Below are 139,018 nucleotides of genomic sequence, written 5' to 3'. Positions count from 1 at the left end.
ACAGTCACCCTGTTCGGCTCCCAGAACAGACACCCCCGCTGGATGGCCGGGGAGAGCCACCACACCAGGGATGCACGGACTCCCGTCGAGATGCGGAGAGTCCGAAGGGAATTGCTCATTCGTCCCCTCTGATAGGGGATAAGCTCCCATTGAAGGGGCCGAAGATGGAGTCTGGCCCACGGGACAATCCCTATGCAAGAGACCATCTTGCCCAATAACTGCGACAGAGAGAGGATGGAAACGGAGCGCTTTGTGCGAACGCTCTCTGCCAGCCGACGGAGGCTGACCTGCCTCTCCTGAGACAGACGCACCTCCCCCAACTTGGAATCTATGACTGTCCCCAGATGCAGAATGCGAGTGGAGGGAGTGAGATGGCTCTTTTCGAAGTTTACCGAGAACCCCAGGGCCTGGAGGCTTCGAATGGTAATCTGAAGATCTGAAACGGCCTGAGACAGGGAGCCCGCCTGAAGCAAGACATCGTCTAAATAACATTGGAGGCGGACCGGGACCGATCTCAGATGGGCCGCCAGAGCCGCCAGGACCTTTGTGAAGGTCCTCGGGGCCGAGGCCAGGCCGAAGGGAAGAGCCCTGTACTGGTAATGGTGGGGCCCGTGGGAGAACCTCAAGAACCGGCGATGAACGGGCAGGATGGGAATATGAAGATAGGCCTCCGTGAGATCCACGGAGGCCAGGAAATCGCCTTTCCTGATGCCCTGAAGGATGGACTTGAGCGATGACATTTTGAACCGCCTGTAGACCAGAAACCTGTTCAGGCGCTTGAGGTCTAGAATTGCTCTCCAACCCCCCGTGCTCTTCGGGACCACGAAGAGATTTGAGTAGTGGCCCCGGCCCCGTTCCCCTGCGGGAACCGCCTCCACCGCATGGATTTCGAGGAGGTGGGCGATCGCCTGACTCATCAGGCGGCGGCGCTCTCGACTCCGAGATGGAGGGAACGACCGAAAGAGATTTGGAGGAGTGGAGAGAAATTCTAACCTGAGCCCGTAACGAACCGTGGCTCGAACCCAGGCGTCCGACGTGATGTCGTCCCACCGGTCCGCATAAAGAGCGAGGCGGCCGCCGATGAGATGACTCGGGTTCGAGTCACTTCCCCCTGCGGAAGGGACGGCCGCCTCCCCCCCGAAAGGGCCGCCGAGCCTGGCCCTGGAAACGGCTCCTGTCCTGGAAGGGCTGCCCCAAGAAATGCCTGTCAGAAGAGAAAGAAGAGAAGCGCTGGTTATAGCCGAAGTTAGGGGCCCTATATCGTTGCCTACGGAAGGGACGAGACTTGTTCTCGGCCTTCTTAGCCGTGGAGGGTAGGACCTTCTTCTTGTCCTTATCCTCCACGAGGATGCGAGTAAGAGCCTCCCCGAAGAGATCGGACCCCTTGAAGGGGGCAGCCGCCAAATCCCATTTCGCTTTGTTGTCCATTTGCCAATGGCGCAACCACAGGAGCCTACGGGAGGTGACCGAGGTGGCCAGGGCGCTAGAAGCAAACTTGACCGTGTCCAAGGTCGCGTCAGCTGAAAACTGACACGCCGCCAGAATCTTGACCAGATCCTGATGGATCCGGTCCTCCTGTATGGGAATGCGTGCCTGCAGCTTCTTGAGCCACATGACCGTGGCACGATTAAAGTAGGAAGCCGAGGCCGCCGCCTTAATGGCCCACGCTGTGGCGTTGAAGTTCTTCCGCAACGTAAGCTCTGCGCGCTTATCCTCCGGCTTCATCTTATCTGCCGCATCGCCCGACACCACCGGGGAGGAGGACACCAATGCGGCCACAGGGGTGTCAACCGTCGGGAGCTGAATGGCCTGAGCAAAGGTTTGCTCCATGTTATAATGCCGACGGTCGGTACTACCTGGAGAAGAGAAAGTGGAAGGTTTAGCCCACTGGTCGGTCAGAACCTCTAGGAACAAGGGAGGGGCAGGGATCTCTTCCTTGTTGGTGGCCGTGGCAGAGAACATGACCATGTCGGGATCCCTTGGGGGGGGCACAGAGGGATCCCCAGTTCCAACCTTGGTGGTGTGCCTCGCCTTATCCAAGAGAACTTTAAACAAGGCGGGCATAAATAGGACCTTAGAAGAAGGCTCCTCCGAAACAGTGGTATTCTCATCATCTGAGAATCCCATCTCCTGGGGTAACTCCCCCCCACCCAGGAAGGAAGCCTCACTGATCATGGAAGGGGAGGAAGCCCGACACTGAGCCCTGTTCAGCCCCCCATGCCTAGAGTAAAGGGAGCCTTTGTCCCGCTGGGCAATGCCCCGAGTGATGGCTGCCGAAATAAGCCTCTTAATCCCTTCAGGGAGATTATCCAGATCCTCCACATCCCCAAAAGTAGAAGCAGGACCCTGGGGGGCCAACCTTTGGGGGGAACAGGGGCCTCTGGACGTGCCCTCCAGAGGATCATCTATGGGGGATGGAGAACGCCCCCTCCTGGAGAAGGCCTGCGACCTACCAGGGGAGCTGCATGAAGAAGCCGGGCTAAAACCTCTAAGTAGAGACCTTTCTGAAATGGGCCTAACAGGGGACCTGGATCTGTCCCTAGATAAAGGCTTGGAGGACTGGGCCTGCCTTTCTGCCCTGGCAAAGGTCCTTTCCAGCGCCCTATGGCGAGCTGCCTCATCCCTAGAGACAGAACTGGAGGGGCGCCTTGAAGAAAGGGATCTCTGAGGGGGAGCCCCCCTCCCCACCTCCTGATCCAAGGCCTCCTCACTCCCAGTAGGGCCTGCCCCTTGCCCCTGGGGAATCTCCGCTCCCTCGTCCATGCCCCACTCACGTGTCTGACGAAAGGAGCAGGAATCGGCCTCCAAAGTCCCACCTGAGACCAGGGCCTGAAGCCTGTGGGGAGACCTAGGCTCAAGGCCTCTCACTAGGCCGCACTAGGCCCGTCAATAAGGCAAGGCCTCAAGCACGTGGCAGCCTCCAAAATGGCCACCGGAACTCCGTGCGCGGGAGAAAAGGGCTGGAAATAATCACCAGCAGCCCAGCCAGGCCTTTTCTAGCCGGCTTCACTTTAAATTGAGCAGGGAGAGCCGCTCTCCCCCCCCTGCTCTGTCTCCCCGGCAACACAAACAAAGGAAGCCTGCAGCGAGGGGCCCCCTCCGGAGCGATCTGCACGCTGGAGCCTCCAGGCTTAAGTTTCTCTTTCACTTTCCTGCTGCAAAAACACAGCCTCTTCAAGTAGTTTGAACGAAGCAGTTTGAATGCTGCAAAAAAACAGCCTCTTCAAGTAGTTTGAACGAAGCAGTTTGAATGCTGCAAAAAAACAGCCCCTTCAAGTAGTTTGAACGAAGCAGTTTGAACGGAACCGCACCCCCGCACCCGGGGACGGGCAAAGGTTCCTGGCCTGCGGGGGGGAGACTAGTGCCCCACTGGGCTCTCCCCCAGCCGCCCGAGGCAGAGATCTGTCCCTTGGGGCCGCAGCAGATCAATTTAGAATTTAAATTTAAAGTGCCCAATTAGCCAAATAGGAATCAGATTGAATAGAACTCACCCAAAAGGAGAAAACAAACAGAACCTATCCAACTACTCTACAGCTTGGACCAGGCTGAGAGAGAATCTGGGCTAGCAATGGACAGGCACCGGTATTTATAGATTTCCTCTCAGCCTTGGACCAATCAGGCTGTGATAAAACCCACGTGTGACCATTCCCTCCTCCCATTCTGGAAAACTACCTAGCAGGGGAAGAGGCAGAGAACGCAGGTCCTGTCCCTGTCCCTGACCCCCACCAGGTTGCTACCAATCTATCCCACAAAACATACCAGTAGGGGGACTCTCTGGAAGTTCACATTCTTCTACTGGGCTGCCTGCATAGGGCCGTGGTGGCGCAGTGGTTAGAATGCAGCATTGCAGGCAGAATCCCAGTGTTGGGATTCAAAACTTTTTAATACTGGTTCTGTGGGTGTGGCTTGGTGGGCATGGCATGACTTGGTGGGTGTGGCTTGGTGGGTGTGGCTTGGTGGGCAGGGCAGGGGAAGGATACTGCAAAATCCCCATTTCCTCCCGATCAGTTGGGATTTGGGAGGCAGAGAATAGATGGGGGCAGGGGCAGCCAGAGGTGGCATTTGCCGGTTCTCCAAAATACTCAAAATTTCTGCTATGGTTCTCCAGAACTGCTCAGAATCTGCTGGATACCATCTCTAAGGCAGACTCTTCCCACAGCCAAGAGTTTGATCCTGACCAGCTCAAGGTTGACTCAGGCTTCCACCCTTCCAAGGTCGATAAAATGAGGAATGGGATTGTTGGGGACAATGTGCTGATATTTGTAAACCACCCAGAGTGCTATAAAGCTCTATGGAACTTGCCAGGCTGAGCATGTTCCCAGGTTTAGCAAAGACCAGCTCACGGAGGGGGGGGGGCAGAGCCTGGGGGTGGAGTCAAAAGGGGATGCAGTCTAGAGTCTCTAGGTAGCCACAAATGGAGCATCCCCTCCTGAATTCTCTTGCGCCAAGATAGTGCTAACCATTAGCTGAGTAGATTCTTGTACAAAGGCATGTTGAGTAATAAATCAGTTTAACTGAAGCTTTATGTGTGGTCCTGATCTTTTGAGCCTGTCAGCTCACCTGGGCCAATGGACAAAACAAGAGGAAATTCGCAAACATACCGAACCAATGGAGAGGTGGGGCAAGGCAGGGATGGCTTCGGAACCAGCTTGATGCCAATGCCAACTAAGCCCTTCCCTTCCCCTCAACAGGCACCCCCTGGGAACGGCATTCAGGGCAGAAATGTCCCCCCCCCCCTCATTGTCTGTTTCATTACTATTATAACTTATTTATAATGCGTTTGCACTCAGAGAGAATGGCATAGTCATTAATTATGAATCTGTGGCGTGAATCCTTTCTAGCGCTATGAAGCATTTACAGCATTTCAGTCAGATGGGTGAATTTAAAAGACAAAAGCTGGGAAAGTTTCCTCTCTGCTCCTGCCTGGCCAGGAAAAGGTCCCTGCTCCACTGGGATGGCCAACATTTCCGGCCAGCTTCAAGATGGAAAATAAGGGGGCAGATCCAAGAGGAAGAAAATGATGAAATGCAGGACCAGCCACAGGAAAGGGAGCGAAAGGGAGGCGAGAGAAACTGAAACAAGAGGAAAATTTATATCCCTAAATTATTACATCTATTAACTGAAGTATGGGTAGTCCTCAACTTAAGGCAGTAATGCAACCTGCCCATTATGGTCATAAAACAGGACAGTCACATGATTTTATGATACTTTGGGAGCAGTCACCAATGATTCATTATGAACATGGTTTCGCCGAAAACCGCAAGGGCCTGTTTTTACAAAACCATTGTAAAATGTTGACTGCCAGATGCTGCAAACCGACAAAAATGTGGTTGTGTTGCCAAGCACCTGAGGCCCAGTCTGCCAACTGTCGGGATTTCAAATCCAGGTCATAAATTCCATTTATCCAGGTCGGTGGTAACTTCGAACAATCACTAAGTGACCAGTCGTAAGTTAAGGACTACCTGTAAAATCTTGTGAGGCTGCTTCCCTTGCTCTTATTTCCCCAATGCAAACTGATGCTGGGGTCCCTGAAGGGCCAGGGCCTTTAAGCCTGCCTGCCTGCCCCCAGGCCCAAAATCCCCCACTGCCATCCTCCCCTTTTCCATGCCTGCCAGTCCATCAGCTGTTGGGGGCTCAGCTGAGTTAGGGGTGCTGGCATGTACCTCATCCAAGCACCGTAATCAGCCGGCAAGAGAAGATGGATGTCAGGGCACTGAACTCCAGGCTCAGCTCAACCGTGGGAAGAGGGGGGGGGCAGCTGCCTCCTCCCACGGACCACCACGGAGGGTCCCTTGACTGCTCACCCCTCTTTATCTGCTGTTGACCCATATTTCAGCTGTGAAAGTCACAGAGTAGAAACACACAAAACTCCCCAGGAAGCAAAGCTCGAATTGCAATTTAGGATGAAGTTTTCATCAGACAAAACAGCAAAGAAAGCCAAGACGGGGCGGGGCAGGGAGGGAGGAGCCTGCAAACAGGTGGCTGATGAGGAAGGTGGAAGATCTGCTTGGAGCCCAGGAAGAGCCGCACAACACACAAACTGCGCCTCCCATGACAGGCAGGCAAAGGGAATAAGCCAGGGGCATCTGGGGAGGCCCCCTGCTTTGCACCCTGCAGAGCAAGCAGAGAAGGGGGCTGGCATCCAACAGGAGGCCTTGGGGAGATGAGCTCCCCTGGGGGAACAGTCCCCATAGGCACCACTCTGAGGTGCACACAGCCCCCACTTCCCAAAGGAGGGGCCACAGACAGGACTCTTTTAGATTAAGCTCTCCTGGACGTTGCCTCTAAATCTGCAGGAAGGGCTGATCTGGAGCCTTTGAAAAACAGAATATAGGCTACCAGAGTTGGAAGGGGCTTTGGAGGTCTTCTAGTCCAACCCCTCCCTGCTCAGGCAGGAGACCCTGTACCATTTTCAAACAAATGGCTGTCCAGTCTCTTCTTAAAAGCCTCCAGTGATGGAGTCTGGTTAATTGATCTCCCTGGCAGGAACTTGTTCCTTGGTTCTAGGCTGGATCTAGAAGGACCTGGAGTCAGATTCTCAGCTCTGTCTCCGCGTTTAGACAGAGGCACACAAGTCGCGTGAAAACAATAGGAGCTGAGACCATTTGTGAGGCTGTTCTGGGTGAAAACAAAAGCCATCTGAAGGAGGGGAATCTTAGCCAGCTGGCAGGCAGGGCAAGAGAGGCCCGGCACAGCCTCCCAGCCAGGAGGAGCAGGGACCCCCTGACAGCCAAGGAGCAATGGAAGAAGGTGGCTCGTCTGCTCTGCGCTTGGGTGAACATGCTCAGTGCCGCCAAGTGAAGCCGTGCGCACGTGCGCCCCGTGTGTGAGCTCAGCCCAGGAGCACATCCATGCAATGTGGAAGCTAGCGTGATCAGCACAAACGTGACAGGCAAACTGGCTGCTGGATCAAACTGTAGTGAAAGAGGAACCCCACAGCAGGTTTTTCACGCAAACCAAGAGGCAGATTTGCGAGGGGCTGAATGTCCCCTTTGACTGCCCAGAAATCAACGGAAGAGTGAAAGAGGGCAAGGGGCTTTTCTTTGCCCACTTTGATGGGGAACCACCTGCTCATCTAACGGGAACTCTGCCCACCATCAAATGTCAGCCGGTGGCCATCTAAGGGACCACTCCCAGAGGTAATTGGGGAAGGGGACACGGGGGCTGCCCACCTTCATCTCCCCAACTTTTCACTACTGCCCTTCCCCCCAGGGAAATAGCATTTCCCCCTCTTGCTTCAACGGCTGCAGCAGGATGAGAAGACGGCACTGAGAGGCAGGAAAATGCAAGTGAGGAGAAGCCAAAAGGGGCATCTTGTACTTTCTGAGAACAGATGTCTGGTGCTTTAAACAAAGGTTCCCAAGTTCAAGCAAGATCTGCCAGTGTGACACCAGGCAACCCAGTGCAGGGCCCGGCCACCCCCTCCTTAAGCAGCCCCAGCAGGTGACACCAGCAGCAGGGAGACTCCTCTGGAGCCACCAAAGCTGCCACCAAAGGTCTTGAGGCCAACTTGGTATGGAAACATCTGGCGGGAGCCACCGCCTGGCATCAGCCATTTCCTCTGCCAGAGAGTCTCTCGTGCACAGCAACCTCCTTGCCAAAACACTCCGCACCTTGCCCATCGCCTCAGCCAGCGCAGCGCCCTCTGCTCAAGGCCCCCAGGAACTTCTGGAGGAACGGCTGGGCTGCTCACCCGGACCCCAAAAGCGGCTCTTTCCTGCTGCCAAGCCTCCCATGGAACCAGAGGGCCGCTGATGAGAAGTGAAGCAAAGTGGAGACGTGAAGCACTGCCCACCCCAAGCATCAGCAAGATGCCCCATCCCATCGTCCACTCCCCCATTCAGAAAAGCATTACTAGAGACTCTGGAGTGACCTCTCTCCCTTCTGGCCAATCTGCCTGAGGAAACGGTGGCAGAAGAGCGAGACACACGCAGCACCCAACACCAAGCTCACCATTGCCAACGAGGCCACCCAGCACCCCGGGCTCTTCTCATCACACACACACCCCTCCGTCACCATCCACACGTGGTAGGAAAGCTGGGAGAACAAAGCCACGACTGCGTGCAACCAGAAAGTCCACCGAAACTCTGAATCCTCCTCCAAGAGCTGCAAACGGATCCAGAGCTCCACTGCTTGCTTGGCTTTCAGTCTTTGGAAGAACAACAGGGCAACCTTCCTTCTGTTGCATCTGTCCCTGCTGGTCCAGTGGGACTGTCTCTCTGTCTCTGTCTGTCTCTCTGTCTCTCTGTGTGTGTCTCTCTCTCTGTGTGAGTGTGTGTCAAGCAGGGGGTTGATCAGAAGATTCAAAGTGGCCAGGAAAAGCTCCACCAGATGTGGCTGCAGTGGCATCAGAAACAGGCTCCTGAGGTGGGGCTCAGAAGGAGGCCCCCAAGCCACAGGAGACCGAAACTCAAGCTCTGGAGGTGTCCCGCAGCCTCACCCAACAGTTGCAGTCGGCTACCACAATGCTGATCTCCAACCTCCAAGGTCTACCGGCCAGACTTCAAAAGAAACTGGGTCTCGTCCGCCAGCAATAGCAATAGCAGTAGACTTATATACCGCTTCATAGGCCTTTCAGGCCCCTCTAAGCGGTTTTACAGAGAGTCAGCATATTGCCCCCAACAATCTGGGTCCTCATTTTACCCACCTCGGAAGGATGGAAGGCTGAGTCAACCCTGAGCCGGTGAGATTTGAACCGCTGACCTGCTGATCTAGCAGTAGCCTGCAGTGCTGCATTTAACCACTGCGCCACCTTGGCCAGAACGTCGACCAGCTCTGTAACGCCTTCATGACCGTTGGATCTTTCCAGGATCTGCTGGGATCCATCCTAGCTCAGAGTTGGGAAAAAGTCGCCAAGGCCCATCAGTTGACGGATGAGCTGATGGATAACGTGGTCCGAAATGCCCCTCTTACTTGGCTTGTAGGCCCCTTCACTGCCTTGGGCAAACCAGAGGGGGAAGAAATAGAAATGAAATAGCCTTTCAAGGATGTGGGGAGACCGTCCGTAGTACAGCTTCCCTGCCACAGACAGAGGAACTGGAGGGGAAAAGGTAAACCATTGGGAGTCACAGCTTCTGCAAGGCTTTGGGGGGTCCCCTAAGGCCCAGCACAGAAAGCCTAAGAAAGCTCCCCTGACCCAACCAAGTTGGGCTCCATCAGGGTGGCTATAATAGGGCAAGGATGAACACATGCTGCCAACATGGCAGCATGCTTCCTTTCTGAAAGAGAGGGCAGGAAGACACGTCTTTAAGTCAACTAGACCAGGGCTCTCCAACCTTGCCAACTTTAAGACTTGTGGACTTCAACACCCAGAGCTCCTGAGCCAGCGAAGCCGGTGGAGTTGAAGTCCACAAGTCTTAAAGTTGCCAAGGCTGGAGAGCCCTGACTAGACTGAGACTGTCCGGGCCTTCTCTCCCTGCGGTGGCTGGAGAAGAGGCAGTGCCCACCCTGCAGGATGCAAAAAGGTTTTCTAGGGACACAAAGACTGAAAAAGCCCCCACCCTCGAGGAAGATGAGCGAGAGAAGGTCAGTCTGCGTCTGCTCCAGGCTGCTGAAGCCCTCCGCCCTGCCCTCCCACAGCAGCCTCCCTTCCGCCCTGAGCTGTCGCATCGGGATAAATAGAAGCCGCCTCCTTGTGAACCAGGCAGCACTTGATTTCCAAAGGAAAAAGCTGTTGACATGCCAGCCTAAACAGGGCAAGAAACTGTTAAAATACCCAGAAGAAGCTCCTCTTAGGTTATGCAAACAAACGCTCTTCTCAAATGCTGAAGAGCTCTTCTTTAGCAAGTCTTGATGAGGGCCATAATGTCTGCCTTTGGCCCAGGGAGGCCTTTCAGCTGGAGAGGAGGGGGGACGCAGATGAAGGATTAAGAAGGCAGTGTTTCTCAACCTTGGTTACCTGAAGATGCCTGGACTTCAACTCCCAGAATTCTGGGAGTTGAAGTCCAGGCATCTTCAGGTGACCAAGGTTGAGAAACACTGGATTAAGAGGATGGCAGGCCTGGTCTCCCCCAACCTTATCCACGCTCCCCTCTTTCTCCCATGTGGATTTCCCATTTCCAACTGAACCTTCTTCCAAGAGCTCCCAGGGGACCGTCATGGACTCACTGTGGGAAGAATGGCTAGAAGACCCCAGACCCAAAGCCACAGAAGGGGCATTCTACAAGGCTTTAAAACCAACAGGCACAGAATGGGAGGCTAAGAAGAGAGGGGGGCATTCTGCCACTACCCAAAGCCACAGATTTAATAAGCAAAAAGCAATATGCTGCTACTACCTTGAAGAGCAACATCACAGTGCCCCCCCCCTGCATTTCAACAGCTATATAAGTAACCTCAGATGTGGGTGTTCGCACTTGGCACACAAACAGTATTGTCAGAACTTAAATGTTCTCAGGCACCCAAGGGATGTCCCACCAGAGCCAGATTGTCCTGACTAGTTCAGAGCATCACAGAATCTAAAAGTTGGGAGGGATTGTGGGAATCATCCATTTCAGCCCAATGCAAGAATCCCCAATCACACATTTTATACGATGGACACATGGGCAGCCAAGTGAACCCACCACTTCCTTGGGCAGCCCTGGTGGCGCAGTGGTTTGAATGCAGGATTGCAGGGTGACTCTGCTCACTGCAAGCTGTTCGATCCTGACTGGCTTAAAGCCTTCCATCCTTCCCAGGTCAGTAAATTGAGGGCCCAGATTGTTGGGGGGGGGGGATATGCCGACTCTGTAAACCAATCTGAGAGGGCTATAAAGCACTGCAGAATGATACATACATCTTATTGCTATTGCCACCCTGCAACAGGACATATATTTGGATTCTGGTTTTATGTCCAACCAAATCCACCTCCTTGCAATTTAGCCCCACCATTTCATGCCCCACCTACTAAAGCGCCTCTGAACAACTCTACATCTGTTCGGAAACAGCTATTGTGTCACCCTAAAATATTCTCTTCTTCTGACTAAATAGACCCAATCATTCCCCAACTGTTCCTGAGGTGCTTCTCCTTCCAGACCTCTTCCCAGTTTGCTCCAGTTTGTCAGAGTCCTTCTCAGGTTGCACAGCCCAAAGCTGAATTATTTGTGTGAATTCTGATTAATGAAGGACGGAGACGAACAAAGGCTTCTCTGGATTTTGGCATTAGATGTTTCTGTTGTTGTGGCCTGGGGTTTGGGGTAGGGGGGTTGTTTTCTTTTGGTTTTGGTTGATTTTTGCTTGTTTGTTTTGCAGCTGCATCACTACCTTGGTTCATGCTCGGTCTGAATTCCTTTCTGAATCTACTGCCACCCACGTTGGGCTCCCCCCTCCCCCAGACTCTTCTTTGATCTCCCCTACCCAAAGGCAAAAGATACCCGTCTCTCTTGGAATTCATGTTGTTGCTGCTTTCTGCCCATTGTTCCAGCTTGTCAAGATCCCCCTGAAACGTGACCTCTGAGAGGTTCCTCTTAGCCTCCCCAATCTTTGTATTATTTGCAGATCGAAAAGCTGTATTTTCTAACCCTTCAGCCAAGTCAGTTCCAATATATGCAGAACGGAGCCTGCAATACTTCACATTTCTCTTCAACCTGATGAGGAGCCACCAACCCACCTTTGCTAAGTGCAGCCCAGGCGTGGTCATTGTCTCCACCAGAATATCAGGGGAAACAAGTCCCTTGCTGATGCTACTTTCCTTGGTCAACTAAACTGATCCCCCTGTCATAAATGTAGATCAGGTCAGTTTGGCATGGCTTAATTCTGCCAAGCCATGCCTTTAGCATTTAGCACAGCTACATTTATTTATTTATTCATTTACCACATTTCTATACTGCCCATCACACTTCCATACCTCTGGGCACTTTACAGGCAGAACAGTAGAATGACATAAAAGCTATAGTTAAAAACAAAGCTAAAAACCAGATTACAACATTGATGAAAGGAACAACTGCAAAGTAAAAAAGGCCCAGGGACAGAGAAAAGCTGATGACTTAATTATCTGTTCCAGGCTTCTGACTCACACAGGCATCTGGGATGCTAGTCTGCAATTACCCAGGACAGATGCTCTTCTATGGAGCACTGGAACAACCTTCTTTCCTTCCTTCCTTCCTTCCTTCCTTCCTTCCTTCCTTTCCTTCCTTTCCTTCCTTTCCTTCCTTCCTTCCTTTCCTCCATCTATCCATCCATCCACCAGTATAGCCAAAAAGGCCTGTTACTTTTGCTTTTCTTTCAAGCCAAGTTTATTTTCTATCTTAGCTTTCCTGACTTCCTTCTTCCACTCTTATGCTGATAGGCTTCCTTGCAGATTTTACCCGGTTCATTCCCTATGCGTTTCCAACTCTCAGCTCAGGGAAACGCTTGCTTCTTATGTATTGTAGACCATACCAAAGTTGCCTCCAGGCCAAGCCCTCCATCCCTCCTTACATACTAAGATGCAACACCACAGCCATGGATTTGCAAGGTGGGATGGGGGACGGGGGAGAGCCAGAGACTTACAGTTACTGCTAAATCTTGTGCTGCCAAACACCTTCAGAAAAGAAAATGTCTTGAAATGCCTAACACCACCTCCTCCTCCACTCTCTTTTTTACAGTTTCTGAGTGTTGGTTTACATCTTGTGACAGGAGCCCAGACTCCCTGCCCTGCTGTTGAAGAGTGGCAAACTAACAGAAAGTCCTTCCCGCTCAAGGACGGGAAGAAAGTGGGTCAACGTAGCTGGCAGATAAGGCCCTGGAGGCCTCCAAGGTCTAGGTTGTGTTACATTTCAATGAATTTTCAGTTTACAACTGAGAATATGGACAAAGTGTGCAACAATTGTACATTTCTCCACTTTGTTTCACCCGTGGTAACTTCAAGATGGATTAAATTTCTGAAGTAGAGGCGATTTAGCTAGTGTAATTGGCTTGACTGGACAGAACAACTGTGTTCTTCTCTCAAACACTTCCTTGAGAAGCTCCTTCTGCTTAAGTCCTCTTCCAAAGCCAACAAAGGATCACACAAAGCCCCTTCCTAGAGCATCTGCTCAAACAAGGACATGGTTAGAAGATCAGTATCAGGCACTCTATGAGGGACACTTAACTTCTTCTTCCTAGTGTATTCCCGCAGATGCAGGGTCCGCTTTTCGGATCGTTGAACACCACTTTGCACAGTCAGCTGTGTCTCCAGGACACAGGCCCAAGACTTCCATGTCTTTGTTGATGGTATCTTGCCATCTCTATTTTGGATGCCCATGAGGTCGGCGGGCATTGATTTCTATTTGGTAGGCTATCTTGGCGATGGTGGAAAGGGCGTTGGTACTTACCTGATACGCCTCTTCTCATAGTGGGGGGAGGAGTATCCAGAATGGGTTGACCTTATCCTCTCGTGATTGGATTGAGTCAGATAAGCTCTTTGGGCAACGCCCCCTGGCACCAGGAATCCCCAGTTTTAATGACGAAGAGCTCTATCCGACTCGTTGCATCATTCACTCCAGACTCTTGATTCAGTTTTTAGCTTTTATTGTCTTCAACATCAATATTTATATAACTACATAAACAATGAACGTAACACTTAGTCGTACAAACATAGTCAGGGAGGGACTGGATACTCTTCCCCCCACTATGAGAAGAGGCATATCAGGTAAGTACCAACGCCCTTTCTCCATAGTGAGGGGGGAGGAGTATCCAGAATGGGACGTACCAAAGCGTGCATGTCCCTAGGGAGGGAGACCCCTGAGGCCCCGTGTCCCCCGCTCAGGCCTGTTGAGGCGTGGGCCCCACCCTGTGAACCGCCTGCAACACCCTGCGGCCGAACAAGGCTTCTGCAGAGGCAAAGGAGTCCAACTTATAGTTCCTAACAAAGGGAGAGGGGGAAGCCCACGTGGCTGCCCTGCAGATTTCGGCCAGTGATGCTTGTGTGGCCCAGGCCCTGGATGTGGCTGCACTCCGCATGGAGTGGGCTGTGATATGATTTGGTGTCTGTAAACCCTGCAATTGGTACGCAGTGGCAATGCAGGTTCGCAACCACCTGCCAATAGTGGTGGAAGTTACCTTGTTACCCAGGAATCCTGGTTGGAAGGAGACAAACAGGGCTTCGTATTTCCTATTTGGCCTGGTTCTCCTGAGGTAAATCCTCAGAGCCCTCCTTACGTCCAGAGTGTGCCACTTCCTCTCCAACGGGTGAGAAGGGTCCGGACAGAAGTTGGGCAAAATCAGTTCCTGGGCTCGATGGAAGCAGGAGCACACGTTGGGGATGAAGGACGGATCCAGCTGTAACACCACCCTGTCTTGGTGGAAGACACAGAGATCCTCCCTGGTGGACAGCGCTTGCAGTTCGGATATCCGCCTGGCGGAGGTGATGGCCACCCGGAACACCACCTTCAGGGTCAGGAACTTAAGGGAAACTGTTCGTAACGGCTCAAATGGAGCGCCTGTTAGAGCGTCCAATACCCTGTGTAAGTCCCAGGAAGGGTACCTGTGTACCGTAGGTAGTCTGAGATTGGAGGCCCCCTTAAGGAATTGCCTGACCATGGGATGGTGCGTCAAACTCTGGTTTCTGCCACACAGGAGAACTGATGAGATGGCTGAAACCTGTCTCCTAATTGTGTTAGGAGCTAACCCTCTATCCAGGCCCGCCTGGAGGAAGTCCAGAACCTGTGGCACCATAGCCTGGATGGGGTTGTACCCCCAGGAGTTGCACCAAGAGTCAAAGGCCCGCCACGTGGAGCCATAGATGCACTCCGTGGAGGGTCTGCGGGCAGCCTGGATAGTCCTTATCACCCTGGGGGAGAAGAGGTCTTTCCTCAGGATGCTCCACTCAATCTCCAAGTGGTCAACTGGAGCCATTGAGGATCCGGGTGCTCCAGCGACCCCTGGCTGAGGGATATCCTCTCCTGGGGGATTCTCAAGGGCCTCTCCACCGACAGAGACTGGAGATCTGCAAACCAAGGCCTCCGGGGCCAATGAGGAGCCAACAGAACCACTTCCGCCCCCTCCTGAAGGATCTTCCGTATGACCCTGGGAATGAGGGGCAAGGGAGGAAAGGCATACAAAAGACCCCTGGCCATGAGCTCCGCAGAGCGTCCGTCCCTTCCGCCCCCCCCTGTCCGGTACCTGGAGAAGAATCTCGGGAGCTGAGTGTTGAGGGGAGTGGAGAACAGATCGACCTCCGGGAGCCCGAAGCGCTCGGCCACCTCCTCGAATATCGCAGGCTGCAGCCTCCACTCTGAGTTGTCCACCTCAGCCCGGCTGAGCCAGTCGACCCTGGTGTTGTCCACCCCCGCTATGTGTTCTGCCCTCAAAGACCGGAGGTTCCTTTCGGCCCACTGACCCAGACGTTTGGCCTCCTTCATGAGGGCCCTTGATCTGGTCCCCCCCTGCCTGTTTATGTGGGCCTTGGTGGTGATATTGTCTGTGAGGACTAATATGTGCTGGCCCCTGACCGAGTTCTGGAACCGTAACAGGGCCAGCCGGACCGCCCTGAGCTCCAACCAGTTTATGTTATGAGTCCCTTCTGCCTGAGTCCACTGTCCTTGTGCCATCTGAGCCAGCAGATGGGCACCCCACCCGCTCAGACTGGCGTCCGTCGTTACCGTCAAGCGGTCTGGTGTCCAGAAGGTTTCGCCCTTCGTGATCGCTGGGGACGTCCACCAAGTCAGGGAACGGGAGACCTCTACCGGGAGAAGTACCTTGGTCTGTGAACAGCTCATGCACCTTCGCTGGAACGGCAAGAGGAACCTGGGTGTCTATTCTGGCTCCTAGGTGAATCAGACTAGTAGAGGGGTGGAGGTGACTCTTGGCTAGGTTCACCGTAAACCCGTGGTCCCTCAGGACTGTCATGGTGATGTCTAGGTCTCGCAGGGCACCCCTAAAGGAAGATGACTGCAGAAGCAGGTCATCCAGGTAACATTGGATGCGCACCAGGACCTGTCTCAGGTGCACTGCCAGCGCTGCCATTACCTTCGTCAATACCCTCGGGGCCGAAGACAGCCCGAAGGGGAGGGCCCGATACTGATAGTGGTGTCCCATGTAGCAGAATCTGAGATACCTGCGGTGATCCTGGGCAATGGGAATGTGCAGATAGGCCTCAGTGAGGTCTATGGAAGTGAGAAAGTCTCCCTGTCTAACCCCCTCCAAGATAGAGTGCAGGGAGTGCATCTTGAACCTCCTATAACGAATGGAACGGTTCAGGCGTTTCAGGTCAAGGATCGCTCTTCAGCCCCCAGAGGCCTTGGGGATGACAAACAGAATGGAATAGTGCCCCTGACCCTGTTGCTCTGGAGGCACCAGCTGGATCGCCCTGATCTCCAACAGGTGTTGGATGGCTTCCTGCATCAGCAACCTCTGGGTCTGGTTCTTAGAAACCGGACATATCCGGAAGAAGCTCAGGGGACTGGAAAGAAATTAGAGTGAAAGCCCATGCCTGATGGTCTTCTGCACCCATCTGTCAGAGGAGGTGAGGTCCCAGCGGTCGTCGAAGTGCGCTAAGCACCCCCCAATGGGGAGAACGCTGGGCCTAGCTTTAATTTTTGCAGAAGGAGCGCCCCCCTCTGCCTCCTCCGCCCCCTCGAAAGGGCTGCTTCTGCTGCCTGCCTCTCTGCTGTCTGTCTGGGTACCTTTGTCTAGCAGGGAATCCCCCCTGGTACTGCCTGCTTCCAGAGAACCCTGCCTCTGACCCCCTAAAGCAGTGGTCCCCAACCTTTTTATCGCCGCGGACCAGTCAGCCTTTGATAATTTTACCGTGGCCCACTGAGCGCGTCGATGACCAGCGCTAGTAGCGTACCCTTGCGCAGGTGCAGTTCAGTATGGCTAGCGTAGATAGCGTAGCACAAACTGCGCCTACGCAAGGCTACGCTACTAGCGCTGTCTACGCTAGCCCTACGTAGCTGCGTAGGCACTCTTAGGTTTTTTTCAGGAATCGGCCGGCCGCTGCAGCGATCATGGCCCCTGGCCGCTGCAGCGATCATGGCCCCCGGCCGCTGCGCGGCCCAGTGCCAGGTACTCCACGGCCCGGCACCGGTCCGCGGACCGGGGGTTGGGGATCACTGCCCTAAAGGAATCCTGACCCCGAAAGAAGGAACCAGAGTCCTGACCCCGGGAGTAGGAGCGTCTGGGGTATGGAGTCATCCTGAAGCTGCCTTTCTTCTGGGCAGTGGCAAGGATCTTCCTCTTGTCCTTGTTTTCAATCAGGAACCAGTCCAGAGCCGAGCCAAAGAGGGAGTCCCCTGTGAAGGGGGCCGAAACCAGGCGCCACTTGTGACGAACCTCTGCCTGCCACTGTCGTAGCCACAGCAGCCTGCGTGATGCCACCGACGATGCGATCGCCCTGGAAGCAAATCTGGCTGCAGCCAAGGTGGCATCCGATGAGAACTGGATGGCCACTGGCAGCTTGTTGATGTCCTGATGTGACCGGGCATCTGCTATGGGGGTGCGTTGCTGTAGCTCCTGCAGCCACAGCAAGGATGATCTGATGATGAAGGAGGCTATGGTGGATGCTTTCACAGCCCAGGCCGCTGCTTGATGACCCCTCTGCAAGGTGAGGTCCGCCTTCTTGTCCTCCACCTTCAAGGCATCCTCTGGCTCCCCAGGCATGTTGATGGATGTATGAAGAGCCACGACTGGGGACGAAGAGGACGTGGGTAGGGAGCCTGCTCCGCACCTCCCTCCAACCGACATTAACCCTCCAGCCACTTCAAACTTTTGGATCTTGCCCTTTTTGCTGGACTCCGCAGAGGAGAAGATTAAGAACACTAAGACTTCCTCTCTCATATTAGTACAACTTTTTATTCTTTTTATAGAAACTTTGTACGAATTCTGCACAGCTGCGCAATTTTTAACTTGTATGGGGAGTGCATGTGATATGTATGTGCCTGAGTGAATGATCCCACTTTTTATTAACCTTATTATCATTGTATTTTGTGTTTTTTAACTGCTACGTGGGGACTGCTTGGGTGAATGGATGTGTAATTATGAAAGGATTGGGATTACAGCCTGGTGCCTCCTCCACTGAGTGCTATTGCAGAAGTGGTAGGGGGCCCAGGCCTACCTCCAGTCCTAGAATGCTTGATATAAATGGCCTGCTGGAGAGAGCGGAGGCTACGGGAGGGGGAATGGGGTCTACGGGCACGGGGGTGGGCCGGTACATTATGGTCATGACAGGGCGGGGCAGGTACGGCAGGAACTTTAGGGCTAGCCATTACCGGGGAAGGAGGGTCCGCTACGTCACAGCGATCCCTCCTTCCGGCCCTACTAGTTCCACTCCAGGACCAGATGGCAAGAGTTGTCAGGGCCCTGGTCTCAGGCTGTTGTTGCTAAATGCCAGATCTGTGGTTCACAAAGCTCCCCTCGTCCGGAACCTAATATTAGACGAGGGGGCAGACCTGGCATGTATTACTGAAACCTGGCTGGGCCCAGAGGGAGGAGTCCCCCTCACTAAAATGTGCCTCTGAATTCCATCTGCCGGCCAATGTCGGCTGGCAACTCCCCGGGGGAGGGCCTTCTCTGTGGCTGCTCCGGCCCTCTGGAATGATCTCCCTGTTGAGATCCGGTCCCTTACCACCTTCCGGCCTTCCGCAAAGCAACTAAGACCTGGCTGTTCTGGCAGGCCTGGGGCTGTTGAATTTTCCAGCCCCATCCGAGGTTACGACTGTTGCTGTATTTTAAATTGTTTGTCTTTTATTTTTATTTTGTACCCGCTCCCCTTCTGATTGTTAGCCGCCCTGAGTCTTCTGGGAATAGGGCGGCATACAAACCAAATAAAACCTAAACCTAAATCTAAACCATCTATGGTGGGCTGTGCAAGTAGCTTAGCCAGCTCTTGGTCCATATTGAAGAACACCCTGTCTGAAGAGGAGGGTGAGGGGCCAGTTGTAGGAGATGCCCATTGGCGCCTTACCAGGTCAAGGAAGGTCTTGGGCATAGGAACAGTGTCTGTCTCGATGGCCTGCTCATCGAAAAAGTTCTCCGCTGAGAAGCCCTGGCGTTGAGGTGTAGCCTCCGCTGCTCTGTTTAGGGCACGATGTGTAAATAACCCCAGAAATATCTTCTGGAATCAACTTTTTCAAGAAGGATCAGATCCACTGTCCAAAACTAAGTTCCACTCCCCTTCCAGTCATTTCACAAAGATACCTACCCTGCCTGTCTGATATCAACAGCTATTGGGAGGCCCAGTTCTCAACTATCAGAAAAACAAACTTGGGAGAAACCCTCATCTTCCCACTATCATGTTTCACCCAGCCAATTGCCAGTTCCATACAACAGTTCAGCATTCCCACAGCATCATCTGACTTAAATGCAAAATATTTGTGCCAGCCAAATGTCTCAGGTGATGGGAGTCAGACTGTTGCAGAGAGGACTGTTTCTCCGTGAGACCTGTCAGTTGAGGATCCTTCCAGATCCAGTTTGGTCAATGCATGCAAAGCAACCTCTGTGCCAGGAAACATTTTTCATCAGATAATGTTGACTTCTTTCTTGTGGCTTCTCCTAGACACAGAAGCTGAGATAACACTAGTTCTTAACGCCCAGGACCTTGTAAACGTTGTAAAGTTGTATATAACTTCTTTAATTGGGCAATATTTTTTATTAGCACCACTTTAAATTGTTAGTCATGTATGGTCAAACCACATGCATCCTAACCCTAACCTTTAATTTATTTATATTCCCTCTTTCTAAACCATCCCTCTCCTTCAGAGAGGAGTTACTGCTCGAATAGTTATGGACAGCTCAAAATGATGCTTTGACCGGCCCTGGTAAATGTATCGTTGTGACTCTTCCTCCTTTCAGTGTTTTTCTCCTTTATTATCCTTTTGTTTTATAGCCACCACTAAGTAATGACACATGGGGAGGAGACAGGATAGCACATACAGTTGGTTGACATAGGAGCATGACGACGACTAATAAATATTGTTTAAAAGATTCATTTATTTCTATAAATCTCTATATTCCACCAATACTAAACACCCTTAAAATTATTCTAAGCCTATTTCCTCAATAAGGCAGTTATTCCCAGCCCCATCCTTCCATTTGTGCCCCCAAATCCCTCTTCCCACTGACCTAGAAGGAAGGATCCTCAACTTACAACGGTTTTCTTAGTGACTGTTTAAAGTTACAGCAGCACTGTAAAAATGACCATTTTTCACACTTATGACTGTTGCATCCCCATGGCCACGTGATTTACATTTGGATGCTTGACAATTGACTCAATTTATGACGGTTGCAGTGTCCTGGGGTTATATGATTACCTTTTGCCACCTTCTGACAAGCAAAGCACTGGGGAAGGCAGATTCACTTAACAACCGTGTTACTATGGTAATTTAACAACTGTAAGTGACTCATTTAACAACTGTGGCAAGAGAGGTTGTAAAATGGACTACCTGTATTGCAGGGACGTGCAGTCACTAGAGGCAGGGGAGGCGGGGCCTCACCAGTCTCCTGAGGGAAAGGAAAGGATTTTAAAGAATTTTTTTAAAATAATTAAAGCCAGGATAGTTGCTACCAGATTTCAAGTCACAGTGGCTTGGTGTCTGCTCTCAGTGTTAATTATAGGAGGAGGCCAGAGAACTCAGGGCCTCCTTTGCCTAAGGAATTTTTCACCTTTTAAAAGTTAAGAAAGAGTTAAAAAGCAAAAAAATTCATATGCAAAGGAGGCACTGATTCTCCCGCCTCCTGATCTGGAAGCAGCGAATCATGCCTTGCACTTGAGCGACTGTGCAATCGAGCAGCAGGAGCCTTGCTTGTAAAACGCGCCTGTGTTGGAAAAGTTCATGCTCGTTCAACAGCAAGTTCAACTCTCCAGTGTGCAAGTAAAGTTTCTTTGGTTTTTCCAACCTTTTACCATTATCTCTACGGAGAGGTTCTCAATCATTCAGATCTGCGCTTTTTCCAAAGGCGAGCGGACTTTCTGCCCCCCCCCCCTTTCAGACGTTTCTCTTCTCATGCAAGAGGATAGAAGAACCGAAAGCTTCATGGATGAGAAGCTTAACGTGTTCAAAGGGGGGGGGGGAAATACCCCAAGAAAGTCAACTCGCCTTTTGGAAAAAAAAGCACCTTTGGGACCAGTTCTTCTTGGGTTAATGAGGTAGGGGGGGAATGTGATTTTTGTCAGCAATAAATCTGGAGGGTTGCCCTTTTCTGTCCTGGAAACGGGTTTTCGTTCACTTCGGCAAGATTTTTGGCTGCTTTGGTATTTGGGTTTAAATATATGGGGTTGACAAGCGTGTTTTCGATGTTATCGCGAACAAATCCCGGCTTATTTATATTTCTATTATGAAATAAAAGGGGCAAAACGCGGTTCCAGATCCCCTGACAGTGATCGGAGGCAGGGAAGACGCTCAAAAGGGCAAAAGAACGGGCGAAAGAAACCGAAAAAGCTGCTGGGGGAGTTTGATTTTCAAGCTGGAGTGATTAAATACTTCCTCGTGAAGTATACCCTGAAAGGGCTCAATGCAACTAAAAAAAACCAAACAAACCTGTCTGCAAAAGCAAATTTACAGAACGACAGGCGTCTCGCGTTTATGTCCGCCATAGAGGCAGCCTTGCGGGGCGGAAGGAAAGTCACTCCGGGCCTCCTGCCTGCCTGTCTCCCCTGCGAGGTCCGAGACGGGCGGGAGCTTTGGGCCAGGAAGGGCCGTGGGGGGAGGGAGGGCTCGGGCAGCTCTTCCCCTGTGGGGACCACGCAGCCCTTCCCGGCTGCAGAGGCTCCGCCGGGTTCGGGCAGGCAGAGCGCGGGACTCTCAACTCCAAGGCCAGCCGGGCGGAGGCCATCTTGGGGGGTGGAGGCTCCGGACCTTGCTCCGCCCGCCTGCCCGTCCTCCGCGGCGCCTTCCCTGCTGGGCGGGCGGCGGGCAGCAGTGAGCAGGTGAGGCGAGGGGAGCCCGGGCGGAGCGCCTCCCGTCTTGCGAGCTGAGCCGCCGGGTCGGGCTGGGCAATGGCGGTGCGGCTGGTGCTAGCCGTGGCACTGGCGGTGGTGGTGGCGGTGCCCCGGGAGAGCCGGCCAGCCCTGGAGAGCCTGCTGCCCACGGCCGGAGCGCGCTTCAGCTGGATGAACCTCAGCTGCCCCACCTGCAGGCTGCTCTTCACCGCCCTGGATGCCAGCATGCAGGTCAGCGCCCCGCTGCCCTCTCACCGGAGGCCCACGGCATTTCCCCCGGCTGGCGGAAGGGGCTTCCCCTCCGGGCCTGGGCCGGAGAAGGTCCCAGTGGCCCCCTGAAGGAGGAGGAGGAGGGGGCCCTCTGGCCAGTGGGGAAGGCTCGGGCATTCCGCCTGTATGGTGGACATAGTGGCGGGGCTTCAGTGGGGCTTTTGGAAAGCCGCACCAGGGCTTTGCCTCACCAGCCATAAAGCTCACTGCACGTCATTGCTGTATTGCCACCCTCTGATTGGCCATTACTCAGTTTTCTCAGTTTTTGCCATAATGGCTGCAACTCCTTCTATTATAACTACTGCAAATATAATCCAATATCTTGAGGAGACATCAGGCTGAGGAAGATTGTGTGCTTAGATAATTATCTAACCCCACAAGCCTCACTGAATCTGAAGATTCTGCCCTCACCTCAGCCTATTGAACCTCCACTCAGTCTGTTGCCCTCTAATCCTCCCGTCACCCTCAGCCTTCCCCACATGAAGCTGGGGAGACCCGCGCTACAGTACAACAGTCCTCATTTGGCTCAGGCCTACACGAATATCTATCACCACTTCAGATGTGGAAGCTCTAAAAGGGAGGAGGAGGAGGAGGAGAGGAAGCCTCTGCTTGTGGAGAAAGGGAAGAGTGGCTCAACTCTTGTTTGCTTTGCTCGTCTCCCCACAGAGGAACGATGTTCAAGTGGATCCATGCAGAAGAAGTAAGAAAAGGAAGCCCCAAGAGAAGAGGAAAATTACAATATCTCTGGCTACCACAAATGGAATGGAGAGAAATGGGGAGAGTTAACAGAGGACAGAAATGAGTGAAGTTCAGATGGATATCAGTTGTTCATGGGAACTGCCTGCCTCAGTTTCTCTGCTGGAGGCGTGACGCTTCTCCGGGAGGGGGCAATGGCAGATTCTACCCTGCATAGATGACTAGTTGTTGTTGTTCTCAGTGAGTTTTGGGCTTAACGGAACAGCTCAATAAAACCAGGGAATCCCACTTTCCTCAACTGTTCCATGTAATTCTTCTTTTCGGTTCTTAGAATTCTGGGCAAACCTTGGGAAGAAGGCTGCATTCAAACATCAAGGAAGGTTGGTGTGCTGGGGTGAGAAAAGAGGAATAGGGAAGAACGATACCTGTCTGTGTGGAGAGCTGATTTCCCCAACGTCTGCCAAAAGGAAATTGGGATTCTATTCACGGATGGAAGCAAGCAATAAATACAAACAGTGGCAGCAACTGAGACCCTGTGCTGTACAAATGGCACCAAGTTGTGAGCCCATTTAATGCCCCAAACCTCCGTATTCTAATCCACACAAATTTCTTGCGTTCCCAACTGCTGACTCAAAACCTCCATCCAAAGAGTATAGGAAAATACGATCTAAGAGAAATTAAATCTTTGGTAACAGAGATTAAACTTGGCACTTGGGCAATTCAGGTCTGTATGAAGGATTTTCCATCCAGGAACCTTGTGGAAGTTACAAACCAGGACAGAATTTTAAAAATGAAGCATATCCTGTTTCCTAGGTCCTTTCATCCTGAGGAAGCTGCAGAACCTCTTCAGGGAGAGAGGAGGGATCCCTGAAGGGCAGGAACAGGATCTCTTCCATAGCCAAAAGTCTAGCAAGATCAAGGCCACCGAAACAGCCAACAAACAGGGTGAGGTATCCAAAACCCAGCCAGACCCTTTTCTTTGGGTTTTGGCAATACCGGAAGAATCCGGTGCCAACTGATGGAAAGGTATTGGTTAACTTTGCAACCCTGCTAACTTTACTAGTGACAAAGAGAACTGTAAACTAGAACTGGAGAATGCATCTGCATTGGGATGAAAGAAATCAGCTGTCCATTTAGACTTCTGCAAGCATTAAAAAGTTAGTCTATAGTGCATATTGTCCTCCACTTACATTGACAATTGAGCCCAGAATTTCTGTTACTAAGCAAGGCAAATGTTAAGTGAATTTTGCCCTATTTTATAAGCTTTCTTGCCAAAGTTGTTAAGTGAATCACTGCAATTGTTAACTTAGTAACACGGTGGTTAAGTAAATCTGGCTTCCCCATTGATTTTGCTTGGCAAAAGGTCGCAAAAGGGGAATCACATGACCCCGGGATGATGCAACCGTCATACATATGAGACAGTTGCCAAGCATCTGAATTTTGATCATGTGACCATGGGGATGTTTCAGGAGTTATAGTAGGAAAAATGATCGTAAGCAGTGGTGGGATTCAGCCACTTCAGGATAACTGGTTGTTAACTGTCTAAGCCGTTTGGTGAACTGGTTGTTGGAAGAAATCATGAGGGCAGAAAACCGGTTGTTAAATTATTTGAATCCCACCACTGGTCGTAAGTCACTTTTTTCAGTGCCATTATAACTTCAAAGGTTCACTAAATGAACTGTTGTAAATCGAGGACTACCTCTATGGGGAGAAAGACTGGACGTAGAGTGAAACTGCTTCCTAGTCACCAGCCTCGGAATTGTCTCAATAGATGTCTAGGGCTGCCCATAGCAAATAGGTCGGAGGTGTCAAACTCGCGGCCTGCAGGGTGGATGCATCACATGCTGGCCACGCCCACCTCCGGTTTAGCAAAGGGGACAAAAGTTGCGATATGTCACATGACGAAAATGTGTTGCCGTGAGTTTGACACCATTGAAATAGGAGACTCTTCATAGAGGTCCATCAGCATCTTGCATTTAACCAGGAAGCGCACTGGCAAACAATGCAGCTCCCAAAGCAAATGTGTCACAAGGGGAGCTTGAGAAACAGCACAACCACCCATGTCATTGCATATTGTACCAGCTGCAGCTCCAGGATGCTCTTCAAATCCAGCCCTATGTAGAACCCATTACAGTAGTCCACCTGGAAGGTGACTATGGTGTGGGTGACCATCAGCAGAGCCTCTTGGTCCAGGGAAGGGCACAATGGGGACACAATATGACGTTCTGCAAAGGTTCTGCTGGTCACAGTGGCTACTGTGCAACCACATCCAGAGCAAGGGATGGGACCAGCAAGACCTCAACCCAAACCGGCTCATTCTTGGCAGGGGTTTCAGCAGACTCTTCCCCCTCCAGGCCCCACAGACTCCAGACACTCAGACAGAACCTCCATGGCGTCCCTCCGACAGACAGCGACAGAAAGTTGGGAATCATCAGGAAGTTGTTGACAGCTCACCCCGTGTCTTTGGATGGCCCTGCCCAGCACCCACAGGTCGAAGGCAGGTTGGGGTTGAAGACCATAAGTCTGGGAAACACCAGTGCCCACCAAGCCAATCCAGGAGTCAACATTGAGGCTGGGACTATAAAATCAATTGGGATTGTTCACTCCTAACGCCAGCCTATAAATAGTTTCTCACAACCACTCACCCACAATGCAGTGCCTCCAAATGTCCCCCAAGCACAGCTGCACCCCTGCCTGTCTTGGGACGTCGGTGCCACATTCAAAACACTTCTGCCCAGGTCTCCCGAAGACCCAGTAAGGGATACCAACCAAAACCATCCAAAATCACCCAATCTGAAGGATCCCCAAATTCATTGCCACCTAGTCTACCCACAGACTCTCACAACACCCTAAAAAAACATAGCCCACTCATCCACAGCCAATGAAACAAAAATAAGTGATCAACCACTAACTGAACACAATATGAACTGTGCATGAACTGTGTAGCCCACTACTGGCTGACACGTAATCAATTATCCACTGGGACTCCTAGATCCCTCTCACAGATGCTATTGTTGAGTCAGGTCTCACCTATTGTATATCCTGGTGCATTTGGTTTTCCTCACCTAAATGTAAACCTTTTCTCACCACTGATTTTAATTTTGTTGTACAGAGCCCAGGGTTCACGTCTGCCAAGATCCTTCTGGGACTTGGGCCTATCTTCCAAGATGTTAGCAATTCCCCCTTTTGATATGAAAGGCCTCCAGCTGAATGCACAGCATCCCACTACCTTGCTCTCTTCCATGGGCTTAAGGGAAGGAGGGCTATGCCAACCATGCGGACAGATGGCTCCAGGAGACAGAGGGTAGCTATCCTTACACCCTCACACAGCAGAAGCTCTGGTGCCATCCCACACCAAGAGTTTCTCTTTGGGACTATTTTTGAAGATCAGGCAGGAGCTGCAATGGGACCAAGAAAAATCACGACTCACAGGGAGACCCATTATGGTAGATCACTATTTTACCCAAACCCAATTCAGAGTGGCACTGGGAGGTGTCAGAGGCTGCATGACTTCACAGAACTCTCTCCATCCTGTCCAGACCTCTAATATAGGCTAATTGCATAAGGCACCCCAAGGGCTGGAAGGCAGCCTCTCCCCATCACGGCCCTTAGCCTTATGCAGACCCCAACAGCAGGTCTGTCCCTGCTCCTCTCATTGGCATAAGAAACCCATTGTGTGACCTATTGTGTGAAGCCCATTATATGGAGGTCTAGAGACCTGCATTCATGTTCATTCCCATCTGCACAGCCCATAATCCTCCCTCAATGCACAGTGTGGCTCACTCAATGATCTCCCAAAGAGCCAGTCTTCACCCAACCACAACTAGAACCACTCAACAGAGCCACAAGTAATCCAGGAACTAAATGACAAGTGGACTAGGGAGCCTAGAACAGCTTAACAGGTTAATAGAGTCAGAAGGGACCTTGTAGGTCATCTAATCCAACCCACACCCAAGCAGGAGACCCTACACCATTTCTGACAGATGGCAGTCCAGTCTCTTCTTGAAAGCCTCCAGTGATGAAGCTCCCACAACTTCCGAAGGCAACTTCTGTTCCATGGGTTGATTGTTCTCACGGTCAGAAAAGTTCTGCTTATTACAGTGTTCAGACATGGCTACACCCCTCTGTCCAGCAAGCTGGCCTGTTTCCACCTCTCCTCTGTTTGTACAACAGCCAGATGTGTTCTTATGTGCTTGTTTTTCACTGGCTGCTGGCTGCCAGTTGCCAGCCAGGGAGACACCTGCAATGCCATGCCTTTCCCAAGCTTCAACCCTCACAGGACCATCGGGATCCCTTGGGAGCCTGACTGATACCAGCAGCATCACAATAAACAGAGCCTAATCCTTTTCTACATGTATTGTGACATCTCACCAGTGACACACCATGCTCCAAAGGGGCAGAATTTGTATCACAATATCACGGCACCACTTTTGTCAGTTCAGTACACAAAAGACTGCCAAACCTTGTGAGATTTCAGAATGCATATAGAAATCTCAGGGGGAAAGCCCAAAACCTGGTAAAAATTGAAGATGGCAGAAATTGGCTGAAATCTCTCAAAAATGTACTTATGCAGGAGCTGTCAGGAAGCTTTTTCTTAAAGTTTTCTCAGAATCTGCAGCCTGAACTCCATTTTCTGTATCCTGCACGCAAAACAGAAAGGTGGGCAACTCCCTCTATTTGGGCGTCCATTATTGGATTGTTTTGCTTGGGATTCCCACCTCCTTTGACCCAAGGGGTCAAACCCAGGGACCCAGGCAGCCCCTCTCGAAACTAGGATTTTATTAAAGGGCACCCAGAAGAGTCTGAGGTAGCTCATCTATCTTCTTCTGCTGTGGCCCAGCTACCTGGCATATTTTTGCAGAAGGACAGCCTTAGAAAAAGTCAGAGCACCAGAACCAAATGGGGGCCCTTTCAGCCAATGGTGGAGTCATTCATCAAAGAAACCACAAGAAGTGCAAAAAAATCCCATCAAAAGGGAAGCGGATGGGAGGAAGATCCAGGCCTAGGCGATGCGAATTCACCCATCAACGGACACACGGAGATAAACAACACTTGGATGCTATTCAGTAGAGACAATACAAAAGTTAAAAAGGCAACACAAAGACCAGGACTCCTCCTTGCCAGCTATCAACACCCAGAGAAGCAGGGATTAACCCCAGACAAACCATCAAGCAAAAGACAACAACCCAATGAAGGATCTACTAAGAAGAAGCCGGACGGGGCAAAAGGCTACGGGCAGCAAAGTCCGCATTCCCCGCACCGAGGACGACTCCTAGTTCGGCAACGGGGCGTCTCCAGCAAAGCGCCAGGGCGCTTCTAGGCAGCCGCAATCAGAGGTGGACTTTCCCCCCGCGGCAGCGAGGCGGGCCTGGAGCCGCAGGGGAGGCGGCGGCGGAGCCTGGGAGGACGGGAGCCGCTCTCCGCACTGCGGGGCTCGGCGGGGCTCACCTTGAACTCGCGGCTGTGCTGCGGCGTGTACTGGAGGGTCCAGAGGGCGCGCACCAGCTGCGCCAGTTGCTCCGTCACCTCCCCGGAGCGGGGCTCGGGCTCGGGCAGCGGCGCAGGGGGCGCGGCGGGCCCGCGGAACTGCTCCAGCGCCAGGAACTCGGCCAGCGGCTCCGTGTTACTCAGGCACTGCAGCACGGCGTTCATGAAGCACGTGTTCCCGTGGTTGCGCAGCCCCGACACGCCGGGCACCAGCACCGCGCCGGCCGGGGGGCAGCAGGGGCCGTCGGGGCCCGCCGCCGGGGGGCCCGCCTGCTCTGGCCGCTCCTCCTCCCGCCGCGCCGGGGGCGGCGGCGGCGGCGGCTGCTCGGGGACCGGCGGGGCGGGGGCGGCGGGGGGGTTCCCGTGCTCTCCGCCCAGGTGCGAGAGCGTGGAGAGCGTCCGCAGCACGCGGCTCACCAGCCCGCCCAGCGAGGAGCCCCCCGCGCCGCGCCCGCGGAAGAGTAGCCGCTTCCCCAGCGAGCGCTTCTCCTTCTCCTTGCCCGCCGCCGCCGCCGGCCCCGCGCCCGCCGCCCCAGACGCCGGCAGCCCCGGGGCCGGCGCGCCGCTCACCCGGCCCGCCATGGCGCCTCTCCCGGCGGGCGGAGGGGGAGGGGGGCAGCGCCGCAACCGGGCCGGCGGGTCAGGCGGCGGAGGGCTCCGGCGGCGGCAGGGGCGGGGCGGGGCGGGGCGCGCATGGCGGGGCGTCACGCACGAAGCCGGCCGCGCCATCTCGGGGCCGGGCGCCGCGCTCTTCTGCCGGGGTGCGCCGCCATCTTGGAGTCGGGCAGACCTTAAAGGGCCCGCGCGGCCACTCGGTTCTCTCCCCCATCCCCATCCCTATGGCCGAGCCTGGCTCCTCCCCGTCGTCCTGGTGTGGGCCCGCCTGTAGCTGTGGGGGCGGGGGGAGGGCGCGAGGGGCTTTGGGGCCCCCGCCAGCCTTGAGACCCTCAGTCCGCCTCTGCCGCAGCCGGCAGGAAGGAAGGAAGGCCGGGAACCCGGGAAGCCTCCTTGGGGGAACCCCCGATTTGAATCCCCCCTCCCCTCCGGCAGCCTTGGATCCGCCTGGAGCTGCTCCGCCGCTGCCCGCCTGCCTTGAGTTGGGAAAGGTGGGGCGCCAGGCGGCCTGTGTGGACCCCTGGGAGGCAGAGCAACTCAGGCACCGCTGGGGCTGCTGGAAAGAGGTTCATTGCTGGGAGGGGGAGTTTGTTCACACACACACACACACACAGAGAGAGAGAGACAGAGTGGTGGAGGACAAGCGGCCTCGGGGGTCAATGGGCTCCTTGAAGAGGGCTTCACTCTCAAGGATGAACATTGAAGGTTCCCTCCATCTCCTGTCATCAGAGTTTCTAATCTCTGGTTTTCTTCTTGGCCCTTTCCTGGACCTCTTCCAGATGATCTGAAATGCATCCCTCTGGTACCCAGAGCCTGGCCAGCAGGGCAGCTGTTACCTTCCCTGCTGTGGACATTAAACTTCTGCTATGCGCCTTAAAATTCCTTTGGCCTCTTCTGCACAGTTACTTACTTATTTAAATGTATATGCCACCCATCTCATTCTATAAGGCAAAGATGGCTGACTCGCACTCAGTTTGCAAACGAGAGAGCTCTGATTTAATACCATTTCTTAGAAGGAAGAACACCAGGGAATACCCCACTTTCAAATGATACATACACATCCCTATGCACACAATTTAGGGCAATTTGTGTGCAGCAGGCTGGAACGTGGCATCTTTTTGAAGCAGTCTGCCTCTGCTCTCTGTTTTGGTTATTGTCATTCCGATCAGTATAAAAAGTTATTCTCACATTGTCTTTTTAATTGATCCTATATTGATTTCCATCTGCCAAGACCTTTTGCAAAGATGGAAATAACTTTTGCACCTCCCTGGAAGCTAACAGGCGCATCTACTGAAGGCCTTAGATAGGCACATGAAACAGTCAGCAGGATTGATCATCCACTATCTACAAGGAAATGAATATTTTGGTCTAGCTTATTCACCAAAACTATGGTAGGAGTAAAGGCCTTGCCACTTTTGTTATATCTTTCACTCCCTCTCTTATAAGCCATTGTTTTGCTACTGGCCTTATCTGGCTGAGATCTGAGGAACGCATCCTTTCTTGTATTAATTATGCCCCTGAACAAATCAACTCTCCCTCCCTTGTTGCTAAAGTATCCAGAAATCATCCCTTGTTGAAACGTGTCTTTGCCTGTCGGAGCTGATTAATTCCTCCTTTTCCTTTTGTTGACATCCTCCATTCAGGACTTCAAAACCTACTCCAAATTAAACTAATATTAAAATAACCACTATACAGTCTTCAACAAAGAACACATTTCACTTTTCCCATTAGATTTTTTTTTGTGGGTTTAAAGGCAGCTTGCAAGTCAACGCATACATGAATGCAGTATTCAGCCATTTAAAGAATTGCCATGACATGAACTTCAGTTCAAAACTCTATCATTCCTGAGTTTTTGGGGTTAGGGTTATGGTTAGAGTTATATTCCTGAAGGCAGTCCAGAATTTATTCAACTAATTTTACTTTTCTTTTAGTTTTTATGCATTCTGTATTATAGCTACTTTTTTCTCAGATATTTGCTCCTCAAGACTCTTTTACTGAAGAAACTGGTTACATTATTTTCTTCCACCACAGAGGCGACTGAAATGGGAACAGTCTGGGTGTGTCTCAAGTGGGCATGCCAGCCTCACTGCCCTTCTCCATTCCGGTTCTTGGGATTCTCAACAATCCACTTTATGTTTCTATCATGGTAGCCTGCAGCCTTCTGGATGAATCACCTGGAGAAGCCACAGTGTTTCCCTAAACTTTGCATACCTTCTTCCATCTAGGTTATAGCAATAGCACTTAGACTTATATACTGCTTTACGGTGCTTTCCAGCCCTGCCTAAGCCGTTTACAGAGTCAGTATTTTCCCCCCAACAATCTGGGTCCTCATTTTACCCCCTCGGAAAGTTGGAAGCCTAAGTCAACTCTGAGCCTGGTGAGATTCGAACTGCCAAATTGCAGGCAGCCGGCAGGCAACAGAAGCAACCTGCAATACTGCATTCTAATCACTGTACCACCACGGCCCATTATGAGGAAAACACAAAGGCAAAAAAATACACTGTGTTGCCTCTTTAGATTGCAGAGGAGTCTGTGCCATTGGTTGTGCATCTCTAGTTGTGCAATCAATCACTGCTGGAATAGAAAACATTTTCCTCTTTTTCTGGTTATTTTTCAAAAAGGTTCAGTCCAGTCTGCTTATTTGGAAAGGTTGTTTTAATGGTACAGGTGGTCCTCAACTTACAGCCACAACTGAGTCCAGAATTTCTGTTGCTAAGCGAGATATTTGTTAAATGAATTTTGTCCCATTTTACGACCTTTCTTGCCACAGTTATTAAGTGAAGCACTGCAGTTGTTAGTGACAGTGCAGTTGTTAAGTGAATCTGGCTTTCCCATTGTCTTTACTTGTCAGAACTTCACAAAAGGGGATCACATGAGCCCAGGATGCTGCAATGGTCATAAGTATGAATCAGTTGCCAAGTGTCCCAATTTTGATCATGTGACTACAGGGATGTTGCAGTGGTCATAAGTGGAAAACAGTCATGTCACTTTTCAGTTCCCTTGTAAATTTGAATGATCACCACATGAACTGTTGTTAGGTTGAAGATTATCTGTAGTGCTTTTTCATTTTGTTCACTTGGCAAATCTTGGCATCTTTGGCAATAACTCTTCGAATCTTACAAAAAGGCATCTGCAAGTTTTCATGTCACACATGAAAACAGACAAAAATCTTTTTGCCAAAACTTGCAAACACCCATGACACCTTAAAAATTATTGGACAAATATTTGCCTTATATTGCTTTTGCCTTAATGTCCAATACTATATAATGTATTATTTAATTTACACAACAAGCTGTATATTTTTCAATGTTTATTAAATATGATTCATACTTTCACTGATACTTTTTCTTTTGGGTGTTCATTAGTTTAATGTATAATTTTTCCAGGGAAGTTCTCTTGAGATTTCTACTGCCTCAGACTTTCTTCCTGTTATAAGTACTCTGATGTTTGCCAAAGAGAAATCCTTTTTTATCCCTCTTTTAAATGCAGATGTTGCATACAGCCTAGGAACTGCTAAAGCATTTCAAATTCAGAGAAGGAATTTTTTTTATCGATACCTCAGGTGACGCTTATTGATCTCTCTCATTCCCAATTCTATGTTTTTATGATTCTAAAGTGAATAGAATAGAATCTGAAAGGGACCTTGGAGGTCTTCTAGTCCAGTCCCCTGTTCAAGCAGGAGAACCTATACCATTTCATATAAGTGACTCTCTAGGCTCTTCTGGACAAGATCCAGTTAAATTTGTCGTGCTCTGCCCACTTCCATGGAGGCTGAAGTAACCGGGTACCAAATATTGACTTTCTTTAATTTGTTTTAAATCTTTCTCTGAAGAAATTCGATCCCACTTGAAAACAACCTCTTTGAATCTGTCTCAGCAATCGGATCAGTCCTCAGATAGTCCACATGGCGTCTCCCTCTGCCAAACAGATGCAGTTTCTTGCACCTTCTATCTTGAGCTCCTCCCGTCTCCAGCGTTGCTCTCCCATTTTCTGGATTTATGAGTCACACCTGCCCTTCCCCTCATGTTGTTCTTGTTTCTCTTCTGCTTGAAGCCTTCTGCCATTTGCATTCTCCAGCAGCTTCATTCTCAGGACTCTCCCCACACACTGCTGATGCCCAACCATTGTACCTGCTGGGATGGCGGGTCCCCGCAGGGAACTCTTGAGCCCCGTGGATCAGGCGGTCCTTGCCTTGGCTAAGCACACAAGGATTTTAAGGTTTCAGTGGATGTAGGGAGGAAGGCCACCATTGTTATAAATGGGGTAATCCATGTTAGTAGCAAGGGAAGACCCCTGAAGTGCACAATGGGTAATTGGGACAGAACATCCCTGTCTAGAATTTGAAGGATTTCATCACTTGTGCATAACATGAGTCGCACACAATGCATTACAGTACTAGTGTCTAACAAGAATGTTTGAATATCAAGATACTACAGTATAATTCACTTTGTATTAAGTAGTGCAATGCTTATTAAGGAAGTGACAGGCCTTGAAAACCTCGTTTTGCCAACAAGCCTGGGAACCGAGAGTGGGATGGAGCCCATCCAGGGGCTTCTGTGACTGGTTGTTGTTACGGGAGAGGGGGGTTATCAATTTTTATTGCTTTTTATATCTTCGTAAGCTGCCCAAAGTCACTGAGAGTGAGTTAGGCATCCATATACATTTTAATTAATTAATTAATTCATATATGCCAATGCAAAACAAAGCGTTTTTCCCTGGGCTGTGAGAAACACCCTTAACGGTGTTTCAAGCTTGATTTAACTTTTTGAACAGTGTTCCCTCTAAGGAAGGAAGGCTTCTTTGTGGAGTCTTTGGTGCTCCCTGAGCAGGGATGTTTTCTTGCAGACATTTCATTACCTGATTAGGTAACATCTTCAGTACTAGAAAGGAGTGCGGGTTGTTTTCTGTTTAGCTTGCCAGTGTTGGTGTGGGTGTGGCTTTCTCCTTGTAATTCCTTGATTAGGCTGTTGTTTATTGTTCAATTGTTTCTCTGGTGTTAATCCCTGCTTATCTGGGTGTTAGCTGCTGGAGAGGATATATTCTGGTCTTTTAATTTCCTTTTTCAGGTTTTTTTTATTGCCTCTTGAATGGTCTGTAAATATTGTTTATATCTGGGTGCCTTTTAATGGCTGACTTATCTGAGTATGAACCTTCCAGGAATTCCCTAGCATTTTGGACTGAGCTTAGTCTAGAATGCTCACAGTTTCCCTGTAAAAACTAGTTTAATCTGCCCATGTGTGATGAAATTCAGTGTCCTGATTGCAACGTAATGTTCATAGATGTGCTCTGCTACTCTTCTGCTAATAGTGGCTGTTACAGTCTTTACACTGCATGTTGTAGATGACTACTGTTTCTTCTTCATGGTGTCGTTTGGTTTATTTAAGATGTTTTGAAGGGCTTCAGTAGGCTTGTATGCTACAGTGACACTGTGTGATGTTGTGCTGGGATGGTTGAGATATTTTTGATGTACGGCAGTATTATTCTTTTCATAGCTTGTGTTGGTTGTACTGTAGGGGGTTGAGTAGTCAGATCTCTTGACCACGTGGTCTGTGGTCTGGCACAGGACATCATTGTGGAAAAAAGGACAGAGCTTCACCCTAGGGCAATCCTGGAGAAACATCCTTCCTTTCCTTGGCACTCTTGATCTCCACAAAATACACATTTCAACCTCCAACACAGGCAGGGGATTGGCTGGAAGGAAGCAAGCACAGAGCCCTCATTTCTAAGTGGCACCCTCTGCTGTTAGGAGTCTCTGAATAAACTGGAACAGGCCCAAAGGCAGAGTTTGCTTGGTTTGGTGCATAAAATTGGGCTCCTTTTGATAGCAGGAAAACTGATTTGGTTCTTGGACACCTGCAGACTGAAGGATGGCAATTAAGTCCACATACTGTATTCCCCGAAAGCCTTGTCTGTTTAAGAGGAGTGCCAAAAGACCACCCTGGGCTGGTTTTGCAGAAGCACCGAATTGTGGTGTCGGAAGGGAGCCTATCGGTCTTTCAGTCCAAGCCTCTGTCATGGGCAGGAAAGCCATCCAGGAAAGGCAGCTGCCCGGCATCTTAAAATCCTCTAGGGATGGAAAACCCATAACCTCCACAGGTAGACTTTGTCATCCAGACCTCACCTTCAAGAACTTTTATGTTTAGATGAAAGTTAGGCCTCTGCAATTTATGTGCATTAATATGGCCTGGAAAGGGGCTCTTGGCCAGCTTCCCCTTGTGCACCTGGACACAGAGATCATGTCTCCCCAGATCCCAAGTTCCTTCTTCAGACGGAAAATCCCACTCTCTTCCGTCCATCCCAGCCAGCTTTCCTGGCAGCTTCCCGGGGCTCCACTCAACTGGGCTTGCCAGAGTCCCCGCGGGGCTTCCGAAGTCCCCTTCACCTGGAGATCATCTTGGGCTTCTCAGCCTAGTCTCCCAAGCTGTCCTGCCGTCCCTTCGTCTCCCGGGCTCGGCAGGGACACAACTCCAATCCAATACGCCTCTCCCGGCGCCCCAAAGCCTCGCCGGGCACAGCTCGGGCGCCGGGCCAGCGCAGGGCGAGAGGGACCGGCTGCCGCGCCACCCGCCGCCAACAGGGGCCGCCTCAGGACCGTCGGTGCCCGGCAGGCAGCCTGGCCGGTGGGGCAGTCGCTTGGCAGGGCGGGGGTGCCGCTGGAGTCGGGAGAGGCGGGGCGCGGCGGCGGGCACAGAGCGGAGAACTCCGGCGGTTCGGGCACGGCGTCTGGCAGGTGAGACGCGGGGCCGCCGTCTCCCCCCCCCCAGTCGCCCTCGACGCGCGGGGGTCATGCCGGGTGGGGGGAGAGGCTCGTCCCGGCCGTTCGCCTTGGGCTCCTTCCTCGACAGCCCGCCGGGGCTCCGACACTGCCCGTCTCAGAGCGGGCTCGGCCGCGGGACAGGGAACGGCCACTGCCGCCCGCCCCCTCCTGCTTGGGGCAATGTGGCGGGCTGAGCTGGGGCTTCGGCAAATCCTCCGTTGCCGCCGCCGCTTCTCCTGCCTACTCTGCGGCCCCAGCTACCCCGTCGGAAGAAGCCGGCAACTGACTCCCTCGGGGCGCCTTCAGCTGCGCAGTCCTGGGCGGCGGGAGCGCAACCTTTTTCCGGGCCAGAGCGCGGCCGCTCGCCGGAGGAGACGCCCGCACCAGCGTCGCTCTGGCTCGGCGCCCCGCTCCCTTAGCTGGCCGATCCTTGACGGCAGGCCGGGAGAGCAGCGCGATGGAGCTCCCGCCTGGCTCCGAGGACGGCGTCCGAAGGCCGAATCTCTCCCGGCCCTTCCTCCCCCGCGCCCGTTCCTTCCCCCCCCCCCAAGCCTGCGCTGAGTCTTTGGGGCAGGTGGGGCTGAGCCTCCAAGTAGCAGCAGGAGGGGTCTCCCTGACCCTGGACCTCCCCTCTCCTGAAGCCGCTGGGGAAGTTCCGAAGAGGACCCGCGAGGGACGGAAGTCGGACCCACAGACCGATCAGAGGGAGAGTCTCCTCCAGATAATCTTCCCTCCCTTTCTCCCCCTCAGGACAGGGACCCCCCAGGCACCATGGCTCCTGCGGAGAAGATCAAGGCCAAGCTCAAGAAGACATTGCCCGTGACGGGCCCCCAGGCCCCCACCCTGAAGGAACTGATGCACTGGTACTGCATGAACACCAACACCCATGGCTGCCGGCGCATCGTGGTCTCCCGGGGACGTCTACGCCGTGTCCTCTGGATCATCCTGACCTTGTCGGCAGTGGGGCTGATCCTGTGGTACCTGCGCCCAGTTGGTCATCAACTACTACACAGCCTCTGTCTCTGTCACCGTGCAGTTCCAGAAGCTGCGCTTCCAGCCGTGACCATCTGCAACATCAACCCTTACAAGTAGGTGCTGACGGTTGGCAGGGATCTGCAGCAGGGGACAGAGAAGATGGCAGGGGAGGGGGCCAGGGGGAGGCTCCTGCCTGCCAGCGAACCTTTCCTCCGCTCCTTCTTTTGTGCAGGTACAGTGCCATAAAAGAGCACCTCGCAGAACTGGACAAGGAGACCATGTCGGTCCTGGGAGTCCTTGTATAACTTCTCGGGAGCAGGAAGCAAGCCCCGGGAACGCCGTGAGGCGGGCAGGCAGCACTCCAAGAGCAGCAAGTTTCTCAGGGAGTTTCTTCCCCTGATGAAATTGGGCAGCCTTGACGCCAAGCTCACCGTCAATGTCTCCGCTGGATACAAGCGGCGGATGAATGCCAGAATCATCTCAGGCAGCTCCAGCATAGTCAACGTTAGGAGCCCCGGGATGTTGTGGGCTTCCAGCTGGTGGGTGCTTATTCCGGGAAAGCTGGGGTCTTTCCAGGGCTACCTTTCTGGGATTGGAATTAGCGGCGTGGCTTGTGGCAAGGGGGAGGCCCACCTCTTGGTTCTGGCATGAGCCATGCTCCCACAGAGGGCCGAGAGGGAGAGGGAGGGGGGCCTCCCATGCCAAAGTGATGATGCCCACAGCTCAGCTTTGAAAAGTTTTCCCAAGTGGGGCGATCCAGCCTTCCTTCCTTCCCCAGCCTGTTGCATTTCTTGCAGTGTGACACCAGCAACAAGAGCGACTGCACCGTGTATACCTTCAGCTCAGGTGTCAATGCCATCCAGGAGTGGTACAAGCTGCACTACATGAACATCATGGCTCAGATCGATGCGGAGGAGAAGGAGAGGATGAGCTACTCAGCAGAGGAGCTGATGCTGAGCTGCTTGTTTGACGGGGACTCCTGTGATGCCAGGTCGGCTCTGGGCAAAGGGAAGGCAAGAGCAAGCACTGGGCCAGTTCCTGGTGCACCCAAGAGAGAGGGGGAGGGCATGCCGGTCTCTGACCAGCTCAGAGGGAAGAAAGAGCCAACTCACACGAGGGCTACATTGGCACTTCCAGTTTAGCCTGCAGACTGAACTCGGTTTCAGGATCTGCACTGAGCAGGCACCAGATTCAGTCCATCAACTAAGTGGCAGAAAAACTCCTGCCAGATTTGGCCCCTGTTTGTCCCTGACTCCATTAAGGTCTCTGCCTTTCAGCCTCAGCCTTATTTTCCGTTTGGAAAATAAGGAAGAAGAAGAGCAACCAGTCATAAAGCTGAATTCCTGTTCTTCTCCCTTCAGCAGGCAGTAGAAACACGACGTTTCTCACACCTGTTTGGGGAACTTTTGTGTGCATAATATTCTTAATAAAATGTTTCCTATACGGCACCTCTCAGGAATTTCACTTCCTTCCACCATCCTCTCCACGGGAATTGCTACACCTTCAACAGTGGGAAAGAGGGGAAGATCCTGACCACGTCCACAGGAGGCAGCGAGAACGGTGAGAGTTGCAGGGGCTGCGGAGAAGTTGGTGCTGGGGCAAAGGAGAAAAGAGGAAGCTGGGCTCTTTGCCAGCCACCGGCCTCTTTTCTGACTTGCTTATCTGTGGTTTCATTTCGGTGTGGCTTGTGTCCTGCTGGCTTCTGTCCTTCTGGTGGCCCCTCCGACTTTCAGCCTGGAGTGGCCTTCTGGGAACTTCAAGGCTCCGCCTACTGTTTCTTTTCACCTGGCCTTTTCAGGAGCAGTTGAGGCTCTGCTTTTGCAATGGGGCCTCCCCTGCCCTGTAAAGCCAACCTCTCTGGCAGGACAGGTCAGGAAACCATTGGGTTCCTGCTTCCCAGCCTCCTGCCAAAGAAGACACCGCAAGTGGAAGGCTCCAAACCCCCACCCCCAGCCTCCCTGGGGCAACGGAGAGCTGAATTTGCTCAGAATAAGCAGAGAGGAACTTCCCCAGGAGAAGGGATGATCAGCTTCTCGGAAGCAAGAGGTTGGGTAGCCCCTCTGGTAACAGGACCACTTGGGTCCCTCTTGGAGCCATCACTGGTTGACACTCTACCCACCCCTGATGTTTCGCCAAGCAAAGTTTAGCCTTTAGAGCAACTGTGGCCTATTTATTGCTGGACACCAGCCATCCTAGCAGAAGACCCAAATCTCTCCTCCTCCTCCAGAGGCTTTGGAACATCAGGACTGGGACTGCTCTTGTTCGGCTATCCTTTCCACATCCAGCTGTCATCTCCTCGAATGGGTTGCCCAGCTGGCCAAGGCCGCATCCACTCAAGGCCTCCTGGGGACCCTCATCTGCCTGGCTGATGACCATCTTGGCAGCCTGGTTCTTAGCCGTGTTAATCATGTATCTCTCCTCACCATTATCACAACCACAGCTAACTAATCCCTGATTCTTGATGCCTAGAACTTGTTGTGCATACAAGCCCCTTTAACAGCCCTTCTTCTGAAGGAGGATGCTGAGAAAGAGAGGCTTGTGTCCAGGATCACCTCGGTTGCTGTCTCGGAGTGGCCCTTGAGGCTTCTTGGGATTTCTGGTCCTTTACGCCCACATCCTGCTCTGCTGCCGCCTCCTGCAGTTACCTGACCTATTTTTCATCTGGCGTCTTTCATTCTAAGCTGCATCCAGTTCCAACTCTGAGCCATCTGAGGCCCTGTGCAGATGCTCCATTTAGTTTATGAAACTTCCAGGCGCCTCTCCAGTCTTGGATGCCCGGGTGCCCAGCATCCAGCAGTTCTGATGGGCTTTTGTGCCAGGAGCTCTTTCTGCTTCTTCCGCTGGTCCTTTTCTTCAGGAACTGACATTCAGGTTTCCAGTCTTAAGTCCTTCGACTCCTCCTCCCACTCCTCATCTCTTCTTTTTAGCATTGGCAAACAAAGTCCAGGGTCTTCTGCAGAGTTCTGTAAACTGCCTTGCGTTGCCATGAGCTAATAGGCGGCAATATAAATTCAATCAATCAATCAATGGGTTCACTAGCCTGGCCCCCAAATCAATAAGTGGGGACTGGAAGTACAAAACCTTGAATGATGTCTTAAGATTTCAGAGTTGATTTACTACAGGGGTTGGCAACCCACAGCTCTGGAGCCACATGTGGCTCTTTCATCCCTCTGCTGCGGCTCCCTGTCACTCAAAATATGTGTCACAACTTCCAAGATGCAACACCCACTGGCACATGATTTATGGAGCTTTTCAACCCCTGGTAGGTTTTGTGGCTCCCGGTGGCTTTTTTTTTCTGTGGGAAATGGATCCAAATGGCTCTTTGACTATTTAAGGTTGCCAATCCCTGATTTAGTAGATCCCATGTAAATATGTGAATTAAAATAAACAGCAACATCTTTGCTATGCGTTAGCCATGTTTCTGTGACCTCCTACTCCTTTTTGTTGTTGGAGACAAAGGCCTCCTTTTCAACCTGCGATCCAATTCTTTACGCAGAATGGCGGAGCAGAAGTTCTTCCCTGATCTCCTGTCAGTGGAAGGGCTTGTTCAGGGAAGCCCAACTGAACTATTGGTGGGAGGAAAAGCTGTGGATACTTGGAGGGGGGAAACAGTCATTGAGTATCAAGGCTGAACTGCTCCTTTCCTGGGCTCTCGCTTAGGAATTCCTCTCAGCATGTGGCAGAATATTGTTTCCAATCAGGAGACACACATTGTGGCCTTGTCTTGTTTTGAGATAAAGCCAGTGTCCCTTTCTCTGGAAAAGGTTTGTTGCTACCCACCCCACCCCTTCTAGAGGAGCTATTTGCAGCACGAGAGCCAGTTTGGTGCGAAAGCTGCATAGAAAGGCACCAGGCTAGAAACTGGGAGTCAGGAATTCTTCCCCTGCCTTTCTGCATCTGGGTCATTTTGGGCCAGCCCCAAGTAGGAGGAAATCACTTCTGAAAAACCTGGCCAAGAAAACTGCAGGGACTTGTCCAGGCAGCCCCTGAGAATCAGATTGAACAGAAAGCGGTGGGGGGACTCCCAGCACACATTTACCCAGAAGACTGATATTGCCTAGAAGCCTGTTCCCAACCTGCCTTCCCCCTTTGGTCCTGCTCATTCTACCTGCAGGGCCTCAGGTTGCTCCTGCTTCTCTGCCCAGGGCTGCAGGTGATCCTGTACATAGAAGAAGCCGACTACAACCCCTTCCTGGTGACCTCCACGGGAGCCAAGATTGTGATCCATGACCAGGACGAATACCCCTTCATTGAGGACATCGGCACCGAGATAGAGACGGCCACGGCCACCTCCATCGGGATGCACTTTGTGAGTGACACCGACTCGGGGTCTCTGGCCCAGGAAGCAAGACATGCTCCCTCAGTTGGGAGGCTCTTTGGGAAACGGGGCTTTCGCCCCTTCCTTGCCCTGCCCTGCTCTGCTCAAAGCTGCGTCTCCTGGGCAGGGCAGAAAGAGGCTCCCTTGCAGCAGTGGAGCACTTGGCAGAAGGGTGGTCCCCTGGTGGTCCCAAGATCCCCCTCAGGTTCCCCCAGGCATCTTCCCAACAGAGCTCCCCTTTGTCCCGCTGCAGACCACATCCCACCGTCTCAGCCGGCCATACAGCAACTGCACGGAGGACGGAGCGGATGTTCCTGTGCAAAACCTCTACAACAAAAGCTACTCACTGCAGGTGAGTCCCTCTTGATGGCCTCTGGCTGTGGCCTTCCCTGCAGCTGCCCTTGGAATGGGACCCTTCAGAGCTAGCCCCATCCAGCAAGGGCCTGGACCATCCCTTCCCAGCTGTTCAGCAAATTGAGGCTGCCTTCCTTGGGCATCAGCCCAGCCACAACTGTGAGCCGCTTCAGCGGCTCCAAGGCCCATTGAGCATCCATGCAGCAGAGCAGGCTGTGCCTTGAGCCCCTGTGGGCCCTCCCTCCCCCAGCTGCTAGGGATTACGAGGAAGAAGACCATGGTGCACATCTCCCCAGATTTCACCAGTGCTTGATTTCTCCTCTCCCACCCACCCACCCCTGCCCTCATGCAGATCTGCCTGCATTCCTGCTTCCAGAATTCGATGGTGAAAACCTGTGGATGTGCTCAGTACGCTCAGCCCCTGCCTGCTGGAGCCGAATTCTGCAACTATAAAAAATACCCCAATTGGAGTAAGTCTCCCCAGGAGGTTAGAGGCGGACTGTGGGCATCTGCTCTTGAGCAGAATTCTCAACCTCGGCCACTTTAAGGCACCTGGACTTCAACTTCCGGAATTCCTCAGCTGAAGCCCCCGTTTCTTAAAGCAGCTGAGGGGCCAAAGTCTGCTTTAGGGTCTCCTTTAAGGTCCATTGAAAATGGCAGCCAGGCTCTTCCCATTTCCTGCGGCTGCCTCTGGTCTGCCCACCTCCGCTTCTCCTTCCCTGCCCAAGCTTTGAAAAGAAGGCTCTGAGATATCCCCGCCCTCTCTGAGGCGAGTCTCTTCCTGCCTTTTCTCAGGCTCCCCCCAAGAGGCCTTCTCCTCCAGGGCCTAATAGAAACTTTGGCTCCCTCCCTCTCTCCCCCCTCCATCCCGCTCCTTCCTTTTCCCCTACAGTGTACTGTTACTATAAGCTACATGAACAGTTTGTGAAAGAGCAGCTGGGCTGCCAGCAAATCTGCAGAGAAGCTTGCAAGTAAGTCCTTGCTGGAAGCCCCCCATTCAGGTCCAGGGGAGCCCCCAGGGTTATGTCCACCCAGGGCCTGTTCCAGCACTAAAAGTTCCCCATCCTGTCACTTCTAGCACTGCTCAGAACCCTTAAACCCCTGGGCTTTTAAGCACTGAACTGGGTGGATGAGCTCAGCAGGGAGTGTGTAAAAACTGGGGAGGGGGCTGGGACGCATTGCCCTGCATCTGGAGCCCCCTCACTCCCAGCTCCTCAGCCGCTTCCTCTCTCCACAGATTGAAAGAGTGGACTCTCACCACCAGTCTGGCCCAGTGGCCATCCAGCGTGTCCGAGGCAAGTTCCTGCTTGGCCAAGGGATGCCCACCGGGCACCACCCTTCCACACTCAGCGGCAGTTCAAGAGGCATTTGGCACCCCCAGCCCAGTTGGCTTCTAACCAGGCCAAGTGGGTGCGGGGAAAGAGGAGGTTGTGCCAGAAGCACAGAGGGCACCATCATGCCAACCTCTGGCTTCCTTCTTCAGAGGGGAAGCAACCAGTAGGAATCGGGTTGGGGCCGCTGGGACATTCCGCTCCATTGCCCACCCAGGCTGGGAGTGGCCATTCTGAGGAGGCCAACCCAGGCACCGCCTCTCGCTGGGAGGGTTGAGGGGGTCTTGAGAGCAGCCAAGTGTGGGGGTGGGAGAACCATGCAAACACCCCCCCCCCCCCGCTAACCTTCCTTCTCTCTCTTCCTCCTCCTTGGAAGGAATGGATCCTCCGCGTTCTCTCTTGGGACAAAGGCCTAAATGGCCCCAAGATGTTAAACAAGTAAGTTTCCTGCTGCCTCTCTAACGGTCAGAACCCGTTGGCTCTCATTCCTGTCCCTCTTCCTGCTCCCCAGCCCTCACTTCTTCCCTCCCTCCCTCCCTCCCTCCCTCCCAGGACAGACCTGGCGAATCTAGTGGTGTTCTACAAAGATCTGAATGAGAGGTTCATCACCGAAAACCCAGCCAACAATGTGAGTTTCCCCTTTTGACTTAGGGGCTTTGTGGGACCCGATTCCCCCCAGAATCTGGGTCCCTTGCTGGCTGGATGGCCAGAACCCACCCCTCCCGGCTGGCCCTTCTTGAGAGAGGCAGGGCAGGGCATCCCATCCATCTGCTCTCCCTGCCCTCCAAGCAACAGGCGTCTCCCGGCTGCGGCCCTGGGACCACCGGCATCACCTGGCTGAGGGGAACGTCTGTCCGCCCTTCTCAGGCAGGATCTTGGCGCTCAGCCTCTTGTGAGCACAGGAGTCACCCTCGCCTCCCTCCCCCAGATTGTCCTGCTCCTGTCCAACTTTGGGGGCCAGCTGGGGCTGTGGATGAGCTGCTCGGTGGTCTGTGTCATTGAGATTGTGGAGGTCTTCTTCCTGGACGCCTTCTGCATTGTCCTGCGCCACCAGTGGCAGAAGGCCAAGCGGTGGTGGAGGGGCCACTCAAGCACGCAGGACCAAGAAGAGGCCGATGGGGGGCCCCCAACCGGCCCAGAGGAAGGGTATCACAACGCCGCCTGCAGCCAGGATGACGATGACCCCCCCACCTTCAACACGGCCATGCGGCTCTCCCCACCCCAAACGCCCCCGCCCAACTACAACACTCTGCAGCACATCAGCCCCTTTTCCGAGCAGCTGGAGGACACCCTGGAGGTCAGGGCCCAGTGAGGCCAGCGGTCTCCATGGAAAGTCCCGGGACTTGGGGTGCCACTGGAGGCTTGAAGCCACACGCCAGCAACACAGCAATTCCCTGTGCATGAGGCTCGATCAGGTGCATCCTCCCCCTTCATCTTTGCCCTGGGGGGGAGGGGCTGCTGTTACCACGTGTGAGGATGGCAGACAGGACACTCAGGCAAAGTGGCACCCATTCCGTGGCCTTGAACTCTGGACAGGAGCTGCCTTCTCTCTCAGTTGGGCAGCCCCACTGGTGACCACACTGCCCCATCCTGGGGGGGGTGTTCCAGGAGAGCCCTGGGGAGCAGCCAAGGTGTGAGTATCTAAGGCTGGCCCATAGGCTGTGGGGAGGGGGGAGGCCAGTTGCTGATCTTAAGGCCTCTGCCTGACTAGCTATATTTTGACTGGTCCTGGAAATCTGCCCTGACCGGGTGCAGTCAGAAGGAGACTCTCCTGCCCCCCCCCCCCCCGCAGCAGCCCCCAAGCAGCCCCCAAGCCCTGCGACTGTCGGAAAGATGTGGAGCGCAAGCCAGAGGGGTGTGAGGGGCCGGTCCCTGTGCAGCTGACACCCCTCAAGTGCCTCAACAGCAGCCCCTGCAGAGGTGGGCAGCTGAGGCTGCAGGCTAATAAAATTGTCCTTGACAGAGCAGTGGGTGTGGCTCTCTGATCTTCCTACAGGGAATTGGAGGGAGGGGGGAGGATTTCACCAGCCCCTCCTGATCCAGCAGGGCCTTCCCTTCTGTCAGAGCTGCTGTAGTGTTCAGCCTTCCCAAAGGGGGAGGGAAATGAGCACCTCACTCCAAAGGCCCTCTCCTTCTGCAGAGCAATGGGGGTGTGTGTGTTTCTTTGGGTCCCCTTTATGGCCATGGAGACAAGCAGCAATGCCCAGGCTAGGAGGGGAGGGGCCAGGCAAGAGGGAAGACTGCCCCCTGGCCACAGCAGTTCCCTGGTCAGCTGCTTTACTGGACCACAGGAGCCCCTCATGTGGACCAGCCTTTTCTGCCTGCCCCTCCCCCACGCATCAAAGGCAGGTGCTTCCCTTCCTGTCAAAAGGGCTGAACCTCACATGAGGAATCGCTTCTCCCACAGCAGCCCCCTTGGCAAACCACAAAAACCCGGAAGGACAACACTTGCACAACATTGTAATTCCACAGAAACCACAATGATGCATTTACATCAGGACATATGATGTAAGTTCAGAGGTCATGGCCATTGCACCATCTCTCTCTCTCCCCCCCTCCCTCCCTCTCTTTCTCTCTCTCTCTCACACACACACAGACAGACAGACAGACCGTGCAGATGCCCCTCCCGCTCTGAAAGATCCACCCACCGGTATCCTCTTCAAGGGTCAGGTTCCACATAAATCCAGTGGATTCAGAATCCAGCTCAATGCCCTCTGGATCAAGTTGGCCAGGTGTGAAGTCCTTCCTCCGGGGTCTCTGGGTTGATCATGGTCTGCTCAATGCACCAGAGCATCACACAGCCAAGGGAGCTGCTAAGGTGCCCGAAACAGAAAGGAGCCAAACTTTGATGGCAACAAAGTTGGGTGTTGTGGCCCACTTGATGGCATTGGTCGTGGACGGGGGAGGTGGTGTCACGCCCCACTCCATTCCATAATTAGGAAAGAAGACTAAGAGACTCCATGAGTTGGAAATCAGAAGCAGAAGCTGACAGGTGGCCTCCTGAATGAGCACCAAAAGCCATGGCTGCCCAGCTTGAAGGAGGTAATTCACCAGTGAAGGTTGTGCCCAAGCCAGGAAGAGTGGCTTCCTCTTCCAAGGCCAGGGTCCCCTTGCCAAGGGCTGAGACGGACGAGGAGGGCCTGGTGGGTCTGGCCACTCCCCAGCTGCCAGCAGCCACTTGTGGCAAAATCCCATGGGGAGCAGCCTCGTGGGCTCCCCCACCCAGGAAAGGGGCTCCCCTCTCTGCTGCCAGCCAAACGTGGAGAGACTCTTCCCCACTGCAGAGAGGAAGCCCTGCCTGGGAAGAAAAGCCCAAACACCATGGAGCTTCCATCTCGCCACATTTACCCACCACATCTCTACTTCGAGAAAGGCAGCCCTTCGCACTCACTGATCCCTCCATTGCTGCCCCCCCTTAATCAAGTCTCTTCTGTAAACCAAAAGGAGGCACCCACAGAACAGACACCCCCCCAGGTGCCACGTCCAGGTGCTGATGGGCTGGGCAAGGCACCAGCCAGCCCATGGGACATCCTTTTGGGAGAGAGAGCTGGCAGCACCAGGTGAGGGTTGGGGGGCCTTCCAGTAAATAGTATTTCAGGTGGCCACGTTTGTTTTGTCCTTCTTGGGTTTCTTGGTGTTTCTGGCTATTTTGTCTTCTTAATTTCCACCCCCCCCCCTCCCCAGGGGTTGAAGGGCAGAGCTCTGCACCCAAAGATGAGGGGGAGGTGAGGCCTGAATGTGTGGGGTAGAAGAAAGAAGAAACTGATCGAGCTTTTCTGCACTAGCACTGATGATGTTATCTAATTGAGTGATGAAACATCTGCAAGAAAACAGCCAAGCTCTGAGACCATCAAAGATCCCTCTTTCTATCCCCAGTAGCAGCACATCCCCATTTCCAGCCAGAGGAGAGAAAGCTCCTGGAGTGGCCTTCGCTTCCCCCGCCAGGACCTGATTTCAGGGCGGTTTCCTCCTGGACAAAGGCATGACCTGGGCCTGGCTGCCATGGCGGCCCCCGGGAGTTCCTGAGAGACAAAAGCCCCACTCCGCCCAGGACAGGGGAATGTGCCATAGACTCTTCCTCCTAGGCGCAACCTGCAGCCAAGGTGACCTGATTGACCATCTCTGCAGGGGCCACCTTGAGAAATCCACAGGACGTGACTCAGTCCTGAGTGTGCTGGTCTTCTCTGCAGGGGTTGCCTTCCAAGGCTGAGAAAGGAACCCGAGTGGTGGGCCTGAGAAGGAAGGCTCTGGCCTTGGGGAGGGCAGAGGGTGCTGAAAGCAGCCCAGAGAATGAACTGGAGGCAGGAGGAGAGAAGCAAGGGCACTTTTGCATGTGACAGGATGAGGCCATCCTAGCTCACCCCAGGCCTGGCAGCAAAATCACACAAGACAATCTGAGGGGGTTTGCCAGACAGAGACCAGGAGGCAGTTCCTTGGATAGGTGATGGCCACTCTTGCCCACAAGGCCCACTTGGGCCAGAGAAAGGACAGTGCACCCTCCTCTTCCAGGGACCCAAATATCCCAACCAAAGAGTTAGGCCCATTGACAAAGCCAGACCCTGGAGGCAGAGACGGACCTTCTGAGTCCATTCAGTTGGTCCTGAAGGACCCTCCGGAAAGGAAGCCAGCTGTGCCCTCCTGGGAGATGCAGCTTCCAGTGACCCACATTTGCTGGATAGCTGGATTCCTTCTCTCCAGCCCCACCCCACCCCCAAGAGCCGAGATACACCATCTGACTACCTACTGCAGGTGACATTAGGAGTTGACCCTGGCTGGATCAGTTGGGAGAAGTTCTAAGATGTTTCTCCAAGCCACTAGCATGGCTGCAGCAGGAATTTGGATGGGACAGGCAAATGAACCATCCTGACCTTGGACTGGTCTTACAGGTCATTTCGAGTGTTAAGCATAAATCATTGGTGCAACCTCTGGCTTTGCAAAGTCAACCACTTGTAGCACATCTTCATGGGACAGAAGACAGGGGACAAGAAATGCTTGCCGGGCCCTCTTCTTTTCATTGGGTATGTCTAGTCTAGTGAAAAGAAGGACTGGTGTGACATGATAACAGTGTTCCAATATTTGAGGGACTTTGAGGGAATAGAGTGCCTTCAAAATTGTGGGTGTGCCAACACTGGGGGCTTTTAAGAAGGGACTGGACAACTGTAAAAAATGGTATAGACTAGAGTATCCTGCTTCAACTAGGACTAGAACACCTCCAAGGTCCCTTCCAACTCTATTCTATTCTTCTGTTTGATGCTTCTTTCCCATAGATTTTATGCATTCACCCAAACGAAAGAGGCACCACTTCCACCACCTCTGAGGTCTGCCATCCATATCAGCAAGGCTGTTTCCCATCAGTTCACTCAGGGCAGTTCAAGGGTGATGCCACATCCCTCCTTCAGCTTCCCAAGCAGCCTAGCCCTACTTCCCTCAGCCCCACAGTGGAAGGGCATCAAGCTGTGCTTGGAAGCAGAGGCTGCTCCTCTAGGCTGCTCTGAAGTTTTGCTGAGCTTTCCCCCACTTTCCCCCAGTCATGGTGAAAACCTGTCCTGGCACCCTTTTTTCTGCCATGTTCGCATGGCATTGCCTTCCCCTCTTTGGCAGCCTAAGAGAGGGGGAGCCAAGAGTAGCTACAAGGGCAGAGCAGCTCTTCTGCTCTCCATCACCCTTTGCAGAGGTGGCAGACTTGGTCAAGCAGCAGCCAGCCGGTCAGAGAGGCCCTTCTGGATCATGCCCAACTGATGAGGAGCCTCTTCCGGCCCTCAACCATCTAGGCAGCCACCTCCCTAAATGGCGACACTCAGCCAGTAGTTGATAAACTGCTCCCTCCATGATTTGTCACAAGGCTGAAAGAGTGGAGTTACAGGCGTGGCCGCTGCCATCAGCCTTGCCTCCCCAAATAGGGACACCAATGTTTGTTGCCTCCAGAGAGGAGAGAAAAAGAGAGAGAGAGAGGGAGGGAGGGAGGGAGGGAGGGAGAGAGAGAGTCGGGAGAAGGAAAGGGGAGCCACGCTGACTACACTTCCTGCTGGTGACTCCACTCGCTTTGTGAGTCCTTTTCAAAGTTAGTTTTGAAATGTTTGTGCAACTCCCTTAGCTTGGGCTGGCTTTGTGGAAGGTGTGCATCAGCCTCCCTGTCCTGGAGAGTCCGCGATGAGCTGGGAAAATGAAGGAGGAGGAGGAGGAGGAGGAGGAGGAGGAGGAGGAGGAGGAGGAGGAGGAGGAGGAGGAGGAGGAGGAAGCTTGTCATGCACTGCCTCCAAACAGTTCAGCCTGAGCTGTAAACACAGCTGCCTGTCACTCCACCATTGTATTTGATGCAATTAAAACTTGTGTTATGGAAACATTCCTATATCGCTCTTGGTTTATTCAGACATTGTTGATCAGATTTACTGATATAATTTAAAAGCAGTTCACACGAGTAATTCTAAAATACAATACAAAATTTTGACCCCTTGTGGGGGGGGGGAAGAAGGGAGCAATCAGATATACCTCCAAACAAACTGCAGCATTCCCCCTCCCTCCATATTGTCTCAGGGTGGAAATAAAAGCAATTCTGAAAGTAGCAGTGAATTTGACCCCACTGTGGAGCCTGAGGATTAATATTAGATACATTGCAGAGATAATTAAATAACATGGAATCAGGTGGGGTTGGGGGCCACATGCATCAAAGGGTGTTGCTTGGATACTGGGACCCCAGGCCATGCAGAGGGGGCCATTAAGGGTGCACTAACCTGTTCAGTCTGGCAAGGTTGGCACACTCCAGGTTTCATCAGTGAAAAAATGCTACCTATCAGGACCCTAGAAGTGCCCCTTCTCTGCCATAGCATCTGCCCTCTGAAATGAGGTCCCCCCTGGAAGATTTGAATGCCCCCCCTGCCCCATCCTGTGGGGAGAGAGAGAGAGAGAGAGAGAGAGAGAGAGAGAGAGAGAGAGAGAGAGAGAGAGAGAGAGGGAGAGAGAGAGAGAGAGAGAGAGAATGTGTGTGTGTGTGTGTGTGTCCGTGTGTGTGTGTGTGTGTCCGTCCGTCCTGAATGCTTGCCAGTGCATCCCCTGAGTTTCCCAGCTGGCAGGAGGTGAGCAATGGGGTTGGCTTGAAAGTTGGTCTCTCGATCAGGGCTGCCACTTTGCACAGAAGAGCCTGAGCAAGCCTGGGGAAATGCTGGACTTGGCATCCTGGCATCCAACTGGGCAAGGATTGACCCTGCAGTTCTTGCCATTCATGGGGATGCTACACGCTGCATGGCGTAGTGCGGTCTGCATTGTGACCGTATCTCTAAACAATTATCTGAAACCTTGAATGGCCAAGTCCAAAAACCGTGACCCGTCAAAAGCGCGGACGGCAAAAGCGCGATCGACAAAATCGCGCCTTTGACGTCATCACAGCGCGACGAAAAAGATCGAAAAATTCAAATAAAAATTAATAAAAATTAAATTAAAGCAAGCCGATTCACATAAAGGTAAGGGTTAGGGTTAGGGTTAGGGTTAGGGTTAGGTTAAGGGTTAGGGTTAGCTTTAGAGCGTTAGCGTTAGCGTTAGGGTTAGGATAAGGGTTAGCGTTACGTTTTTCGTTACTTTAACGGTTAGGTTTAGGGTTAGGTTTAGGGTTAGGTTAAGAGTTAGGGTTAGGGTTAGGTTTAGGGTTAGGTTTGGGGGGGTTAGGGGAAGGTTTTAGCTTTATTTTTACATTTTTTCGATCTTTTTCGTCGCGCTGTGATGACGTCACAGCGCGCTTTTGTCGAGCGCGATTTTGTCCTACGCGCTTTTGTGGTGGAACCCCAAAAACGGGTGGTGGCCAGCATCTGTGGGTTCACCTGATGGCAATTATGGTGTGTGAATGTGGAGGGAGACAGTTATAAAGCATGTAAATTGACCGATGGAAGGAAAGGAGAAACATTGTCATGTGCCTCTGAGTCTAAGAGAAAGGGAAGGGTGCAATGGAGCCGAGGGTGGCTTCATTTTGTGCACTAGAAGTGATGAATGATGCAGTGAAGGATTCAAATGGCTATCCAAAGAATGACTTGGTGTCATCTAGTTCAGAGGTCTCCAAACTTGGCAACTTCAATAGTAGTGGACGTCAACTCCCAGAATTCCTTAGCCAGCTTGACTGGGAGTTTAAGTCCACAAGTCTTAAAGTTGCTAAGGTTGGAGACCCCTCAACTAATTGATGTAGCAGATGTGCTCCCCAGTGAACAAAGGAAGAATTACTGAGCAGGCCAATGATTTCACTGAGGGAGGAGGCAGAGGAGGTGAATGAAAGCGGGGGAGAATCTGATGACCGATTGCTAAGGCAGTGCTGATGGCTCAGCTGAGTGAGCTGGTGACCTGGCTGAGAGGACATCTGAGGAAGTCAGCAAGCTCCCTGAACTAGCAAGGCCGGCAGATCTGAGCCAGGCAAGGGAGGTCAACGGGAGGGACATTTTAATTGCTGACTTGTACACTTGAGTAATGCAGAGACGGGTTCTCAGATGACTTGAAAAGGATGGGCCATGTTTCCTCCTCAACTGTATCAGCTACAAGCACAAGCTGTGCTCCTGGAACAGCTGAAAGAACCAGAAACCAGAAGCGGGCAGCGCTGAAACCAGGCTGCTGGATGGGAGAGGCCCAAATCTCAGGCGTCACATGAGCTGGACACCTGGCCAAGAGGCTGCTCAGTGAGGAGGGCATGCTTGACTCAAAGGTTCAAGCGCTGGATATCAGGTGGCAATGCTGCCTCTTAGAGTCTCTCCTGTCTCTTCCAGTCCCGTCAAGGGGGAGCTTCCCCTACACCACATTGTCCCTGTGGTACCCCCTGCCTATCCCTGCAAGGATCAGCATGTCTCCAGAAGAGCTGAGGGCTCAAAGCCCCCTCCCCAAATCCAATTACCTACACTGTAATTGTAGTGCTGCCATAATTGGACAAATATTTTTCTAGGGGGGAAAAAGGGATCCAGAATGGTTTCCTTTGAAAAAAAGCCGTCAGAGTTACACACTCCCCGGCCTAGTTTTGGAGAAGGAAGAAGGCGCAGGATACAAAGCCTATGACTAAGGAAGGCAGCTTAGCAGAGAACAGATGCTAAGAAGAACCAAGCAGTGATTGGACTCCCCAAATTAACCTAAAAGCTGATGGGCTGGGAAGCTCCCCAAGAGCCTCCTTCCCTTCTGAAGAAACAGCCCCACCTCTCCTCTAAACCTGCTCAACCTGAGGCGCAGGCAGTCCCAGGAAGGGAGGTGCAGCAATTGGCCAAAAAGGAAGTGAAGCTCAGCTGAAGCCACAGGCAAAGGTGGGGTTTCCTCTGCAGCCTCCCTTGGTGACATCCAAAGCTGAAATGGATCAAAGGTGCTGAGACGTGGGGAAAGGTCAGTGGCAGTGCCAGCCCTTTGCCAGACACCACACGGCTGATCCAGGCTGCACTCCTCCAGCCAGCCAGCCAAGGCTCCTGAGCTGCTGCCAGTTCAGAGAGAGCCTCAAAGCTCATCTTGCCCCGTTGCCTGTAAGGAGAACATCAGGCAGGGAAGCTCTACTGCCCCAGATTGACCCCAAAAGCTGAAGGGGCCTTTGGCTTCCTCAGATGCCACCATCAAATAGCAGGAAGGATGGAAGGGAGAATCACAGAAACGGCATCGTCTTAACAGCAGGTGGAAGCCTGTCAATTTGTCATGAACTGGCAGAAGGGGGGATGGGTGGGGGGCTCAGACATGCCATGCCATGCGTGGAAGGGCCGTTGGGTAGGCTGCCCGGAGCCCCGCCGTCCCCGATCTCCTTCCTCTGAGAGGGCGCAGCCCAACCCGGGAGAAGCGCCCGCAGCTGCCAGCCGCCCTGCATGGGTCGGCCGGGAGCGCGGCGGAACCCTCGGAAGGCTCCGGGGCAGGAAGGTCCCCCGCCTCCGGTCCGCTGAGACGGCGCGAAAACCAGGCGGCCCCGGGCCAGCGGGCCGGGAGCCCCTGCAGGGCCGGGCAAAGGAGGCCGGGCAGGGGCGGGAGCGCCCGGACAGCCGCGCCCTCCCGACGAAGGTGGCTGGCGCGCCTCCTCCGCCGGCCGCGCTGGCCAATTCCCGGGACGACACAAGCGCCCGGCCGAGAGCGGCGCAGCGACCGGCAGAGGCAGCAGCAGAGAAGGGCCGCCGCCGCCCGCTTTCCCGGACTAGGAAAGCCGCCGCCGCCGCCCGCCCCATCGAGGAAAGCGAGGCGTCTCGGGAGAGAAGCGCGCGGCGCCGACAGGTGAGAGCGGCGTCTCTCCTCCTCCTCCTCCTCCTCGTCCCCGGTGGGCGCCCCAGCCGCGCTCCTCCTCCGCCTCTGCCCTGCGAGCGCGGCCCGAGTCCGACGGGCGAGAGAGGGAGGAAGGTCCTCAGCCGGGCGGCATGCGGAGCTGGGCGGCTTTGCGGGGCTCCCGAGCAGGTGTCCGCTGAGGCGGCGCTCGCTCGGGCTCTGCTGCGGGGCTCTCGGGAGCGGCCAATTTCCCCCTTTTCCTGACGTCCAAGCGGCCTTTCTGGAACTGAAAGCCCGGGGTCTTTGGCGGCCGGAGTGAGGCCGAGCAGCCGCCACCTGCCCTTGACTGGGAGCCTCTTTGCCGTCGGCGCCCGTTTCCCAGCAGCTTCAGCCCCGCTTGCTGGGCTCGGCCTCCCCGGGGCAGCTTCTCGGGGCGCCGCTTTGAAGCGGAGAGGCGGAGGCCAAAAGGCCCTTGAAGCGGTCTCCCCCGAAGCCCGGTCAATGGGCTCAGGATCTCCCAGCCTCGAGGGTTCTCCTGGCCTCGGGGGGGATGGGTCTCCCCTCTCGGCCCCTCAGTTGCAGCCCTCCGGGAGCCGTTTGGGGCGAGCCCAGCCCCTCCCTGCGCCTGGCCAAACGAGCTGCAGTTCCCCGAAGCCTCTGCGTTCTGAGCAGATGCTGCTGCCGGCGCCTTCTGACTTTGGCTCCAGCCAAATTACCCCGTTTCCCACCCAGGACTCTGAGATGATCCCAGATTAATGTGACAAGTCTTGTTTTTGAGAAATCCGTGCTGATGTCTCCTGATTGCTGCCATTTGAAGGTTCTTGTGGAGAGTTTAGACTGTGATCCGTTGTCAAACTGAACTGTAATTCTCTGCATCTTCCTTGTCCCCGTTTTGTTATTGGGATGATTTGCAGTTGAGTTTTTAGTACAGGCCTTTAAAGAACACCCACACACCCAATTCCCGAGTTGATCCCTTTCTCCTTTATTATTGATCTCTGAGCAACATTGTTTCTCCGAATTTATTTAAATGGTTATTTTTTTCAAGTCCAAGGAGCAAACTTGGGGGGGACTTACTGTAGCTCCTACAATCCCAATGTGCCGTGTCTGCTACTTGCACTTCTTCCACTCAGTCTTGTACATTGATGAGAGAGTTTTCAAGAGGGAGAAGTTGGAGGTTTCCTGGAGGGATTGCAGGTAGCAGAGTTTGTCTCCCAACAGAGGTTGGGACAATCAAAGTCCTATACTGGGACTATTTCATATCTATTTGAAGGATCATCTATTTCCTTTGGAAAGGTTTCATCCCAGGAGAAAATGTGGACTGAAAGGAATAGAAGTGCTTCGGTTAATTGTTCCTCTTACTTTAATCAAGGACTCTCAACAGCAGGACAAAGGGTGGACTTAGCATACAGTACAATTCATCCTCCCTCTCTCAACTGCATCTTTTCTTTTGGAATAAATCTGTTATATTCAAATTAGGGGGTCATTAAATCAAGCCCCAATATTATGGATACCATATTAGCATACAAAAATTGGAACCACTACTAGATGGCAGCAAAAATCACAATGACTGCCATCTAATGGTGGTTCTGATTTTTTCATGATGATATGGTAACCATAATACGGTATTGGGGCTTGATGGGATGATGCTAGGTTTTTTGCAGGATAGCCTGGTATAATTATTCTGTCATTTGCTCCTTTCACATATCAATTTGAAAATTTTACTCTAACTTCTTATCTCACAGTCTCACAAGAAGCAGGTTCCAGCTTAAGTTCACTTCCTTTCTTTCACCCCTAAAAGTATCCTCTAACCCAAACTCTGATGTTACTTCCATAGCTGGTCCTTCTCGGTTGCCTGGGAGAAGGGGTGAGCACATTATCTGGGTCACAAATGGTTTAAACCACAAGTGGTTTAATGCCATCATCCTATGTGCCCACATATTTCCCCATAGATAAAGGTGCCATCTCTCCTGCTCCAGCATATTTCAACTTTCTGATTGTGTCAACCCTATGAGTTTCCTGGAGGCTTTTCCTCTATCTCATATTCTTGTCAATTTTGTTTGAGCTGACCTCTGCTGTGGTACCACCTGATCTCTATCCAGTAACTTTTTATCTTTGGAAGCATTCAAGCATCAACAAATACAGTTGCTATTGTTTTACCTTTGTTCAAGCACCATTATAAACATGCACTGGCTGCATGCACACACAATGCTATTTTAAGGCCAGTTCCTAATTGCTGTGTCCCACTGGGCTACATTCTACTCGTTGTGGCCCTACATTATAATTACAAGTGGAACACCTTTGCTTTCTCTTACTTTCTCCTCAGCCTCATGGGTTAAGAAAGTATATCTACCCTATCCACTTGCAATAGAATATGTGTGCCAAAAAGGAAATTAGTTTGGAAAATTCTATTTAAACTCACCCACTCTTCTGTGTTTTCAGATACCTGTTTACTTCAGTGACTTCATTTTACTGGAAATTGGATGTCTTACGTACCTTCTAGAGTATCTAAAATAGCCTCTCCTTAACAGAATAAAAGAATTGGAAAGAACCTTGGAGGTCTTCTAGTCCAACCCCCTGCTCAGGCAGGAAGCTCTATAGCATTACAGACAAACAGTTGTCCAATCTGTTAAAAACTTCAAATATTGGAGCACCCACAACTTCTGGAGGCAAGTCATTCCACTGATTAATTGTTCTGTCAGGAAAATCCTCCTTAGTTCTAGGTGGCTTCTCTCCTTGATTAGTTTCCCTCCATTGCTTCTTGTCAGGTGCTTTAGAAAATAGGTTGACCCTGTCTTCTTTGTGGCAGCCCCTTAGATATTGAAACACTGTTATCATGTCACCCCCTAGCCTAGTCCTTCTTTTCATTAAATTAGACATATTCAATTCCAGCAACTGTTCTTTACATGTTTTAGCCTCCAGTCCCCTATTCATCTTTGTTGCTCTTCTCTGCACTCTTTCTAGAGTCTCAAGATCTTTTTTTGCATCATGGGGATCAAAACTGGATGCAGGATTCCAAGTGTGATCTTACCAAGACATTATAAAGTAGCATTAACACTTCACATGATCTTGAATCTATCCCTATATTAATGCAGCCTATGATGGTGTTGGTTTTTGGGTAGCTGCAGCACTGCTGGCTCATGTTTTAAGTCAGAGGTCTCCAAACTTGGCAACTTTAAGACTTGTGGACTTCAACTCCCAGAATTCTCCAGCTGGCTAAGTCCACAAGTCTTAAAGTTGCCAAGTTTGGAGACCTCTGTTTTAAGTGATCATCCACTCGGATCCTTGCTCATATGAAGCACACCCTTGGCCATAGGATATGTGCAGTCCACCAGAAAGACTCCTTTGGACACAGGGAACTGTAATGGGCAGTGAGAATAAGGTTGGGAGACTGGAGAAAGTGTTGCAGGGTCAGGCAAGAGAGATCTCCTACTTCTGGGGCAAGGAAAGGCAAGGGAGGGGAGAAGGGATTTCAGATGTGCAAGATTAATGTCAGCTACTTCAGCTTCAACCACAACAATACAGAAGCACACAATAGATACAAACTTAAGGTAAATCACTCCAAACTCGATTGCAGAAAATATGACTTCAGCAACAGAGTGGGCAATGTCTGGAATGCTCCACCTGACTCTGTGGTTTCTTCCCCAAACCCCCAAAACTTTAACCTTAGACTGTCTACTGTCGACCTCACCCCATTCCTAAGAGGTCTGCAAGGGGCCTGCATAAGCGCACCCACATGCCTACCGTCCCTATCCTAATTGTTTTTTTATTCGTATCCATTTCAGGTATTCAAAATCATGTTTATACTTATATATGTTATCTAATACATGCTTGACATAATAGATAGATTAGATAGATAGATAGATAGATAGATAGATAGATAGATAGATAGATAGATAGATAGATAGATAGATAGAATTAATCTCTCCATCAATCCGACAAGAAAAACCTCTGATCTTAATTGTAGGTTAATCTTTAAGATCCTCAGAATCTGTCTAAATATTTGAATCCAGAATTTTCTAGCTTTTTACACTTACACCAAACATGGTAAAATGTTCCTTTTCACATTTCCAACATGTTTGAAGTGGCTTTATATATTCTAAAAAATTTCTCTAATGACATATACCAATGGTATATCCTTTTATGAACATTTTATCTTAAAATAATGTACATTTTAATCCTTTAAACCTCAATTTTCCCACTGTTCCATCTCTATATTATAATTAAAAATTTAAGACACTTTATCATATATTCCTTCACTTGTTCTTTCAAAGTTCAATAAAGTTGTATATATTTTAACAATTACACGCTCATCATTTATAAGTAATTCTATTTCAAATTCGGTCTTACAATATTTAAAACCATAAATTCTGTTGTCTTCTTTAAATGTTTCTAATAATTGGAAATAAGAGACCCACTGAAAATTATATCCCTCTGCTACCAGTTCCTCTTTTGATTTTATTTTACATTTTCCTTGATAAATTCTAGTATCTCGCAATATGTTAGCTACTTGTGTTCTATCTGTTATTTCTCATTTAAAAATGCTTCTTGTGATGACCTTGATTGTATCATACCACAAACATCCCTGCCACCTAAATCTCAGATCCTGCTCTTCTAACTCCGAGTGGCTTTTGTTTCTCAGCAACATTCACTCTTTCATAGACGCCAAAGAGCAAGTTGCAAATACCATTTCCAGTCAGGTAAACTTTGTTCTGCTCTTTCCTTTGCATCTTGTAACCCCTTAGATTTCACTCGTGGTTTTCCCGCTGCCACACAAATTTAGATGTATCCTCCTGCCACTGGTTTAAATGGTACATCAGCTGTCAAAAGAGTTATTGCCTGAAACAAACAAAAGTAATAATTCTAGGCAGGACGTTCATTTTATCACAGAAATTCTCCCCAGCAATGACAATTGTGGTTTCTCCCATCTTAACATATCTTTTTTAACTTCATTCATTCTTGTCTTAACAGTTACAGTATTTTGGAATAACATGCAATTAGTATTTTTTGTAGCGATACCCAGATCTTCTCAATCAACTCATTTTATTCATCAATTCTGCTTGAGTTCTTACTTTAATATGTTTGCTAATATTTTCATGATCTGTTTATTAATCTTGACACCAGTTTATGACCAAGTTCTTTGCCCATTAATATTTCAATTCCCTTTAAAAGATATTCTACAGACAGCACCAAGTCATTAGCAAAAGCAGTCTCTTTCTTAATCTTTATTCCCACATACCCAGTTCATTATGGAGCCGAGGTGGCGCAGTGGTTAAATGCAGCACTGCAGGATACTTCAGCTGATTGCAGTTCTGCAGTTCGGCTGTTCAAATCTCACCGGCTCAGGGTTGACTCAGCCTTCCATCCTTCCGAGGTGGGTAAAATGAGGACCCGGATTGTTGTTGGGGGCGATATGCTGACTCTGTAAACCGCTTAGAGAGGGCTGAAAGCCCTTTGAAGCGGTATATAGGTCTAACTGCTATTGCTATTTACAAACTCATTTTTGCCTTTACATAATTCAGTATTATTTCCAATTCTATTATTAACATAAATAGTTGCCATTGCATTAAGCTTAGTTTATTGATCCACCGTTATCTTCTTGGGAAATTTCTCTTCTTTCCTCTATTTTATTCAAAATAGTTTGTGTTTTCTCTTGACTCTTCTTTTTAAGTTCACTATTATATTGCATAAAATAATGTCCAATAAAAGTTTGCTCATATCCTAAACTGTTTTTAAATCAGTGCCTTTACCTATGTTATTTTCAAAAATGTATTTACATTTATTTTTACAATATTTACACTATTGCTTCTTTCTGGGTTGAGATTATCTCTTGCTGACTGCTACCCCAGTTGCAGCGCCTTCTTCCTGTCTCCCAAGGTTGTTCTCAGGGCCCATTACAGGAAGTATAAAATTAATCAAGTATTTATTTCTACAAATATGTATGTAGCACCTACTCTGTAGATTCCAGGTGCCTTAAAAACCTAACATATGAAAATGTCAAACAGCTGCCCCCCCAATACTGCCTAAGTACGATTCTTCTGACCTTGCAGAGAGCTCATTTTACTGCCCACCTGAAAATTAACACCTGGTGGGCAAGCAATTCTAGAGTGAGAAGGTCATCCATTGCTCCTCACCTTCTACCTGAACCCTTGAGAATTGCAGGTGAGAACATGCCAGCAGGAAGGTGAAGTTGTGTGCCTGTTGCTCTTTCGACTTCCTCTGGCATTTGGTGGCTCCTCTGGCAGCAGAAGGGCTTCAGCTCTGGCTCCACACAACCCTTTGTGCTCTTAGAGGGTGACTTAGGGGGTGACACAGGAATCAGTTGATGGACTACCTAAGAAAAGTTCCAGACTCTTCAGTGACCCTTTCCTGAGAGATCCGTGTCACCTGACGGTCCTTGGGGCAAAGAGGGGCTCTCTGCACCACAACTATCCTGGATCTCCAGATGGAGCAGGTCAGGAAAACGGCTTCCTTTGGCGTCGTTAAACTGACTGAAGTTGGTGAAACTTACAGGAAAATCAAAATAGCAAGAAAAAAGACACAGACTGTCTCTCTCTGTGCTTCCTCCCAGGCATTTGTAGCCAGGAGCAGTTTCATATTTGAGAGAATTGTGTTTTTCACGTTTGCAGATAGAAAAACCTACCACACAGCATTGGCTGAGCCTTTGTGCTCTTCTTACTCACCCGTAACACCAGACCTCGCCAGCACTTCCTTCTTCCCTGAGGTTTGTGCCACCGCTCCCACAGAAAACCAGCATATACCACACCTGGCTGTCGAGGAGGATTTGTGGTTTTCAAAACTGCTGCCCTTTGTTGCGTGTGGCCCAGAAGAGCTCCAGAGTGGATCCTGCTCAGATCCGGTGGTAGAACTTCACTCATCTACACTTTGTGTGTTGTGCTGGTTGCCCAAATGACCACAAGTGGGCAACCAGCTGCTTGGCAAGACCCCGGCTCCCATGGAAAACACATACTTGGGTGTGCATGGAAAAAAAAGGAACAAATGTACAAACAGGGACAGGCAGAACAAAACTTGCTGGCTTTGAGCAGAGGGTGTTATTTCTCTCTCTCTCTCTCTCTTAGCGAACCTTTGCTCCAAAGGACCCTCTGAGGGATGGGGGGAATCACCCTGTTTTTTAAGTCTGTCTGTACTGGGGATTAATTTAAGCAGAGTGTGACTGATGTTTATCAGCTGAAAAAAAGGACTGATGGATGGAGGTTCCTGGTGACCTTCCCTGCCTTCACTCTGAGAAGCCCCCAGCCAGGGGCCAGGAGCACCCACCGGAACAGCCTATCATGGATCTCTGGCAAGCACTTGGCCCTTTTCAACAGCAGTTAGACCAGTTTTTACAGAAGGAGTCAAAGTTCAAGAAGCTCAGCAGAAATCTCAAGTGGCTCAAACTATTTGCTCTTTCCAAATTGTGGATTTTGGGCATTGCGCCACCAGGCCAGCTGCCAGCCAGCCCACTTGTGCAAGAGAGACAGGATCGTGTGCTCAAGTGTGCCAAGGGGACTGGGTTCCCTCACCCAGTTCCTGATTCAAACAAATCTGTTTGCCACCCAGTGAAACCATCTCCTCCCTTCTACTGACGTCCTTGGCGGTCCTTCCCCTCCCTCCCTCCCTCTCCCTCCTTCTAGTGTACAGAGGTGTTCAGGGCCCATAACGAAAGGGAGAGCTGCACTTTTATTTACTCATGGACCCCATGCCCCTGTTGGTGAATTTTCCTAGACCCCAGGTTTGTTTTCCTGTGCCAAGGGTGTCTCCTTCTTTGTGGTGCTGCTTATGCCTTTGTGGCATCTATGGTGTCCAGGGAGCCTCTCAGGTGATTTCAGGAGAACTTCAGAGCCTGCCAGGGAAAGGAAGGGCAGTCTAAAAAATATTTAAGGGAGTTCCCTGACTTTGTACCAGTTCCTTGTGAAAAGCCACAAATGAGCAGTCCTGGGGCCATTCCCAGAACTTGGAACCCTGCTCGGTGAAGGGGGGCTGGCATAAGAAGGAAGGTATGTCAGCAAAACTTTCCAATGTGGAGCCCCCTTCTTCTCCCCTCATCTCCCCCTGGATTTTCCTGACTTCTAGAGATCCAGGAAGGTGCTTCTTTTTCCATACCTCCCGGCACAGGAAATGGAAGGAGACTTGGGGGGCTGCTGGGGGGCCGGGAGGGAGGCTTGCTTTGGTGCCCAGGTACAGCCAGCCAAGAGACTCCTGTGGGCAGGGGCTTTGTGCCAGCAGAGCCTTTGTGGCAACTCTGCAGAGCCTCATTTGATGCAGACAACATGGACCAAGGCTGAGGAACTTTCTCTATTACTAACTACCATTTCTTTGATTTTTTAAATTCAAACCTTTTCTTTGCTTGTATCCACTTTTTCTGCTCAAATGTCAGAATCAGACACCAAGAATTTAGAATTTTTAGAATTTTTAGAATTTTATTAGAATTTGTAGGCCGCCCTTTTCCCTGAGGGGACTCAGGGCGGCTCACACAAAAACTGGGAAAGGGGAATACAGACATTAGGACAAAACATGTAATAAAATAGCAAGCAACAAACACTCATCATTCGGGCGGGGTAACTATCCTATCCCCAGGCCTGACGGGCGAGCCAGTTCTTCAAGGCTATGCGGAAGGCCTGGACGGTGGAGAGGGTACGAATCTCCACGGGGAGCTCGTTCCAAAGGGTCGGGGCTACTGCTGAGAAGGCCCTCCTCCTTGTAGTTGCCAGCCGACACTGGCTGGCCGATGGAATACGGAGGAGGCCTAATCTATGAGATCTTATCGGTCGTAGGGATGTAATTGGCAGAAGGCGGTCTCTCAAGTATCCAGATCCACTGCCATGTAGGGCTTTATGGGTGATTAATAGCACCTTGAAGCGCATCCGGAGATCAACAGGTAGCCAGCGCAGCTCGCGGAGGATAGGTGTTATGCGGGTGAATCGGGGTGCACCCGCAATCACTCGCGCGGCTGCATTCTGCACTAGCTGAAGTCGCCGGATGCTCCTCAAGGGCAGCCCCATGTAGAGCACATTGCAGTATTCCAGCCTAGAGGTCACAAGGGCCCGAGTGACTGTTGTGAGAGCCTCCCGATTCAGGTAGGGTCGCAACTGGCGCACCAGGCGAACCTGGGCGAATGCCCCCCTGGTCACAGCCGTTAAGTGGTGGTCAAATGACAGCTGTGGATCCAGGAGGACTCCCAAGTTGCGAACCCTCTCTGAGGGGTATAAAATTTGACCCCCCAGCCTGAGTGGTGGAATAATAACCAAATCTTTGGGAGGGAAACACAACAGCCACTCGGTCTTTTCTGGGTTGAGCACAAGCTTGTTCACCCTCATCCAGTCCATAACGGCCTCAAGACCCCGGCTCATCACGTCAACCGCTTCATTGATTTGGCACGGGGCGGACAGATACAATTGAGTATCGTCCGCATATTGATGGTATCTAATCCCGTGCCTGCGGATGATCTCTCCCAGCGGTTTCATGTAGATGTTGAATAGTAGGGGGGATAAGACCGAACCCTGAGGCACCCCATAATTTAGGGGCCTAGGGGACGATCTCTGCCCCCCCACTAACACCGACTGCGACCTGTCCGAGAGGTAGGAGGAGAACCACCGTAACACGGTGCCTCCCACTCCCACCTCCCGCAGTCGTCGCAGAAGGATACCATGGTCGATGGTATCGAAAGCCGCTGAGAGGTCAAGGAGGACCAGGATGGAGGAACGTCCTTCATCCCTGGCTCTCCAGAGATCATCCATCAATGCGACCAAAGCGGTTTCTGTGCTGTAACCGGGCCTGAAGCCTGACTGGAAGGGGTCTAGGTAGTTTGCTTCCTCCAAGGACCGTTGGAGCTGGAAGGCCACCACCTTCTCAACAACCTTCCCCAGGAAGGGAAGGTTGGAGACTGGACGATAGCTATTAAGAACAGCTGGATCCAAGGATGGTTTCTTCAGGAGGGGTCTCACCACCGCCGCTTTCAGTGCGGCGGGGAAGTTCCCCTCCCGAAGGGAGGCGGTCACAACCGCCTGGATCCAGCCTCGTGTCACCTCACTGCAGTTAGTAACCAGCCATGAGGGACACGGATCCAGAACGCAGGTGGAAGTACTTACAGCTCTCATGGCCTTGTCCACATCCCCGGGGGTAACGTCCTGAAACTCAACCCAGAGCTGTTCTACTTGGTCCCCCTGCGCCTCGGCTGGAACTGCGGGGGTGGAGTCCAAGTCCGACCGAAACCGAGCAATTTTGTCCGCTAAGAATTGGGCATATTCTTCAGCTCTGCCCTGCAAGGGTTCCCCCGCCTCCCTTTTGTTCAATAGGGAGCGGGTTATCCTAAACAGGGCGGCTGGGCGAGACTCAGCGGATGCTACCAGGGTGGCTATGTGCGATCTTTTTGCTGCCCTAAGTGCCCTGGTGTATTCCCTGGTGCAGGTGGTTACCATTGCCCGGTTCGATTCGGACTTATCGGACCTCCAACGGTGCTCTAGGCATCTCCTCCGGCCAAGCACTTCCATTCCAATGTCAGATCTACAGGTATCTCTTGGATGTGCCTGTTTTTAATCCAGTTGGGCAGTTTTTTAAACCTGTTGGGCAGTTTCGGGGCCAGACAAGTAAACCATCACATTTGCTAAAAAAAAAAAAAAAATCCAATTCCTTTGTTCATTTCCAAAAGTTGCACTTTTGCTTCCAGTATATCTTTTAAACATCATCATAGCCCTTCTTTTCTTGTTTTTCTTGCAAATTTATATTTAGACAACTTTCTATGTGTTCCAGAATTGGATCACATTTTGTGCAAGTTGTATCAGTTCTTCATTCTAACCTAGAGTAATAGTACAAGAAACGTTTTCAAAGATGCTTGATGATAAATATTTGAAAATTCCAACATTCAAAATCTAAAATGTTCTTATCCATTTAGTTCTGGATTTGCAAAATGTTTCTGTCTTCCATCTTTCTTTATGGTTCGGAGACGAGAATCCGTCTTCCATGTTCACAGCATTAAATTATCAGAGAGAAATGTGTGCTTTGCTAGGCTTAGTTTAGGCATGTATTATTATTTTAACAGAGCATTTATAGCCAAGCCTGATGTCAAATTTGGAAATCTGCTTTTGCAACCATTAGAATCTCTGTCCTTTAAGTCTGACTACCATAAAAGAAGAAGCATCTTTAGTGCAGCCAATGGGAAGTCAATAAAGCACTTTGCATCCATAAAATATTTGGAGCTAATTCACATGTTTGAATTAATTTCCCAGCCAGGGTTCTTTTCTGGGCTGAATCTTGATCTAAGCAAAAGGGCCAGAATTGTACAACCTACCAACTCAAAAAACTCTGGCTGTATTTGACAGCTCTTTTTCAAATATGTGTCCAGTGTTAATCCATTGCAACTACCAGTTTGCCGCATACCCAAATGGGGATTATTCCCTGGTGTGCATAGATTGCAGACCAAATACGGACCCAATATGGATGTGACCAGATGTGCATCTTCTTTGACTTTAGATTTTGTTTTCCAGTTTTTTCTAAGTTGCAAAAAACTGCAATATCTTCTGTGCGCAATGCAGAGAAACCTTAACTAGATCCCAACAGGATCTATTTAAATTTCTACATATTTCACTTGCACCATCCACCCGCTGTTCACTCACATCCAGTGCTGTTTACTCTTCCAAAGTTGTGAAAATGCACAGAGGCCACACTTTTCTTTTTTCCAGATAAAAATTCTATTGTTGAATTGTAGAATTCCTAGCTGATCTTATTCTCAGTCTTTCTGTATTAATATCCCTATGTTTTCTAACCAGGAAAGAAAGTATGATTTGCCAAAAGGATAACAGGATTCATAAAAATGGCTAAAGCAGATTAATCAGTAAAGAAATTGTGCCTAAGGACAAATTGCTCAATAGAAATTTGTTGATAAATTGCAGGATAACAGAGTTGGAAAGGGCCTGGAAGGTCTTCTAATCCACCACCATCCCGCCACCGCTCAATACTTATCTTAGTAGAAATGATAGAAAGGCAGCACTTATTCTGCAGGCTTATTTCCCTTCCGGTCCATCAACCCTGCCTAGCAACATTCAGGAAGAGTTTCTGTAAAGAATGTAGAAGAATGTCCTGTGCGTAGATGGGAGGATGAAAGGCCACAGCTCCTAGGCATGGCAATGCAGGAAGGGCTGAATACAGTTTGGCATGCAGAGGGTGGGACAAGGAGCAATTTTTCACTGATGTTCGAGATTGCCCCCTCTCCCAATCCCTGAAGGCAGAGGGAGGAGTCCCTGGGGAGGCGTCAAAAATTTCAACAGGGGGCTGAGATGGTAATTCCACTTGTTTCTTTTTTTTTTAATATAAATTTTTATTTTTATTACATAGACAACACATACACATAACAATAAAAAAACAGAACAAAACAAGGAAAACAAAAAAAACATCATCACATACAGCATGTCGTTTGGTTACAGGTGTTTTAACATCCATATTCTCGAATAACATTTACCATCTCAGATTTTTCATCTAGTATAACTAAATACCTCACTTTCATTGTACAATATATGCTCAATTACAATTAGTATTATTTTTTTTTCAGTAAAACATAATTCCCTTACATTCTTGATTGTCTATTTGATAACAGTATACCTTTATATAATCCTCATGTGATAGGAATTTTTTTTTTACCAACCATTTATATTTGTATATCACTATTTTCAATTATGCATAATTCCACCAATCAACTATCAGGTATGCTTATGTTCATTATTATCCTTGTACATCATACATTCAAACAGAAATCTTATTCCTTCATTTTTCAACAAAATATTCTAAATAGTCACTACATATATATATATACCAATTTTCAATTATTTCCTTATTAAAATTATTTATCAACAACAAGATATCATTATAAAATGTTCTTAACGTTATACATTATATCACCAATCCTCTATCAAGTATACATAAAATCATTATCATCCTTATCCTTTTTAAAGCAAAAAATTCTAGAGTATTCAATTCATAGATATGTTTTTCATTGTATCGTTGTTAATTTATTTCACAGCATGATTGTGTTATCATTTAACTCCTTCAGTTAAAGCATGAGTAAAACATTTTTCATTTCCAGGTTTCCCCCCCCCAGCCACTGATAAAACAAGTCCCATATCTTATAAAATTGCTCGTCCTCTTGTTCTCTAATTTCAAGTGTCAATTTACTCATTTCAGCACAGTCCATTATTTTTCGAATAACTTCTTCCTGTTTTGGTATTGTTTCATTTTTCCATTTTTTTGCAAATACGATTCTGGCTGCTGTTAACACATTTACAATCAGATATTTTAAGTCTTTGTTATAAATTTCTGGTATGATCCCCAATAAAAAGACCTCTGGTTTAAAGTCTATTTGTTTGTGTGTCATTTTCTCCAACCACATGTGGATTTTAGTCCAGTATCTTTTAGCTTCCACCACATAATTCCACTTGTTTCTTATCTGCATTGACAAATACTGAATTTGTTCATTTGTTACTGCCGTTTTTGTAGCCCTCAATTTTTAACTGTCCCCATTCCATATCTGTGCCTTTGATGCATTTCCTATGCAAATAACTTTACGTTCAAAAAAATAGATAAACTTAATTCTCTTCTTCTTTGGGGGCCCTCTGACTGCCTGTCTGTATTCCCCCCCACAAAAAAACCAGGTCTTTCTTTCCTCCCTTTTTGAAGATAGGGCAGTCTTTGCAACCCTGATACAGATAGTCCTCGACTTATGACCACAATTGAGGTTCAAATTTCTGTTTTTAAGCAAAACAGCTGTTAAGTGAGCTTTGCTGTGTTTTACGACCTTTCTTGCCCCATTTGTTAAGTGAATCACTGCGGTTGTTATGTTAGTTACACAGTTGTTAAATGAATCTGTCTTCTCCATGGACTTTGTTTGCTAGAAGGTGGCAAAAGGGAAATGCCTGGCCCCAGCGCCCTGCAAGCTTCCTCCACACATGCCGGTTGCCCAGTGTCTGAGTTTTGATAGGTGACCCGAGGGAGGCTGCAATGGTCATAAGGGTGAAAAACCAGCATAAGGCGCTTTTTTTCTGTGCCACTTTAACTTCAAACTGTCACTAAATGAATGATTGTAGATGGATGGATGGATGGATGGATGGATGGATGGATGGATGGATGGATGGATGGATAGGAGAAATAGTAGAATAACTTTGAATGTACACTAATCAGCATACATGAAAGTGAAATTTCATTGCACAAAGCTCTCCAAGGGTCACCAGGCTAAAAGGGCCTTTGGCATTAAAGCCCTCCGCCCAGGCTCTCCCCAAAGTCCCATTCTACTCCTCTGATTCCTCTCGTGATCCTCCTCTGGACCAGCCCCACTTTCTCCTTTCTTCTCCTTTGTGGGTTGGGGGACCCAGGCCTGGATTCCACAGTGGGGCTGACTAATGCAGAAGATGCCAGGCATCTTGGTGAAGAGGAGACTGAACAGGGAGCTACCTTCATTTACCTGGAAGGGAGTCATTCCATGGGAAAGTGCAAGGAATAATGAATTGAAGTTACATGAAGCCAAATTCCTTTGAATGGGTCATAAATAAAGACTTCAGAGAAGAGCAACAAAAAATGAATAGGAGCTTAGAAGCTAAATCATACAAAGAAGAATTGCAGAAACTGGGTGTAGGTATAATCTAGTGAAAAGAAGGATGAGGGGTGACACGATAACAGCCTTCCAATTCTTGAAAGGCTGCCACGAGGAAGAGGGGGGCAATTTATTTACCAAAGCATCTGAAGGCAGGACAGGAAATGTGGAATCTAACCAAGGAGAGAAGCAACCTAGAAATAAGGAGAAACTTCCCAACAGTGAGAACAATTAGCCAGTTGAACCGCTTGCCTTCGGACGTTGTGGGACTCCATCACTGGAGGCTTTCAAGAAGAGACTCGATAGCCACTTGTCTGAAATGGTCTAGGGTCTCCTGCAAGGCCGGGGGGTGGACTGGATGACCTCCAAGGTCCTTTCCAGCTCTGATACTGTTAAATAAATTTAGATGAACCCTCTCCAGGGAGATGGTGGGCATCTCCTCACCTGGGGCAGAAGCCAGACAGACACCTGTCTGGGATGTGCTCACTTGCAGCAGCAGCAACCTAAATGGCTCCTTTCATCAGTGATTTGTAAGCTACACTTTTATTGATGTGGTTTAAAATTACATACACATTTTTAAATTTATTAGATTATTCCACTGTCTCCCAAAACCTCCTGGTAATTTATAATAAAAGCATAAGAAGCCATTATGCTAGAACAATTGCAATCTCTCATAGCGAAATTCCTGTTGAAAAAGATAAGCTCTGAAGGTCAACTGCAGAGGGGCACATTCCGAAGTGGGGCAGAAAACTCAGCCTGAGTCACCTGCAGGAAGTCCAGGCAAAGTTCAGAAGGACCAGGACGGGAAGGGGTCCTCCTCCTCCTCCAAGCCCTCTGGAGCTCTCAAAAGCATCACCAGCCCTTTGTCTCTTGTCTGAAACAGTTTGAGGGGCCAATGTGGTTTCTGCACAGGCCGACCGACTGAGGCTTCTGGACTAGACACAAACACTCTCAAGTAGAACCAATTAGAACAATCTCACACGAAGCTTTTAGCAGCAGATTCTCCATTTTAAAGCCACTTTCTTCCAAGAAAGGAGACATATCAACAGAGTCTATTAGGAAGAGTCATGATCTCAAAACTGGAAAAGCAGAGAAAGGCCCACACCTTAAAGGACATCTACAGAGCTGGTTTTTCCAAGAGAAAGACAGATTTCCATGATCCCAATATTTATTAGGAGACACATTTCCCTCTAGGAAATTCCAGGCTTTTCTTGTGGAAATTTTCTCCTTCAGAAGACAGAAAATGTGAGGGAATCCTCAATCTTGGACCTGATTAGGCAACAAAGAGTAGATAGAAGATACTTGGGGAAAAAGGAGTAGCAGGAACCCTGGAGGTCACTTCCTGTAATAGTCCTGATCTGAAGCAAAACTGAACCTCTTTCTTGGGCTTCACCCAGGCTGATCTGAACAAACTCTGAGCAGTGAGCAAACACGGACAACAAAAGGAGCCAAGCAGAAGGAGAGTTTCTCCACCAGAATGTATTAATAGCACAATTGCAAATAATTCCAAAGAGAAAACAAGGAAGAATACTAGTCAATGTGGCTGCAGAAGAGATTAACAAACATTTTAAGGCAACAAAGAAATGAATACACCAGCTTTTCCTGGAAAGTGACAAAAGGGTTAGCAGGTAACTAAGCACAGGCTGGAACTCCTATACTGTTGCCTCCACTTCGTTCCTGGGTCTGGGACAACTCACCACCCCCAACTTGCCGTGGAACAAATTGTTGGGGGTCAATTCAACACTGTATTAATAATTTCCTTCAGTTACTTTTATAATTGGTGACTACATTTTCATCAAAATTATTATAAATCTTGTATTTCTGGATTGACTTTATTTTATTATCATTGGCCACCGTTCTGTCAAAATTAATGTAACTTTTGTATTAGTTGAATTGTCCCGCGGTGAGTTGTCCCCTTGCATTCCTGAAAGCCCAGCCGAATCTTTCTCTATCATTTCTGAGAATAAATGAAGTCCTTGACTTACAGAGACCCCACACGGCTCCACGGTCTGCTTCTGTCACTCCCCTCTGGGAGGCGACTTCGAGGTATCTCTAGCAGGACAAACAGATTCTGGAAGGGCTTTGTTCCCTCTGCCATCCCTCTCGTTTCTCTCACCATGTACATGTATCCGTCTGGACTAGGCAATGTTGTTTCTCTGTGTCACATAATATATGTGGGTATATGCATAATTTTTTATTTATTTATTTTGTCATTTTTATGTAGCGTATATTGGAGGTGGTGGGGAGGGGAAACTTTCAGCGGGACAGGCAGCTGGTGGGGTTCCCTTCAACCTCTGGGGCTTTATGGGGAAGCCCTTAATTTTACAGCTCACATGACATGACCTCCGGCATAGGCTGTGGATTTAAAATCTTTTCCTCAGGATGCAAAACAGTCTCTGGGACTCAGCCTGGTTGGTCCTACTAGGGAGGTTTGAGTGCAGATCTCGGGTTTCAGGCCTGCCCTTTCCGCCTTTGAAGAATCCACATCCCCAACAAACGGCCACCAGGGAGCCTTTTCTAGCCTGCCTGCCTCTGGCCACGGTGGGCTTCCTTCTTTCCTCCAAGGCATCCTCTTCGGGGCAGAGTCCTCCTGCTTCTCAGTGGGGAATCCCCCCGCAGGACTGAGGGACTCGGACACACCTGTCCTGGCCTTTCTGACCTGGAGATGAGCAAGGCCGGCCTTTAGGCTCCACCTTAACTTCGCTCAACAGAACGAAAGGTATCTTGAAGACCAAAGAAGTAGAAAAGCACCTGCATCCAATCCTGCTGGACCCTCATCCTTCGGCCCCAGAAATGATCCCCCTTTTCTCCCTCTGACTTGCTTCTTCCAGACATTCCCTGAGTCCGGCCCTTGCAGGGCGTAGCTGCTTTAGGTCAGTGTTAAACCTGGGGAGGGGGTCATGGTGAAGGAGCTGCCTGGGAACCTCCTGGACTACACTTCCCATACGCTTCTGCAGAGATGCATCCTGGCTTCTCCCAGAAGCTGCCACAAACGAGCCTGTGCCCTGCTCCCGTGGCCAGGAGGGCATCTGCTCTGAGGCAGGCGAGAGCAATAAGCTGCTCAAAGGGCCTTTGAGGACCACAGCCAACCCAGAGATCCATCTGAGGGGCCTCTGGTTCTTGGGGGGCCTGAAATTCTCAAAACGCTCATTGTTCTTCACCAGTTCTTTTGGGTGGCTGGGATGCAACCCTGGCATGGCTGGGTCTCTTCAAATGTGCATTTCTCCAGCCTTTCTTAATCTCCACACAGCTTTTCAGCATTGAGGCAGCTTCTGCTGATCTTTGCTGGAATCTTTTGATGTCTTCCATGTACTTTCTGCTGGAGTTGTTTGCAATTGAGGGATTCTAAGAAGACTCCTTGGCAGGATCTCCCAGCCTTTTCTCCTCAACCATCTCAAGTCACTGGAACTGACCTGCTTGGCATCCTAATTTCCTTTTATGCAATCTGCATACAAGCCTGGCTCTCCTCCTCCTCTTCATATCATGAACTCCAGAATACCTTTCTCCCAAAGTATCAGTCACCTTCTTTCCTTTTCCCAGTTCTTCCCTGTTGCTAAAGATTAGACGCAGCAGAACCCTCTGTTCCTTCTTCCGCCTTCTGACAAATGGAGCTGTCATCAAAAGAGGTTAGGAATCCATTGGCAAGAAGCCCTGGAAGGCTACAGCTTACTCAGGAGGAGAGAAACGAGGGGAAACGTTGTAGTGTATGTAAAGGAGAAGATACACTTGTACAGAAATTCACAAATCAGAGCATGATGACGGTTGTGTGTAACAACAAAAGGAAGGAGAAGTGTACTTGACATTGTTGTAGGACCTTATTGTAAACTACCTGGCCAGGTAGAGCATTTGGGTGAGGCTGCTCCATGTCATTTATTTAACATGTGGCAAATACATGCACTTCTAGTGGTTCAAATGTTAATGTCCAGTCCACCCAACCATTCAAGGACAGGGTGGTGTAATCAGACATTGGGCCGGCCTAAGCTCTTGATGGACATTCGGACACAAGGTGGTGGATATTTTGTTGAGGAGCACCACACACACTGAGGGGTAGAGACAAGACCCCACTTAAACAATGAGTCCTGGCAGACACCACACTGGATGCGGATCCTGTTCAGAGTTGACAAAGCTGGCAAGGAAGATCAAAACCTGGCACATTCTGTGTGGGGTCATCTACGTCACTGCCTGTGTCTCAGCATCCAGCAGCCCATTTGGCTTTCCACTGTGTGTTGACTTCAAAATTGTTAGGCAGCTATTGAGCGAGTGCCAGGGGGGACTTCCTGGATTTAAGCCTGCCAATTGATAGATGAAGAAGATCAGTGTGCACAGGAAGAAGTGGGTTTCTCATAATTTTGTTGTATTCCTTCACTCCTGTCCCATGTCAAATGACCAGACTTTCAAAGAGGCACAAGTAATTATGGGTGGGGGGAGAGGGAGTTCATCCATCTCAATATATGTTGGGAACCTAACTCTGCCAAGTGTGCCGTCAAGTTCCGGTGATGCCCATGATGCCATATTTTTCCTCCAGGGTTAATGTTCCAGGTTCTCCCTGTCTGCTCCCCTATTCAGGGCTCTGATCTAGTAACATCTAAGATTGTGAGAGACACAACCACTGCCGCTGCCACCACTGCCACCCGCCTACCTGCCTCTGGCTCCTCTGGGCTTCTTATTCTCGAGCTGCCGCTTATTCCAACCAATGAGAGATTGGGCATTTTTCCTTATTCCATTTATGTCACAGACTTTTTCTATTGCTTTGCAGAAGCTTCTGCAATGACCCTGAAGAAGTACTTCGTGAAGGCTCTCCATCGCCTCCAGAAGGGCCCTGGATACACCTACCAGGAGCTGCTGGTCTGGTACTGCGACAACACCAACACCCATGGGCCCAAGCGCATCATTTGTGAGGGCCCGAAGAAGAAGCTGATCTGGTTCTTCCTGACTCTGCTGTTCGCTTCACTGGTGTTCTGGCAGTGGGGCATCCTCATCAAAACCTATCTGTCCTACAACGTTACAGCTTCTCTGGCCATTGGCTTCAAGACCATGACCTTCCCCGCTGTTACCATCTGCAATGCAAGTCCTTTCCGGTGGGTTCCCTCTGCGGGGATCCAGACTGGTATCGGTGTGTGTGTGTGTGTGTGTGTGTGTGTGTGTGTGTGTGTGTGTGTGTGTGTGTGTGTGTACAACCTGGCATTTATCAACTGTACCTGATATTCCTGTTAAAATTTGATGGGATTCCACCCAGGCTGCCTGTAAGGTTAAGCCAGGGATTTTGACTTGAGGACATGAACACTCACAGCCCACTCTCCCCATTTCCTTCTGTAAAAACCTGGTTCGGCCCAAAGAACCCAAATTGCAGGGCAGTTGGTACCCATGGTAAGAACCAGGCTCTTGATTGACCTTGACCCAGCAGAGAAGGTATTGGGCAGGAGATGCTGACAGGTTAGCTTGCAGATGCTGGGGAAGTGAGGAAGCAAGAAAGATGACATCTTAGGATTTCGACACAGCCCTTGCTTTGGCTTCCTACCTGGCCCAGTGCCAAGTTATTGATTGGTTGCACAGGATCCTGTCTGCCTTTTCCACTTGTGATGACTAAACCTGGTGGGAACTTTCTTTGGCTCATCTCTCAGGTATTCTAAGGTGAAGCCCTTCCTGAAGGATTTGGATGAGCTCATTGAGGCAGCCCTTGAAAGGATCCTGCAGCCTCTTCAGGAAAATGCATCAGCCACCCCTGCAGCAAATCTAAGCGAGAAGCTCAACTTGCAGCTCTGGAACCAGATGCCCCTGGTCTTGATTGATGAGAGCGACGCAGCTCATCCAGTCATCCATGACATCCTTGGGAACAGCTCTCTTGCTCTTGGAGGGCACCACAACTACTCCTCTTTTGGCAACCCGGAAGCCAGGAGGTACAAGCTGGCTCTGAAACTGGTAAGCAGGGGAAGAGGAGGATGCCCCAACCCCAGATGAGGAACTCATCCCCTGCTCCTAGGCATGCCAATGTCTCCCCGGCAGATGGTGCAGCACCTCTGAGCTTCTGACTAGGACTCTTGGACAATTCACCACAACCAACTCAACATTTCTCAATGGCCATCTTGCAATGGCCAACTCACCATGGCCGTCTCACTGTGGACAACTTGCTGTGGGACAGCTCAACTCAGAAAATTCCATGTGGCATAACTCAAAAATGGAAATTATGTCAAAGAAACAGTGGCGGGTAACAGTGGCAGATTATTTCCTTGAGTTATACATGTTGAGCTGTCCCATGGCAAATTGGCTGTGTTGAAATGGCCATGGTGAGGTGGGCACGGTGAATTGTCCCACTCCACCCAACTAGACATTTCTCTGGCAGTTCTGCTGGTAACTGGGCCAAATGGTGGGTCCATCAGATCACTTGCTCAGCTGGAAAGAGCTCTTTATTTCTGGGCCAGCCCACCAGCAAGGTGTTATGTACCTGAAAAGGCCAAGGTCTCCTCAGAGCGGCTAGCCTTCCCTTCCAAACACATTCTCCCTTCCCTCCCGGTTGCCTCCTCAGTGCACACACCTCACCCCCCACTGCTTCTACCGGAAGTTCACCAGCGCAGCCCAGGCGATGGCCGAGTGGTACGTCCTGCAGTCTACCAGCATCCTGTCCAAAGTGCCATTGAGCAAAAGGATCGAGATGGGCTACCAGGCAGAGGACATGATCTTGGCCTGTCTGTATGGAGCTGAGCCTTGCAACCACAGGTACGTGCGCAGGGGAATTCACTGAGCATTTGACCTAGTTCCTTCTTTAAGTGCAGAGCCTTCTACGGCTCTTCATGCTCTGTGTGAATCCACCTGCTGCGGCCTGCAGAACAAACCAGGATATAAAAGTCAGCCTGGGGTAAACCAAGGAAAAGGCAGAGATCTACTGCCCGAGCTTCCCATAAAGGACTCCACAAGCGAATTTGTAGCTGCCTATTTGCAGACTCTGAATTGAGGGTTGAGTGAAAGATGCAGCAGGAAGTGAGGGCACTTGGCTACCATATGTGGTGACAACCACAAGCCACAGTGTGTGTGTGTGTGTGTGTGTGTGTGTGTGTGTGTGTGTGTGTGTGTGTGTGTGTGTGTGGTCTGCAGAGACGCTCCCTTTGGTGACGCAAGCTGTGCTCCCAGTCTGGGGGGGGGGATGTCCAAGGAGGGATGAGGGTGCTGCCTTCTTGGCCTTCAGGCTAAGAGCGCCTTGCCTGCTCTTCCTCCACTTCCTGCTGCCTTAATTCCCTTTCCAGCCCAGTCTGGTCTCGGAGGGTGGATTTTCCTCGGAGAAAGAAGATCCGGGGTACTGAAATAAGACTTTGCAAAAGTTTCAGTCCCAGATCTGGAGAAGCTTAAAGCCAAAACCAACGAGGCAGAGAAGGGGGCGGGGGGCTCCCCCAAGGCAGACAAGGCTTTGGGTGCTCACCCCCATGGATGGTCCCGGCCAAGAGGCTTGTGCTTTGGGTAGCCAGAAATCTTTGGGGTGAGCAGACATCCATCCCTTGGCAGGTTCCCTGTGAAGGTTCGGCTGAGGTGGGCCTGAGGAAGCCCCAGCGAGGCTGAGCCGGACAGGCTTCTCTGGTGCGAAGGCCGCTGGGGGTCCCGCTGCCCCTGGCCCTTCCCTGGCCGCCTCCTGGCCGTCCGCTGCAGAACCTCTCTGGGTCTTGTCTGCAACTCTGTGACCCTCTTGTCCCCCGACTCGGCTCAGAGGGCAGCTGCCTGTCCTTTTGGCCATGGCCTTGCCAGGAGTGATCAATCAATCAATCAATGGATCCATCAATCATTTTAACTCCTGTTCGAAAAGAGGCAGCAAGCCAAATTCCCTCCACGTCTCACCAGGCAGCCGTTGGCCACAAGCCCCTTGTTTTGCTTTGCCCTCCGTCCATAGTTTGCTGATCCCCAACAGCTGCCATCCTGGACTACATATCCCCATAGGTCACTCCAGGACCCAGGGCAGCGTTGCCTCCTTTGCCTCCCGGAAATGCCAGGAGCCTCGTCAGCTGCTTGAAGGTTTCTGGCCCAAAAGGCTCTTTGGCTTAGACCCAGCTGGCCCCAATTGTTTCTGAAAACAAGCCTTGGGCAATAGGAGAGTATATTCATTTTATCAGGGAATTCATTGGAGTTATATCCTCCTTCCCCTTCTCATCATAGCACCAACCCTATGAGGTAGGCCGGGCAGTTGCAGGGAAAGAGGATGTGTAAGAGGGGTGCTCCGGATGCCCCTTTTCTTCTGGGTGTCAAACCCAGGCCCTGGTCAATGAGCCCAGAGGCCTCACAGGGACCACTTGCAAGGGTCAGTTAACGTCTGGCTCCTCCGGGGTCTTTCATGGCTCAGGGCCTCCTCCGAAGGCTGGAGGCCTGGGACTCCCAGCGGGTTGGCAGCTTCTTTCAAGAGATTTGCTGGCTGGCTGCTTTTGGGTGAAGCCAGGAGCCCCTTCATGTTCGTACTTTAGGCCTCTTGGGTTGTGTGAACCTGGCCAGTGCATGAATAACCTTCCCTGGGAAATCAAATCAGGAGGAGACACTCGGCTTGATCTGAATTTTCTGACTTCTCAGGGCAGCTCAGGGCTTGGGGGAGGGTTTCCCTGGAAGACCCCAAGGGCAGCGCCAGGGAGAGGATTTACTGGCCCCCCTCAAGTTTGGCAAGGGCCAGTCCAGCCAGTTTGAGGAACCCTCCCCCAACCCTCCCCATAAGAATAATCTCTTTGCTGCTTGGCTTCCGCAGAAACTTTACCCACCTCTACCACCCGGATCACGGCAACTGCTACGTCTTCAACTGGGGGGTGGAGAAGCAGCCCCTCGTCTCCTCCAATCCGGGGGCAGAGTTTGGTGGGTACCCATGGGAGGGGGTCTCAAGGCCTGGCTGGACTCCAGCTGGAAGTGGGGGGAGGGCTCTGTAGAGCTGGTGGGGACTCCATGCCTCTCCCCCCACTTCAAAGTAGATTTGGTGCCAAGAAAGGGAGAAAGGGCCTCGGGGTCCTGCACTGCAGCTGTGGTGTTTCATCAGTGCCGTTTGTGGGTCTAGAGACAGGGGGAAACCATCCTTAAGCTGGCATTGCTGTTCCAGGCTGAATTTGTGTGGGTGTCGATGCCAAGCCCCCTTACCAAGGCTGGGCACGGCTAGCCCAAAGCAAACTGGAGCAGGGAGACCCACAGAAGGACTCTGTTGCGAGCTCAGAGGCCCCGGCCAGGCCCTTCAGCCAAGCTTGTGGCCTGCCCTTCTCCAGGGTGTGGCCGAGTGGTAAGATGCTCAGCCCTTTGGGGCAGAGGCACCTGGCTGCCAAGATGACACCCCCAACAAAGAGAGTGAAGACAGGCTGGGCCCCTTTCCTTCCCGGGACTCCCGGCCTCTGGCTGATGCCTGTGGGGCTTCATCTCTGCAGGGCTGAAGCTGATCCTGGATATCAGCCAGAAGGACTACATCCCCTTCCTCACTACCACGGCTGGCGCCCGGCTGATGCTGCACGAGCAGCGCAGCTTCCCTTTCCTGAAGGACCAGGGCATCTACGCCATGTCAGGGACCGAGACCTCCATCGGCGTCCTGGTGGTAGGTGGGCCCCTCTGAGCTGATCCCCTGGAGAGAACTGGGACCCAGCCAGGAGTGGGAAGGGAATCTGGGGGTCTTCTGCATCTGGGGGTTGCTTTCCCCTTCTTGCCGGGGGTTCCCAAGAGGACTGCAACCCCTGCGTGCCTTCCACTCCCCTTTCTTCCCAGGATGAACTGGAGCGGATGGGCTCTCCCTACAGTGACTGCACCGTCAACGGATCCGACGTTCCCGTGAGGAACCTCTACGAGGACTACACTGCTTCCCAGGTGATGGGTTCTTCCCTGGTTTTCTGGAAGGGGCCCCCTTTCATGTCACTGGGGGACTCGGCAGTATGGCCAGAGCAGGAGCACTGGGGCATATTGATCTGGCTTGGGGTACGAAGGGAGGGTCCCTGGCTGACAGCCCCCTTGCCTGGTCTTTGTGGCCAGAGTCCTGTGGCCTTGCAAGGGTGGGCACCTGGGCCATTAATGCCCTTTTCCCATCAAGAGAGAAGGGGCAGCTGGGGGAGGGGCTCTCCTCCTGGACTGGCTGCCTTCAATGACCGGCCCTCTGTCTGGTAGGACTTGAGCTGGGGGTCCTGAAGGGGCAGGAGACTCGCTCCCCTCTGAACCTGGAAACCTGAGCAGCTTCCCCATCTGTGAAGCTGAGTTCTGGGTGTGGTCTCTGCTGCCTCAACTGCTTCTGAAGCCTCCTTGGAAAATGCAGCAATGGGTGGGACTCACGGGGCCATCTGCTGGACATGGCACAGCGGCATCCCCAGCCCTGAGAAGCAGCTTCGTCCCCTGGCCGCTGCTTGGGCACATGGTCTTTGGGAGGACCTGTCTTGGCTCCTCCTGATGGGTCCTGGGCTTTCAGATGCTACAGAGGGGGCGGCATGGAGATGTGGCTCGCCCCATGTGCTCCCCAATTCCTGCAAGCCCTGTGTGGTGAGGAGGAGGTGAGCCACCTGGGGACGGATGCTCGGGAGCTGAGCTGGAGGGAGAGGTGCTGGACGAGGCCTCTGCCAGGCCAAGCAAGGTGTGGGGAATCCGGGGTGCCTCTGGGTGTGATTCTGTTGGGGGGAGCTTTGGCTCCCCTTAGAGGGCCAAGGCTTCCCTCCCTGCTCTGCTCGCTTTGCCCCAGACCCATCGTCCTGCTCCATGGGCAGAAGGGCCGGGTGAGTTCTCTGAGCGAGCCCTTCACCCACCCCGGCCAGGTGCAGAGCAGCTGCAGCCTCTTGAAAGCTGAGTCCTCCTGAGTCTTCTGGGCAAGGCAGGGGAGCCCAGGGAGGCTGGGGGCTGCTCAGAAGGAACGGAGCTGCCCTGGTTCTGGAGGGGGGGGAGCCCCACCCAAAATGGGGAAGAAGGTGGCAAAAGGGCCTCCGGTTTCGGAATCTGCCGAGGAGGTTTCCAAAGTCCTCAGGGCCGCCTTGTCCTTGAGAGGGAAGGAGGGTGCTTCCTGGTCTCTGGGTGGCCCAGATAAGCCTCTCAATGCACAAACACCTTCGCTTTAGAATCCTTTGTGCTTCTCTTAGAAAGAGCTGCCATGCGGGAACACTTTGCACTGGCATCCTCCCTCCTCCGTGGGTGGGGCCCTTTTCTAGCCTCTTGAAAATGGAGCGGGGGGGTAACCGGCTGGCCACGTGCAGCGGCCCTTGGCCTGATTCCTGCAAGAGGCCAGCTCAGACCTCTGGAAGGAGCCGCCCTTTGCAGCTGGGGCACAGTTAGTTAGTTTAGTTTATAGTTTAATAACATTTATATGCCACCCAATCCCGTAGGACTCCGGGCGGCTAACAGTACTAAAATAATCAAAAAAGAAAAAAAAGTAAGATACAAGAAAGAGAGATAGATATAAAATACAACACATCATGCACTCCATTCTGAAAGGGGCTGGACCGTATTTGGGGTCAACAACCCCAGGCCTGCCGGAACAGCCAGGTTTTAATGGCTTTGTGGAAGGCCGAGAGAGTGGGAAGGGTCCGGATCTCTACGGGTAGATCATTCCACAGGGCCGGGGCAGCTACAGAGAAAGACCTCCCCCGAGTAGTCGCCAACTGGCATTGCCCGGTCGACGGTACCCGGAGGAGGCCCAGCCTGTGGGATCTTATGGGTCATTGGGAGGTATGTGGCAGGAGGCGGTCCCACAGATATCCAGGTCCCAAGCCATGTAGGGCTTTAAAGGTAACGACCAGCACCTTGAAGCATGTTCGGAGACTGATGGGAAGCCAGTGCAGCTCACAGAGGATAGGTGTAACATGGGTGTACCTAGGTACACCCGATATCACTCGCGCGGCCACATTCTGGACCAACTGTAGTCTCCGAACACTCTTCAGGGGCAGCCCCAAGTAAAGCGCATTGCAGTAATCAAGCCTAGAGGTGACGAGAGCATGAGTGACCATTTGAAGTGCCTCCCGGTCCAGGTAGGGCCGCAACTGGTGCACCAGGTGAACCTGGGCAAAAGCCCCCCTGGTCACAGCCGACAGGTAGTATTCTAATGTCAGCTGAGAATCCAGGTGGACACTCAAGTTGTGGACCCTCTCTGAGGGGTGAAGAGTTTCTCGCTCCAGGCTAAGCGATGGAATATCTGGTCCATTCTTGGGGGGCAACATCAATAGCCACTCGGTCTTGTCGGGATTGAGTGCCAGCTTGTTTACTCCCATTCAGACCCTGACGCCTCCAGGCACTGGCACATCACTTCTACCGCTTCGCTGAGTTGGCACGGAGCAGACAGATACAGCTGGGTATCGTCCGTATATTGGTGGTATTTGATCCCGTGCCGACGAATGATCTCACCCAGCGACTTCATGTAGAGGTTAAATAAGAGGGGGGACAGGACCGAGCCCTGAGGCACCCCATACTTTAGGGGCCTAGGGGTCGACCTCTGCCCTCCAACCAACACCGACTGTGACCTATCTGAGAGGTAAGAGGAGAATCACTGTAGAACGGTGCCTCCCATTCCCACCTCTCCCAGTCGTCGCAGAAGGATACCATGGTCGATGGTATCGAAGGCCGCTGAGAGGTCAAGAAGCACCAGGATAGAGGGATGACCTCTATCCCTGGCTCGCCAGAGATCATCAGTCAGCGCGACCAAAGCAGTTTCGGTGGAGTAACCAGGCCTGAAACCCGACTGAAAGGGAACCAGATAATCTGCTTCATCCAAGGTCCGTTAGCAGCTGAAAGGCCACCACATTCTCAACAACCTTCCCAACAAAAGGGAGGTTGGAGACTGGACGATAATTTTTAAGAATAGCTGGATCCAGAGAAGGCTTCTTAAGGAGGGGTCTTACCACCGCGTCCTTTAGGGGCAGCGGGAAAGATCCCTCCTGAAGAGAGGTATTAACAATCCTCTGGAGCCAGCCTCGTGTAACCTCCCTGCTGGTTGAAACCAGCCAGGAGGGACACGGGTCCAGTAGACAGGTGGAGGCACTCACAGCTCCCATGGCCTTGTCCACTTCTTCAGCAAGGAGGGCAAAGGCTTTTGGGGGAAGAGAGGGTCTTTTGTCTCCGGGCTCCCCTCCTCTGCCCTGCCCCATGCGAAGAGCCCTGGAGAGGGTTGGGGGGGAGCCCAGTTCAAAAGGTCTAGGGAGAGCCGCTAAGATGGGTTCTCTGCTGTTTCCTCTTGGCAGGCCAAGGAGATGGGGGCCTGTGCCAACTGCACCCACCCTGGCAGCAAGATGGCCCCCTTCCAAAGCCAGTACAAAACTATGTACTCCATCCAGGTGAGCAAAGCTGCTGCCCCTCCCCCAAGCAATGAGCCCCCCTGCTGGGTGCCAGTCGGAGGGGGGGGCTGAGATGGTCACTTTTCCAAGAGCTGCCTCTGTGGGGGCCTCTTGGTGGAATTTGGCTAAGAACCAGCAAGGGGGAGGTGGTAGCGCCCAGTGGCTGGGGCTGGGGTCTGCTCTTGGGGAGCACACGGCCAGTGAGACCCTGTCCTCTTCCAGGCCTGCCTGCGCTCCTGCTTCCAAGCCAAGATGATGAAAATCTGCCAGTGTGCCCACTATTCCTACCCACTGCCCAAAGGAGCCCATTACTGCAACAACGAGGATTATCCCAACTGGGGTGAGGAAATGGAGGGAACGGCCCAACAGGGGTGACTCCGGAGCTGCCCCCCAGCTGTAGAAACCCCACAAGACAACGGAGCCCCCCAGAGGTTCCCAGCCTGGCTTGGGGAGGGAAAGGGGGATCTGAAAGCGCAGCTAATGCCAGCTGAAGCCCCTTCCTAGACGCCCAGGTGTGCTGCTCCCAACAGAAGGAGACAAGTGCTCCTTAATCCTTAGATGAAACTTGGGTTCGAGGCATTTCTCCTTCAGAATTAAAGGTAACATGGAAGCTCAGATTAACAGCCTTGTGCCAAGATGGCTCTTTCCCTCCCCACAGCCTACTGCTACTCCATCCTGCGCATGAGCCAGGAGCATCGGCAGATGTGCATCCAATCTTGCAAGGAGACCTGCAAGTAAGGGTGGATGAGTGGTCAAGGAGAGCCAGGGGGGGGTGAGAGGAGCCAAGGGAAAAGCCTGACCTCTCGTCTCTTCCCCCAGCAACACCCAGTACAAGATGACCATCTCCATGGCAGACTGGCCCTCCGAAGCCTCAGAGGTAAGTCCTACCTGCAGCCAGCTCCTCACCTGCCTCTCCAAGGGCGGACAAGGAGGCTGGGCAGCCATTTGACACTTCTCTGAGTTGGGGGTGGGCTCAGCAACACCTTCGGGGACCCTGTTCAATCGTTTAAATTCTAAAAGCCCCGTGGAAGTAAAAAGGGTATTTAAGCAGAAAAGTCCCACTCCTGGGTCCCTGTGAGAGCATCTCCCACCTGCCGTGACCTGCTTGTGACCTTTGCTTCCCTCTTGCTAGGACTGGATTTTCCATATTTTATCTTACGAAAGAGACACGTCAACCAAAGTCACTCTGGACAGGTGCGTATCTGCAGGTTTCCCTCCTTGAGGCCGATGCGGCAGGAAGCCTCGGTCGCAGCTCCTGGGCAGAGAGAAAGGCCGGGAGGGGCAGCCTCCCCACAGGAGGGGCGGGGGGGGAAGAAGTTGAACAAATAGCCTTGAATCACCACCATCGCTCGGCCTGCCCTGAGTGTAGGAAGGGAAGGGAAAGGTCCCTTGGAAGGCCGAGAGGGGCTTCTGTCCTGGGTCAGCCAGGAGGAGTGGGCCTAGCCGGTTCTACTTCCTTGCCCATCACAACTGTCCACATCTTTGTGCCTCTGCGCAGGAGCCCCAGTCCTACAGCAGTAACCAAACGCCTTTCCCCTTTTGTCAAAAACACTCTGTGCATGTCTTTGTCCGACCCTCCCTCTTCCCCCAAACTTTCCTCAAACCCATTTTGTCACAGCTCTCGCCTTCTGGTTCAGAACATTGCACCTGTCCCTGTGAAGTTCCACCTGTTTGTTCCAGCTTGTTGCCCTGGCTGTGCCTGTCCCCTCTGAGCTTTGAGGGTAGGGTGCCCGGCAGGGGCAGAGGAAAGCCCACCAGAGCCTCCCCACTTGGCTTCTGAGACTTCAGCAGCCCAGCCTGACCTTTCAACCTGCCGGCTGGATATGACTCGCCCCCCTGCAGTGAGAGGAGGAGACCAGGCGCAGACATAGGCCTGGACCTTGGGGGGGGAGGGGCACTTCAGTAGAGTATCTGAGGATGGTCTCCTCCAAAAAGGGATGAAGTGGAGACTAGACGACAATGCTGTGTGACCTACTCACACTGGGCTGAATTGTCACATCCCAAGAGTCCTCCGATCTGGACAGACGTCTGGAAGGCCACAGGGCCCTTTGCCATTCAGTGCTTTGATCAAGGGATCAAGGGACGAAGGGAGTGGAGGAGATACTTTAAAAATGTGCAGAAGACAAGCTGAGAGAGGTGGTCAACTTTGAAGGAGAAGACTCAGAAATTGAAAGACCAGAAGGGGCTGAAGGTCAGGGATGGATCAGCCTAGTATCTATGTCAGCGATCCCCAATCTTCCCACCTTGGTGGCCTAGCCCGGCACTGAGGGTGGGGCGTATAAATGGAGCTTTGCGCAGGAGCACAAGTGCCTCCACTTTAGCACCTCCACTCGTGTGAATGGAACTTCGCACATGAGCGCTTGCCCCTCGCTTGCATGGCCCAGTTTCCAACAGGGTTGGAGCCCCCTGATCTCTATGGTCAAGACTGACTGGATGGGACATCATGTAAAGTTCTGCAACTGTTTAGGAAAAAAGGAAAGGCGAATATCGGATGGGAGAGAGCCGGTAAGCCACATGAAAGCCTCAGGTTGTCATTCTCCCACCATCCGTGGTTAAAGGTGCTAGAAAGGCAAATACTGTTTGCATCACCAGGATAGCAGAGTCTAGATCATGGGAAGCCATGGGCTCACTCTGTGTGTCTTGATCAGGCTCTGTGGGTGTGGCGTCCTGAGGGCAAGATAGGACACTGCTCTTCAGAAACCCAAGGCAGGAGGGAGTGGACCTCCTCTCCATTGCCTTGCGTGATGGAACCAGAGCCACATGGGAAGGAGGCTAAGGCTAGGATGTCAGAAGGATCCTGATTGTATGAGCTCTCAGCCAATGGAGCAGGTCCATGCACGAAGTAGCCAGTTCCTTGCTGAAGGGCCAGCTAGAGATCGGATGGTCCTCTGTCTGGGATGCTGGAGCAGACCTTGCGCTCAGGTCCTTTGAGATACCTTCCAAATGTTGTGTGGAGAAAGAAGAAGGAGGTCTTGCCTCACACTTGGAGGATCCTGAATGTTCCTTTTGTCCGTCACAGGAATGGAATCATCAAGCTCAGCATCTACTTCCAGGAGTACAACTACCGCACCATCTCAGAGTCTGCAGCAACAACGGTAAGTGGCCCCTTGGAGATGGCAAGAGGCCTGGTCCTCGGTCCACTTCCTCCTTCCCGAGGTCCCTGAGAAGGCTTGTCCCCCCAGAGGAGGCCGAGTTCGTGGATAAGCAGGGGTAGGCAACACAAGGGAAAGTGCTTCCTCGGATGTGGAATGTCGTGTGGGAGGAGGGTGTGCGCTCTGCTCATGCTTAGCAGCAAGCCCTGCTTTGCATGTGGCAGGAACAATGTCACCATCTGGGAAAACTGGGAGAGGCCAACTGGAGGCACTGGGGCGACTGGCTTGCTTGGCAAGCCACAAGGAAACTCCAGGCTCAAAGCTGCTTGCAACCAAGGAGAAAGAGTCCATTTTCAGTACCTGAAGTCTGGCTTTGGCTTCAGGAGCTGGATTGGTGAGTGATCCTCACCTCCATGTTGGCCTCATGTGGGACCATGAAAGCTCCAGCCCCCCTCTGGCCAGGAGAGTTTGGCCAAGCCGCAAGGCCGATCCCTGCATCTCTGCTCCAGGGACGCCTGAGCCCGCCTGCCCTCACCTCGGCCTCTCTCCCCACGGCAGATTGTCTGGCTCCTCTCCAGCCTGGGTGGGCAGTTCGGCTTCTGGATGGGTGGCTCCGTCTTGTGCCTCATCGAGTTCGGGGAGATCCTGATTGACTTCGTCTGGATCAGCGTCCTGAAACTGATCTCCTGGGGCAAGGGGCTGAAATGGAAGCCAGCCCCCAGGCCCCCAGATGCCCTCCCGTCCGTCTGCCAGAAAGTGGAGGCCTACACCAACCTGGGCTTCTGCGGGGAGGAGGAGAAGGAGGCAGCAGCGGCTGAGGACCCGGGAGATGGGCCCCCAGATGCTCCAGGGGCTGGCTCTGAGCCGGGCACTCCACCCCCCAAGTATGATTCGCTCCGTGTGCTCCCTTTGGATCTGCTGGAGCCAGAGAGCGACGAGGAAGACGCTCCTGGAGTGGACACGAAGAGCAAGTGAGGCCAGGAAGGCAAGTTCCTCCCTGCTCCCCCAAGCACCTGCAGGGCATCCTTCCCCTCCCTCTTGGGCAACACAGCCATCCTCTCAACACCACAGAAACTTGGGGTGCAGCTGGATTGCCCTCATCGGATGCTCAATGCATTTCTTTCTGGGCATAAATCTGGCAGGTCAAGAGGTTGGTGTAAACACTCTGAAGGGGGGGGGGGGCTTGCAGCCAATCATGGGAAGTGCTTGATAGTGGTGGTAGATCTTAACATGGACAGGGCGCCTGGGGAGGGGCGAGCAGCCGGGGCAAGGACTTCTGTAAGAACAGAGCCCTCCTTGGCCCTGCCTGAGCCGGCTGTGCTGCTGCTGCTGATTCAGGGCAGAGGTGCCTGGCAGGCGGGCAGCTCCCCGGAGGGGCCAACGTCCCATCAGGATCTTCATTGGAGCTACGGTAATCAAAAGGCTGATCTGTACCAAGAAGAAAATAAGTTTAAGATGAAAAATATGGAAAGGGAATAAATAAAACTGGAAACAGAGATAGGATGTAAAATGGATTATGTACGTATATGAGAGGATGCGAAAGAAAAGAGCCGGACAATCATAAAATATGTAAAACTTTGCAATAAAAAATAAAAATCCTGGGGGGGGGGGGAGGCTGATCTGGGAGAGGAAGGGAGCCACTGCCAAGAAATGGGCTGTTATAAAAGTTACACAGCTTCGTCACAGAATAAATCCAGTTGGGTGAAAACCACGCTCCCTTTGTCACCCTTCTGCCTCTCCTTGCCCCCACTTTCCTCAATTGGGGCCCGCCAAACTCTTCTCCTGGCAGGGGGTGGGGAGAAAGGGGGCGGCTGTTTTTTAGAGAGTCAGTTTGATGCTTGTGGGCAGGAGTCATGGTGGGAAGCTGGGGTGTGTGGTTGTCGCTGGCCAGCTTGGTGCCCATCAGCCTAGGCCGAATTCCTGCCAGAAACCACCCCAAGTGCCCTCAAAGGGAATGCCAGCCTCTTCACCCTTGCCAACAGGCAAGGCAGAGGCACATGACAGAAGAAGTTACCCAACCGAGACGTCCCAGAGTGGACAATGTGCAAAAAAGGTAGTCAAGGGATCCACCCTCAGGCAGCGCACAGAGGGGGAGAAGCGTCCCTAGTTGGAGGTGCAGAGCCAGAGCAGGGAAAGGAGCAGAGCCTTGGGCAGGGCTTGCTCCCCCCCCCAAGGATTAGGGTCCTGCAGGGTCCCCCTCCCTCGCCTCCAGGAGCAGGTGGGAAACACGCTGCACGGTTGAAGTTGGGTTTGCTGTTTGCTGTAGAAGGGGGCCCTGAGCTCAGTAACTTCCAGGTGGGGGGAAGGGCGGCAGCTTCCTGGTCCCTCAGAAGCCTGAGCAGCTGCAGGATCCGCAGGGCTTCGTGGATGGAAATCTGGGAGAGAAGCGACCTAGAACTGAGGAGAACCTTCCTAAAAGTGAGAACGGTCACACAGTGGAGAGGCTGGCCTTCAGAGGTTGTGGGGGCTCCATCACTGGAGGCTTCCAAGAAGAGACTGGACAGCCACCTGAAATGGAATAGGGTCTCCTGCTTGAGCAGGGTGGACTAGAAGACCTCCAAGGTCCCTTCTAGCTCTATTCTGTTCATTTTGATCAGTGGCCTGGATCTCTTTTGCATCTCTGGCCACTGCAATTTTCAGAACAATGCTGTTCGATGATGGTGTGTGGGCGGGGGAGAGAAATTGCCTCTTGAAATGCTGCACATTTGTGTTCTCCTCCTGAGTGAGTGTGCAGGCAAAAATGCTGCCTTTCCAGTCCTTGCAGCTCAGGCACACTCAGGCACACACGTTTGAAGCAGTGTGCACATGCCCACAGCACAATCCTTGGGATGCTGCACCGCTGCTGCTCACCACGTTCTGGGCTGAGGGGCACCGGGTGGCTTGCACAGGCGGCTGCCCCATCGGTAGGTCCTAGAGACCAAGTGTTGCTGTGGGGCCAGAAATCTGCCATGTTGCTCTTACATTTTGTGGAAAGCAGGACTCTTCTGCTGTGTGGAAGGCAAAACCACCTGGCTTTCACCTTTCCAAAAGCACATTGGCACAGAACTACCAAGAACGCTTCGGAGGAAGTGGAGGGAAAGGCCTGGTTTGACTGGGGAAGTGAAATGAGGGGATGCCCACCCTCTTAGCAGACTGGCACTTGGCACGGAGTTTGGTAAAGGCTGGAACAGTGGTTAATGCAGTGTGCAGATGAGGGCACTGCCTGCCAGCCACCAACACCCCAACCAACAACTAAAGCCATACACAATACCTCACACAGAACAGCCCAAAGACCTTCCCCCAGGATGGGCTCCAGCACAACTGGAAGCTTGGAAGACGAAACCTCTGGTCCAGAGTGGATCCTGCATTTCCTCTTGCTGGGCGAGAAGGGGCAGCCCTTTGCCCTTGCCCTCCAGTCCCAGGGGTGGCCCAGGGAGAGGCTTGGCAGCTGCTCTGCCCCGAGCAAGGCTTTGAAAGAGCCATCTTGCCTGCAGCTGTGCTGTCACCTTCTGATGCCAGATGTCCTACCTGATGAGGACAGGACAAGTGGGAACAGGAAGGCCCAGTCAAACACCCCCCTCCCCCTCCCAGACAGAAGAGTCACAAGAATCACCCCAGGCACCTTTGGCCCAGAGCTCCTCCTCTCTGTCACGTCTGCCCCACAGAGGTTTCCCTGGGGATGATGAGGGGAGGGGGCTTCGGTGCATTGCCTTGAGCTCCTGAGGAAATGTAAGGGAGTAAAGTTACCTGTAGTAAAGAAGTAAGATTCCTGAAGTGAGAAAGGAAGGTTGTTGAGAAGGTGGTGGCCTTCCAGCTTCAGCGTACCTTGGAGGAAGCTAACTATCTTGACCCCTTCCAGTCCGGCTTCAGGCCCGGTTACAGCACAGAAACCGCTTTGGTCGCATTGACCGATGATCTCTGGAGAGCCAGAGATGGAGGCCATGCGTCCATCCTGGTTCTCCTTGACCTCTCAGCGGCTTTCGATACCATCGACCATGGTATCCTTCTGCGACGACTGCGGGAGGTGGGGGTGGGCGGCACTGTTCTGCAGTGGTTCTCCTCCTACCTCTCGGACAGGTCGCAGTCGGTGTTGGTGGGGGGGCAGAGATCGTCCCCGAGGCCCCTAACTTATGGGGTGCCGCAGGGTTCAGTCTTATCCCCCCTACTATTCAACATATACATGAAACCGCTGGGCAAGATCATTCGGAGGCACGGGATAAAGTACCATCAATACGCGGACGATACACAGTTGTATCTGTCCGCCCCGTGCCAACTCAATGAAGCGGTGGACGTGATGAACCGGGGCCTTGAGGCTGTTAAAGACTGGATGAGAGCTAACAAACTGGTACTCAACCCGGAAAAGACCGAGTGGCTGTTGTGTTTTCCTCCCAACAATTTGGCTAATGTTCCATCAATCAGGCTGGGGGGGGGGGCAAAATTTATACCCCTCAGACAGGGTCCGCAACTTGGGAGTCCTCCTGGACCCACAGCTGAGTTTCGACCATCACTTGTCAGCTGTGACCAGGGGGGCATTTGCCCAGGTTCGCCTGGTGCACCAGTTGCGGCCCTACCTGAACCGGGAGGCCCTCACAACAGTCACTCGAGCCCTTGTGATCTCTAGGCTGGAATACTGCAATGTGCTCTACATGGGGCTGCCCTTGAAGAGCATCCGGCGACTTCAGCTAGTCCAGAATGCGGCCGCGCGAGTGATCGTGGGCGCACCATGGTTCGCCCACATAACACCGATCCTCCGTGAGCTGCACTGGCTACCTGTCGATCTCCGGGTGCACTTCAAGGTCCTACTTACCACCTATAAAGCGCTCCATTGTAGTGGATCTGGCTATTTGAGAGACCGCCTTCTGCCAATTACCTCCCTGCGTTCCATCAGATCGCACAGGGTAGGCCTCCTCCGAATTCCATCCGCCAGTCAGTGCCGACTGGCGACTACGCGGAGGAGAGCCTTCTCAGTTGCAGCTCCGACGCTATGGAACAATCTCCCCGTGGAGATCCGCACCCTCACCACCGTCCAGGCCTTCCGCACGGCCCTCAAGATCTGGCTATCCCGTCAGGCCTGGGGATAGGACTTTACTCTGTCCCCGCCAGAATGCTGAATGAATGTTGTGCTTTTATTGTTAATTATTTTTTTATTCACATTTTCTTTTATGTCTTGTCTTGCACTCCCCTCCCTCATTATTGTAAGCCGCCCTGAGTCCCCTCAGGGAAAAGGGCGGCCTATAAGTGTTCAATAAAACTCATAAAAGACTCATAAATGATACCAGATGGCGTGAGTAGTCAGGACCCTGGTCTCAGGCTGTTGTCGCTAAATGCCAGGTCTGTTGTCCATAAAGCTCCTCTCGTCCGGGACTTAATTTTAGACGAGAGGGCAGACCTGGCATGTATTACTGAGACCTGGCTGGGCCCAGAGGGAGGAGTCCCCCTTGTAGAACTGTGCCCAGAAGGATTTCAGGTGCTGCATCAGCCTAGAGCCCAGGGAAGGGGTGGAAGTGTGGCCGCCGTTATCCGGGAGTCGTTAGTTCCTCGTAGGGTCCCTGCTCCGGAGATTGTCGGGTGTGAGTCTTTGCTGTTAAAGTTGGACCTCAAGGGTCAAGTGGGTCTGCTGCTAACGTACCTGCCTCCCAACAGCGTTGCAGCAGCCCTCCCCTCGCTCCTCGAGTCGGTAGCCGAGCTGGCAATTGAGTTCCCTAGGCTGATGGTCCTGGGGGACTTCAATTTGCCGTCGCTCGGTGAAAGCTCTGACGGGGCGCAGGAGTTCATGGCTTCCATGACAGCCATGGGCTTGACCCAAGTAATTCGAGGCCCAACCCATTCAGCGGGACACATGCTTGACCTCGTATTTCTCTCGGAGCAGTGGATTTGTGATCTTGGTCTGAGGGGGAGTGACATCATACCCCTGTCGTGGTCAGACCACTGCCTACTGAGGCTCGACTTCCGGAGGCCAAACCCCCACTGTAGGGAGGAGGAACCGACCAGGTGGTTCCGCCCCAGGCGTCTTATGGAGCCGTTAAGGTTCCAGACAGAGCTTGGGGTTATTCCTGACACTCTCGCCCACAGTCCGGTGGAGACTCTGACTGCTGCGTGGCACTCGGCAGCGTCGGAGGCCCTCGACCGGATTGCGCCACTGCGGCCCCTCCGAGACAGCGGATCCCGGAGACCCCCTTGGTTTACCGAGGAGCTCCGGGAGATGAAGCGCCGGAGGAGATGCCTAGAGCACCGTTGGAGGTCCGACAAGTCCGAATCGAACCGAGCAATGGTAACCACCTGCACCAGGGAATACACCAGGGCACTCAGGGCAGCAAAAAGATCATACATAGCCACCCTGGTTGCATCCGCTGAGTCCCGTCCGGCCGCCCTGTTTAGGGTAACCCGCTCCCTACTGAACAAAAGGGAGGCGGGGGAACCCTTGCAGGGCAGAGCCGAAGAATATGCCCAATTTCTAGCGGACAAAATTGCTCGGTTTCGGTCGGACTTGGACTCCATTCCTGCAGTTCCAGCCGAGACACTGGGGGACCAAGTAGAACAGCTCTGGGTTGAGTTTCAGGATGTTACCCCCGGGGATGTGGACAAGGCCATGAGAGCTGTAAGTACCTCCACCTGTGCTTTGGATCCGTGTCCCTCATGGTTGGTCAGGGACTGCAGTGAGGTGACACGAGGCTGGATCCAGGCGGTTGTGACCGCCTCCCTTCGGGAGGGGAACTTCCCCGCCGCACTGAAAGCGGCGGTGGTGAGACCCCTCCTGAAGAAACCATCCTTGGATCCGGCTGTCCTTAATAGTTATCGCCCTGTCTCCAACCTTCCCTTTCTGGGAAAGGTTGTCGAGAAGGTGGTGGCCTTTCAGCTCCAACGGTCCTTGGAGGAAGCAAACTACCTAGACCCCTTCCAGTCAGGCTTCAGACCCGGCTACAGCACAGAAACCGCTTTGGTCGCATTGATGGATGATCTTTGGAGAGCCAGAGATGAAGGACATCCCTCCATCCTGGTCCTCCTTGACCTCTCAGCGGCTTTCGATACCGTCGACCATGGTATCCTTCTGCGACGACTGCGGGAGGTGGGAGTGGGAGGCACCGTGTTACGGTGGTTCTCCTCCTACCTCTCGGACAGGTCGCAGTCGGTGTTAGTGGGGGGGCAGAGATCGTCCCCTAGGCCCCTAAATTATGGGGTGCCTCAGGGGTCGGTCTTATCCCCCCTACTATTCAACATCTACATGAAACCGCTGGGAGAGATCATCCGCAGGCACGGGATCAGATACCATCAATATGCGGACGATACTCAATTGTATCTGTCCGCCCCGTGCCAACTCAATGAAGCGGTGGATGTGGTGAGCCGGGGTCTTGAGGCCGTTATGGACTGGATGAGGGTTAACAAGCTTGTGCTCAACCCGGAAAAGACCGAGTGGCTGTTGTGTTTTCCTCCCAAAGATTTGACTAATATACCATCACTCAGGCTGGGGGGTCAAATTCTATACCCCTCAGAGAGGGTTCGCAACTTGGGAGTCCTCCTGGATCCGCAGCTGTCATTTGACCACCACCTAACGGCTGTGACCAGGGGGGCATTCGCCCAGGTTCGCCTGGTGCGCCAGTTGCGACCCTTCCTGAATCGGGAGGCTCTCACAACAGTCACTCGGGCCCTAGTGATCTCTAGGCTGGAATACTGCAATGTGCTCTACATGGGGCTGCCCTTGAAGAGCATCCGGCGACTTCAGCTAGTGCAGAACGCAGCCGCGCGAGTGATTGCGGGTGCTCCTCGATTCACCCGCATAACACCTATCCTCCGCGAGCTGCGCTGGCTACCTGTCGATCTCCGGATGCGCTTCAAGGTGCTATTAATCACCCATAAAGCCCTTCATGGCAGTGGATCTGGATACTTGAGAGACCGCCTTCTGCCAATTACATCCCTGCGACCAATAAGATCTCATAGGTTAGGCCTCCTCCGCATTCCATCGGCCAGCCAGTGTCGGCTGGCAACTACAAGGAGGAGGGCCTTCTCAGCAGTAGCCCCGGCCCTTTGGAACGAGCTCCCTGTAGAGATCCGCACCCTCTCCACCGTCCAAGCCTTCCGCACAGCCCTGAAGAACTGGCTCGCCCGCCAGGCCTGGGGATAAGGATAGTGACCCCTCCCGAATGATGAATGTATGTTGCTTACCATTTTAGTATTTGTCTCTATTTTGTTGTCTGTATCCCCCCCCTTCCTAGTTTATGTGAGCCGCCCTGAGTCCCCTCAGGGAAAAGGGCGGCCTACAAATTCCAATAAACTATTAAACTATTAAAACTATAAACTATAAAAAACGTAAGGAGAAGACTAAGGGGCATCGTCTACAAAAGGGGGGGGGGCTTGCAGAGAAACTGCTTTGGGAAGCCAGAGGGTCTTGGACTGGCCGATGCAGAGAAGTCACAGAGGTTGGGGGTGGGGGGAGCAGTTTCCACCCCACCCCCAGCATCCGCCCCCAGGGCCATTGGCAGCTCGTGTGGAAGCCTGGCTGGCCTGGAGCTTCCCTTCCTGGGTGAAAGGATAGAGAAGCCAGGAGAGGCTGCAGGGATGAGGCTCTGCAAGGGGAGGGGGCATCTTGGACAACCGCAAACTGCCCCGCCTGAGCTGTGAGGAAGCTTGTAAAGCTGGGAGTAAAAGGGAAGAAGGGCCTGGCAAGTGAAGCTGTTCTGGGCAGTCGTATCCAGCTCAGGCAGCTTCTCCTGCAGTGCTGGGGCCCCTCCCTCCGGAGCAAGAGGCTTTGGCTCACAAGCTGCCCTTTGGGGAACAATGCAGGGTCTGCAGCCTGGGTCAGCTCCCTCCCCTAGGAGAGCAGCAGCCCTTCCCATGGCTGCTTGGGGGACCCCATGAACAATGCCAGGCTCAGCCTTGAAGGAGTGAAGGAGGAGCCCCAGGGGGACTTGGGGAGGAAACATCCGTTCTTTTCTTGGCTCTGAGCCCAGAAGCTCCCCCCTGCCCAAAGCTGCCTCAGGTCAGGCTCAGTCCTTTCCCCCAAATGGCCTCTTCTGGCCACGGGGGGGGGGGGCTCCCAGGTGGCCCTTCCTCAGCTTGTGGCTAGGCCCGGGCTGGCCGCTGCCTTCACCCCCTTGCAGATGAGCAGCCAGGAGGGCAGAGGCCGACTTTCCAGTGTGTCCCGGATTCAGCCAAGGCAAGAGGTAATTAGGGCTTTGGAGAACCCAGAGCTGCACCCCCGGCGAAGCTGGATTACTCCGGAGGAAAGGAGGAAGGAAGGAAGGCGCACAACAGCTTGGCTGTACAGAGTTCACTCAGCCTCCCGACCAGTTCCTGGAAGCACCTGGAGGCCACGCAGGCTCTCCACCCTTGAGCGAGGGGCCCTTCTCTGGGCCCCTGGAGACCCTGGGCTCTGAGGCCAGCCAGCCCCCAGGGAAAAGGAGCAGCAGAGGAGCAACGGTCCACCCTTCCCCACCACCATTCTTAGTGCCACCCTTCTTAGCCAGCCCGGTCAACTTCTGTGGGGCCCTGGCTGAAGCCCAATTCTGAAGCTGCCCCAGTCAAAATCCTCCCTCCCGTCCTCAGAGCTGATTGCAGAAGGAGGGCCAGGCTGGCTGCAAACACCCTTGTTGACCAGCTATCAGGAAGAGACACCTTTTCAAAAGAGATTTATTGAGTTTTCTCTGGCCTCCTTCCTCTCTCCCAAGGGAGAACTCCACCATGGGGGGGGGGGCAGGAGGAGCGCCAGGCACACCCCGGGGCCCTTGGAGTGTGTCCCTGGTCAGGTGTGGCAACGAGGGCCCCTCAACAGCTCAATAATCCAGGGCCCTCATGGCAGCAATTTTGCTAGCCAGGCGGCGGGGGAAATTTCTGGCCACCTGCTTGTAATCTTCAGGCTTGGTCTTCAGGAGGTTTCCTGTGCTCTGCAAGGCCTTGGAAGGCTGGAGGCCCAAAGCGTCCATCACGTTGGTTAAGTAATCTGCAAGAGAGACGAGCAGCATTTTGGCTCCCAAATGACCAAGAGACAATGGCCAGAGCCCCACCCCCTCCGGCAGATGACCGAGGGACTGTATGGGAAGCCCCAGGGGAAGAGGCAGAAGGTGCTGGCAGTCCTTACCTTGAAAGGGCAGGGGGGGTGGGCTTACAATAAGGCTCTTAAGCAGTCGAAGGGAAGCCTGTGCCCCCTTTATAAAATGGACCTCTTGGATTTGAGATCCAGGTAGGCAGACTGGATGGAAAGAGGCCCCTGACCCTGGGGCCCGTGAGCCCGTCAGCTGCCTCTCCACCGGAGAGTCTTGGCCTAATGGCAAGGATGCTGGGATCTGGATTCTGAGCAAGGTGGCCCTCAGAGCCCCGCCCACATGCAGGACCTAACCTGGGTATCTCCCCCCAAACATCCTCCTTCCTCACCAATATCCGTGGCCAGCTGCTTGGCAGAGTGTGGGGTGAGCTCAGGGATCTGCAGGACGACCTCGCAGTACGTCTGCATGGTGGCCCTGGCAAGAGAGCCCAGCCAATAGTCCGCCATGTTGTCCAGCTCGGGGACCTCGTCACCTGGGAGAAAGAGGAGTACAAATGAAGCAGCTTCTTCCTTCTGAGAGAGAAATTGGGGCGCTGCCCACAGGGGCCCTCCTGCAGCTGCCTCTCTGGGCCAAGGCCTCTTCCTGGCCCCAGGGCCCTTCCCCACCTGGCTCTGGAGGGAAGGGCAGCTTCCCAGCGTGCAGGGCGAGTTCCAGCGCTGCATCTTCCTGGGTCACAAAGGGCTCCAGGTGAAGCGGGAGGGACATGATGTATTGGCCGATCTAAGAGGAAGGGAGGGAGAAGAGCAATGGGTCAGGCAGCCCCAGCCTTTCCCGGCTCTGAACCCCTGCTGATTCCACTTCTCCAGGTGGGACCAGCGCATTTCTCTCGGGGGGGAGGAGGGGGGAGGGCTGAGCCGAGTCCTGCTGCGGTCTCTGGGTCACCACAGGTCCCCGAGATCTCCCCTCTCCCCTGGGGGACTCCAACCTCCCAGAATGGCCCTCAGGAGCCTCCGTCCATGGAGGCCAGCCCTCCGAGGCTTCTCTGCTCTGCTGCCCCAAAGGAATCCATCTGCACTCACAAGGGACTCAGACCGAACCCCTGAGGGGCCACATCTCAGGGACCAAGGAAGTCCCCACCCCTTCCAGGCTGCCCAGTTCTGCAATCGCCCTTTTCTCAGTGCCGAGGAACAACTGCCGGACGGAGAACAGCCTCATCTGAGGATAGCTGGAGACCCAGCAGCCCCTGCCTTTCCTGGGGGAGCCCTCCACCTACGTTGCTGATGTACTCCAGAGGCGTCAAGCTGAAGTTGGGCAGGTCATCGGTCAGGATCTCGCCCGCACTGCTTGCGCTCCAGCTCTAGGTGAAGGACGAGCAGAAAGGAAGAGCCCGACTTGTCACACAGAGCGATCTTCCCTCTTCCTTCTCCCCAGTCCTCGCTCAAAGACTCTGTGGAGGCCCCCCTGGCTCCTCACCTCCATCTTGGCCACCAAGAGGAGCTGCTGCTTGATGCGAAGGAAAACCGAGTCGAAGGCCAGCTGGTGGGCAAGCTGGTTAAGGCGGGTGAAGGCAGAACGCGAGGCTGAGAGCAGATTGTGGCTTGTCCCCTTCTCCTGCGGTGGGGAAGGAGAGGGCAGTCAGGCCAGGCTCCTCTGGCTCCCCTGCAATACCCCAATGAGTCCTCCCCCTCCACAGCAGCTGCGGACCCCCCCCCCCACACCACATCAAGGGGCCTTCCCTCTTAATGGCCGGGGGGGGGGGGGCTTGAAATATCCCCAGCAGCCCTGAGAATGAGAGAGAGGCCAGGGCGACTGGTGTGTCCTCAGGCAACGGCTCTCACTGCCATGCTCCTGGCTTGCCCATGGTCCTGGGCTGCTTCTCCCCTGAAGGGACCCCAGGAGGAGCCAACTGGAGAGCCATCAAGCCTTTTCATTTCCACAGGAACCTAACTGGGAGCCTGGAGGAGGGGAATAAAGCTCGGGCCTCTTCTGGAGGAAGCCACCGTTCTCCCGCAGGATCAGGCCTCCTCTTCAGAGGCTCAGCTGGGTCTCTGGGCAGGAGCCTTTGCCTGAGATGCTGCCTGCAAACTGCCTCGGGATATCACATGTCAGAGAAGGCGGCCAGGCACATGGTTCTCCTGAGGCTTCAGACGTGTGGTGGGCTCAGCAGGGGAAGAGAGGGCATCCTCAGCAGGAGGACCCAGAATTTGGCTGTGGCACCACTTTCCCGAAGCCCGATGCCTGCATTTGGAATTCCTGAGCCGTCCATTTTGCAAGCCTGCCCTCTACTTCTACCACCCTTATGGTGCCCAGCCTGTGTTTAGAAAAAGAGGCAGGGAGGGTCTGCCAGGGTCCCTGCGAAAGGCAGCGCCCACTGTGGGAAAGAGGGAAGCTTCCATCCTGCCACTTCCAGCTCCACGCCCATCTGAGGCACTGCCTTCTCACCCACCTGCCAGCTGAGCAAGGGTGGCGTGGATCTGTCTCCCTGGCAAATGCTCAGAGGGTTGAGAGCCTCTTGCCGACAGCAGCCAGAGGAGGAGGAGGAGGAAGAGGGGGGGGGGGTGTCCCTGTAACCAGGGTGCAATTACTTCCAACTCACCATGCCCTGATGCAATTCTCCCCACCCACCCACCTCCTCAAAGACTGCGTGACAAACCAAACTGGCAGAGGCTGAGGAGTCTGTCTGGGAAGAGAAGCGCCCCCTCCCACCTCCTTTGCTGGGAAAAGCAAGCAAAGTGGCAGGAAGATTGAAGGGCCCAGGGAAAGCAAACACTCGCAGGGAGGGACTGTCGTCACCCGAGGCCCCTGCCAGAGGCACACTCAGAAAGCTGGTTTTGGGGTGGGGTGGGGGTCAGCAGAGGGCTCAGCCCAAGGTTGCTCCGCTGCCAACTGCTCCACGCCCACCTTGAGCGTGTAGAGGGTCTCCAGCAGGGCAGCGTACTCTGCCGGGCTCTCCTGCTGCAGGTAGCAGTACTCCTGCCAGGGGTTCTTGATGTGGCTCTGCTTCTCCGGGCTGCGTTCCTGGAAGCCGCTCAGGCTGCAGGGACGGTAGGACTCCGAGAGGAACTTCCCTGCCCTGGAGAGGATCCTGCAACCGGCACGGGCGGCAGACAAAAGGCCCTGAGCACCGAGGGCGCCCCGGAGCCCCCACCCTCAAGGCTTCGGGGGTGGGGTGAGGGAGGAACTGGGAAGGAGGGCCAGGTGCTGGTGGGGGAATGGGCCCTGCCCCCCCACCCCCTCCCTGAAGAGCAGCCCAGCGAGCCCACCTGTTGGCCAGTTGCTGCTCCAGGTCTCCACACTGTCGCAGGAGTTCCCCACAGGTGGCGATTATCCTGCAGGGAAAGTGATGCTGGTGGAACTGCTGCCCCAAAGGCCCCCTCCTGCGCGACAGCACTGGGGCAGCATAGGCAGGGGGGGGGGGCTCTCCTGCAGTGAGAAGCCACAGGCTGGGATGGAAAGGGCCCAGGAGGGACTACCCTCTAGGGAGAATCTCAGGATTCCTCCAATTCAGGCAGTCCTCAACATACAGCTGTTCATTTAATGACAGGCCAGAATTATGAAAGGCTGCTCTACAACCTCCAAACACTTCAGGCCATTGCAAAACTCTGTGCTGCCCCCCCCCCCCCCACACCACTCCATGAGAAATGAGAGGTGAGGAATACAGCTCCCCTCCCTACTGGGAGGAGCAGAGCCCATCGCCTCCTGTAAGCAGCACTTTCGGCCAGCCAGGAGTTGAGAGGAAGCAAAACTCCAAGCAGCTGGACCAGTGGTGGGTTGCAGGTGGTGCCTGCCCGGAGCATTGGGTACCGTTCCGGTATGGTGCTCCGGAGGGCCCACCCGAGCTCCTTATCTGTAGTTGAGCTCTTCAGCACTTCCGCGCAAACACGTGGAGCACATGGCGCCTGTGTGATGCTCCGCCAAGCACCTGGAGCGTCGCGGAGGCTCACGGACTCGTCGGAAGAGATAAGGACGCATGCGCATGCACTGCACATGTTCATGTGGTGGATGCCGGGCCCCATTGCAACCCCACCGGTTGCCACAGGATCCGGAACCCATCCCTGAGCAGGAGGTGCACGGGGTGTCTCGAGGGGGAAGCGAAGGGGGGGGGGGGCTGAGAGGTCTGGCACAGGGAACACGCCTAAGGTGTACCTGGGGCCCTGAGACATTCCACTCTCCTTACCTGGGTCTCCATTGCTTTAATGACCCACGAGACCACTAAATGACCACACCTGGGAGTGCCAGGACTGTGGTCATTGAGACAAGCAGCCATTTGGGTATCTCATTTAACGACCACTTGGCTCAATGACTGAAAGTCAAATCCTAATTGTAGTCATAATTCAAGGACTCCCTGTACATAGAGGAAAGCCTGGGCCTTTGTCTGCTCACTTTCTTGAGGGATCCATGATTGTTTGTGCTGAGCCCTCTCCAGAAAGGCCTCCCTCCCTCCCCCTTTGCCCTTTGCAGGAGGTCTTTCTCTCACCGAACTGCGTTCTGGAAAGCTGTCCAGTCTTCCTGGAAGTGGGAATCCGAAGGGAGGTCATCCAGCCGGCATTTCTTCCTGATTGACTGCAGGGCATTACTGAAGTCTGAGGTGTACCTAAGGAAGGGTCAGAGATCAGAGCCGGCTGGGCCCCTGTGGCTGGATGCTGCCGTGCCAGCCCTCGGCTGCCCAGTTGGGAAGGGAAGATCCAAGGGGACAGAGCCATTCCTTCCCACCTCCCTTCTGCATTAGTAGACCCCTGAGGACCTGGGAGGGTGGGGAAGGGGAAGCAGACGGTGCTGGTCATTTTCTCCTGGGGCCACAGGGAGCAAAAGGAGCTCCATGGGGCACCAGAGCCCCACCCCTCTCCCAGCCTCTTCTTTCTGGAGCAAAATCCTCCGCTCGCAATCCTCCCGGGTGGGGGGGCTGAGAGTCTTCTTCATGGCCCAAGACTTACTTGCTGAAAAGGGCTTGCAGGGCCCCAAGGAGTCCACTCACGCCCAGCCCGTCGGTCAGCGTGAGGCAGTTGTCCACTGCCGCCAAGGCCAAGCCAAAGAGCTTGTTCACCGAATGGCTCAACTCCTGGACACAGTCCATCACTTCCCCGTGTTCCTGCCAGGACACAAGATCACAGCTCACGGTCTCCACTCTGGAGCAGCAGGGCAGCCAGTATGAATGGGGCGGGATTGGGAGCAAGGCAGCCATTTCCACTTGGAGTGGGCCCTTCGGGAGCTTGGGGCCACCAGCAAAGGCCTCTGAAAGGCCCCCTCTAACTGCCCGCCGGTGGTCAGAGCACCTCCCGCCTGGCTGGAGCACTGAGGATGCTTTCAAAGCCCGGACTGTTCCGAGGTTTCACAGGGGGTGGGGGCATTCTGCTAAACAGGCCCAATTTCTATGGGGAGATCTGGGGTTTCAAGACCCCCCGAGACTCTTTTGCAGCTCCTGTTGCTGAGAGCACTAGGTGTCAATGCCAGAAGTGAGTTTTTGAGATGGAAAAACCCTTCCTAAAGCAAATGCCTTTCAGAGGGTTAAAAAGAGACACCCCCGAGAGGACGAAATAAGAAATCCTGATGCCCCCCACATGGGGAACTCCGTCCAGCTTGTCAATCACCTTCCTCTCAGAACAAGGGCAGCACCCAGCCAGCTGTCTGAAGCCGGGGTGGGGGAGGAGGCAGATTTTCTTTGGACTCCCTAAATTTAAATTTTCTTTAGAAATAGAAGAAAAGCTTCCCTCTCCATGCCCCCAAGTTTCTGAGCCAGTTCCAGGCCCACCCTCCAGAAAGAGACAGGCCTCCCCTTCCCTCTCAGGGCATCCCAGGAAACCCCCCAGGCCCAGCTCAGCTCGGGGGCTTTTGCCAGGAACAAACCCCTCCAGCCTGGGGGACAGTCCTGCCTCAGCCAGACTTTCTTTCCTTTGCCGTGCATTTTAACCTGCAAAGGCCCCTCGCTGTCAGTGCTCGTTCTCCTTCAAGCCCACCTGCAGAAAAAGAGTTCCCATCCTGTGGAACCAACAATTAAGCCAATGAATGACGGTTTTCACAAGCCTGGAAAAAAAGCTAAAGGGGAACCGAGTGCAGCAGCCCCCTGGGAAGAGGCTCCCCCATCCAGCAAGGCTCAGGGAAGAGGCTGCTCTGCTGCGGAATCTGCCCTTTCAGAGGGATTCTGACTTCTAGCCATCACGTCAGGTGTCACAAAACCGGATTGTCAATCAACAACTGTGCGTGACTGCAGGATTCCTTGGGGCAGCAGAGAAAGGGTCTCACCAGAGGGACAGCACTCATCTGGATGAGGAGGTTCTCTTCCTCCAGGGCCCGGTACTGCAGCTGGAAGGGCTTGTAAGGGCTGAAGGAGGCCTCCACCAGTTCTGCCACCTTCACCAGGTTGCACTCCCCTGGAAGCACAAGAGCGGCCTCACAGCAGGAGGACCACGGGGGGGGGGGGTCCCCACATGGCCCGGATCTCCCCGGTTATTTTTATACTGAAATTAAATCAGGGGCAAGAGGCAAGAAGTTAAAAGACCCATAAAATTCTCCACACTGACAAAGGTGCAGGCAAACTCTCCGGCAAACCCAGAAGGTGCCTCTCTGCTCCCCAAACTCTCCGAGGATCCTTCCCCAGACTCGGAAGGAAGGAAGGAAGGAAGGAAGGAAGGAAGGAAGGAAGGAAGGAAGGAAGGAAGGAAGGAAGGAAGGAAGGAAGGAAGGAAGGAAGGAAGGAAGGAAGGAAGGGCAAAGCAGGGCAGGGGCCGCTAAGTGTCTCCTTTTTTAAAATAAAGGGCACTTACTAAAGGACACAAAGAAAGTGCTTTAAGTGTTTACTCTGGAAAAAGTGTATTTTAGAGTTAAATCCTTCCACCCCTCTGTAAATTTACTGCTGTGTTGCTTTTTATTTAAGTAGCAGAGATGGAGAGAACTTGAGACATCACCCCTCCCTCCCTATACAGTGACTCTGTCTCCTCCAGGAAAGGCCTGCAGGCAGCCTGGGAGGCTCACATATCTGATGGGGTGGGGGCTTCATTCCATCTCGTAGCCAAGGGAGCGGCTCTCAACCAAGTGGGGCATTTCCCACCTGCCCTCTGTGGCTGTGAGAAGAGGGGCAGTGCAGAGGAATCGCCCGAGGCCTCCTGGATGGCTGGGTGGGAAGGAGAGCCTCCGCACCTTTACAGAAATCAAAAGTGCTAGGGAGTATTTACTCACAATAGAATGCAAATTGTTCTGCTTTGGCAAACACATTAAACACTGTGTCAATACTGCTCACTCAACTCAAACAAAGTTTGGTACAAGTATTATGTAACAACTGCAATAAAGACCGTCAACGCAATACTAACAAATTGTGTTCCTATAAAACTCCCCTGTCCTGGAAAAAGGACAAAAGCAAAACCACGCAACCATCTGGGCAGGGTATCTGGACGCCAAAGACTTACCCAGGCTGGGCAGCATCACGGCCTCCAGCCCGTGGGCGAAGTAGACGGTGGTGCCATAAAGCCCCAGGAGTTGGCTCATCCTGCTCTCGGGACTGCAGCGGTCCATGGCAGCCGTGAGGCAGGCGGGCAGGGAGGGCGTCAGCGCACCCAGCACCTGGAGCAGCAGGACGGTCACCACCTGGTGGGGGTTCTGGAAAACCTGTGGGAGGAAGGGAGGGAGGGAGGGAGGACCAGGCAGGAGGCTTGGCTGAGCCCCAGAACTCAGGCCACAGCGAGAGTGAAAGGCTGGGAAAAGGTGGGCACTGTCCGAGCCACCAACTGCGGCCAGCAAACTCGCGAGGGGCTTCTAGAACTGGGCGCCAGTCTCTTTTTTTTACTTTTATGCGGCTTTGGGATATGATCTGAATATATAAAATAACTTCATATAAGTTCACACAGCTTCTAGTCTGCCTATTTATTCAGCTGACCCTTGGCTGGAAAAACTGCCAGCATCTTCTCCTGCAGGCCGGCTCCCAGCCACACCAGAAGCGACGCTGGCTCTCTGAGCTGCCACAGGCTGAGGTGAATCCCACCTCAGGTCTGGCAGAGGAAGAGGCCCATCGCTCTGCCCCAGGCGCTGATAGGAAGAGGGTTGCAGGGGATGACAGCACTGCTGGACGGGCTTGCTCTCCGGCCCTTAGAGAGCCAGCAAACCCCAGGCCAAGCCATTAAGCCCACCAGCATGATTTTTCTGCCCCTCTCCTCCACTTGAGGAGTGAGCAAGGAGGGTCCTCCAGGCCATGGGCTCCACGCAGGGCAGAGGGATGGCTCAGGAAGCCTTGCAAGGCAAGGAGGAAGGAGCTTCTCTCAAAGGAAACTAAATGGATTAGTCAGCAACACCAAATTATACCAAAAAGAGCCTCTAGCATCCCTCATGTATTCTCCTGGTCAGTCAAGATTGGCTCCTAAAGCAGCCTTCAATTAAAATCTACTCAGAGGACCTGCCAGGTAGAGAAGGAGGAGGAGCCACTGGGGCTGCACCCCTTTTCCTCTTGTGCATTTTCAGGCACAACTAATTCCTTAATTACGCTGTTGGAAAATGAAATCAAATCAAATCCTGAAACCTCTCTTGGAACTACAGGAAGGCTCCTGCCTACCTTCTCGCAACTCACTTCCTGCCAAAAGGGGATCCCCTTAAAGAACCCTGGCCCAAGTCTTTTCTGCTCCTTCTCTGAATGATGACTCTGCTGCAGCTAATAGGCCAGGGCCCAAGTCTCTAGTTCAGGGGTCTTCAACCTTGGCAACTTTAAGACTTGTGGACTTCAACTCCCAGAATTCCTCAGCCAACTTGGTTTAAGTCCACAAGCCTTAAAGTTTCCAAGGTTGAGACCCCTGCCCTAGTTCACAAAGATAGGGGTAAAAGATGGGGCTTGCAGACAGCAAACCAAATTCCACAATAGAGGGAAACAATGGGTGTCATCCTTATCATGAGGTCCTCTCTGTTTGTTGATGTGTATTTCAGACAGTAATCTTCAAAACTATAAAGATGGACACCCAATAACTGAGATAACAGGAATTGCTTTAATAGAGCTTGGATTATTTGTTGCATTTTGATTCTGATTCTAACATTGCTCTAATTAAGGTTAAAAGAAAAGAAAACAGGCACATGGGCATTTGGGCTCTGTGTGGGGAGAAAGCCAGGCATGGGGCTGCTGGTGCCCCAATTGTTTTGGTTGCAGGAAGAGAGAGACCCGGGGACATTTTAGGGAAGATTTTACATCAGATCATTTCAAGGAGGGATCTAGTGAGGGAGGCTTAAAAGCAATTGCCTCTTGATCCCACCTGTGCAGCACTGAAAACAGTAATGAAAAACGCTTTTGCAATTCTGGGACTTTTCCTGATTGACTGCAAAGGTGCATCTGAATCACAGAAATTTAAGGTGTTTATTGCAGACTTTGGACCTTGTAAAATTCCATGAACTAGGCAAGCTGATTTTACCATAAAAAGCTCGTTAAGCCCATGCTTCAGGGCGACTTGTCAGCAAGAAAGATGATAAAAATTGATAAGCCCTCTGTACGTTTCCACACTGATCCCAGAATATCCTCATTCTGAAGCTACTAATTCCTTTTTTGAAATGAGCAAATTTTGAAATGAAGCTTCAGGGCAGAAAAGAAAAGGAGGAGGCAAAAGGAGAAAATGCAGTAGGTGTGTCAAGAAACCAACAGACTACTCAGAGCCTTACCCAATTTCAAAAATTCTATTTTTAATGTCAATGTTTCTTTCATCATTAATCTTTAAAGTACGTAATGAACTTGTGAGCCCTACAGGATAGATGGACAGGAAACTGACGCTACAGAACAACTAGAGCTATCCTTTTTGGGGTAACAGAATCTTGCAAGCCTCCTCTCTGCCTTATTGAGCCTGGGGGGGAGGGGGGGAGCCAGCCTGAGCCTCTTCCTCAGATCACCCTGCCCTCCTGAGCTCAATGCAGCTTCTTCTGCACCTGCAACCTTTAAGATGTGTGGACTTCCATGGCTGGGGATTCTGGGAATGGAAGTCCACACATCTCCAAGTTGCTGAGGTTAAGAGGAACCTTCTGCCAACCTAGCATTTCGAAAGCACATAAAAATGCAAATAGAAAAATAGGGACCACCTTTGGTGGGAACAGCGCTCCGTGTGCCTTTGGCGTTTAGCCACATGACCATGGAAACGCCTTTGGATAGCGCTGGCTCTTCAGCTTTGAAACAGAGATGAACACCGCCCCCTAGAGTTGGGAACGACTAGCACAGATGTACGAGGGGAACCTTTACTTTTAACGCCCTAATGGTTTTTGGGTGCCTTCTGCAAGGCTCCCTTCAGCACCACATCAAACTCCCCTGGCATTTCTATTTAGCCATATTCCTGTGCAAATCCCCGATAAGAAATCTGAACAATCATTATGTCCCATCTAGCATTTTTACAGTGCTTCCGTCTTTCCCATGATTGATGAAGAATGCTACTAGAGGCAGAGCAGTTGCAGCCAATTTCACCCCGTAGGGCTGAACTTGGTTAATGGTCTCTAAATACGGGTTTAGATTATATTAGGAAAAAACCAGAATGAGTTGTCTCAAAGGTGCTTTTTCATCAGGCAACTGGACTTTCTTGTTTTTCTTTGAAGGCATTTCACTTCTCACCCAAGAAGCTTCTTCAGCTCTGAATGGGTGGTAGGGAATGGAAGGATTTATATTCCTTGTAGACAGTCTGTCGTTTGTATTCTCTTTAGAGAGTCCTTGAGGCCACTTGGAGGTCTATCAGTGTCCTCGGGGCCACCTGATGGTGCAAATGGGTGAGGAGCCTTCTTGGAACTGCTAAATGACTGTGTTGTAGACTGGACATATCCCGCCCTCTCTGTTGAGGGAGAGCTGTTAACTTTGGACAGAGATGATCTCTTTGACCCCTCTTTCTATCTCCAGTCTGCAACATAGTCCTTACAGCAGTTCCAAGAGCAGTTCCCTGAGGACACATAAACCTCCAAGTGGCCTCAATGACCCTCTAAAAGGATGCAAACGGCCAGCTGTCTAGAAGGAATATAAATCCTTCCCTTCCTCACCATCCAGTCAGAGCTGAAGAAATTTCTTGAATGAGAAGCAAAATGTCCTCAAAGAAAAAGAAGGAAGCCCAGTTGCCTCTTGAAAAAGCACCTTTGGGACCACCATGACCTGGTTGACTGCGAATCTCCACAGACAGAATGAGCTGTCAGTGTTAGAGAAGCAGAGGTGGTAAGAGAGAGAAGTGGGTGATCACCGATGAGTTTCCCCACATACAGAAGCACTTCCTGCAGAAGATCCAGATGAGCAGCAGTCTGCCTCTCAGAAAACAACCCTCCTTTGGGGGATCCTTTTGATGTGGGGTGGCTGGGGGGGGGGGAGAGAGGAGCTCTGGCAGAGGAAAGACCTGAAGATGGCCAGATCTCAAACCAGCAGGGGGGCTCTGTTCGAGGGATCCCAGGCCTCTTAATGAGGGGTGAGCTTCATTTAAATCCTGCACTAAAGAATTTCTCTTTCCTTGTTGGGAGGAGCTGCCCATTCGTGGCTTTATTCACAGTTGAGGCTGCCTTGTTGGCCACAAGGAGACCAAGAAGGGTTCTTGGGGAAGAGCCCAGGGGCAGCTCAGTCTGTCAAGGGAGCAAGATCAGCCCAAGATGGCAGGCAAGCTCCTTCCAGGCTTCCCCAGAGATAAGCATCAGTTCTCCCCTTCACGGGTGAAAGCCTCAGGACCTAATCAACCAAACTGCCGGCTGCTTCCCCAAACTCCAGCAAACCAGTTTGCTAGCAGGGAGCCCAGTTCCTTTCTGCTGCTGGGGGCGGGGGAGGCAACCGATCCCGTCTGGGACAGGCCAGGGACACACAGCTCCTCTGCCACTAGGGTTAGATCGGGTGTCTGCCCACCAGTTCTGGTCAGACGCACACACAAACACTGCAGAAAAGGCACCAGAGTGAAGGGCAGAGACACAGGAACGCTCCACTCCAACACGGGAATCAAGCAAGATTAAAGCAAGGCATCGGGCCATTGGCAGTGAGTTGCCAAAGGTTCAACTGAGCCTTTCCAAGTCATTCAGGGATCCAGAGGGATTCCCACCTGCGATCTTGGACAAGAAATCATGACGGGACCTCACAACTGTCCTAGTTCAAGGCCCTGAGGAGGCAGAATCTTTGGCATCTCAAAGAACAGCGGAGTTCTTACAGTGGAAGTTTTTACAGATCAAACACTGCCAATAATAATCTATTAATTTAATGAGACTTCAGCTCTGGGCAGAAACCTGCCTACAACTACATACCAGGTGATGATTAGGTGGAGATCTAATTCTGTATCGCACTACAAGTTCATGCAACCACAGATCGGTGGCATCTGTTTGGGGAACGGGGAGCATAAGGCAAGCGGTTTGCCAATAATTAGTTTATGTGCAGCCCTTTTTATGTAAAGAGACGTAAACGGTTTAATCTTCCAAGGAAAGTTCCCGAGGCACTAAATCCAGTTGAGCTACAATGGTTGTTAAGGAAGCCCTCGGGCTGCTAGGGGCACAACATCAGGTGAGGCCAGAATCTGGAGCTTTGATGGTCCTGGTCAGGTTGACTGAGCAATCTGGCCACATTTCAAGGAGATGGAGGAAGAGATAGAGCTGCAGGGATGCCGGAGGAGGGAAGCAGCACCCACTGGCCTCCTTTGCCTGAGCAGGGAAGAGGCTGGACTCCTCCTGAGCACCAGCATAGGAGGCTCCAGACCCCCCCAGACCCCTCCCCAGCACAGCCGTACCTGTGTGGCCCATTGCAGCTGCGAGTGCCATGTCCCCAGCAGCACTTCGTAGAGCTCTGCCAACTGCCGATCCAGGAGGAGGTTGGACTGGCACAGATCCTGCCACGCTGCCATTAGCTGCACCTGGGAGCAAGGAAGAGGGTCAGGATCATGGCCAGGGTAAAGCCATTGAGGGCAGCAGTGAGAGGATGTTGGTTCTTGCCAAGAAGAATAGAAAACGATGGAGGGGGGGACAGGACTGGCGGAAACTGACCCCACCATCTGATGGGCTCCAGACCCTTCCTCATTTAACTCCCCGGGGGGCCAAGTCACAGGGCTGCCATAAGGACTGGAAGAGAGGAGGGGCTGATAAACCACGTCCAACAACAACATCTACGTTACAACCTCTGTCCTCGTGACTGACACACAAACCCCTGGGGATTAAGGAGCATCCTCAGAGCCATCTGTGAACACATCACAACAGCTCTTGGGCACCCATGGATTCCTGAAGCCAACAGCTGCATGGAGCAGCTCCTGGGACTTCTCATGCAGGCTCCCCCCCCTCCACAGCCAATGAGGAAGAGTGAAGAGGGCCAGGCTGGGTTGGGCCGTAGGGGACCAGCATTCTGCCCGGAACACGCCTCTCACCTGGCCAGGAGTCTTGCTTAAATTATAAAAACGGGCAAAGGCCCAAAGTGCCTGAAAAGGAAGGAGGGGGAGAGGAGGAGGAGGAAGAAGGGAGGTTTCTCAATCTGCTTCTTTCCAAACCTCCACAGTTTTAGGGCTTAAAAGGAAGAGGTGCTTGACTCCCTTCCCATTTGCACCAGCCACTCCCACACTGGCCTGGAAGGACCCCTGGTGGCTCTCAGCAGAACTGAGCAGGAGAGCCAGAGAGCTGGGCTTGGGGGGGGTCTGTCTCAAGGGCAGACTTCCTGAGCAGGCCTTTCAAACTGCACTGAATGCTGCTCATCTTTGGGGTGGGGTAGGGACACATGGAAAAAGACACCCACCTGCACCCACATTCGCTGGCACGAAGGACCCCAGCACCCGTTCTCCTGTGTGGTGGGAAGTGGTGGACGAGACCAACCCTTGCCCCTTGAAGGTGTCACGATCGTAACCAGCCAGGGGCAGTTTCAGAAACTGTGCCCACGTTTCTCTCCCATGGGGGGGGGGGGGGCTGAATAAAAACGGGCAACCTGCTTCAGCAGCCATGAGGACCCCCAATACCTTGTGGCACTTGTAGTAGTAAGCCAGCAGCTGGGGCATCCGGTCAATTTCCATGAAAACTTTCACAAAGAGCTGGGCCTGATCTAAAAGGATAGATGTCCTCCATTAGCCTGGCTTGGCCCAAAGGAGGCTCAGCCTCTGTTTGCCTCCACCCGCCCAAGTGCGGAAGCCATTCTACCCACTTCCCTGTCCCCAGAAGCACCCCTCCCCCAGGATGGGGATCTAGCCCTGGAGGTTCATAGGGAGGGAGGGCATTTTGTGGGGGGCATCTGAACAAAGGAGAGCTTGCTGAGGGGGAGGGGAAAGCAAGCGCTGCTCTACCTGCCACCTTTACGTTCCCCCTCCAACCTCATTTCTTCTGCCCACAGCCCCTGGGAGTCAGAGGTCTGCCAGGAGATGCTCTTCTGTTTGGTGGGGAGAATAATAAAGTGCAACTAAATGAATAAATGGGTCCCACAAATAGGGCTCCACGTTGGGACGTGGTCCAAGCGCATGAGAGACACTGTGTGACCTGCCATTTGCAATCCTGGCAAACCCCTAATGGAGGGCGAGGAGAGAGCGCCAGGCGCCATGCAGGGGCAGCCACAACCAGTGCTTGGCACAAGGCTGCCCCCTCCTGGTAACCCATGGCACAATTCCCAGAAAGGACGGAGCTTCAGCCCTTGCCCCGCAAGAAACACAAGAAAGGACACATCCATACCCCACAGCAGGCCTGGAAATACTTATAAGAAACAGACCTTCAAAAGATACAGAACCCCTTGAAGATGTGTAAGATCTCCCCAAAGGCCTCTCTCCAGCCTCCAACTGTCCAACTCTGCTGGTGGTTCTCGTTCCGTTTCTCCTTCAGAGGCTCTAAAGACCAGGTCAACATCCCGTGCCCTAAAAGGGTCACCCTCCACCACAGGCAGTGCCCATGGGGGAGCTTCACTGGCCTCTTCAGCAACTGAAAGCTATGACCAAATCCCCTCGGGTGACAGGAGAAAAACAGAGCCCAGATTTGGGGGTCCCTTGTAACTTCAAATGGTTGCTAAGCAAATGGTCAAAGGTCAAGGCCCACCTGTACTGCCCAATTCTCCAGGTAAGAGAGCAAAATCTCCCCTCTTATTTCCTTGGCCTGGTGAGCGATGTTGCCTTGAGTCAACAGTCTGCATCATGAGACCAAATTCCTCACCATGTTATTAGAGGGGTTAGAGGTTGAACTGTTCTGTCCACCTCATTGAGTGCAAGAAGACACCCTTGACTGCCAATGTTCAGACATGCCCGTCGAGGCCTGGCTCGGGTGCAGCTTTCTCCAGAAACCTTACACACAGGAGCCCCCTTCCTTTGGACAAAGGCTTGCTAAACCCGCAACTTGCTCTCCATGGGGCCCTTTCAGCTAGGCTGGCTTAAGCCTTGGAGTCCCAGTGATTTGGGTTCAGCCCAGAGTCCACATTATTTTGTGATGACACATTCGAACCTCATCTGAACTCTCCTCTACACCTGAGCAACAATCCTGTGGCCTGGCAAGTACCTTCTGTGCAGTTGTGGGCTGGATCTGCAGGGAAAGGCCACAAGGCCTCTCTGCTTTCTAGCCCCCTCCATCCCCTGACCCTCGTATGACATCCCAACCGGCCCTCTTACCAACGGACTGGGTGCTGAAGGCAGAGACGATCTGGGGGCTAGCCAAGGCTTCCAGGCGGTTCTTGAGTGCCTCCAGGTGCACGCACTTCTCTGAGTAGTCCGGCGTGTCCACCAAGACAGCCAGGCTGCTCTGCATGCTGGTCAGCTTGTTAGAGATGAGAGACACATCCTGGCACAGAGAGGGTGGGAGGCCAGCTGGTTAGACTTGGAGCGAGACCCTTCCTCCTCCCTTCCCCAACCATGCCGGGATCTCTTTCCTCCTCTTTCCCCTTCTCTGTTGTTTTATGGGCCTCAGAATCAGGGGCAGCCAAAGAATAAATAAATAAAAATACAATCATTTAAAAGTAACAACTCAGAAGTTAAGTTAGAAACTCTGAGGACATAAATTGAAATAATGTGCCAACCATCTTGTAGTCACAATTCCCAGCCAAATAAGATGACCCTTTAGTATAGGTAGTCCTTGACATATGACCACAATTGACATGACCCAAAATTTCTATTGCTAAGTGAGACAATGGTTGTGAATTTTGCTCCATACTATGACCTTTCTTGCTATAGTTAAGTGAATCACTGCAGTTGTTAAATGAATCTATCTTCCCCATTGACTTTGCTTTTTAGAAGGTTTGACCTGAGACACTGCAATCATCATAAATATGAGGCAGTTACCAAGGGTCTGAATTTGATAATGTGACCATGGGGGTGCTGCAGAAGTTGTGAGAAAACAGTCAAAAGTCATTTTTTTCAAGGTCATTGTAACTTTGAACGGTCACTAAATGAACTGTTGTAAGTCGAGGAATGGAATATATACAGTATTAGTTTTATTTTAAGTTTATTTTGAATCCATCAAAATAAAACTCTAATGGTGACATGGAACATTTGACGGAGGAGGAAAAACAACTTTCCTATTTCTGCTTCATGTTTTCTTAAAATGTTCAATAAAAACAATTTTAAAAAGTAAAGCAGAAAACTCCACGGTGAGAGGAAGACTTTAATTTAGAAATCAAAGAAAAAAAAGAAATCAATATATTTTCATGTTAAGAAAAAGGCCAAAACATAAAGAATCAATGCAGGTCCTAAACCTCTCCCTGTTTTTTGTTACCTTTATTCTTTTTAGAGGTCTTGTTTTTTGGCTGTTTTGATTGATTGATTTGTTGTTCTTGTTGTTCTTTTAATTGTTTGCGCCTCCTAGAGTCACATACAATGTAGGAGACGGGCCTCATTCAAGCAAGCGAACCCCTTCCCAAGCACCACCAGTGAAGAATTCCAAAAGGCCACAGATTGCGGAGGAAACCAAGACGGGGCTCGGAGCAGGCCGTGTGTGTGTGTGTGTGTATTGCAATAGCCGATGATCAAAGCACAAGTCCGTCCCTTCCAGCTTCTTCTTCATTTGGGGGCACTTTCCAAAAGGCAGAAGCAGCAATTCCCCAGCTACTTTTGGGGAACTGCCTTCCCGGCTGCATTTTGGACAATACTGTAGGAACTCCCCTAACCCTTAGTCAGCCCACCTGGCTAGGCAGAGAAACAAGTCCCCAAAGAGGCCAACAGCCTCAGAGGTGGACCGGCCTCTATTGCTCCTGGGGAATCCGGAGAAAGGCCAGGACCTCTGATCATCAGGGGGGGGGGGAGTGGGGGAGTGACTCCTTTCACTTTCTTCCTTTTTGTTATTGTCATCCACCAAGAGAAGCTGAGATAAATAAATAATAGAGTGGCTGATGCCATGGGAGTACAGAGGGCAAGAGGAAGGTCATCGGGAGGGGGGGGGAGATCTACCACATCCACCTGCAACTTTTCTTGCCAGCTTCCCCATTGACTTTCTGCGGAAGTTGGCAGGGAGGTTGCAAATGGCAATCGTGTGACTGTGGATGCTGCAACTTGTTGACAAGCACACAACCTGCGACCACATGACCACAGAGGTACTAGGATGGCTGCAACTCCAAGGACCAGTTTTAACCACCATTCATTCAGCACTGTCATAACTTCAAATGACTGCAAAAGAATGGTCATTAGTCAAGGAGTACCTTATATTGCATGGGGCCAAACTCCCAGGCTGCAACCCACTCCCAGGCCATGGCCTGTTGGGAACCTGGCCATGCGCCAGCCCACTGCTTGTGTGGCCCGGTTCCCCTCTCTCCCCCAGCCAGGCCTTTAAGCCACAAAGGCTGGGGACCACTTTTATATTCTATTTCTGATTTCTGAAACCCATCACAGTTAATAATAGTTCCAGCTTCATATGATGGAATAAATGCCGTTATTTCCCAAGGCAGAAATAAAACAACAGGGAAGAAGATTCAGGCTAGACCACAGAAGGAACTTTCTGAGTTTCTGCCAGCCAGTGGGACAAGACCTAGTGCACTCTCTTTTGTTGGAGGTTTTGAAACAGAAATGAGATGATCAGCTGTCAGAGATACGCTAGTGGATGCCAGACTAAACAAATGGTTGAATTAGATAACCTCTAAGATCCCTTACAACACTAGGTTTCTATCAAATTATCACAAATTAGCTGATTTACCTGATCTCTCAGCAGTCTTCAGCCATTCTAATCTGTTTACAGGATATTGTTGTGAACATTGAAATACCTGTGTTTTAAACGTCTCTTCAATGTCTGCACTGAGAGTGCTCCACTTGTCTGCTTCCTGGAGTGAATCAACAGCCAGCTGCATTCGGGATTTCACATGATCGAGTTTGACTAAGACCTGAAACCAGGAGAAGAGAATCTCTGTAGCTCAGGGTTGACCTGAGGAATCCTTGTTGCTCTCTGAGCTGGGTTGTTCACTGGCAGATGTTTCATTACCTGACTAGTTGCCAGTTACCTAACATCACAGGTGCCAGGAGTGTGGGTTTTGCTCCCTGTTTCTAAGATCTGAAAACATAGCGTCCATATTACAGGAACTGATTTCCCAGGCTCCTCTGCTTTGGCAGGGTAGAAAAGCCCACTTGAAAGACTGTAAAAATTTCTGGTCATCACAGCCTAAAATGACATCAACAAACTGAAACTCAGAGACCGGCTACCTGGATGGTGCAAGACAGTGATTCTCAATCTTGGCAACTTTAAGCTACGTGGACTTCAACTTCTAGAATCCCCATAGCTGTCTGGAGGATTCTGGGAGTTGAAGTCCACCCATCTTCATGCTGCCAAGGTTGAGAAACACTGGTGTAGGGACTAAAAACAAAATCCTCCGAGTGGGGTCAAGAGGAAGTAGGAATATTTAGCCTGCAGGAGAGAATAACAGTCTTCAGACAGTTAAAGGGTAATGGAGTCTTCTCCAGAGACAGGACCAAAATCAAGGGAAGCAGATTCAGCTTAGACATGAAATGAGCTGCTTCAGAAGTGCTGTGTTCTGCCTCACTGGAGGCTTTGGACAAGCCAGAAAAATCATTTGCCAGAAATGCTTTAGCAAGTCCTACAATGAGCCCAATACTAGAAGATTTCCAAGGCCCCTTCCTGGTGCAGGATTTTATGTAGCTTAAACCAAGCTATTTCCTTCAAATGAAAAACAGAAATAAGTAACTAGGCTTAACAGTTAACTGCTAGATAACTTGCAGGGTACCAATGTAAGAGTTAAATTCATTTCAATAATTATTTCAGTATAATTGTAAAACATTCATAGTGCTGCTTGAATAAAATATCAATTTTTAAGGTTGTATCATTTTTCAGGAATGCTCATTTTTATCCATTCCGCCACAGATGTCCAGGAAGACAACCCATCAGCATGGAGAAGTACCTGCATGGACTGTGCGGTGTCTTCCTCCAGCTTCTTAATATCTTCTTTCACTAGAACCATCTGCTCCTTCAGAAATGCTGCCTCCTGCTTCAAGGCTTCCACTTCCCGCAGAACTCTGGGCATGCTCTGGAGAGCTTGGTGGCTCGTCTCTGCAGGAAAATGACAAGCAGGAGATCAACTTCCCAGAAGACAAGAGACAGAGGCTGCATCTCTGCATTCAAACTAGCAATAAAATCCATTATTACAGATTATAAAAATATTCATAATTATTAAAATTTCACTCTCTTCTCACTTTTTTGTAAATGTTTTTCCTTTAATACAAACGTTTCATCATTCATTAATCAGTGTGTCATCTGAGTACAATTTTTTGTGTCATAATAGTTACCACCAAATTATTTATATATCTCTATTCTTATTTTAACATTACAAGCGCAACATATCTCCTGTTATAACATTTCTCTTCCTAAATTATTTAATTTTACATTTTTTGTCCATATTCATTTTCTAACCAATATAAAATAACCCCCATATATTATAAGATTCTTCCTTTCCTTTAATTGCTAGTGTTAAGCTACTCATTTCTGCACATTCTAATATTTTCTTAATCACGTTTTCATCTGTAGGGATTTCTTCAGCTTTCTAATTTTGTGCCAATACAATTCTGGCCACAGTTATAACTCTCTTCTCATTTCACTATGTGTCAGAAATAAGAATAGAAATATTGCTTTTACATTTCAAATTTGTGTTCCTCATTTCAGATATCTCAACATTTCTTGTAAAAGAGCGGAGAAAACCATCTTAAAAATTAGAAGTGGGAAAATCCTTGCCAAAAGAGGAAAAATAAATAGAGACCGTCTTTTTTTAAAGGCAGCCTCACAAATATTTATATATTAATATAAAATTTTAAATGCATGATATCTATAATTTATAATATCTATATTAACTGCTGTACCACATAATATGCCTTGATTAAACTGTGTAATGTTGGTAGGGCAACATTGCAGATAGAAACATCTGCAGGGCAAAAATAAACTGAGCTGTATACAGCTGCCCAAAGCAGTTGCTTCTACCGCACAGACCAGGGTGGTCCTTGAAACTTCCAAAGCGAATTCCCCTCAACGACAGCAGCATCACCTTCCACCGCATTGTTGACCTCCTGGATAAAAAGCTGCAACTTCATCACCAGGGTAGCTGCGTGGGCATCTACTTTGCCAGGGGCCTCCTGCTGCACAGCCCGGAAGGCCCCATTCACCCAGGCCTTGACCTCAAAGTCATCGGCCAGGAACTTGGAGAAATCCATGGTGGCTGCTACACCTTCACCCTCGCCTGGGGCTGATCAGCAACTGTGGTACCTGATGATACACAGGAAACAGACAGGAGGCAGAAGTCATTGGTCAGCAAATGCTGTCTGCGGAACATCTTAAATTTAAAAAAAGGAATATAAGGGGGTAGCATTACTGTGCATGCCATTTGTCTGAGGACCTCTGCCCTGGATAGAGGATTGAATTAGGAGACACATTCAAAAATCAGAATCCTAGGATTCTATGAATTTGGCAAGCAACGATCATCTGTGAAGTCCTTGGTATTCTCAGAGCTTGGCTGTTCTCTTGCGGCAGTCTCATTACCCAACTAGGCAACATCATCAGTACTGATGAATGTGAAGTTTGCTCCCTGTTTATGTATTTATCCTTTTATTACTTTTATAAGTAACTCAAAGTGGCAAACTATTATCCAACACAGTTTCCTCCTATTTTCCATAATGGGTTGAGCTGAGACAGAGTGAGTGGTCCCAAATCACCCAGCCACTTTCATGCCTACGGCTGGACTAAAACCAAGCCCCCCATGATAAAAGGCAGGCAGCCTATTGTCCCCAGATGCTGGTTGTTTCAAACTATATTACATGGACTGTTATGTAAACTGAATGGGGCATTCGCTGGCTGGGGAATTCTGGGAGTTGAAATCCAGACATCTTCAAGTGGCCAAGGTTGAGAAACACTGCTCTAGATGTTATGCCTCAAAGGATTACTTACAGGATTTGAAACTGGGAGTATTCACTAAAGTGAAACTAGATACAACATTCTGGAATGTGTACAAATGAGGCAATGAAATATTTTTATTTTATTTTAATGAAGAAATCTGAATCTCTCTTAAGTGAGAAAGCCACTTCGGAGTAATGGTTAAAAGCCCAACCAGGCTAGAAATCAGGAGACCCTGAGTTCTAGTCCCATCCTAGAGACAAAGCCAGCTGGGTGGTCCTGGCCAGTGACTCACAAGGAGGCAAAGACAAAGCGCTTCCAAAAAAGCATCACAAAGAAAACCGTAAGGACCAGTCCAGGCAGCCACCAGGACCAAGGCTGATGCAACGGCACCAAAACAAACACAGTCCACATTTCAGAGATTATGGGGAGGATACAGATTACAATGGCAGACCAGAAAGAACTTGGTTTAATGTGACCTAAGGTTTATAGGATGCACTGGTTTGGTGTCATGGTCAAAGCATGTGGCCAGAAACTGGGAGATGGCATGCCTTATAGTCCTGACGGGAAGCTGGCTGGGTGGCCTTGGGCCAGTCACTTCCCCTCAGCTCCAAGAAGTGGGCAACGGCAAATCACTCCCTCTAAAACCTTGCCCAAGTGACCTGCAGGGACTGATCCAAGCCAAAACTGACTTGAAGGCACCCATTTAGACAACTGATTTTTTTGCAGCGCTGATAGCACGGAATTCTGGGAATTGAAGTCCACAAGTCTTAAAGTGGCCGAGTTTAGAGACCGCAGAGAAGAGCAAGGGGTCTCCACGGGACGAGTGGAAGAGGGTCGGACTTCAATTCCCAGAATTCCCCAGCGGCTGCAGCCCCCCCTCCCCCACCTGCCACGCTCAGAAAAGGAGCGAGAAAACTCAGCCCGCCGGGCCGCTGCCTGCGTCCGGGCCTTACGAGGAGGCGCATGCGGGCGTCCCTGCAGAATTGACTGCGGGGGAGACAAGCGAGGCCCCCGAAGCAAGAGGGACGCCCGCCGCCATAAGGAGATTTAGGCAAGGAAACCAGCCAAGCCCGGGAACGAGGCTCGGGCTCGGCCCCATCGCGGGGCGGGGAGTTCAGGAGCAGTCGGGCGGGGGGGCGCGCCCCTCACCTGCTGGCCCCCTCGGCGGGACGCCCCAACTCACCTGCGCGCCTGCGCGCTGGACGTCCGCGCCCCCACGGGTCCAAGGCGTTCGGCCACCATCTTAGTGACGGGCCTGCGGCTTCACGCCTCCAGGATTTCCGGGAAGTCCACTCCCTTCGCTGATTGGCTGGCGACTGACATTCGCGCCCCAGAACTGGGCAGGCCGTCCGCCAACTCCTCCGCACCGGCGAGGAGGCGGGCACTCTCCTCCTTGCCCCGCTTGTCTTGGAGAAGGCGCAGCAGTCGCAAATGCAGCCGGGGCAGTCGCTTCCCGCGCTGTGCCTGCAGGCCCAGGCGAATCCCTCCAGGCAGTTGCCCGTTTCCCCTCCGCCGCTCAACGCCCACTTGCTCCTGGGCCACTGCAGCGCCTCGCCCTGTCCGGGCACTTTCGAATGAGAAAGGCGCGCACTGGGAATCCCGCATTGCCTTGTCTCCAAGCGCAGGGAGGCGAGGGGGAGAAGGGGGCTGTGCAAGAGCTGCCAGGCCACAGAGGAGGATGCACAAACCAGAGTAGCCCGGCTGGGACTTCCCTAAATGTTTATTCCGGAATGCTGCTTCAGTCCCAGGACGAAGAGCCGGTCCCAGCAGAGGAGGTGGCTGGAGTCCTTTTGGGTCAGAGGCTCCAGCAGCACCCAGCCCAAGTTGCCAGGAAGAGACGACATGCTGCCCAGGATCGGGGAGACCCCTTCTGTCTCTGAATCGCTTTTTACCTATTCCAGGGAAAGATCCAGGCAGAAGGAACACCGGCTGCCCCTCCAGCCAGCCCCAAGGTTTGAATGCACCTTAGGCACCTGCTAGAAATAGGCCTCTTGCTTGCACCACTCGCCTTTCACTTGTTAACCGTCTGCAAATATTGTGTGAGCCAGTCTCTTCAGATCCAGGACAGCCTGGAACGGCCCTGCCTGCCCCCAAAAAAGCTTCCAAATTGCTTTAACAGAAAGACTTTAGCCTGAGTATTCCAGCAAGCTCTATTTTTATTTTTAGAAGACATAGTCCTTGCTTAGTGACCAAACCTATGACAGAACTCCCCAGAGATACTTATAACCCATTTCTAAGTTCCAATGGCTACAATCCCTATATAATCAATGGCTCATATTTACAGCTGTTTGCAGCATCGCAACTCCCATTTTCAATGTTTTTAACTAATTTACTTCTGGTTTCTGGCAAAACAAACACTTGGGTATAATAGATTCACTTGTCTACTGCATCTGCTTAATGACCATTACTAAAAAAAAAGTCATAAAATTGGGCATGATCATGTGGTGACCTTAACAAGCACCATAACTTATAACTGTAATTCCAGTCATAAAGTGAGGAATACCTGTATATAGCAGAAGCAGCTCTGCATTTGCTGAGCCGCCAAAAACTCCAGTTGTGGCCCTGGGTGGCAGGTTAGCCAGCCCCACACACTTCCTGTAGCAAGCAGAGTCATGCCACACAGTCACAATGTGAAAGTCTTTTATTGATTAAAAGTCAAGAGTTCGGGACCCAATCTCACCTTGCACAGGTGAGGAAAGAAGGAGGAAACACTTCAGGCAGTTCAGTTGCAGAAAGAAATTTTTGGTGGCAAGGACCTCACCAGCTGGAAGCTCCCTGCCCCTAGAAAACACAGAGATCAGGGAGAAGGAAGGATCCAGTCTGGTAAGTCAAATGTTCTTGGCAAAGGCAAGCCTAAAGTGCTGAGTTTGGATTTTCATCTGGATTAGGAAAATTTAGGCTTAACTAAAGTAAGAGGGTTGATTCTAATTTCCTAACTCCCATATCATTTTTCAGATCTTGATCCTTTTCCCCAGAGCTACAAAATGAGGAATGACGCATCGGATGTTAGGACTCACTCATATCTAATTTCAACAGGTCCTTAGATCCAGCTAATATTTTTCCCTTTTCTATTAAATTTGAACCCAGCATTCATCAACCTCAGACTATGCTGCTATAAAACCAGAGAATGTTCTCTGTGTGTTGCCCCCAAGCATGGGAGGTATTTTCCCAAGCTCCACCATGCTCCGAAGTCCTTCCTTTGCCCCTTTCCCTCATGGAGCAGGTTGGCTGCATAGAACCCCCTGGATGCGAACGCTGGTCTCCTTGGGCCCCAACAGGATCATCATCTCAGCAACGCTGGGCCCGTCCTGAAATGGAAGTGGCGGTTAACACATAGGGCAGGGCAGGGCAGGGCAGGGCAAGGCAGTTCTCCTCAGCCAAACTCAGAACAGGGGAGACTTGCCTGCAGGCCACTAAGGGAGAAGCGGAGGAGCTTCATCATGCTGCTGTACTTGGTGCCACTTATCTGCTTGTGCAGCTGCCTCAGTTGCTGACCAAGTTCTTCAGGTCTCTGAGTCACTGGCCCTTCCAGCAGCCTTCAGGAGGAGGAGGAGGAGACGACACAGTCAAACCAGAGCAGGCTGAGGACTGAACCAGAAGAGAAGCTGGCCCAGCTGGTCAGCCACATTCCTGAGAACCTGACCTTTCAATGGAGAGGACCTCCATGGGGCTCTTTTCAGAAAGCCTTGGATCAATAGCAGAAATGCTTGCTGATGGATCCCATCTGACGCTTTGAATGACTAAATCTGAATCTGGCATCTGCAGCATCTGGAGACCATTTGCATGGCACAAACTCAAGCTGCTTGCTTATCTGGCACTTTTCTGGCAGTTAGTGAAACTTTCATTCCATGACAATAATCACCAGAGAGATGTCATCACAACAATCTGAATTTCTTTCACATGGTGTTTGTATTCAAATGGGAGAACCAATAAAATTTACCCAGCAGGGAAAATGCTCATTTTCACGTGGGGATGTTTATGAAAAAGGCAAGTAGGAATTTCTCCCCCCAAACAGACAAGATTCCCCACCAAGACAAGTAGCCAGTTTACCTGAGGACCCCCCTTCCTATCTGGTCTGCCTCAGTGGAGAGAGTCTGCAGCTTCTCCGAAGACACAGAGGGGCGGATCCACAAGAAAGCATAGCTGGGGGACACCAAGTCCTTCAGGCGGCTAATGTGGCCCTAAGGAAGGAGGAGTTCTGAGAAGCAGAGCCCAGGAGGGGGGGGAGAGCCCCTGCCACCTTCTCCCCGCCATATGCTGTTCCCCTGGGCAGTGTCCTTCAGCTGGTGCTCAGCTCAACTTGCCACAGAAAGCTAATCCTGACAGCACGCAAGCATCACAGCCTGCCCGACTTGCTAGTCAGGGAAGGAATTAAAAAGCCATTTTATCCAAACAGCCCTTAGCTCAGTACAGGATCAGCATGCAGCCTCCCTCCCTCCACCCCAGACTTCACATCTATGGGACCACTGCAGGCACCCAGAGACTCCTCTGAGAACAAACTGCTTCTGACTTACCCTTCTCAGCAAGAGCACCTGCTCAATGTAGCCCTTTTCAAGGACCTCCCTCTCCGGAAGCTGCTTGCCATAGACTTCCTCCACAGCGGCCCGGACCTCTGGCACAAGCTTCTGCCGTAGCCTCTCGTCTCCAATCTGCTGGGCCAGGTGAACCCTAAGCAAAAGAACATACTGAATGCAGGCAAAGACATCATGGGCCTCTTCGCGGAATGAAGCGACAACAACCATTCACATGAACACATGCCACTAACATGGCCCACCACTCCAAACATCCACCCCAGCACAGCCCTCTTGTAATGCAGAGCCCATCCATCGGTTCTTGTCCTGCCTTCGGGTACTTTGGAGATTAGGGAGATCCCCTCTTTTTGTAAGCTGCCCCTCAAACTGCCCAATTTGGCCAAGTCATTTTCTGGATATGCTGACATCTTGGGAAGGTTTGGGGAAAGAAACTGTGATTCCCCCATTACCTCTAGTCAACTTCAAGCAGGAGGGGAAACAAATCACAATGGGAGCAGAAAATACTGAAGAGGGAGCTAGAGGGCAACAGATGCCTGCCTGCCCCTTCATTTTCTCTACCTGTTGAATTCTGGCAGTTTCTTCAAATCCAGGAGGGCCGAGTGCCTTTCGATCCTGCTCAGATCAAACTCATCAATCAGCTCCTTTAGTGTTCGTCCTATTCTATTTTCTGCAAAACAGATCAAGAAGCTGCTGGGCTTCTCCTCACACATATCTGATTTCTATAATCCCCCCTTGTGGCCTTTGTGGGACTGAGGGTCAGCAGGTAGACTCCCAGATGGAGCCAGGTAACCACTTATGAGGAGCGGCAGTAGCTGAGAAGGGGCCAAGGGCAGGCAAGGAAGGGAGATACAAAGTGCTTGCGGAGCGAATGGGATAATATACCAGCTCTTGTGACAGTCCGTGCCACAGTTAAAAAGGAAGACACAAATGGTTCTGAAAATACAGACGTTCACCTTCCTTCCCCTGTGTGAGGCGACTACATTACCTGCAAACCCTGAGCCAGAGTGTGTCATGAGATCCAGGAGGGTGGCTGGCAAATAGCCATCTTGCGCAAACTCCTCCACAAAAACATGCCCTTGTCTCTTGGAGAGTTTGCTGCCATCTTCGTTCAGGAGCAGTGGAAGGTGCCCAAAATGAGGCGGCTCCCAGCCAAAGGCCCTGTAGAGGAGGAGGTGTTTGGAAGTGGAGGTGAGCCATTCAACTCCACGCAGAACGTGGCTGATCTCCATTAGGTGATCGTCCACCACATTGGCCAGGTGATAGGTTGGAAAGCCATCGCTCTTCAGAATCACTGGATCGCCTTCCACACTGGCTACTTCGTGCCTGCTCCACCCATGGATTAGATCGCAAAAAGGGTCCGTCTGCTCTTCCAGGTGAAAACGCACCACATAGTCAATGCCTTGAGATATCTTCTCAGCAACCTCCTTGGGATTTAGGTGACGACACCTGTTGTCATACCTATAGAGGGGGAAAAACTAGAGAGTATCAACTCTGCAAAACTAAAGTTACTCCTGTTTGTTTAAGTTAGCCTCCTCTTCCAACCACAGGTAAAAAGGGGGTCCCTGCAGATTTTACTCCGCTAGTCATTGCCGACTTTAGGGGACAGTGTTCATCTCTGTTTCACCAACCACAGGAGAAAGCAAGAATTTAAGAATTTGATGCTGAAGTTTAGACTCACTACATCAACAGTTCTCACCTTGGAGTTTGCTGACTGCGCAGTGCTTCTTTCTTTAATAATTCCAGGCGCTGGGGAGTGCAGAAACAGCAGTAGGCAGCCCCTTTCTCAAGAAGCAGGTCTGTGTATTTCTTATATAGGTCACATCGTAGGGATTGTTGGTAAGGGGCAGTAGGGCCTCCCCGGCGAGGGCTCTCATCCGGTGGCAGGCCTGCAGGCAGGCAACAACTATGACCAAGACAAAGTGACGACCAAAACCACAATCCAGCTCAATCCATGTGCCTCTTCACCCTCAATGTAAGCTACAGAAGTGCTGCAGTTGGAGGCACAGCCACTGGTATGCTAAAAGTTTCCACATTTCATTCTCAGGAGGCTGAGGGGCTAAAGGTTGATCACACTCCTAAGGTCTCTTTACGCAAAGAATTACAGAGACCCTGGAAGAAGCAGCCACAAGTAAGACTTCAAGGAAGGCTACAAGCATCCCGCAGGAATTTTCCCAACACAGGCTGATCAGGAGCAGGAAGGACAGCTCTCTGTACTCCAGAGATCACTGCATAGCGTTCAAATATGCACCAATAGGCTTTAGGAAGCTGCAGAGTTCCTATTGCTGATATGGGGGTTAAACCTCCAATAGGACTAGAAACAGGGGCTGGAGGGACCATTACTGCAGGGAGGTTACTGAGCCAAGAACAGAATCCACATTCTCTACACTGGCAGAACCTCTACCTCTAATATGTGCAAAGTAGATCTGGATCAGGGACAGCCCCTTTGCAGCCACGTGTAACCCCTTCCCCCCAACATTTCTCAAGCCCCTAGAGATGAAGGCGGGCAACACACTGGCAGAAAAATATTGCCAAAATGATAGCGAAAGACAAGGCTTTTAAAAGAGACCAAAATAAATAAATCCCCACCCCAGGCACACCTGATCCCTTTCAACAGGCTCTGGCCCTTACCTGCCCACTCCAATGCATCTTCTATGCTTTGAGAAGCTGCCGATACCACACGGCTTTGATCGGTGTCTTCCAGTCGAAGGATAAAACTGCCTCGGTGTTTTCGGGCAAAAATATAGTTGTACAGAGCAGTCCGGAGCCCCCCCAAATGTAGAAACCCTGTTCATAGTAGACAGAGAGCTCAGAGGAAATGGGCAGATCAGCACAATGACCCCTGTGAGGGGAAGCTGAGCAGGCAGAGTGTGGGTGAGAGAAAGCACAGCTCAGATTCCAAGGAAAGCACCCTCTTTCTGAAATCCCAGGGGAAGCACCTTGGCCCTGGGGTCTGAAAGGAACCTGCACTGAGGGAGGCCAAGCCCCTCCACCCTTATGCACGGATTATGCATCCTGGGGGCTGGGGAAGGTTTTTTAAAGGGAGGGAATGAGGCTCTCTTGGGAGCTTTTGGGAAAAGGAGGGAAGAGAATAACTGGCCCAGGTGCACAGCCTCCAATTATAAAGGGCAGGTGGGAGAGGTCCAGCGGCCTGGGCTGCTCTGTCCCTTTAAGAGCACCTCAGTCAGCCCAGGGGCTATAAAAGCTGGCGGAGGAGAAGGAGAAGCAGCAGCGGGTGGGTGCACTTGTGCACCTGAAGGGGCCGAAGGTAAAACGGAAGGGTTCCTGCCCTACAAAAGCGGGGCTTCCGGAGGAAGCTGGTGGGGACGACAGGAGTTGCAGGAGGAGGCCTGGGGAAGAGGGGGACGCTCAACAGTGAGTGACAGCCTTGGGAGACCGGGGGGGGGGCTGCCTCCGCCGGGTGTGGGAGCTCCAGGGGAAAGAGCCCCGGCGGGGGGAGCGGAGTCCAGGGAGGCGATAAGCGAGCTGCTCTTTGAGGGGGGAGGCCAGGACGGAGAACTCGGGAGAAAACGGGGCCTCCAGGGCAACGGAGCCCTCCTGCAAAACACACACGACCCCTTCTCCCAGGGAGGCCCTCCCTGAGTGCAGCCTGAGACCGCCCCCCAAAGGAAGGGCCCACCGTAGGCCACGCCCAGAGCCCCCTCCTCCTCCCGGGAGACTCACCGGTGGGGCTGGGCGCAAACCTCACCCGGACGGCACGCGCCGCCCCGCCCGCCGCCATCAGTGGAAGCCCCGCCCCCAAGCGGGCCCTAGCCTATCGGCGGCGACGAAAGAAGGGCGAACTGCCCCGGGTTGCTTCCTCCACGCTTCCGCTCTCCCCTCCCCCGCGCCCAGTCAGTGGAACTCGCGGCCTCCCCAAGCGCAGGAGCGGGAATTTCCCGAGGCGGACTCCGACCAGGGCGGCGCGGCGGACCAAGACGCGGGACGCCCCGAAAGTCTTGCGTGCCCCTGCTCCCCAGGCGGCTGGCAGCGTGAGACTCCGCCCCCGCAGCCGGTGGGCGGGATCCTCCGCCGGGGCCCGCCCCTCGGCCGGAAGGCGCGTCCACGGTGGCCACCGAGGGCCAATCGCGGCGCCCTTCCCGACTCACCCCGCGGCCGGGCTGTACACAATCATCATGGCCGCCACCTCCGCCTCCCCCGGTGCGCGTGAGAGAGAGAAGGGGGGGGAGAGAGAAAGACAAGGAGAGCCGCTGCTTTGTCCCGGCGGCGCGCGAGGCGGGGGTCCGGGGCGGATGGGGGCTGCGGTCATGGCGCCTCGGCGGAGGCCGCCCGTCCCCGTGCCCGGCTGCGCCGTCGAGGGGAACCTCCGGCCTGCAGGGGCTTTGTGCGAGTCCCGGCCGTGCAGCGCCTTGCCCGGCTGCGGGGGGGGGGGCGGGCTGGGGTGGGCCGCGCAGGGAGCCCCGGGAGGAGCCCTTGGGGCGCGGGCGAGGCCGGGGATCGCAGGTGCCGCCTGGCTCGCGGTTCTATCGCCGTTTGTCTTGCCTTTTCGCAGACTCGGAGGAAGCCTGCATGGACGCGGAAGTGCGGAACCCGCCCGTGGGCTGCCGAGGCGAAGAGGAGAACGGCTCGCTGGCTGCCGCGAAGGCCTCGGAGGCCGACGAGCCCGACAGCGAGACCTCCGACCTGGAGGCTTCGGTGAGCAACGGGGGCGAAGCCGAGATGGAAAAGGAGCTCGTGGAGCTGAAGATTATCTGGAACAAGAACAAGTACGACCTCAAGTTCCCCCTGGACAGCACAGGAGCAGACCTGAAGCTGAAGATCCACTCGCTGACAGGTGAGACACGGCCTCTTGTCCCCTGGAGAAGTAGCTCGGCCTGAGACCCGGGGTTAAGCCTCCCTCTTGGTTTCCCCTCTGGTAGGCCTCCCACCCGCCATGCAAAAGGTCATGTTTAAAGGACTGCTCCCAGAGGAAAAAACCTTGCGAGAAATTAAAGTCATCAGTGGAGCCAAAATCATGGTGGTGGGCTCGACCATCAATGACGTCTTGGCAGTCAACACACCAAAAGATGCAGCTCAGCAGGAAGTGAAGTCCGAAGAAGCCAAGAAGGAGCCCCTCTGCAGACAAAAGGTCAGTCGGAGCCAGCAGCTGGGATGGATGGGTTTGAACCGGCTTTTAACTTCCCAGAAAAGGTAAACTCTTTTGAACCGTGGATCTGTTGGAAGAACGCTTTATATTTTGTTACACTAAAGCTTTTGCTTTGATGTTGTTTTTCATTAACGCTCCAATTTTAAGATGGGTGGAAGCAATCCTAACAGCCAATTCATTTCCTGCCAGCATTTTCCTGGACACGGCACTCTAACTTTAACTTGTAAAGAATCCCCAGATTGGCAAATCTAATTCAGTAATGCTTTTTGGTCACCAAATGTGCTGCTTCTTATTTAATTGCCCAGTTGGCATGAGATGTTTTCAGTCAGTAGTTCTGTCATTTAGTAGACTCTGAACTGGGGATATTTTGAGGGGGATAGCTCATGCTTTTATGCCTCATCCTTTATAGGTAGATGGTGCTGGGTGATTCGTTCACCATATTCCAAAAGGGTAGGGCAACAATTCTTTTCTGAAATTCTGCCAGTTAATGTTGCCAGCGATGAGCAAAACAGCCTGTTTCCCAGATAAAGCATTTTCTTGTAATCCTATCTTTTCCCCCTTGCTGTTATTTTTTGCCATCTCACTGACTTGTTTACAGGTGATATACAAGGTTTCATTTTTTTTAACTATTAAGCAATTGAGCACACGCAGGCAGATTATTTTAAACTTTCCAAAGCCTTTGGTTGGTTCACCAGAAGTTATTTATAGCTGCTCTACTTACTTTTGTTGGCTCCTGTTATTGCCTTGGATTTTTGTCAGTGCTGACACTGCTAATATTTCCCATGATTTATCACCTCTTGGTATTACCACCTTCCCACTTGCTGTTCTTGTCACTGAGTTTAGCCGTTCTTACCGCCACCATTCAATGGCTGGTTTTAGTTTCTTTCGGCAAATCCAACCACCTTGATCCTACAATGATAGAACTCTGTAGCTGCAGTAAACCAGAGTGCATTTAGACGGATGTTCCAGATGTTTTGATCTCCATTCAGAGATTCTGCGAGCACCTGCATCAAGATTGTTGTGCAGTGCAACAAGTTACAAAATTTTGAGAATGGAGGTTACAGCTTGGCTTGCAGTCTCCAGCTCTGTGAGCACATAGTGAGGTATGCATTGGCCAAAGTAAGAACTCATTCCTTCCACTCATCCTTCGATTTTAAAAGTTACCTGTCCCATCTAGATTTTTTGTGTAACTTCAGCCAGATTGTTTGTTGGGAAAATGTGAATTCTGCTCCCTAAAGAAGAAATGCTGATACAATACGAACACTTTGGTGTCTTTTAATCAGCATCTGTTTGCAGCTTATTATTTGTAGGGTGCTATTTTCTGAGTGAAGGTTGTGCATCTCAAGACTTTTTAGATTTCTCATTAATATGCTGGCAAGTAAGCAAAGCAGAAATCTGGCAAGACTTCTGTCGTTCTTTGGTTAATTTATATTTCTGCTTTACAGCAACATAGGAAAGTCTTGGATAAAGGGAAGCCTGAAGATGTCATGCCTTCTGTCAAGGGCGTCCAGGTAAGAAACAAGAGTTGAAGGTCCAGAGATTGTTCTTATTGATAGACACTGTAAAGAAAATATTGTGTTTTTCCTTGTACTGTAAGTTGCTTTGTTCATAGACAACTTGTGTCTCAACCTCTCTAGGAGCGTCTGCCAACTGTTCCTTTATCGGGAATGTACAACAAGTCAGGTGGAAAAGTACGGCTAACCTTTAAACTTGAACAAGATCAGCTCTGGATTGGCACTAAAGGTGCGTGCCCAAGTTGTGTGATTGTTCAAATCTGAAAGTTTAGCTTTGTGTGATAACAGTACTTTGTGATTTCTGGGTTATTGTGTCTGAGCTGGTGAGATTAACTAAATCTTATTCACCTGTGAATTAAGCCAATATAAGTTGCTCCATTTTGATTTGTGAGCAATGCCTGAAGGTTAAAGAGCCAAAACATTTATGACAGGAGGATCTTTAGCTGCCCTTCAACTGGATGTTTTTAGGGCAAAAGTTTCCAGTTCTAAAAAACAGGAGAGCAGCCTTAAGACAGGATGGAGCTCTCTGACCCTGCTGTGTGCCACTTGAACCCGTAGCATCAGTCGGTTGAAATGCAAGGGAAAGGCTTGGCAAGCTAAACAAGATGTAATTGTGAAGCTTCTTCCACAAAATATGGAATTTATGGGGCAGTTTTTCACTCTTGATATTTCACTGTAAACAACATACAGAAGAGTCCAGAAGTATTGTTTTACTTATATTTTTTAAACTTTTTGGTGCTGTTAAGCATTACTGCTCTTGCTGATCGTTTTTTAAGAGCAAATACTGTTAATTTTAAATGCTTCTGAAATAATTATGCAAGCTTAATTCTGGTCTGGTAGCATATATTCTACAATACAGGTAGTCCTCAACAAGACCACAATTAAATTAGAAAAGGGTTTTTTTAAGGGTTTGAATCAATTGGTTTTGAAATTTGTTTGGCAGGGAAGAAAAACTCAAAACTATGCAAAACACTAAGGAAAAAGGAGGATTTGGCATACCAGATTGGGAACTTTATTATACTGTGGCCACCCTAACATGGTTAAAAGAATGGATAATGTTGAGAAATAAAAGATTGCTCAAATTGGAAGGTCATGACCTCCAAGCAGGATGGCATGCCTTCCTTTGGTATGAAAAAGGATCTGCTCACAAATATTTCAATAAGACACTACATCAGACAGTCCCTGTTAATATGGAACAAAATTAAACACGACCACTATACCAAAGCACCCATTTGGCTATCTACAATGGAAGCATACATACACCCAAATTTAATTAATATGGAAAATATAGTTACATATAAAGAGTTATTGAACAGACAGGGGGAGATTAAAACTAGATTAGAATTGGCATCACAAAGGGTACAAGTAGAATGGTGGTCCTATTTACAGATACAATCAAGGTTTGCACAGCATAGGAAGAAGGAAGGTATTGCTAAAGATTACACAATATTTGATAAACTTTTGATAGAGACAGAAAACAAGTTGATCAAAGTGTCTAGATTTTTGTTGGAACACAAATTAGAGGAGGAACATGTCAAAGAATCTATGGTCGCCTGGGCGAAAAGTTTCGGTTATAATGTGGAATTGGCTGAGTGGGAAAAACTTTGGATACTTAATCGGAAACTAACATTGGCTACGGCATATAAAGAAAATCTTTATAAGATGTTCTACAGATGGCATCTCCCTCCAGCACGGCTCTCCAAAATGTTTAAAAATCTGGCCCCAAATTGTTGGAAGTGTAAAAAAACACCAGGCACTTTTTATCATATGTGGTGGATGTGCAGTGAGGCAAAAAAAATACTGGAAAATGATTCAATCATGGTTAGAACGAATGGTGGGAGACTAAATTTTGTTTAAACCACAAATTTTTCTCCTAGGCATAATACCTGAGGGCTTTAAGAAAGATACACTTTATCTAATTATACATGTACTAACTGCAGTATGCATAACTTATGCGCAGTATTGGAAAAAAGAAAATACACCATCAGAGCTAGATGTAATCAGAAAAGTATTGGCCTGTGCGGAAGCAGATAGGCTCACTCTTGAACTTAAAAATAAAGGAGAATCAGAATATTTTGAAGTCTGGAACAGATTTTATGATTGGTATAAGACAAGGTGACAAGACTGGAACAAACTGTATATATTGTGATTGGACAGAAGGATAGACGATGCACTAAGTAGGCTAATAGTTAATAGTTGAGACTAGTATATAACGTGAATGTATGGTCACTTCGACTTTGCGGTACTGCATTGTTTTAAATGTAAAAATAATAAATATTTATATAAGACCACAATTGAGCCCAAAATTTATATTAAGTGAGACAGTTGTTAAGTGAATTTTTCACCATTTTACAACCTTTCTTGCCACAGTTGCTAAGTGAATCACTGCAGTAGTTTAAGTTAGTAACTTGGTGGTTAAATGAATCTGGCTTCCCCAATGACTGCTTGGCAAAAGGAGATCACATGACCTCAGCACACTGCAACCATTTTCCCTAAATGAATTGTTGTAATTTGAGGACTTTGTATATTTAAGAATCTGTTAGCAGCGCCTTCTTGAATTGAGTTGAATTTAAATTGTAGCAAATAAATGTGTCTCATAATGGGATCAATGGGCACAGAATGCTTTGCTCCACTAAGTACAAAATATTTGTACTTTTTTCATAGTACAAAAGCAACTCAAATCTTTTTTGTGTGGTATAGTTTTGGTTTTTTTTTGTTAATGTTACATTGAGCATAGTTCAGTAATTTTGTGTGCTTACTGACACTCCTTTTGAGGCTATCTCTTTGCTTTAAATAAGTGGAGAATACTTTGCTCCAATAAATGCACAATTTGATAACTTTGTTGTCTATTGTTTGTTTAGACTAGAGCAGCAACCTTAAACACTTAAAGAGCCACAAAGGTCCTAACCGGAAGCCCCCTGTTCAATTCTGGAGCTGACTGGAAGTTTGGTTCCCCCACCATTGAGTTTCCACTTAGCGCCACATCCTTTTTCGTCTGCTGACCAGAAGTCCACTTCCCCCACTATAGAGTCGTCTCCTAGCGCTGCATCCTTTTAGCGACCAGCGACAGGGAGCCACAACAGAGGGATGAAAGAGCCACATGTGGCTCCAGAGCCATGGGTTGCTGACTAGAGCTAAACAGTTGCTAATTTGGGTTCTTGCTGAATTCTGAGCCTGGTTGTTCCTACATCCATTTCTGTTAACCAATGTAGATAACATCCTCAGTACAAGGGAGAGTGAAGATTGCGGGTGGATTATTTGAAGAGTATTTCATGCTTAACATTCCTTTGTTCAGTGACTCATCCCTGAAGTTCTGGACATTGCAGTATGCCTGTGGTGGTCATGTGAACAAACTCCAGCCCACCTAGGACCACCGTTTGACCAGCCTCTTAACTGGTGTCATCAGCTGCCCCACCACACCACACACGGCATCTCTTCTGTGCCCGCCAAGGCCTTTCTCACCAGGCTTCTTTAGCACCAGCATGGCTGGGCCTCCTTTTACCTGCCAGGCTTCTTTTTCCAAAAGACAGCTCTGGGCAGGGTGCCAACGGAGGTCCTGCCCAGGCAGGGTGTGAGAGAAGCCCCGGCTGCACCAGTACAAAAGAAGGAGCCAATCGGTACATAGTGGTGTGCAGTATAGCCAGGCGAGGTGGCATGTAGGGCTGGGCAGCTGGTGGCAATGAGAAGGCAGGTGGCCAAAAGGGCAGAGATAGCAATAGCACTTAAACTTATATGCCACTCTATAGTGCTTTGCAGCACACTCTGAGTGGTTTACAATGCCAGCACATTGCACCCAGCAATCTGGGTCCTCATTTTACCAATCTTAGAAGGATGGAAGTTTGAGTCAACTTTGAGCTGGTCAGGATTGAACCCCAGACTGAGATCAGAGTTTACCTGCTATCTACGTTCTAACCAGTGCACCACCATGGTGGGGTAGCTCAAGAGGAGGCAGTCCCTTGTCATACCAAGGCTCAAAGCTGAGAAGAGACCAAGCCAGTAATGGCGTGGATCAGGGTGTGCCCTCACCTAACAACCTGTGGGATTTGTTAACTGAGGGCTACCTCTAGTATCTTATCTTGACAATCTTAGTTGGGGATGTTCTGCTGTCAAGGAAGAAATCACTGAGCAAGGCCAATTGGTAAACACCGACCTTCCATGCGCTGAAGATATTACCTAACCTGGTGATAAATGTTGGGGAAAATTACTAAGACCAGAATATGTAAACCTTGACGTAGATACTAGTTACTATTGGAGTTGATCCTTTATCCAGCCATAGGCCACATGTCCAGTAAGACAAGAGGGAGGAAAAGATTTAATGATGGTATTCTTACTTTGTCCTTTGAAGATAAGCTTGGTGACTGGGAGGGGAGAATATGGGGATATATGGAACATCAGTTATCCAAACGTTTCTATTTTTCCATGTAGAAAGAACAGAAAAGTTACCCATGGGCTCCATCAAGAACGTGGTGAGCGAACCCATTGAAGGGCATGAAGATTATCATATGATGGTAAGTGGTTTCGGCTGAGAATCAATGCTTTCCCATGGGGAAAGGCAGTCTGCTTTAGGGGCTCCAGCAGAGTTTATGCATGGAGGCAGCAGCTCTTTATATCAGGGATGGCTTGGTCCCTCAACAAGCCAGGACATTAACAACTTTAAAATGTTTAAGTAAAGCTAGTTGGGTCTTTTCTGCTTCTTTGCAACAATCATTCTTGGCAGTTAGCTCTCGCCTTCAGTTTCACTCTTCCCCCATCTGCAGTCATCCCAAGTCCCAGATCATCCGACCTTCAGGTGACTTGGTCTCCAGCTGCTGCTGCTGAATGCCAGATCAGCCTGTGCTGGGCCTCTGTCGTCTATTATTGTGTTGCTTTGAATGTTTCACCAAGGCCTGGAGGAGCACAGAAGAGGCTTTGGGTTAGCAGCAGCCTCATGCCAAGGCTGGGGCAGGGGTGGAGTATGTGGATGGATTCTAGAGGAATTGTGACCCTCCCAAAATCCAATATGAGACCTTCCTATCAGTCAGGATTGTTGCTCTGGTCTTGGCTGCCTACTACTCTGCACCTTCCCTGCGCAAGGCTGGGCTGCTGCTGGAGACTCCTGAACCTTGGAGACCGAGTGATTTGCCTCCACTCAGTGCAGAATCTGAAGTGCCCCAGGAATTCACGGCTAGTGTGATAACCATGAATGGAACTCAGATCACGAAGCACCCGGCACACCATGGTGGACACACCCTGCATCTTCCTTTCTTTTTTTGTCTTGTGGGAGTTGCAACTTGATCTGCTGAAGGAAGCCAATGCAATGTCTGCTCTTGGTGGTGGTTGTGGTTGTCTGGAAGGTTTTTGAATTGTCAGGTGCCGGATGCATCCAGTTAATACCTTGACTGTGTGGGGGGAGTTTTCTGAGGGGCACTTTGACCACAGCCTGATGCTTCACTTGAAATGAAGTTAACAAAAGACAGGATTGCATCCTCTTATATGCCTGTCTTAGGGGCTCCCTTGGCTTTCTGAAGAGGCCCAGAAAATGAGCAGCAGCAGGACACCGAGGCCGTTGCTGAGGAAAGACGAGGACCAAACCAGACTGGCTCCATTGTGGCAATAGGAGTAGGAGAACTTGATTTTTTTCCCTGCTCCTCTTGTGTCCGCCGAGTGCTGTTTAGCAGCCTGGCTGAGAGTGAGCTGAACTTTCTCTGGGAGGAGGATGTCGGAGCCATTCCTTGTGGGCCACTGTGAGCATCCTGATAGGCAGCTGAAGGGTAAAATTCCTCAGATCTGCTCCAAACTGGACTCCAGCCAGGCAGGTTCTTTTGGACGGGCCCTTTATCTGGGAAGAGTTTTGTTCCTTGAGCCTTGAGGAAGAGTTTCCCAGAGTTGTTAGGGCAGTTGCCTGTGTGACAGATCCATGTCCCTCTTGCCTGGCAAGGACATCAGAAGGAAATGGGTTGCTGTAGAGGCTTCTTCCTTGAGGGAAGGGGTAGGGTCCCCCCCCCCCCTGCTTAAGAAGTAATCAGTGGATACAGAGATGGTGGACAATTTCCACCTACTCTCCCACTTCCTCTTTTGAGGAGAGTGTGTGGAGAAGATGGTTGAGCTGAAGTTCCAGAGAATCCTGGAAGAAGAAGATTGCCTGGAATCTTTTCAGCATTGACTGCAAGTGTGGAAGATCTCCGGCAGAGCCAGGGGAGAGGCAGTGCGACTCTTCCGGACGTCTGAGCAGCCTTGATTGTGACAGCCTTCTGGACCGACTTCGGAGCTTGGGAGGGGCCCTGTTCTGCAGTGGCTTTTCTTCTGTCTCCTAGGTCGGTGCGTGGAAGCTGTAGAAGCGAGAGAGCAAAGCTTAAGCCGCCTCAGAGATCGGTGTCCTCCCCTCTCTTATTTAAGATCTGCATGGGATTGCTGGGAAAGATCATCTAAAGGCAAAGGTTGAGTGTCCAAACTACGCTGATGAATCCCAGTTATCCCCCCTGACCTCCTGGCCGCCCAGGGGCAGCGTCGCAGGGGCTGGAGGCTGTGAGGGGCTTTGAGTTGGAAGATCAGGTGTGTCTGAGAAAGTGTCAGATTTTGTTCTCAAGAGGGCGGTGCTTCCCCAGCGCACAAATGACGCAAAATTGGGGTTTGGGGGTTCCTCTTGGACTTGAAAGAAGAGCAGTGGCAGCTGTAGCCAGATTTTGCCCAGATCCATCTTATTGTTGTCATTCATAACATAAGTCACCTCCTATTTGGACCACAATCGAGACCAGAATCTTTGGTATTGAGAGATGAAGTCATTAAGTGAGATATCATCTGACTGCTTCAGTGGTGGGTTCCAGATCCTGTTCCAACCAGTATGGTTGGAACGGGCCCAGCAGAATCCACATGGACATGTGCACAGTATGCTCACGCGTCTTAGTGCCTCCGTGACGCTCCAGCTGCTCGGCGGAGTGTCGTGCAGGCACTGTACGTGCCGTGTGAATGTGCAGAAGTGCCAAAGACTTAAAAGATCGGTAAGGAGCTCGGGCGGGTAGGCCCTCCAGAGCACCATACCGGAACGGTATCCGGTGCTCCGGGCAGGCTCCGGTACACCCATACCAGGTCGTACCGCCTGAAACCCACCCCTGGATTGCTTCAGTCAACAAGCACAATGTAAAACGATTCCCCAGGACGTTAGGTGGAAGAAGCAAAGGAGCTGCCTGTCGCAGGGGCTCTGGAGGGCTAGGTTCCTCTGCCAAGCAGCCCTTTTGCTCTCGGGAGGCTGGCTGAAGAAGTCTTGGCCTCACGGGGCATTTGCAGACAAGTCCCTGCTGCAGATGCTCTATGCCAAAATCCTGCTTCAGGCAGCCCCCCCTCCCCTCCCCTGGGGAACCAGCAAACTGGCATCAGCTTGCAATCTTCCCTCTTGGCTTCCACAGTGAATATCTGGGAAAGCCAGTTGTGAAGAGTGGAACTGGCAATCACACAACCAAAAGGCACTTGGCAAACCAAAGTGAGAAAGAAGAGGTTGCCAAGTGCCCAGAATCACCGCAGTCACAGGACCGTAACTTCAGGCTCATAAATCCCTTCGTTCGGTGGCATCATAATTTCAAATGGTTGCTGAGTGGTTAAACAGGTCTGCCTGTTCTGAAGTTGCTCTAGAGGAAGACTGCTTGGTGCTCCCAATTGATCCGGAAGGCAGCTGCACAGGGATGGATTGCAAGGGTCCTCTTCTCGATCTCTGGACTCCTCATCTGCAAAGCCCTGCCTTGGATCTGGACACTTTCTGGGGCTCTCTACTTGTCTGCCTGTCCTATCAGAGTGAGCAGGGTGGGTGTGGTTGGGTCCCATCTACAGAACAACAGCATTTTGGGCGGCTTCTCTGTGCTGCTGCTCCTGCCCCAAAGAATAGCTCCCTCCCTGGGGCTGGGCTGTTTCCCACTCTGTTGATCTTCAGGAAAGCTTTAAAAGTGGCTTTTTGAAGCAACCACCCTATATATATATAGAACAACTACAACAATTGCAATGAACTGCCTATATATATGTATATGTATATGTATGTATGTGTGTGTATATATATATATATGTATATGTGTATATATATATATGTGTGTGTGTGTGTGTGTGTGTGTGTGTGTGTGTGTTTTATTTATGCTGATAAGGATATGGCTAGCTGATGAGAGCTAAATAGCTTGAAATAGATCTATACTAGTCTTCCTTTATTTATTTATCAGCACAAATAAAAAACACAAATATAACAAAGGCAACAGTAAAAATATTGGGTTTCTGTCGTGATGGACTCTTGTGACGAGCCGATTGACAGATGATGGAAGCAGTTAGCTTCCTCCCATAATTGGGGCTTACCAGGGGTTGTGACACTATATGTGTGTGTGTGTGTGTGTGTGTGTGTGTGTGTATGTGTATATATGTGTATATGTATATATGTATATATATGTGTATGTATATATGTGTATGTATGTATGTATGTATGTATGTATGCATATATGTATATATATGTGTATATATAGGCAGTTCATTGCAATTGTTGTAGTTGTTCCTGTATTTCTAGCCGGGTTTTCCGTGCTGCTTTTAACCCCTCGTATCCTGCTTTGAGTTCCTTCAGTTAGGTGGCCCTATAAATCAAAGAAATGAATCCATTTATAGAAAACAATTACCCGATTCTAGGTCTCTTGGCATTATTAACATCCTCCTTTGTGCCTTTTCTGCCATCCCTCCGTGCTGTTTTATGGAGGAGCAGAACACGAACTTCACCTCAGGGGGCTTTTTATCCCATCAGCCCCCCTCCCCCAGCAGGGCTGATGGGTAGTCTTGCATCTGGGGGAATCGGAGCCCTGCAATTACCGCTTCCTCTCCATTGCACCTCAGTGGTAACTACTTGGGTCCAAACTCTGGTTTGTTAAGGTAGCTAGATTGCAAGCCAGCTTCAGCCTGTGGATGCAGTCCCGGTTTGAAGAGCAATCTCGGTTCCCTAATCGGCCAGTTCAAACAAAGCAGCAGCACCTGTGGCCTGGAGGAATTGGCAACCAGACTGCCGGATCCATGGGGAGTAGAAAGCTGCTTCCTCAGGGCTCCTTGAAGGGCAGCTATGGGGCAGCTGAAAGTCCGCCAGCCTTTGAGTGGGAAAGGGGGGGGCTCAAACTTCCGGGGGGGGGGACGACGACTAGAACTGAGACTGTTGCTTTACTGCTCTAATGTTTGGCTTATATCGTTGGACTCCAGGTAAGAGTTTCTGACATAAAACCCTTGATTCTAAAACTGTTTGTAAATACAGATCTCCCCTGTGAGGGGCCTGACACTGACTTCCTTTGAAGGAAGTGATGGTGACTCATGGGTTTTCCTTCCTCCTCCTCCTCCCTCCCTTAGGCTTTCCAGTTGGGTCCCACAGAAGCATCTTACTACTGGGTGTACTGGGTGCCCACTCAGTACGTGGATGCAATCAAGGACACGGTGCTAGGGAAGTGGCAGTACTTTTGAAGGCACGCTCACCTCTGGCATGGAGACGGACTGGGATCTTAAGGACACTGCTGGAAGAGGCCCGGATGGGTGAGGCTCCTAGGACTTCTTGATCCACGCCATCTCGGAGAGGCCTGGGAGAACGCCAGAGGTGGGGATCTCTCGCCATTAGTTCATTTTTAACGTAAAGCAGTGCAGCAGCAGCAGCAGCAGCATCAAGGGCTCTGGTTCTGCGGCAGCTTCAACCGTATTTAAAAAAAAAGCAAATACAAATGGAAATCAATAAATCTTAATTTACAAACCACTGTGTGTAAATACACTTCAACTCTGCAGCTCTTCAGATTTCGACAAAAAACCAAAACAATAGATCACTGTGGATTTTCTACGTGGCTTGGACAAGAGACGAATACTTTCATAATTCTTCATATATAAATACCATTGCTTGGGCTTGTAATTGGGCCTCGGAGAAATAGGTTTTACTCCTCTCTTCTCTTGGAACGTTAATGAAAACTTCAACCATACATAAACTTGGGGGCGTGGGGTTCATAAGCCATTCTCTTCCTTGTCCTTAGGCTTTTGTGACCTTTCTGGTATAGGTAGGGTACAGTTTCCACTCTGGAACAAAAGAGGGTCAGCTCTTTTTGTGGCGAATCGTTTCATATCTGTCATTGGGTGGGAGGGAGAGGTTATGTGGGAAATGTGCCATCAAACCGACATGTTGCTTAGTTGGGTGTGTTTTCCCATGCTTCCCCTCCCTCACTGCTGTTGCCATAACTGGGGAGGGGGGGGGCTAGTTGCCTTAAGACGCTTTCTTTGGCCATTTCTCTTAATAATCCAAGAGCCCTGGGCTCTAATGGTGCTACTGTTGCTGCTTTGTGGGCTCCGTATTTTCTTTCCCTCCAGGAGTTTTCTTAGAGCAGTAAGAAATCCTGTCTTCCAAGCTAGCGGATGCAGCCAAAGGCCTTTCGGAGCCAACCTGGCCACCGCCATCCTCTTCCTGCCAGAGGGGCTTTGGTTCCAGGCCTGCTAGTTCTGGAATGCCAATAGTGAACTTCCATTTAGTTTTCCTTTTCTGTTCCTTCCTTTGTTGAAAACCATGCTGGGGAATTACCCTCAGAGGCCTTTTGTGTTTCTTACCAGACTGAAAATGGCATCTTCTGCTGCTGGTCCCATCTAGTGCCCTCCAAATGGTAGATTTTAAAGAGGCTTGGGGATCATAACGGCTCCTGTGTAGGCCATTTTCTACAGATATCCAGGTTAGAGATCGGTGGTTGTTCTGGAAACTTACAAAGCCATGGAAGAGGAAAAGAATACAGAAAAAAGTAGACTTGTTGGTCTAGTTATACTGTGTCATTTATTCTGCATAATAAGCAGAATAGAATTATTCTGAGTATATTTATGACAAAAACATAAACTTTTTATTTTTGTGTTTATGTCTTAATTTTACTCAATACCTACAAATATACCTAGTGTTAAAGATAGCCCTCCAAGCTGCTGTATCCTAAGATATCTAACAGAGTGTTTTTGTAACACATACTGCAAATAGTTATAAGAAGTTCCATTGAACTCAGTAGGATTTCCTTGGAGTAAGCTTTACAAGAGAAAGTAGAATTTTCAAAAACAGGAACTTACCAAAATTGTAATGACTAAAGGAAGACTTTGCTACCTGGAAAATTTTATGTAGACCATTTTGAAACTTACCTTTTTAGAAAAAACTCACAGAAAATAAATATTCCTATAAATGAAATTAAGATGTGGTAATAAACTTGATCACATTGAACTCCTATCTTATTTGTATTTATCTTAGTCTAACTTGGGTAAACATGGTCAACAGCTGAAAACGTGGGAGCTCTGTGGGGCTAAGGAAGTGTCTCCGTGCGTAAGATTCCCTGGGTTGAGACAGCTTCTTTGCAGGTCAGTGCAGCGCAGAGAGTTGCAGCCCAAAGAGATTGTCACATATATTTATTCTGTGATCGGACTCCGTGGCCCGAATAGATCCAAGGACCTAGAGAAACAAGACAACAAATTTCAGAATCTTATAACTGGATTTTAATTCAGATCTCTTCCATATTTGGCTACCAGTAGACCTTCGCCTATTCTTGCTTAATTCAAGCATATCCAAAATAATCGATGTTCAGTGATCTGGTGCTGTTGCTGCTATGGGTGCTGCATTCTCTGACGCTTCAAGTAAGCAGGAATTTCTCTTCTGAAACTCCTCCAACCTCCAAGCCCTGTTGCTCTCCTGGAGTGGGGGGGGGGGTCACAGGTCCCTATCCTCTGCCCTGCTGCTCCCCTCCTGCTTTGTGGGCAAGGGTGCCAGGGGGGCCTCCTGGGAAAAGAGGGGGGCATGGAGCCATTTTCTCTCCTGCACAGATGACATGAGCAGAGTCGGCTAATGCTCAAGCAGCAGCATGTCCCGTGCCTGATGAGCAAAGCCAGCCATGTGCCTGCTGGCCTTGCTGGAGGTAGAACAGCCCCTTGCTTGGAGGGCTTTGTGATGAGGCAGCTGGATGGAGGATCTTCTAGTGCTTTATTCAAGAATGAAAGGGGGGGGGGGGATTCCAGGCAACTCTTAAGAACCCCAAAGGAGCAGGGGAAACAACCAAAAACCCAAGCTGTAGCTTCTCTCCAGATGGATTGGGGGGAAGGGGGAGGAGCCTGCTCTCTGCACATGCTCAAGGGTGCTCTCCAGTTTCAAGTGCTTCGATCTGAAAGGCAGCCTTGTTCCTCCAGGAGGCTGACAGAGAGAAAAACCGCCTCCTCTCCCCTCCCTCCCTCCCTCCCTTAAAAGGAAGCCTCCAAGCAGAGTTGAGGCTGAAAGGCCACTGAGACAAATGAGCGCTAGGCAGAGGAGACAAGCGGAAGCCAGGCAGGTGATCTCATGTTCACATCAGCTGCAGGAAGCTCCCTCTTGCAAGATCATCGGGGAGGACTTGGAATGGCATGGCTGCTTCTGGGCAGGTCAAGACATCAGTGGGCCACCAACTTCCTTTCCCAGGACCAGTCGGGGGCCCATGGTGGGTGGCTATTTTGGGAGGTGTGGGTTCCTGTGTATTTTTCCAGGAGAGACCCTGCAGGGGGGATTAGGAGCTTTGAGGATGGGGGAATACAGTGATATCCCCTCTTGATGGAGGGATGGAAGTGGCAGCCTTGGACATGGGGGAATGTGGGTCTTGCCTGCCAGCAGCCTTCCTTGTCTATCTGCCTCTTAGAGCAGCTGCTTTGAAGAACTCGCTGTCTACACTAGGCAATCTGACTCTCCTGTCCCTGCCCCCTCCTTTCCTTCCTTCCTGAGAAATCTAGAAAGTGTCCCATGAAGTGTTCCTAATCTGTTTTGCCACCCTTGTGGGGGGGGCGCAGTCTCCTTAGCCTCCTCCCCAGCTGATTTGTGATGGCACTGGCCTCCCCTTTTACTCTGAGACCTGAGTGAAAGCATCTCAGCTTCTCAGCGCTGGAAAGGCTTCTGGTGTTAAAAGGCAACAAGTGTGATTGGGAAACCCACCAGATCCAAGGATTGGGAATGCGCTTCCAGACTTGGCCTTTTCCTCTCTGGCTCCTGGGATCTTTCTTGGTGTCAGCAGGTCCAAAGACGCAGCACTTGCAGT

The 139,018-nt window shown here is 51.3% G+C and overlaps 6 protein-coding genes across 7 annotated transcripts in view; 3 read left to right on the top strand and 3 right to left on the bottom strand.

Moving 5' to 3' along the window:
• The window catches only part of USP31 (ubiquitin specific peptidase 31), a 45,792-nt gene extending 16,888 nt beyond the window's left edge, over positions 1-28,904 (bottom strand). Inside the window, exon 1 of the mRNA XM_087729019.1 lies at positions 28,226-28,904. Coding sequence (XP_087585145.1) covers positions 28,226-28,846 — 621 coding nt within the window. The 5' untranslated portion in view covers positions 28,847-28,904. The remainder of the gene's footprint in view (positions 1-28,225) is intronic.
• Positions 28,905-35,507: 6,603 nt separating this feature from the next.
• SCNN1G (sodium channel epithelial 1 subunit gamma) lies at positions 35,508-44,579 on the top strand. Its single transcript, XM_014071955.2, is given in 17 exon segments — positions 35,508-35,609; positions 36,387-36,617; positions 36,619-36,682; positions 36,685-36,724; positions 36,844-36,901; positions 36,903-37,118; positions 37,121-37,150; positions 37,409-37,602; positions 38,068-38,171; positions 40,757-40,920; positions 41,183-41,281; positions 41,636-41,753; positions 42,176-42,254; positions 42,521-42,578; positions 42,991-43,052; positions 43,167-43,242; positions 43,543-44,579. Coding segments are annotated over 16 exon segments (1,956 nt in total). The 5' UTR covers positions 35,508-35,609; positions 36,387-36,407; the 3' UTR covers positions 43,927-44,579.
• An 8,036-nt stretch (positions 44,580-52,615) lies between these two features.
• Positions 52,616-85,172, top strand: SCNN1B (sodium channel epithelial 1 subunit beta). The gene is made up of 14 exons (XM_014071956.2): positions 52,616-52,811; positions 72,128-72,449; positions 72,993-73,290; positions 73,895-74,085; positions 76,082-76,185; positions 76,740-76,903; positions 77,071-77,169; positions 80,508-80,600; positions 80,823-80,940; positions 81,259-81,334; positions 81,420-81,477; positions 81,733-81,794; positions 83,620-83,695; positions 84,251-85,172. The coding sequence occupies exons 2-14, from the start codon at positions 72,139-72,141 to the stop codon at positions 84,665-84,667; spliced, it is 2,067 nt and encodes a 688-aa protein (XP_013927431.1). The 5' UTR covers positions 52,616-52,811; positions 72,128-72,138; the 3' UTR covers positions 84,668-85,172.
• Positions 85,173-93,281: 8,109 nt separating this feature from the next.
• On the bottom strand, positions 93,282-116,160 carry COG7 (component of oligomeric golgi complex 7). Its single transcript, XM_014071949.2, has 18 exons — positions 116,030-116,160; positions 114,002-114,219; positions 112,868-113,016; positions 111,722-111,838; positions 109,146-109,314; positions 107,526-107,608; positions 106,320-106,442; positions 101,049-101,247; positions 99,889-100,016; positions 98,583-98,737; positions 98,126-98,242; positions 96,912-96,977; positions 96,550-96,733; positions 95,122-95,259; positions 94,922-95,005; positions 94,314-94,428; positions 94,037-94,180; positions 93,282-93,605 (listed from the first exon to the last, which is right to left on the bottom strand). The coding sequence occupies exons 2-18, from the start codon at positions 114,165-114,167 to the stop codon at positions 93,439-93,441; spliced, it is 2,304 nt and encodes a 767-aa protein (XP_013927424.2). The 5' UTR covers positions 114,168-114,219; positions 116,030-116,160; the 3' UTR covers positions 93,282-93,438.
• A 1,312-nt stretch (positions 116,161-117,472) lies between these two features.
• Positions 117,473-123,257, bottom strand: EARS2 (glutamyl-tRNA synthetase 2, mitochondrial). 2 transcript variants are annotated; one of them, XM_014071945.2, is made up of 9 exons: positions 123,060-123,257; positions 122,007-122,162; positions 121,075-121,264; positions 120,364-120,836; positions 119,937-120,045; positions 119,361-119,514; positions 118,897-119,027; positions 118,250-118,382; positions 117,473-118,154 (listed from the first exon to the last, which is right to left on the bottom strand). In XM_014071945.2, exons 1-9 carry the CDS (start codon positions 123,115-123,117, stop codon positions 118,059-118,061), a joined length of 1,500 nt encoding a protein of 499 aa, XP_013927420.2. In that variant the 5' UTR covers positions 123,118-123,257; the 3' UTR covers positions 117,473-118,058. The 2 variants fall into 2 exon arrangements, with proteins under 2 accessions (XP_013927420.2, XP_013927421.2); XM_014071946.2 differs by lacking the exons at positions 121,075-121,264; positions 123,060-123,257 and having other exon boundaries at positions 122,007-123,039.
• A 138-nt stretch (positions 123,258-123,395) lies between these two features.
• Positions 123,396-135,715, top strand: UBFD1 (ubiquitin family domain containing 1). The gene is made up of 7 exons (XM_014071947.2): positions 123,396-123,536; positions 123,889-124,170; positions 124,256-124,464; positions 125,928-125,993; positions 126,120-126,225; positions 130,422-130,504; positions 135,324-135,715. The coding sequence occupies exons 1-7, from the start codon at positions 123,512-123,514 to the stop codon at positions 135,432-135,434; spliced, it is 882 nt and encodes a 293-aa protein (XP_013927422.2). The 5' UTR covers positions 123,396-123,511; the 3' UTR covers positions 135,435-135,715.
• Positions 135,716-139,018: the final 3,303 nt, after the last annotated feature.

Source organism: Thamnophis sirtalis, unplaced genomic scaffold (genome assembly GCF_051295495.1).
Source record: "Thamnophis sirtalis isolate CommonGarterSnake01/CBP01778 unplaced genomic scaffold, rThaSir2_p1.2 scaffold_14, whole genome shotgun sequence".
NCBI classification, from domain to species: Eukaryota; Metazoa; Chordata; class Lepidosauria; order Squamata; family Natricidae; genus Thamnophis; species Thamnophis sirtalis.
Note: the sequence above shows the minus strand (reverse complement) of the source record. Positions and strands in the feature narration are given on the sequence as shown.

What these genes read in the sequence shown, in the direction of transcription:
- SCNN1B (XM_014071956.2), top strand. Translation starts at nt 72,139, where the DNA reads ATGACCCTGAAGAAGTACTTCGTGAAGGCTCTCCATCGCCTCCAGAAG. An exon ending in CCTCCATCGGCGTCCTGGTG is followed by an intron (nt 76,904 to 77,070) that starts GTAGGTGGGCCC and finishes CTTTCTTCCCAG; the next exon opens with GATGAACTGGAGCGGATGGG. An exon ending in ACCAAAGTCACTCTGGACAG is followed by an intron (nt 81,795 to 83,619) that starts GTGCGTATCTGC and finishes TGTCCGTCACAG; the next exon opens with GAATGGAATCATCAAGCTCA.
- COG7 (XM_014071949.2), bottom strand. Translation starts at nt 114,167, where the DNA reads ATGGATTTCTCCAAGTTCCTGGCCGATGACTTTGAGGTCAAGGCCTGG. An exon ending in GCTTTCCAGAACGCAGTTCG is followed by an intron (nt 96,978 to 98,125) that starts GTGAGAGAAAGA and finishes CTTTCCCTGCAG; the next exon opens with GATAATCGCCACCTGTGGGG. An exon ending in TCTTGGTGGCCAAGATGGAG is followed by an intron (nt 95,006 to 95,121) that starts GTGAGGAGCCAG and finishes TCCTTCACCTAG; the next exon opens with AGCTGGAGCGCAAGCAGTGC.
- UBFD1 (XM_014071947.2), top strand. Translation starts at nt 123,512, where the DNA reads ATGGCCGCCACCTCCGCCTCCCCCG. An exon ending in CGCCACCTCCGCCTCCCCCG is followed by an intron (nt 123,537 to 123,888) that starts GTGCGCGTGAGA and finishes GCCTTTTCGCAG; the next exon opens with ACTCGGAGGAAGCCTGCATG. An exon ending in GCTCTGGATTGGCACTAAAG is followed by an intron (nt 126,226 to 130,421) that starts GTGCGTGCCCAA and finishes TTTTCCATGTAG; the next exon opens with AAAGAACAGAAAAGTTACCC.
- EARS2 (XM_014071945.2), bottom strand. Translation starts at nt 123,117, where the DNA reads ATGGCGGCGGGCGGGGCGGCGCGTGCCGTCCGGGTGAGGTTTGCGCCC. An exon ending in GTTTGCGCCCAGCCCCACCG is followed by an intron (nt 122,163 to 123,059) that starts GTGAGTCTCCCG and finishes TACTATGAACAG; the next exon opens with GGTTTCTACATTTGGGGGGG. An exon ending in AGATGCATTGGAGTGGGCAG is followed by an intron (nt 121,265 to 122,006) that starts GTAAGGGCCAGA and finishes GCCTGCCTGCAG; the next exon opens with GCCTGCCACCGGATGAGAGC.